The sequence below is a fragment of the Salvelinus fontinalis genome, chromosome 26 (genome assembly GCF_029448725.1).
Source record: "Salvelinus fontinalis isolate EN_2023a chromosome 26, ASM2944872v1, whole genome shotgun sequence".
Taxonomy (NCBI): domain Eukaryota; kingdom Metazoa; phylum Chordata; class Actinopteri; order Salmoniformes; family Salmonidae; genus Salvelinus; species Salvelinus fontinalis.
This window is the reverse complement of record NC_074690.1, coordinates 32,559,105-32,703,283: the sequence shown is the minus strand read 5'-3', so window position 1 is coordinate 32,703,283 and position 144,179 is coordinate 32,559,105. Positions and strand designations below refer to the sequence as shown.

The 144,179-nt window shown below is 42.6% G+C and overlaps 1 protein-coding gene across 10 annotated transcripts; it reads left to right on the top strand.

Moving 5' to 3' along the window:
- The first annotated feature begins 23,456 nt into the window (after positions 1 to 23,456).
- Positions 23,457 to 133,521, top strand: LOC129824131 (adhesion G protein-coupled receptor L2-like). 10 transcript variants are annotated; one of them, XM_055883505.1, is made up of 23 exons: positions 23,457 to 24,119; positions 51,736 to 51,952; positions 73,586 to 73,799; positions 77,352 to 77,461; positions 79,631 to 80,434; positions 94,094 to 94,396; positions 96,870 to 96,973; positions 97,780 to 97,959; positions 99,155 to 99,193; positions 106,779 to 106,962; positions 109,859 to 109,981; positions 110,145 to 110,341; positions 111,704 to 111,877; positions 113,646 to 113,855; positions 114,034 to 114,254; positions 116,114 to 116,180; positions 119,980 to 120,071; positions 121,575 to 121,743; positions 122,261 to 122,389; positions 123,129 to 123,225; positions 125,437 to 125,565; positions 129,874 to 129,924; positions 131,382 to 131,452. In XM_055883505.1, exons 2-22 carry the CDS (start codon positions 51,877 to 51,879, stop codon positions 129,906 to 129,908), a joined length of 3,657 nt encoding a protein of 1,218 aa, XP_055739480.1. In that variant the 5' UTR covers positions 23,457 to 24,119; positions 51,736 to 51,876; the 3' UTR covers positions 129,909 to 129,924; positions 131,382 to 131,452. The 10 variants fall into 10 exon arrangements, with proteins under 10 accessions (XP_055739480.1, XP_055739479.1, XP_055739475.1 ...); XM_055883504.1 differs by having other exon boundaries at positions 23,458 to 24,119; positions 129,874 to 129,909; positions 131,382 to 131,472; XM_055883500.1 differs by having other exon boundaries at positions 23,458 to 24,119; positions 129,871 to 129,909; positions 131,382 to 131,472.
- The last annotated feature ends 10,658 nt before the right edge of the window (positions 133,522 to 144,179 follow it).

Genomic DNA, 144,179 nt, shown 5'->3' with positions numbered 1-144,179 from the left:
ATTTATATGTACATATCTACCTCAATTACCTCGTACACCTGCACATCAACTCGGTACTGGTACCCTGTTTATATAGCAAGTTATCATCACTCATTGTGTATTTATTATTACTTTTATTATTATGTGTTTTACTTTTCTATTACTTCTCAATTTTTTCTCTCTCTGCGTTGACGGGAAGGGTCCGTCAGCATTTCACTGTTAGTCTACACCTGTTGTTTATGAAGCATGTGACAAATACAATTCTATTTGAGGGAGATACTGTCTTAGCTAGGAAATACCTCAAAGGACCAAAGCGGGTTCTTGCTACGGTCATTGCTCAGACTGGTCCTGTGTCCTACACTGTCCAGACTGCAGAGGAGGTCATCTGGAAAAGACATACAGATCAGTTACTGTTGAGTAAAGAAACACATACAGAAACACCAGTCATGAGTGGTCCAGAACTGTTACACCCTGACCCAGTAGTCTTCACCTAGGGCCTCAGTCACCTTCTCAGGATTATTTATGTAGAAGAGGAGGAGATGTGGTGTATTGGGGTTGTGCCAGAGCATCAGGGGGGATCTATGTGTTAAGATGAGCACGTTCCAGATACATAGTTGAACTAATTCATGTCTCCCATCTCATCATTATTGAATTGTTACAAAGATGTGGTTATTAAACCCATGGCACATAAAACGACACATTCTATTTCTGGTTCTTACTTTTGGTATTGAATTAACTCCAAATGAAATATTTTTTCCAGGTATCTGTTCCTAAAACAAACAGCATGCGTATTATTTTTTCTATTAATCTGCAGTTACTCCAAATAAAGAACAACCCTATCCCTTCACAGAAAAGCTCAGAATACATCCAGCTTTGAATCCCACTTTAGAATGCCGCCGGCTGCTGCTGGTGGGTTCAAGGAATCCTACATGCTATGCTGCAGCCTTAGACCATTGGTAGGGGAGTCTCTGAGAGAGAAGAAACAACCATCCTCACTCATTGCTGGTGGCTGTTGCCTTGAACTGCAAAAACATGTTAGTGAACCGAAGCAAGCGCCTCTGAAAAAAAATAATTTATTCAAATGAAATGAGGTCCGGCAGATGGTGTGAGGGGCCATGGGCTTGCGGCAGAAAACTCCTGCTCTCTACCTCTATGACTCCGCCTACAAAGAAATAAAAAAGTTCAAAGGGAATCAACGATCGTGACGGATCTCATTATCATATTCCAAATGAGGGACTTTTAGAGGCAGAGAGAGGGAAAGAAATATTCCTCACAGGAACAAATCAATGTAGGCCTATGCTGTGTACACACAATGCAGCTGGCTGTTTCACCAACTCAATGCTTCATTTCCACTACATAGGAAGTAAAGGAAGAAAGCTCAGTTAGGAAAATGCTAGTGTCTCATGAATATATTTGTAATTCAAAATATACAGACATACAGAGAGCTATTCCTTCCATTACATTTTTCATTTGGTCTCCAATAAAGTTGAGTTGCAGAGTATACCGTTGACTTGGAATTAAAGGCCCCAGAGAACAAAAATACATGTCATATTACACAACATACATGAAATGGGTTTCATGTGACAAATTAACTCCATTCATCCATTGTATGAACACAAGTGCATAATGAAGCTGAGAGTTTGAGACACATCTCACATACCACGTGCCAGAGCACTGTAAAATAGAGACATGTGCTTGGTGAATCCAGCAGAAAATCCAGGCTTGCCTTGTAAAAGTGCTGAGAGCTCTAAAGCTTCCCTCCAGACGCATAAGACCTCTGCACCTGTCCAGGGGTCATTCATGTGTTGGGCTGAAGCCATTGGCACCCAAAAACATGTGCTGTATTCTATGGATCTGATGCTGTCTGTCTCTCTACCTCTGTTTGGTTTCCTTTGAATTCTCTAATGTTTTTAAAATTCTTCCTACAAGGAGATCTCTTCCTAATCCTCTTGGTCTTCTCCCATGGAGCCTAGCTACAGCACCACCCCTTCTCTGATTTGAAATATTGTACTGAGAAATGGTCTGTTCCCCCCAGGCAGGGAATGTATTTCAAAAACTGAAATCTGAGTAAATTTTTCTGAAGTTCCCTGTGGTGCTGTTCTTTCGGACCACAACAGGCCACAAATCTGGCAATGGTTGCTGCCTCTCTGAGTACAACTATAGAGGATCATTCTACCCATTAAAATACAAGAGCAATCTGGTTAGGGATGGAATGCAATAAAGTATAAAAAAAGCCAAATTTGACTTTACACAAATGACCTCAAAACATCTAAGAACCTAAAAAGAGATGTGTGGGAACAACTGGATCAGAGGAAGAATTTATTTATGGAATATGACAGAATAATGAGTTCCATATCCGTTGGAAGGTTTTACATATAATCATAGAAAACATTTCTTTATAATGGAAAAAAAAAGGACTTGCATTTCTTGTGATTATCATACACATAATTGAATGGTAAGTGGACAAACCTCCTCGCCAACCATTGGATTATTCCAGAAAAATAAAAAAGATTTGGGAAATAACACCATTCTAGTTCATTAGTTAATTGTGCATTGAGTACCAACTCTCTTAAATAAATTAATTGCCATTTATTTACAAATAATTACAAATAATTATTATGCTTATTACTAACTAACAGAATGGAATGGAATGTTTCCCTTTTACCCTCTCCATACTCACTTGTCCCATTAACAAAAAGTCAAGACTTGAATAGACAATCATGTATTTAAGTCTGTTAAACAGGAACACTTGAATCTGACTTGGCAACAGATTATATCTTTGTTCTGCTAGTATGAAAAATAGCCCTCTGTACATTGAAGAAAAGACCACTACAGAAGAAAAATACCATGGTTGCAAAAAATAGCAACTCCTACTTTCTTGGCAGCAATCTCCCTTTTTCCTATTATTCAAATTTTTTTCAGGATTAATGACAACTGTGTTCTAAAAGAAAGAGAGAGAAGGAAAGAGAAAGGAAGCGAGAGACACTATTATTTTTCCGTTGATCAGAAAAGGGAAATGAACGAGGGGTAATGGACCTGGAGAGACCCGTTTGAAAACCAAGATGTAAAAAGTCCAGAAAATGATAATACTGGAAGTATTCACTGTTTCAGTATTTTATCCACTATATTTGCTGGAGAGCAGATAAGCTGCTTAAGAAGTCAAAACTGGTCCTAGTTTGAGTTTTATCCAACTGCATCATGATGATCCAGGGGGAATCACTGTGATACTGTGCCACCGACACACTGAGCTAGCACAGACCTAGACAACAGTTTCATATTCCTGTCAGTTTGTGACTCGTATAGTAATTCTCAACGGAAGTTTGAAGGATTACATTTAAGAGGTGCTTCGCAGGCTTGCCTTGTAAATTCTTCCTTCCCACTTTACAGAAGGTACTCCACAGTGTTCTAGTGGTGTGAAAGGGGAAAGGAAGCTGGGACCACTAATATGTGAGAACAATATTAATTGTGAACAAATGTTTCATTGTGTTGTTATAATAAGGTTGGTAGCAGGACGTGAAATCGTTGTGGAATCACAATGCAATGCTCTCTCAATGTGCTGTCTCGCTAGCTAGCTACACTACACGGCCAAAAGTATGTGGACACGTGCTCGTCGAACGTCTCATTACAAAACCATGGGCATTAATATGGAGTTTCCCCCCCCCCAACCCCTTGCTGCTATAACAGCCTCCTTCCTCTGGGAAGGCTTTCCACTAGATGTTGGAACATTGCTGCAAGAACATTAGTGAGGTCAGGCACTGATGCTGGGCAATTAGGCCTGGCTCATAGTCGGCGTTCCAATTCATCCCGAAGGTGTTCGATAGGGTTGAGGTCAGGGCCCTAGCCCGAACCATGAAAAACAGCCCCAGACCATTATTCCTTCTCCACCAAACTTTACACTTGGCACTATGCATTCGGGCAGGTAGTGTTCTCCTGGTATCCGCCAAATCCAGATTCGTCAGTCGGACTACCAGATGCTGAAGCGTGATTCATCACTCCAGAGAACACGTTTTCACTGCTCCAGAGTTCAATTGTGGTGAGCTTTACACCACTCCAGCCGATGCTTGGCATTGTGCATGGTGATCTTAGGCTTGTGTGCGGCTGCTCGGCCATTGAAACCCATTTCATGAATCTCCCGACGAAGAGTTATTGTGCTGACGTTGCTTCCAGAGGCAGTTTGGAATTTGGTAGTGTGTATTGCAAATGAGGACAAACCATTTTTACGTGCTACACGCTTCAGCACTCTGCGGTCCCGTTCTGTGAGCTTGTGTGGCCTACCACTTTGCGTCTGAACCATTGTTGCTCCTAGATGTTTCCACTTCACTATAAAAGCACTTACAGTTGTCCGGGGCAGCTCTAGCAGGGCAGACATTTGACGAACTGACTTGTTAGAAAGGTGGCATCCTATGACGGTGCTACATTGAAAGTCACTGAGCTCTTCAGTAAGGCCATTCTACTGCCAATGTTTGTCTATGGAGATTGCATGGCTGTGTGCTCGGTTTTATGCACCTGTCAGCAATGGTTGTGGCTGAAATAGCCGAATCCCCTAATTTGAATGGGTGTCCAAATACTTTTGGCCAAGTCGTGTAGGTAGCTAGCAAATGTAGCTGCACACAATAATACCAAAGGCCATATCAGCATGTGAAGTAAATAGTTAGCTGTAAAATCGCATAAACAAACTGTGCTAGCAATTTAGGAGTCTACAATCTCACCATGTTCAGCCTGCAGATCGATGTGCCTCGCAGAGTGGAGTCTGACATTCGCAACGGACATACAACGGCACTACCTCAGATACACATGAAAACATGAAATGACCCTGGGAATCGATAGAACAGCGTTCAGAGATGCACAAAAACAATATAACATAATTACAACAGGCTCTTCCCCCCCACCAACTTGCCAAATGCCTTCTTCATTTGAACTTGTGAACTAGAACAGAATAGAAGTGTCAAAGTGACATTGACAAGGCCACTGGGGCTGCTATGGGTAGGTTGAGAGAGAGGGTCCCAGGCCCAGTCAGGCACACCCTAGCTGGGATGGGTGAGGAGGATGACCACCCTGGGTGACTGGCCCAATTTACAGTTACAGCAGCAGCCTCACCCCCACCAGCTGATTGCAGGGCAGCAGGAGGTGTCGGCGAGTGAGGGTGTCAGACACAGGGAGGGTATGATCCAATGTCACACTGCTCACCTGCTTTCTGCAGGTTTCTGGAAATGCAATGTACTAAGCTTTGTGCTGTACTGCAGGGGCATGTTCAACAATACCTCCCCTGCTGTTATCAAGGGGATCACAGCATGAGGGCAAATGATACAATGTTAACCACAACAACAACAACACAAACAACAACGACAACCTTGACAATACTGATAATTAGGGCTGGTCGATTTTGACCTGTCCAGGAAAAACTCAGGATGCAAGATAAATAATAACAATAATAATTAATAATAACAACATTCTCTGGGCAATATTTCTGAATTATATTACATTTTGTTGGGCCTTCAAAAATGGAGACTAACAAGAAGCAACAATAAAGTCTGAATAAAAGCAATGAAAATGAGAACGAATGAAGCCAAAGATGTGGCATAATCCACAGCAGATTCTCCATAAGGCATTGTGGAGCGGCTCTCCAGTCTCTCTCCAGTTCCTCTGCCTGTACTGTTAACAAGCTTCTTCTGTGACCGGGGGAGAAATCTGCTGTGGATTAAGCTCAAACAAGGTGGGGGTAACCTCCCTCCCTCCCTTGTGCCCTCCCTTATTCCCTTCCTCCCTCCCACTTCGGGGGAGGCACTGGCATGCTGATCTTCACTGGAGGGCCAGGGTAAAAAAAACCCACTGGGGAGCAAATGGGCCCCCCACCCTTGGCTCACTTTTTAACCAGTCAGGCCTCTGCAGCACAACCCAGTGTGCACGCAAGGCAAGCCAAAATAGATCATGAGGAATGTTAGCCTAGAAAATGAAAATCACCACTACCAAGACCAAGCTGTTCCGGAGCACTGCTCCAGCATTTACATTCCACAGCAACCTGGAGTGATTTATTGCAACAAAAAAAGACAGGTCTTCCAGAAAAGACATTTAGCAACCACAGCTGGTTAACGCCAACTGGTTGTGACTGCTGATGAGTAATGACATCCCTTTGAATTAGAGACTTTGTTCTTGCGTGTCTAAATGATGGATCACTCCTTTGAATTATTTTTCAAGATGTGCTAGATAATCCATTTCATAATTTCTTCCTGCAAGATAAAAAATAAAAAATAAAACAATGTGATGTATTTCCTTTCTCCAGTGGGGTCGGTCGGGTGGTGTTATCACATTTCCTGGGCAGTCGGCAGAACTGGAGCAAGTCTCAGTCCACTCCTCCTCAGCACAGCCCAGTGTGCTGCTCCCCAACAGTAGACCCAGGGTCCATACAAACCCAATTAAGAATCAATTTCAGCCAGTGTCAGACAGTCTGGCGCCCGGAGAGGGGTAAATGCTTTTGATATGAACATTTTATCGTTGTCTCACAGTCTTCCATTGTCTGAAAGTCTGGCATGTGTAAAGTATCTGTCATGAGGTCTAACGCCTGAGCACTACCGCACTACCACCAAGTCAAACAGCTCAGCTTGGTTCCCTGTCTCCAGTCCACACATGGTATGCATACGAAAGGGAACACTGAAATCCAACAGTGGAGAAATATTAATATGCTAAGCGATATATCTGATTGAAAGGCATAAAAGGCATACAATAGTCAAGCACAATGAGGTTTTGACAGATTGTTTATTGGTCAATAGCGACCATGTTGTTTTAGGTACAAGTCTGGGAAAAAATTGCGTTGAGAGACCTTTTTCCATAGATGCCGCATATGTCACGTCCTGACCATAGAGAGTCCTTATTTTCTATGCTGGAGTAAGTCAGGGCGTGACTGGGGGGTTAGTCTAGTTTATTATTTCTATGTGGGTGTTCTAGTTTTCATGTTTCTATGTTGGTGATTTGTATGATTCCCAATTAGAGGCAGCTTGTAATCGTTGTCTCTAATTGGGGATCATATTTAAGTAGTGTTTGTTCCCACCTGTGTTTGTGGGATATTGTATTTTGAGTAAGTGTATGTAGCACCTCTGTAGTCACGGTTCGATATTTGTTTATTGTTTTTGCCAAGTTTCACTATTAATAAATGATGTGGAACTCAATATTCGCTGCGCCTTGGTCCGTTTCTACAAACGAACGTGACAACACATCAAGTTTTATGCAGATTGGTCATTCCGTGCCAGCATAGTAGCGTTATTTTTTTTTTATCCACAAAATTCAAAATGGCGGAAAATACATAATGGCGGCCCTCAAGGGTACCAGAAGTAAATTTACATTGGAGAGGGACCTATGTACTGAATTTCATGACTTTAGGTCGAATGGAGTGAGGGGTTTGCATTTTCAATCGCTTGTTATAGCGCCACCATCTGGTCAGTCAGTGTAATTTTGTAAATGCCGGTACTCTGCGGAAAGACACATCATTGACCCAAGTTTCATCAAACTCAGGCCAGTGCTGTCTGAGATATTGCGTGTGACGAACGTACGAACATATTAACGGACGGAGACAGATCCACAGCCCCTCCCCGATTTAATTGTGTGGGACAATGAAGAAAACAGCCAGCACTAAACACATGGGGAAATAACTGGGCTGACCAATAAAACCCCACGGACACCTTGGTAAATACTATTGCAGCTTTCATAAATGACAATAAAAATGCACATTCACATTTGCCATCTGGGCAATTTTGAAGGCCATATGCGAATAGAATAATAACGGATTGGATTTATACAGGCTTTCTAAGGAGCTAAAAGTGCTTCATATTGTCAAGGGAGAATCACCTCATCCACTACCAGTATACAATATGCAATCACATACATGCAATACATGCCTACAGTGCAGTGTTTAAATCTACTCATGTTATTAATTTGTCTGTCACTATGAGCCTCCACGCACAGGAAAATAAAGGATATTATAATAACATTAGGCCTACACCCAATCACAGTTCTGTGGGTTCCAACAAAGACAACTACAAATAATTACTAAATAACCATGTAGCAACATGTTCATACAATATTGTAACTATAGTAATAACTGTGTTATTACGCAGGTAGGCTATAAGGGCAACTGCACATAAAGTGTTACCTAAACATAGGCATTTGCTGAAGAATAGAGCATTACATAACTGGCTTTCTACACATATTTCCAATATGTATCAATGTAGCACTTGTTAAGATAAATTCAAAGACAGAATCTATAGCACACATACCTTTAACTGTATATATAAAAAAGATAAACTTAGATCTGGGTCTCTGCACACTTCTGACAGGTAGGGGGGAAATGACATATTGATTCCTAGCAGTTGAGATGAGAGCTTGCACTTACAGTACATGACTCCCTACAGAGTTTTGTCATCTGCACTCCTCTGACATCCTCCATTGTACAGTTCTATTTGTGTTTCTATACTGTAGAGGTTGAGAAATATAACGGCTGTCCTTTACAGAAGCAGAGCTCCGGCACAAAAGGAAACATTTACTCAGCCTTCCATAGGAGCTGTAACAGACAAGGCTCAAGGCTGTGCACACAGGAGAATGAGCAGGAGATGAGAGCCATAATCATATAAAACATAAAAGGTGCTAAAGTCAGTGGAGGGCATTGAAGTTGTTGGCGTTGTTATTGATTAAACTATTGACATCACTTTTAGAAGGCTTAGACATAGAGGAAGTCAAGTAAAAAGACATAGCAACAAGGAGGGAAAGAAAATCGAATGCCCATAAATTGTCAAATAATTACTAACATAATTATATTTGGGGATCTGTGGAAAGTCTCTGCAGAATGATTGAACCAATATTTTTTTAAGAATACAATTATGTATTCATTCCCTCATAAACATTTGCACATGAGGGGTCTCATGTGCAAATGGAAGTGCAGGATGAATTTATGGTCTATTTAAGTTATTTCAGTTCGTATTAAATGTTTTAGGTTTCATTACATTCTATAAGGAAAGTATAAAATGACAGAGATACATACATCTATGTTTTACAAGCCTTGTATACTTCAGTTGACATTTTTTCCCCGATTTTTTCCCCCGAGTCAATTCTCTCACTCTATTTTCATTAAAGGCGCTCATTACCATTTCAAATGACTGAATCGTTTAAGTCATGAGAACATAGTGTGTGCCTCTATGTTTGGTGTTTGGTTTTAGGATTTATAGTTTCTGTGTGTCATGGCTAAAATATATGGTATGCTTCTGAACTCCAGGTGCTAAAATTAGAGACAGTCCCCGAGCCTAGAGCTCCGCCTTGAGTAACAACAGATTCCCTTTTCAGTGGCACGCGAAGATGATCCATTTCCTGGTTCCAAAAAAGTGAAACCTTAATCATGCTACACTGTTCTGATGGCTGGTAACAATGCTCTGAGAATTAGCTATGGAAAGTAAAACAAAGGAAAGGGTGCCTTCTTTGACTGTGTGTGTGTGTGTGTGTGTGCGTGTGAGATAATTTCGATGTATCCATATATTTTGTGGAAGCCCATAGCAGCACAGGCTAATGCACTGTTGAATGGAACTGTTAGACACTGTAAATCTATTTTTTCTTTTTTTCTTCCTTTCTTTCTCTTTCTTTCACTGGCGAAAGGGGCATCTGTTTCCATTTAGCTGCATATGCTTGGGGAGAAAAAAATAAAAAGAGATCAGACTCACAACAACCCGAACCTTGACACCATCGCACTCCCCTGAACCAAGTCACATAACAAAACCTCACACAAGTAAATAAAAACCCTAGCAAGGAAAGTAACATTGCAATGTCTGCAAGTCAATAGTTTACACAGAAAAAACTATTTTCAACTTATTAAAATGTGATCTAAGGTGATTTTGTGTTGTTGTTGATACACATGGCATAGATTATTATATCAACAAAGATCAGGGACATATTCAATGATCAGAATGTTGATATTTGAAGTACAGCCCAAATGTTTGAAAGATATCAAATGTTTTCCCAGTTTATTTGCATTCTCTATAACATTTCACTTACGTCCGAAACATTTTTGGATGACAGAGGGAAGGAAAAGTTCTGTGAGCCAAGGAAGATCTTGAGAGTGGACAAATCTGGGTCCATGTTGCCTGTCAGATGTAATCCGATGTAGAGGCCTGGATTCTTTTTCTATGCTTGATCTAACTTGTGTCATCTGGGCTGCCTGGCTGGCTGCAGTCAGAGGAAGTCCTATGAGAATAGAGGAGGAAGTCTAGACATGGGTTTCAGAAAAGGAGAGTTAGCAGTATAGCTGTGCGCTTTTGAAATACAAAAGAAAATAGAGTGTTGTAGAGTGTTGCAAGTTCCACAATTCACTTGATGATTTAAATTCAGTCAGATCTAAGATTGAACATTTGATTTTGAATGTGGAACTTGTTGCCCTGTATTGTGAATTAGAATGACTTCATCATGAACAAGATGATGAACATAATCACCACACAATTTACTGATACAATAACATTTTCCCTAACATTGCCAATCTTGAAAAACTGACAGGCGGTTTCTCTTCTTGCGGTCCAAAATTAGCTTGCCTTTCAGGTGGTTTTATCCTCGAGCTTTATGGGAACATGTTTGGTACTATGTGACAACAATGAGACTAAAAGAGATGCACACAAATATGTTGTGAAATGGAACTGGCGTCGTCTGAACACAGACTGAGAACAGCAGTGAGTGGTTATTGTCTGAATGGAACAAGCATTTATCGAATGCCAGAGCAAATCCCTCAAACCTTCTTTTAGAATATGTGTATTCTTTCAATGTATGTCCTTTTCCCTCTCTCACTTCAGATTGCCTTTGAATGTTGGGGCTTTTGATCATAATAAGTAAAACCACTGAATAATGACTCAAGACATATTTACCACAACACTCTCTTGTACCCTCTTATTAACAGCGTTAAGGTTTGTTGAAACGGTCCACAATCCTGCATGAGGTTTTGAAAATAATCTGAACAACACATTTGGGAGAAAAACACATCCATGGGAAGCAAAATCAAAGAAAATATGTAGGGGTGGAGGAATGGGAGACGTCACATGGGACTTTTTGGGGGGTCTTTTTCCGACAGCCCCCAGAAAAGGCAACATAAAAGGTAGTTGTCAAAGACTTAAGCATAGTATCTGAAGACAACCAGTACTGGTGCAGAGGCAGCAAAGATTGAACTAATCCTCAGATCATTTTTCAAAAATATAAAAACTGTATGGTATATTTACTTCTTACAGGCTACAAGAGTGTTAAAAGGTTATCTCAATGTGCTTTGTTTGTTGTACACTTTAGAAGAAGAAAATGCGTACTGTGAAATTGTGAAATGTGTCGTGCAGATGTTTCACTGAAATGCAGTCAAATGATAAATAACCTTGCCTGAGACAACTCAAAATCAAATCAAATCCAATGTTATTTGTTACATGCTTCATAAACAACAGGTGTAGACTAAGAGCGAAATGCTTATTTACGTGTCCTTCCCAACAATGCAGAGAGAAAGAAAATAGAGAAAAAATAGAAATGTAAAACACGTAATAATACAAGTAATAATAAATACACAATGAGTAATGATAACTATATACACACTGGGTACCAGTACCAAGTCAATGTGCAGGGGTACGAGGTAATTGAGGTAGATATGTACATATAACTAGGAATAAAGTGACAACAGGATAGATAATAAACAGTAGCGATAGCATACAGTATGTGATGAGTCAAAAAAGTTGGTGCAAAAAGAGTCAATGCAGATAGGTAAATAGTTAACTAAATAGCTACATGGACTAACTATTTAGCAGTCTTATGGCTGTCATGGAAATTCTAACCAGAAAGGAGAGAGACTGTTGATTATTCAACAACCTTTATTTAATTAAGATTTGCAAAAATGAGACCGGTCAAACATCACCTCAATGGTGTATGGTTGAGAGCCCAACAAAGAGGAGTTGGGTCTCAGTTTATATACATTGCTGGTCAAAAGTTTTTGAACATCTACTCATTCCAGGGATTTTCTTAATTTGTACTATTTTCTACATTGTAGAATAATAATGAAGATGTCAAAACTATCAAATAACACAAATGAATTATGTAGCAAACAAAACCCTTTGCCTCGATTACAGCTTTGCCTACTCTTGGCATCCTCTCAACCAGCTTCATGAGGTAGTCACCTGGAATGCATTTCAATTGACAGGTGTGCCTACTTAAAAGTTCATGTGTGGAATTTATTTCCTTCTTAATGCGTTTGAGCCAATCAGTTGTGTTGTGACAAGGTAGGGCTGGTATACAGAAGATAGCACTATTTGGTACAACACCAAGTACATATTATGGCAGGAACAGCTCAAATAAGCACGTAGAAATGACAGTCTATCATTACTTTAAGACATGAAGGTCAGTCAATATGAAACATTTCAACAACTTTCAGTTTCCTCATGTGCAGTTGCAAAAACCATCAAGCGCTATGATGAAACTGGCTCTCATGAGGACAACCACAAGAATGAAAAACCCAGAGATACATCTGCTGCAGAGGATAAGTTCATTAGAGTTACCAGCCTCAGAAATTGCAGCTCAAATAAATGCTTCACAGAGTTCAAGTAACAGACACATCTCAACATCAACTGTTCAGAGGAGATTGTGTGAATCAGGTCTTCATGGTCGAATTGCTACAAAGAAACCACTACTAAAGGACATGAATAAGAAGAAGAGAATTGCTAGGGCCAAGAAACATGAGCAATGGAAATTTGTCCTTTGGTCTGGAGTCCAAATTGTAGATTTTTGTTTCCAACCGCCGTGTCATTGTGAGATTTTTTATTTTTTTTGCAATGTGGGTGAATGGATGATCTCCGCATGTGTATTTCCCACCGTAAAGCACGGAGGAGGAGGTGTGATGGTGCTTTGCTGGTGACGCTGTCTGTGTTTAATTTAGAATTCAAGGCACACTTAACCAGCATGGCTACCACAACATTCAGCAGCGATATGCCATTGCATCTGGTTTGCGCTTAGTGGGACTATCATTTGTTTTCAACAGGACAATCACCCAACACACCTCCAGGCTGTGTAAGGGCTATTTGACCAAGAAGGAGAGTGATGGAGTGCTGCATTAGATGACCTGGCCTCCACAATCACCCAACCTCAACCCAATTGACCGCAGAGTATAGGAAAAGCAGCCAACAAGTGCTCAGCATATGTGGGAACTCCTTCAAGACTGTTGGAAAAGCATTCCAGGTGAAGCTGGTTGAGAGAATGCCAAGCGTGTGCAAAGCTGTCATCAAGGCAAACGGTGGCTACTTTGAAGAATCTAAAATCTAAAATATATTTGGATTTGTTTAACACTTTTTTTGGTTACTATATGATTCCATATGTGTTGTTTCATAGTTTTGATGTCTTCACTATTATTCTACAATGTATAAAATAGTAAAAATAAAGAAAAACCCTTGAATGAGTAGGTGTGTCCAAACTTTCGACTAGTAATGACTAATGACACAAATACCAAACGTTTTTGGGTGGATTTTTTCTTTAATAATGTGTTGGAGTTGTGCAGTTGTGGGTGAACAGTTAGTACAGGAGGGGACTAAGCACACACCCCTGAGGGGCCCCCGTGTTGAGGGTCAGTGTGGCGAATGTGTTGTTGCCCTCACCACCTGGAGAGTGGCCCGTCAGGAAGTCCAGGATCCAGTTGCAGAGGGAGGTGTTCAGTCTCAGAATCCATAGCTTACTGATGAGCTTAGAAGGCACTATGGTATTGAACGCTGAGCTGTAATCAATTAACAGCATTCTCACATAGTTGTTACTCTTGCCCAGGTGGGAGAGGGCTTTGTGGAGTGCAATAGAGATTGTGTCATCTGTGGATCTGTTGGGGTGGTATGCTAATTGCAGTGGATCTAGGGTGGCTGGGATGATGGTGTTGATGTGAGCCATGACCAGCCTTTCAGAGCATTTCATGTGGGTGCCATGGGGCGATAGTCATTTAGAGAGGTTACCTTGGCATTCTTTGGCACAGGGACTATGGTGGTCTGCTTGAAACATGTACAGTGCCTTCAGAATGTATTCACACCCCTTTACTTTTTCCACATTTTGTTGTGTTACAGCCTGAATTTTAAACGGATTAAAATTGGATTTTGTGTCACTGATCTACACACAGTACCCCATATTGTCAATGTGAAATTATATTTGTAAGAATGTTTCGAAATTAATAAAAAACAAAAGCGGAAATGGCTTGAGCCAATTAGTATTCAACTCCTTTGTTATGGAACGCCTAAATAAGTTCAGGAGTCAAAATGTGCTAAACAAATCGTATAATAAGTTGCACGGACTCATTCTGTGTTCAATAATAGTGGTTAACATTATTTTTGAATGACTTCCCCATCTCTGTACCCCACACATATAATTAATTGTAAGTTGCCTCAATCGAGTAGTGACTTTCAAGCACAGATTCATCCTCAAAAGACCAGGGAGGTTTTTAAATGCCTTGCAAAGAAGGGCACCGATTAGTTGATATGTAAAAAAAGAAAAAGCAGACACTGAATAACCCTTTGAGCATGGTGAAATTTTAATTTGGCTTTGGATGGTGTATCAATAAACCCAGTCACGACAAAGATACAGGCGTCCTTCCTAACTCATTTGCTGGAAAGGAAGGAAACTGTTCAGGGATTTCACCATGAGGCCAATGATGATTTTAAAACAGTTACAGAGTTTAATAGTTGTGATAAAAGAAAACGGAGGATCGATCAACAACATTGTAGTTACTCCACAATACTAACCTAAATGACAGAGTGAAGAGAAAGAAGTCTGTACAGAATACAAATATTCCAAAACATGCATCCTGTTTGCAACAAAGCACTACACAATACCCCATCATTAACATATGTGAAATGGCGCGTCTCTATGTTTTGTAGTCAAAAAGAGAGGAAGATAAGTGTTTCCAATTACATTATCAACCAATTAGTAGACAATTAATAACTGGTTAAAAATCACATAATGCACACCGATGATGTCTTTGGAAATAAATCTTCCTCTATATTTGTTAATACAAAACATAGAGACGTACTATTTTCACATGTTGATGTTGGGGTGGTGCTGGAGATGATGAATACGAGGTAGAATGTTTTTTACATTTCCCTTTAAGTAATACTGCAAAAAATGTGGGAAAGAAACAAACTTTTTTGTCCTGAATATAAAATCATTATGTTTGTGGAAAATCGAACACAACACATCACTGAGTACCACTCTTCATATTTTCAAGCATGGTGGTGGCTGCATCATGTTATGGATATGCTTGCCATCAGCAAGGACAAGGGAGTTTTTTGAGGGGATAATAAGAAATGGAATACAGCTATAAGTACAGGCTAAATCCAAGAGGAAAACCTGGTTCAGTCTGCTTTCCAACAAACACTGGGTGACGAATTCACCTTTCAGCAGCATAATAACTTAAAACACAAGGCCAAATATACACTGGAGTTGCTTACCAAGACAACATTGAATGTTCCTGAGTGGCCTAGTTGCAGTTTTGACTTAAATCGTCTTAAAAATCTATGGCTCTCTAGCAATGATCAGCAATCAATTTGACGGAGCTTGAAAAATATTTTCAAGAATAATGGCAAATATTGTACAATCCAGGTGTGCAAAGCTCATAGAGACTTACCCAAGAAGACTCACAGCTGTAATCATCACCGAAGGTGCTTCTATAAAGTATTGACTCAGGGGTGTGAATACTTATGTAAATTAGACATTCTCAATACATTTGCCAAAATGTCTAAAAACATGTTTTCACTTTGTTACTATGGGCTATTGTGTGTAGATGGGTAATTTTTATTTTATCCATTTTGAAATCAGGCTGTAACACAACAAAATGTGGAATAAGTCTAGAGGTATGAATACTTCTGAATACTACAGTCAGACATCCGGTTTGGAGCGAGCGGTCGCATTTGCATTCGCTCTGCAGGTAGTATAACTTTTCATTACATTTTATTACATTTCATTATAGTACAACGGTTTAATTTGTCCAACCTTAGCAATTTCTTCTTAGCTAGCTACATAGCCGTCTGTGTATCAAAGATAATTGCGTAATTATCGTATTTCGTCGTCTATCGTAGTCCACACTGCTATCTGCCCAGCAGCTAGCCAGCTAGCAAACGTCCACCGTCTACCCAATAGTAGTATAACTTTTCATTACATTTCATTATAGTACAACGGTCTGATTTTCTTTTTCATTACAGTACAACGGTTTGATTTGTTTGATCTTAGCTAGCTACATAGCCGTCTTTGTATCAAACATAATTGTGTAGTTATTGAGGTAGTTATTGAGGTTCGCTAGCCAGCTATTTTCGTCCTAACGTAACGCAACGTAGCCAACACTGCTAGCTAGCCAGCTTGCCACCGAATAGCAGCATTGTAGAAACGAGTGCATTACAACGGAACGACTTGATTAGTGTAGTGTTGGCTGGCTACACAGTTGTCTTTGCTATCTTTGATTTGTTTGATCTTAGCTAGCTACTTAGCTGGCTACATAGCCGTCTTTGTATCAAAGATAATTGTGTAGTTATCGAGGTTCGCTGAGGTTCGCTAGCCAGGTATTCTCGTCCTAACGTAACGTAACGTAACGTAGTCAACCCTGCTAGCTAGCCAGCTAGCCACCGATTAGCAGCACTGTAGAAACGATTACATTACAACGGAACGACTTGATTTGTGTAGTGTTAGCTAGCTACATAGTTTTCTTTGCTATCTTTGTATCTAAGATAATTGTGTAGCTTTGAGTAATTATCGGTTAGCTAGCCAGCTATTTTCGCCTGCCGCGCTGCCGTCCTCCTACCTAGCCAACACTGCTAGCTAACACTGCTGGCTAGCCAACTTCTACCGAATAGCAGCACTGTAGAAACTTACATTACAACGGAACGACTTGATTAGCGTAGTGTTAGCTAGTTGTCTTTGCTGTCCTTGTATCCATGATAATTGTGTAGTTTAGAGAAATTTAGAGAAATTGTCGAGGTCACCTAGCCAGCTTCACTTTCAACAACGCAGCCACTGCTAGCCAGGCTACTTCACCAGCCAGCAGTACTATATCATTTTAGTCAATCAGATCTTTTATTTTACTTTTATTTTTTGCAACGTAAGCTTAACTTTCTGAACATTCGAGACGTGTAGCCCACTTGTCATTCTAATCTCCTTTGCTTTAGCGTAGCCTCTTCTGTAGCCTGTCAACTATGTGTCTGTCTATCCCTGTTCTCTCCTCTCTGCACAGACCATACAAACGCTTCACACCGCGTGGCCGCGCCCACCCTAACCTGGTGGTCCCAGCCCGCACGACCCACGTGGAGTTCCAGGTCTCCGGTAGCCTCTGGAACTGCCGATCCGCGGCCAACAAGGCAGAGCTCATCTCAGCCTATGCGTCCCTCCAGTCCCTCGACTTCTTGGCACTGACGGAAACATGGCTCACCACAGATAACACTGCTACTCCTACTGCTCTCTCTTCGTCTGCCCACGTGTTCTCGCACACCCCGAGAGCTTCTGGTCAGCGGGGTGGTGGCACCGGGATCCTCATCTCTCCCAAGTGGTCATTCTCTCTTTCTCCCCTTACCCATCTGTCTATCGCCTCCTTTGAATTCCATGCTGTCACAGTTACCAGCCCTTTCAAGCTTAACATCCTTATCATTTATCGCCCTCCAGGTTCCCTTGGAGAGTTCATCAATGAGCTTGATGCCTTGATAAGCTCCTTTCCTGAGGACGGCTCACCTCTCACAGTTCTGGGTGACTTTAACCTCCCCACGTCTACCTTTGACTCATTCCTCTCTGCCTCCTTCTTTCCACTCCTCTCCTCTTTTGACCTCACCCTCTCACCTTCCCCCCCTACTCACAAGGCAGGCAATACGCTTGACCTCATCTTTACTAGATGCTGTTCTTCCACCAACCTCATTGCAACTCCCCTCCAAGTCTCCGACCACTACCTTGTATCCTTTTCCCTCTCGCTCTCATCCAACACTTCCCACACTGCCCCTACTCGGATGGTATCGCGCCGTCCCAACCTTCGCTCTCTCTCCCCCGCTACTCTCTCCTCTTCCATCCTATCATCTCTTCCCTCTGCCCAAACCTTCTCCAACCTATCTCCTGATTCTGCCTCCTCAACCCTCCTCTCCTCCCTTTCTGCATCCTTTGACTCTCTATGTCCCCTATCCTCCAGGCCGGCTCGGTCCTCCCCTCCCGCTCCGTGGCTCGACGACTCATTGCGAGCTCACAGAACAGGGCTCCGGGCAGCCGAGCGGAAATGGAGGAAAACTCGCCTCCCTGCGGACCTGGCATCCTTTCACTCCCTCCTCTCTACATTTTCCTCTTCTGTCTCTGCTGCTAAAGCCACTTTCTACCACTCTAAATTCCAAGCATCTGCCTCTAACCCTAGGAAGCTCTTTGCCACCTTCTCCTCCCTCCTGAATCCTCCTCCCCCCCCCTCCTCCCTCTCTGCAGACGACTTCGTCAACCATTTTGAAAAGAAGGTCGACGACATCCGATCCTCGTTTGCTAAGTCAAACGACACCGCTGGTTCTGCTCACACTGCCCTACCCTGTGCTTTGACCTCTTTCTCCCCTCTCTCTCCAGATGAAATCTCGCGTCTTGTGACGGCCGGCCGCCCAACAACCTGCCCGCTTGACCCTATCCCCTCCTCTCTTCTCCAGACCATTTCCGGAGACCTTCTCCCTTACCTCACCTCGCTCATCAACTCATCCTTGACCGCTGGCAACGTCCCTTCCGTCTTCAAGAGAGCGAGAGTTGCACCCCTTCTGAAAAAACCTACACTCGATCCCTCCGATGTCAACAACTACAGACCAGTATCCCTTCTTTCTTTTCTCTCCAAAACTCTTGAACGTGCCGTCCTTGGCCAGCTCTCCTGCTATCTCTCTCAGAATGACCTTCTTGATCCAAATCAGTCAGGTTTCAAGACTAGTCACTCAACTGAGACTGCTCTTCTCTGTATCACGGAGGCGCTCCGCACTGCTAAAGCTAACTCTCTCTCCTCTGCTCTCATCCTTCTAGACCTATCGGCTGCCTTCGATACTGTGAACCATCAGATCCTCCTCTCCACCCTCTCCGAGTTGGGCATCTCCGGCGCGGCCCACGCTTGGATTGCGTCCTACCTGACAGGTCGCTCCTACCAGGTGGCGTGGCGAGAATCTGTCTCCTCACCACGCGCTCTCACCACTGGTGTCCCCCAGGGCTCTGTTCTAGGCCCTCTCCTATTCTCGCTATACACCAAGTCACTTGGCTCTGTCATAACCTCACATGGTCTCTCCTATCACTGCTATGCAGACGACACACAATTCATCTTCTCCTTTCCCCCTTCTGATGACCAGGTGGCGAATCGCATCTCTGCATGTCTGGCAGACATATCAGTGTGGATGACGGATCACCACCTCAAGCTGAACCTCGGCAAGACGGAGCTGCTCTTCCTCCCGGGGAAGGACTGCCCGTTCCATGATCTCGCCATCACGGTTGACAACTCCATTGTGTCCTCCTCCCAGAGCGCTAAGAACCTTGGCGTGATCCTGGACAACACCCTGTCGTTCTCAACTAACATCAAGGCGGTGGCCCGTTCCTGTAGGTTCATGCTCTACAACATCCGCAGAGTACGACCCTGCCTCACACAGGAAGCGGCGCAGGTCCTAATCCAGGCACTTGTCATCTCCCGTCTGGATTACTGCAACTCGCTGTTGGCTGGGCTCCCTGCCTGTGCCATCAAACCCCTACAACTCATCCAGAACGCCGCAGCCCGTCTGGTGTTCAACCTTCCCAAGTTCTCTCACGTCACCCCGCTCCTCCGCTCTCTCCACTGGCTTCCAGTTGAAGCTCGCATCCGCTACAAGACCATGGTGCTTGCCTACGGAGCTGTGAGGGGAACGGCACCTCAGTACCTTCAGGCTCTGATCAGGCCCTACACCCAAACAAGGGCACTGCGTTCATCCACCTCTGGCCTGCTCGCCTCCCTACCACTGAGGAAGTACAGTTCCCGCTCAGCCCAGTCAAAACTGTTCGCTGCTCTGGCACCCCAATGGTGGAACAAACTCCCTCACGACGCCAGGACAGCGGAGTCAATCACCACCTTCCGGAGACACCTGAAACCCCACCTCTTCAAGGAATACCTAGGATAAAGCAATCCTTCTGCCCCCCCCCCCCCCCCCCTTAAAAGATTTAGATGCACTATTGTAAAGTGGCTGTTCCACTGGATGTCATTAGGTGAATGCACCAATTTGTAAGTCGCTCTGGATAAGAGCGTCTGCTAAATGACTTAAATGTTAAATGTATGTTAATGTTACTTTCTGAAGGCGCTGTAAGTATTACAGAGGGAGAGGTTGAAAATGTCAGTGAAGACACCTGTCAGCTGGTCAGCACATGCTCTGAGTATGGTAATCCATTTGGCCCTGCGGCCTTGTGAATGTTAACCTGTTTAAAGGTCTTACTCACATCGGCTACTGATCACACAGTCGCCTGGCAACAATCACTGCTCTCATGCATGGTTCAGTGTTGCTTGCCTCGAAGCGAGCATAGAAGGCATTTAGCTCATCTGGTAGACCCTTTTCACTGGGAAGCTCGTGGCCTAGTTTGCAAGCCCTGCCACATCCGATGAGTATCATCTGCGTAGTAGGACTCGAGCATAGTCCTGTATTGACACTTGGCCTGTTTAGTGGCTCATTGGAGGTCGAAACAGGATTTCTTATAAGCGTCTGCATTAGTTTCCCACTCCTTGAAAGCGGCAGTTCTAGCCTTTAGCTCAGTGCGGATATTGCCTGTAATCCATGGCTTCTGGTTGGGAAAAGTGCGTACGTCACTGTGGGGATGACGTCGATGCACTTATTAATGAAGCAGGTGACTGATGTGGTAAATTCCTCAATACCATCGGATGAATCCCAGAACATATTCCAGTCTGTGCTACCGAAGTGCCAGCATCGGTTTGTAGTAAGAAAGGAAGGACTGTCTTAGTACTTCAATATGAGATCCTGTTATTGTTCTTTCTTTCACCCATTCTAAGGCTTCATTACTCAGAAAAACGGGGAAACATGACAATCTTGAGAAAGAATCCAGGGTGAGGTGATGCATATGTATGGGTGGGAGCTTTTCTTCACAGGCACGCACAAAAAAAATGTAAACAAAATGGACTGAAACGTCAGCCCCACATTGAGTAAGGGAAACAATGTGAGGCTACAGTGAAATGGCAAGAATAAGCATTTTCTGAGAGCACCATAAGTGTTCTGAAAACACAGGGAAGGGGCTACTTGTGTGTTTTTTTGACATATATGGGATTGACCACAAGCCCCGAAAGAGTAAAACACACAAATATTTCAGGAACTTCGCAGTTCAGTTCAAATAAAGAAGAGTGTTTATACTTTCAGTAGTACTCTATACATAAACATTATTTCTCTAAATAGGAATATGTGCCAGCGGATTACCATCATTACATCTGCTTTCTCTTACTGCACTATTCTTTATTTTGTAAAATTATGCCTCGAAAAACATGAGCTCCTCACTAATCCTCTCACTTTCCACCTGGTGAATTTGACCCAAATTCACATTTCCCCTGTGCGGCCAGGAGACCGGCTTTTTATTGAAGCCTACGTGTAACAGAGCCCACTGACCTTGCAATGTACTTTGACTTGGGAGAGAAAAAGACGGTCAATTAATCTTCATTCAGGACAATAACTTTTCTTCAAACTTTGCTGTTGTGTTTTCTGACTTTTCTTTTTGCTAGAGTAGGGTACTCATTGTTTAGGGTAACAATGTATTTTTTTTCCCTGTAACTAGGCAAGTCAGTTAAGAACAAATTCTTATGTACAATGAAACCCGGACGACGCTGGGCCAATTGTGCGCCGCCCTATGGGACTCCCAATCACAGCCGGTTGTGACACAGCCTGGATTCAAACCAGGGTGTCTGTAGTGATGCCTCAAGCACTGAGATGCAGTACCTTAGACCGCTGCACCAGAGTGGTGTATGCTGTGTCAAAATCCACTAGTAAGGGAGTCTGTAGTTTTGTTGTTTAATTTCATGTTTTAACAAACATTATTTATATAAATAGTGGAAAGTAGTGGTGCATAAACTGTACAGTATATTACTAATAGGCAGTGTGATACTATAGTCAAAGGGAAACATACCTGGGAATTCTGGGAAACTGAAGAAAATTACTATAAAGCTGCCGAGCTCAATCCAGCTGGCGGATATAATTTCCCCTCCAGTGCACCCATTGTTGTCCATAATGACAACAAGACATATACAGTTCACATTTGATGTTCCCACATAACAAGGTCATAAAACAACAGGGAATTACAATTTCTTGCCTGTAATCCAAAACGACATGTTGTCATCAGGGGACTTGCTCTGGGGGTTATGCATTGCAGTGACTCTGTGGTCATGTTGATAGTGTATACAGTACATACACCGCTGGTAAATGTATATAAACAGATAGACAAACAGTTCCTATTGGCCTGTGGATTACTAGAGGGATGCTTTTTGGTTTGTGTTTAAGTTGGATGTGTTTAGATGTGATGGCTTCTTGTGCTTGGCTGGCTTGCTTATGTAAGGCATTAAGAACCTGCTGTAAGATCACTCCACAGCTAGCTTGAAATGTCTCTGATGGAACTATCCAATCGGTACCTTTTGTATAGCTCATTTGGTTTGCACGTTGTCAAGAAGGGCAGTCACGTGTGTTGCAAGGTAGAGGATCACTGGTTTGAGCCCTGTATGGAGACAGGGACAGTGGAGGAAGCTAAACTGTTAGCAGCACACTGGTGTCGTTTACACTTACGTTTTTCCATGAGCAGTGGCCCCATACAATCTTATTAAAGGTAGACTCCGCGATATGACGAACATGCAGAAAGTAAACAGCATAGTGGGTCCATTTCTGCAACAACTAAGAGCTTTGAAGTGCGAGGCTCAACTTCGCTATTTTGGTCCCCTGGTTCCACACTGAAACAGTGTGAAGCAAACCCATACAAAATGCATAGATACTGTGTGTGACGGTGTGAGAACTAAGTTTTGCAACTCGATCATGTCAATATCGGCGGTTCTGCTCGTAACGCTATTTTGCTGAGTCTACCTTTAACTTCCTGGTGTGGCTTTTTCGCCTTTATCCAGATTATTCATCAGGTCCAGCTGAAATGATAATATAATGACAGAGCTGCATTTTCCCTTTTCCTGTTTTTCTTTAGTAGTGGCAACTCCTGTTGTGAGAATGAGTATGAGTCTATTGAATGCCATAATAATAGCCCACATTGAAATGAATGACATATTTCACAGACCCATATATTATACACTGTGTTTAGATGAATCTTGCAATCTGTAGGCTATTTGACAGTCCCTGTTATCACTATCAATATCCAGCTACCAGCTCCTGCCTTTAGGGGCCCTATTCTTCATAGACAAATCCTATAGAAAACGGCTGAAAGCACCAGACACCAGTCCCTTCCTGCCTTTTGCATGATCCGCGCCAGGCTTTAGGGTGGCCCATTGAAAGCCAGCTGTTGCAGAGCGGGGAGCCGGCCCAACGTTTCTCCTCGTATTTTTTGGTTTAGGAGTCCGACTGGCGCTGGCAGATCGGTGTGTGATTGGAGCAGCGCAGAGATTGCCTGGAGCACAAGCCCGACGCACAGACACAGGCCCCCGAACTATAGTCGCATTGTAGACTGTTTCGGCATTGAATTGGCGACTTTCCGAAAGGCTTGACATCATCGGAATACGACTGCATGTTTTATTTTTAGGATATGTGATAATATGCTTCTCATTCGCCTCTTTTAGGCTACAATAACATTGGAGCCGTGCAGTTTTTGAATTCATTGTGTCCAATCGAAGGGAAAATGTGGATGCGTGCGAGGGGGATATGGGAAAAAAACTATTGATTAATAGTTCCGAACAGCATCTCGCTAAGGAACAGTTTGTCCGGTCCTTGGGGACGCATGGACTTGGAGAGAGAGATACCTGCCACAAGAAACAACACGATCTGTCCCTCGTAATTGGAGCATGCATCGGAACCACGGACGTCTTTGTGTTGCCCGCTGCGTATTCCGAGTTTGAGGGGGGCCTCTAGCCTGCTAAAGGGTTGACCACTCTCTCCGTGTTCCTTCAATGCCAAACCGAAATATTCGTCAAACACCATTTGGGACTGTTCACCTCAAATGTAAGTATTCAAACATTGGCAGAGCATTCCATCATCGCGCCTGTACGCTTGTGAGCCTGTTTGTGAGAAAGGTGGGAGTTTTTAGAGGCTGAGTTGAGAAAATAGACACTTCATTCCTTACGATATCGGTGTGGTACAAGTCACTAACTGACATTTTACCGAATTTCACTCCATTTTTAAAACACTTACAGATTGCTTGTTATTGACATCGCTTGAAAATAAACCAGTCTCTGTGAAAATGAGGTCTGTCTGCTACTGCATTCTATAACATACCAGCCTAAAGATTGTACATTCTGAATAAATGAAATAATTGCATTTTACCAGACATCAGTGGTTCTCACATTAAGCGACTCCGGGCCATGGGTTATATATATATAAAAAAGTTGCATGAGGCTTATCCAGATGTGGTTTCTTCAACGGCCATCGTTGCTCTGAATTTGATTCAATTCAAACTATGAATGAGAAAAAAATATATAGGCTAGTTATACAATGACATGCAATTAATTAATGGATGGATAAGAGGGCTACTAACTGAAATATAGTATTATGTGTTTTATTATGTCTGTCTCGAAATGAGGCGTTCTTGTTCTCTCGGTTGTGATCATTAGAATATATCTCACCTGTGATGCTGAGGTGTTGGGTGAGTCACTGTAAAAGAGACAGTAGCATAGTCACCTTGGATTTGAAAGAAAATGACAAATTATGTGCATTATGGTGGCTTGGCTATAATTATTTTTCTAGGTAACACGCTTTCAATTACAGAAGTGCAGTGACACTGTCAAATAAATGTAACATCGCCCATTACATGTAATCCTGTGGACACAAGGACCTAAGTCAGGTGCTGCCTTCATCGACCTCTCCACTCCACGGCTGTAACATGAGATAATTTCACAGAACATGTATAATTCACAGATATCTAAGCCAACCATGTGTGATGACATGCACACACACGCCAGTGCCTTATCTTATTGCCCCTGAGAGCTCAGCATCTCAGGGCTTGTAAGTAAGTGTTTCACTGTAAGGTCTACACCCGTTGTATTCGGCACATGTGACAAAAAACAATATTTGATGTGCTGCCGTGAATAGAGAGAGGCCTAGGCTACTAAAGGCATCAAATACAGCATTCGTTTAAGGGACAGGTCGAAATTTAGAGGGGAGGGGGGGCTGGCCCAACTCAAGGTGTCATAAAAAAAATTCACCCCCCCAACATTACAAATATTTTCACATGATCCTCCCCTTGTACGGTAAAATAAATTGCACACCCTCCCCTCATAGAATTAACTCAAAATATTGTTTACTACTGCAAATAACAATAACTGTGGCGACCCTGTTTATAACCCTGAATATTGACTTTGCCACATCAGTATGCACGGAGGAGTTCACCCTCCCTGCCTGTTTCATCACACTACGATCAGAGCTGGCTGCAGTCAATTATCAGCTGGGGGGAAATCAGATTTTCAACATTTTGATGCCATATTTATAATTGTATAGAATATATGCAACACGTTTTCCACCAACAGGTTTATGTGCCAATGCACTACACAACCAATGTACAAAGCATACCGATGTTGGGCACTTCAATATAATGTTTTACTTGTTCAACACCACAATACGTAGACAATTCCAATCACGACAAACATAACATTTATCTCTCCCTGCCTTGTAGGCTTATCCAGTATCGAAGGCTTAGTTTGACAATCTCCGAGTGTCATTAAACTTTTTGGTGTTCCGTAACAGATGTCTCTTTCCATTCACCAAATGGCCACTGCACATTTTGGATTTTTTATTCAATTATTTAACCTTGATTTAACTAAGAAAGTCAGTTAAGAACAAATTCTTATTTACAATGACAGCCTGCACCGGCCTAACCCCAACGACACTGGGCAAATTGTGCGCCGCCCTATGGGACTCCCAATCACGGCCGGGTGAGTTACAACCTGGAATCGATCCAGGGTCTGTAGTGACGCCTCTAGCACTGAGATGCAGTGCCTTAGACCACTGCGCCACTCGGCTTGATTTTATTTGTCAGTAGTTAAACTTTTTTTTTTTTTAAGTCATCTGTATTGAACAATAAAGTCGGGAACTTAATTCCATTGTGGTCCATTTTTATACATATATACATATACAATTACAGAGATGCAGACGACAAAATGCTCAACCTCCAGATGAGTATGAGGGGGGATTTTAGGTACGATTCTTACAAGCTTGTTTTGGCTGGCCTGTAGCTTATTCTTTGGATGTTTGAGGCTGCTGGTGAACCATGATGTGCAGGCATAATCAAAGTGACATTGGACTAGCGCACTTGCTAGAGTCTTTAGGGTGTCTATAGCTGGGTTTCCATCCAATTTTGACAGATTTTAATATTCTAAAATCTGCATAGAAACAATATATATGCGCAAGAAAATAGCCGCACGGTAGGATAATTGTATTGTCCCTAAATAAAGATCAATAGCAGAGCTTTTTTAGCCATGTCTTCGCTGTTCTTTCATGCGCAATGATGTGACTTTTATGTGTGGTATGATTGCTAGTTAGCCTATTGCACATCTGGACAAATTATCTACCAACCACTATTGTCACTATGAATGATGGATAGACAGGTAGACTATACTGACCTGTGGTATAGTAAAAGTTAGCGCTTGGAAAAGCGTAGTTTATAAATTATTGGTATAATAAACTATATATAACAGAGGTGATGCAGTAGCTTACCTGTAGACACAACACTCAACTCACTACAGGGAGTAAATGTTGTTTGTGTTGGCCTATTCCATTTTCTACACTGGTGATGTGGCCTATTTAACTTAGTCAAATCATAATGGGGAATGCACTTGAAAATATAAGCATTTTTAACAAGGTTATTTGATAAAATACTGGAATGGCCTATACGTGATGTTAAAATCGAAATCCTGTCTAATTTGTTTTCAGTACCGGTCTAGAAACCGCAGGAGCATCATTTACTCATGTCAGAGTTGGGATGGGGAATTCACTGGGACAAATGTCCCATTGCCCCCCTTCTCCCTACTCCTCCGCTCCCCCGCCCCAGACGCTATCTCTGTATGTTGGTCCATTTGTCCAGGCCCGGGGTCTCCAGGGGAAGTGCCATCTCATCTCACATCAGCTCGAGTGCAAATGGCTTCAAAGTATGCTAGTGTGATTTCTCGTGGTTTTTCATGACTATCAATTTACATATCAAAGTGGCTGCATTTCAATGGCAAGAACTTGAGCTACCTTCCCCCAACCAGGTTTGTCCGGAGAGGGGATGGGTGGTGGTGTGCTATAGAATAAAAATGGTGTTGTTTATTGCAGACAACTGTACAACATCAATATTTTGTGTGTGTGTGTTCTTGTGTTGGATTGCAAATGCATATTTAGTTAGGATTGACAGAGTTGGTAGGCCGCCATAATTCAATCCAAAATCCCCAAAGTAAGTAGCAAAAATAGAAAACTACTCGTTGCCGTGTTCACTTGGGGATTTTGGTAGGAGCTTATTTAAATATGTTGACTTGTGATTAATTTTTACAAAAATGTTAAAACTAGAACATGATTTAAATTAAATTAATTTAAACCTTTACAGCTCACTTTTAGTTTGCTATTGATCCACATAATAAAAGTATAAAGTAGGGTTATACTTGGGATGAACACCAGAACCCCTCCCCTCAGCTCTTTTATAAAGATACCTCAAGGTGTAACTGCACAATAGGCCTACATGCTTTAAGTGGCATGTTGTGTCATTAGTTTTGTAAAAAAATATATAATTATAATAATTCAAGCTAAAAGGGCAATAGATTTATATTTCAGGGCTGCTGTGTAACGAAACACAGTTTTTGTTAATTACACATTTTACTGTAAATCAATACAGATTTCTGGATGCCTCTTCAAGAGCTTTGTGTAAAGCACTGTTTTGAGCAACCAATGGCCTCTAATGTTTCTCTGTTAAAGAGATAATGTTTATTTTCAATGCAATGCAGCTGTTGCTCTTCTGTGAAAGAATGCCTTGCTGAGTGTTTTCTTGCTGTGTTTATTTAAAAAAAATGTTTCTTTAATATCTTATCAAACATTACCTAATAGGGATGTCGAACACAATTCAATTGGTAAGAATCAGCATGCACACACATACACACATACACCTCCTCACAAATGGATAACAATATATGACAGTCAAGAAAGAGGAAAGCCTCTTCCCCTCCCTCATTCTTTCCATTTTCTTTCTATTTCTTCTGGAATTTACATAGCTTAAACCCATTATTTGCAGCTCAGGTTGCTATAAATAAGGGTGGCCTATAGAGGAAGGAAGGTCCTAAAAATGGACCCAACTCGTGTATCAAATCGAATATAGGATTCTCTCAGCTACCGCACGGCGAGCGGTGCCGATGCACCAGGTCTGGAACCAACAGGACCCTGAACAGCTTCTACCTCCAAGCTATAAGACTTGTAAATATATAGTAAGTCTCAGTAGCTATTTTGTTAACAATTTAACTATCTGCATTGACCATTTTCTTGCACTAACTTTTATGTCTCATCACATATGCTGCTGCTACTCTTTATTATCTGTCACTTTATTCGTAGTTATACTGAACAAAAAACAAACAACATGCAACAATTTCAAAGATGGGTGGGCCTATGCCTGGCAGCCAGGCCCACCCACTGAGGAGCCAAGCCTCGCCAATCAGAATGGCTTTTTCCTCACAATAGGGCTTTATTACAGACAGAAATACCCCGACACACACACACACACACAACGCTCAGACAAACGCGCAGGTGAAGTAGCCGGATGTGGAGGTCCTGGGCTGGCGTGGTTACGCGTGGTTTGTGGTTGTGAGGCCAGTTGGACATACTGCCAAATTCTCTGAAACCAAGTTGGAGGCAGCTTGTCATAGAGAAATTAACCTTCAATTCTCTGGCAACAGCTCTGGTGGACATTCCTGCAGTCAGCATGCCAATTTCATGCTCCCTCAAAACTTGAGACATCTGTAGCATTGTGTTGTGTGACAAACCTGCACATTTTAAAGTGGCCTTTTATTGTCCCCAGCACAAGGTGCACCTGTGTAATGATCATGCTGTTTAATCAGCTTCTTGATATGCCACACCTGTCAGGTCGATGGATTATCTTGGCAAAGGAGAAATGCTCAACAACAGGATTTAAACTAATTTGTGCACAGCATTTGAGAGTAATAAGCTTTTTGTGCGTAAGTAGGATTTTTGTGATTTTTTTATTTCAGTTCATGAAACATGGTACTTTACATGTTGCGCTTATATTTTTGTTCAGTGTTTATGTACATACCTACCTCAGTTACCTCGTACCCCTGCATATCGACTCGGTACTGGTAACCCGTGTATACAGCCAAGTTGCTCATTGTGTTTTTATTACTTTTATTATTACATGTTTTACTTTTTCTATTATTTCTCCATTTTCTTTCTCTCTATTGTTGGGGAGGGCCTGTAAGTAAGCATTTCACTGTTAGTCTACACCTGTTGTTTACGAAGCATGTGACAAGTACAGTTTGATTTGATTGATAGGTCCTCAATCTGCAGTTGCTACAACCATTTTTTTCACGTATAAATGAATGATATGTACCCATTGATTCATGAAGAATATAATGTATAAATGCATCATTAGCTTAGTTCAATTGTCGTACCCCATCAGTACCCAAAATATAAGCTTGTTTTACTCCAATGTTTGTAAACCAAGGTAAATGTGAAGAAACACTATATACAGTGCCTTCAGAAGTATTCACACCACTTGACTTTTTACACATTTTGTTGTGTTAGACTGAAATTAAAATTGATTAAATTGAGACTGTGTTACTAGCCTACACACAACACCCCATAATATCAAAGTGGAATTATATATATATATATTTTTTTGAAAACAAATTAATTAAAATGAAAAGCTGAAAAGTCTTGGGTCAATAAGTATTCAACCTGTTTGTTATGGCAAGCCTAAATCAGTTCAGGAATAAAAATGTGCTTATCAGGTCACATATGGACTCACTCTGTGTGCAATAATAGTGTTCAACATGATTTTTGAATGACTACTTCATCTCTGTACCCCACACAATTATCTGTAAGGTCCCTCAGTCGAGCAGTGAATTTCAAACACAGATTCAACCACAAACACCAGAGAGGTTTTCCAATGTCTCGCAAAGAAGGGCACCGATTGGTAGATGGATTAAAAAAGAAAATGCAGACTTTAAATATCCCTTTGAGCATGGTGAAGTTATTAATTACACTTTTGATGGTGTATCAATACATCCAGTCACTACAAAGATGCAGGCTTCCTAACTCAGTTGCCGGAGATGAAAGAAACCGCTCAGGGATTTCCCAATGGTGACTTTTTAAAACAGTTAAAGTTTAATGGCTGTGATAGAAGAAAACTGAGGATGGATCAACAACATTGTAGTTAATCCACAATACTCACCTAAATGACAGCCGGAAAAGATGGAAGCCTGTCAGAATCAAAATATGCATCATTTTTGCATTAAGGCACTAAAGTAAAACTGCAAAAAATGTGGCAAAGAAAATACTTTGTCCTGAATGTAAAGTGTTATGTTTGGGGCAAATCCAACACAATACATGGAATAGAGCTAAGCACAGGCAAAATCCTAGAGGAAAAACAGGTTCGGTCTGCTTTCCAACAGACACTGGGAGACAAATTCACCTTTCAGCAGGACAATAACCTAAAACACATGGCCAAATATACACTGGAGTTGCTTACCAAGATGACATTAAATGTATGGCTGTCTAGCAATGATGAACTACCAACTTGACAGAGTTTGAAGCATATAAAAAAAGTCTCTTAGAGACTTACCGAGGGATTCAAAACTGTAATTGCTGCCAAAGGGGATTTCTAACAGGTATGAATGCATTCTGAAGACACTGTAGCCTCAACATGGTTAAAACTATACTTTTTATATCATGTGTGGTCAGTCCTTGCTTCCATCCTTGCAGCCATAGATCTGTCTATGAATTTGAGAGTGGTTAGCTTTTTACAGAAACAGGGGCGGGGATTTCAATTTATTGTTTCAACTGCTGATTGCCAGTTTAATAGCGAAGAAACCTTGCTGTCCCAAATGGCACCATATTCTCTATATTATACTCTATATTATACTACTTTTGACCAGGGCCTATAGACCTCTGGTCAAAAGTAAATTAAACTCAGCAAAAAAAGAAACAGCCCTTTTTCAGGACCCTGTCTTTCAAAGATAATTTGTAGAAATCCAAATAACTTCACAGATTTTAATTATAAAGGGTTTAAAACTGTTTCCCATGCCTGATCAATGAACCATAAACAATTAATGAACATGCACCTGTGGAACGGTCGTTAAGACACTGACAGCTTACAGACGGTAGGCAATTAAGGTCACAGTTATGGAAATATAGGACACTAAAGAGGCCTTTCTACGAACAGCTGATTGCCCTCACAGTGGTAGATCACGTGTAACAACACCTGCACAGGATCGGTACATCCGAACATCACACCTGCGGGACAGGTACAGGATGGTAACAACAACTGCCCGAGTTACACCAGGAACGCACAATCCTTCCATCAGTGTTCAGACTGTCCACAATAGGCTGAGAGAGGCTGGACTGAGGGGTTGTAGGCTTGTTGTAAGTGAAGTCCTCACCAGACATCAACGGCAACAACGTCACCTATGGGCACAAACCCACCGTCGCTGGGCCAGACAGGACTGGCAAAAAGTGCTCTTCATTGACGAGTCGCGGTTTTGTCTCACCAGGCGTGATGGTTGGATTCAGGTTTTTCGTCAAAGGAATGAGCATTACACCGAGGCCTGTGGAGCGGGATCGATTTGGAGGTGGAGGGTCCGTCATGGTCTGGAGCGGTGTGTCACAGCATCATCGGACTGAGCTTGTTGTCATTGCAGGCAATCTCAACGCTGTGCGTTATAGGGAAGACATCCTCCTCCCTCATGTGGTACCCTTCCTGCATGCTCATCCATACATGACCCTCCAGCATGACAATGCCACCAGCTATACTGCTGGTTCTGTGCGTGATTTCCTGCAAGACAGGAATGTCAGTGTTCTGCCATAGCCAGCAAAGAGAACGGATCTCAATCCCATTGAGCACCTGTTGGATCTGAGGGTGAGGGCTAGGGCCATTCCCCCCAGAAATGTCCGGGAACTTTCAGGTGCCTTGGTGGGAGAGTGGGGTAACATCTCAAAGCAAGAACTGGCAAATCTGGTACAGTCCATGAGGAGGAGATGCACTACAGTACTTAATGCAGCTGGTGGCCACACCAGATACTGACTGTTGCTTTTGATTTTGACCCCCCTTTGTTCAGGGACACATTATTCCATTTCTGTTAGTCACATGTCTTTGGAACTTGTTCAGTTTGTGTCTCAGTTGTTGAATCTTGTTATGTTCATACAAATATTTACACATGTTAAGTTTGCTGAAAATAAATGTAGTTGACAGTGATAGGACGTTTCTTTTTTTGCTGAGTTTATATTAGAGGTTGACCGATTAATTGGCATGGCCGAATAATTAGGGCCGATTTCAAGTTTTCATAACAATCGGTAGTCGGACATTTTGGACGCTGATTATAGATTATGATTACATTGCTATCCATGAGGAAACGGCGTGGCAGGCTGACCACCTGTTACGCGAGTGCAGCATCAGAAGGACCTTGTGGCTGCAATGAGCCAAGTTAAGTTGCTAGCTAGCATTAAACTTATCTTAAAAAACAATCAATCTTCCCGTAATGACTAGTTAACTACACATGGTTGATGATATAACTAGGTTAACTAGCTTGTCCTGCGTTGCATATAATCAAAGCGGTGCCTGTTAATTTATCATGGAATCACAGCTTTATTCAACTTCGCGAAAAAAACACTTTCGTTGCACAAATGTACCTAACCATAAACATCAATGTCTTTCTTGAAATCAATACACAGAAGTATATTTTTTTTAACCTGCATATTTAGTTAAAATAAATGTATATTAGCAGGCAATATTAACTAGGGAAATTGTGTCACTGTTCTTGCGTTCAGTGCAAGCAGAGTCAGGGTATATGCAACAGTTTAGGCTGCCTGGCTTGTTGCGAACTGTGTTTCTTCTTAACCAAGACCGTAATACATTTTCCAGAATTTTACTTAATTATGACATAACATTGAAGGTTGTGCAATGTTACAGCAATATTTAGACTTAGGGTTGCCACCCTTTCGACAAAATACAGAATGGCTCCGTATTTTACTGAAAGAATAAACGTTTTGTTTTCGAAATGATAGTTTCCGGATTTGACCATATTAATGTATTTCTGTGTGTTTATTATATGTAAGTCTATGATTTGAAATTTGATAGAGCAGTCTGACTGAGCGGTGGTAGGCAGCAGACGGCTCGTAAGCATTCATTCAAACAGCACTTTACTGCGTATGCCAGCAGCTGTTAGCAATGCTTGAAGCACAGCGCTGTTTGACTTCAAGCCTATCAACTCCCGAGATTAGGCTGGCAATACTATAGTGCCTATAAGAACATCCAATAGTCAAAGGTATTTGAAATAGAAATGGTATAGAGAGAAATAGTTGATGCGTCATAATTCCTATATTAACTACAACCTAAAACTTCTTAACTGGGAATATTGAAGAACTGGGAATATTGAACCACCAGCTTTCATATGTTCTCATGTTCTGAGCAAGGAACCTAAACGTTGGCTTTTTTACATGGCACATATTGCACTTTTACTTTCTTCTCCAACACTGTGTTTTTGCATTATTTAAACCAAATTGAACATGTTTCATAATTTATTTGAGACTAAATCGATTTTTTTTTTGATATTATATTAAGTTAACATAAAAGGGTTCATTGTTCATTCAGTATTGTTGTAATTGTCATTATTACAAATATATATAAAAATCAGACGATTAATTGGTATCGGATTCTTTTGGTCCTCCAATAATCAGTATCGGCGTTGAAAATCCTAATCGGTCGACCTCTAGTTTATATAGGGAATAGCAAGCCATTTGGTACGCAACTCCAGAGGCAGTGGATGTAAATGCCAGGGGTGGCGTATAAAGCGGTGCGTCTGTTTAGGGGTCAGTGGCCCTGATCATCCTGCCTCCCGGTCGTAAAGTGAACGCAGTACTCCACACACACACACACACAGAGAGAGAGAGAGAGACTCACCTGCCATCTTCAATCACAAGGGGCCGGTTTGACAGCTGTCTTGTTATGTTTCTCTGACACAGTCACTGTCAAAAGCTAGGAACAAACAGATGGAGACTGAGCTAACGGGAGGAAATGAAGGCGACAGGGGTGTGAGGAAGAGGAGGAAGATGGGTTTGTTTGATCAGTATTTAGTCTTAATCGCGAATGCCCATCATAGCTTTTTCATCATCCGTCTTCCTCCTTTTTATATCCACTTAGATAAATGGACTGAGACTGGAACAAATTGCATTGTGTTAGGTTAGCTGACCAATTCGATTTAATGTATTCCTTTGGTATTTCTATTGAGAACAGGGCATCGGAAAGGGTCAAAATCTCCCTCACCACCCTCTGTGCTTTAAATGACAGTTAACTTTCCCCCACTGCTTCTTAAATGGATGTTTAATGATATGTTGAGGCCCTGGAGCTGAGCTATAGAGCAAATCAGTCCTGGATATGTTCACACCAAACAGCTCCCTCCTTACTTCCCCTCCCTAGTCCTTTCAATACGGAACGCTTTCCCCACTGTTAAGAAAGCAAACCCCCTTGGTGTTGTTGAAGTCCTCGTCTTCCAGAGGGGAGCGGAGGGGCTGGTCGTTTTTTGAGTGATGGATGATTTTTGGGTCCGTGTTTAACCCTTTGGAGTGTGTAAAGCTGTCCCAGTGGGATACGTGTCGCTGGGGTGTGATGGATGGGCAGGTGTCCAGAGGCTCCACCTATCAAGAGATTAACAATGACCTGTGAGTTGCCTGGACCACCTTCAGAGATGCTCTGTGATGCTCTACCACCACTGGACTGGAGGGCATTAGAATAAGAAGACACTGCTCTGAGTCTTGTCTCAGGGGAATGGACACGTGATGTGCTTTATTTGGTGGTCTGACATACCTTCAGGTCACAGGAAGTGTGGCGCTTATAGAGGTCAGGTGGTATGCTTTTGTCTTGGTAGGGTGTATTAGGCTGAGGCCCATCTAAGGCCTGCTACGAATTATGTTTTTTGTTATCAATGATTTCTAGAAATGGCAAGTTTAGAATATGCAGGTCCCACACAATTGGAGTCATGTTTCCCTTTCCTTTTTGAGGGATTGTTCATTTGATTGAACAGACAGACTTTCATAAAACTGGACTTAAAATGTCTTCTCCCAGGACTCTGCATGATTATCTTTGTTAATTTTGGCCATCGCCATCCACACAGGTTTTAACATGCATCATAACTGGAAATGAGTCTAAACATAAAAAAAAAAATGCTTTGATATGAACATGTATGCGTACATCATTAGCATAAATTCTCTCATCGCATGAAGGTTTGTATTTTAATATTTGCATACAAGTAAGACAAAGAATTTGATTATCTGAGAGCCAGTCACATTCCATCAAACCAATGTTATTCCTTTGAATTCATCTCTCGGGCCTGTTCTCATGATAGACACATTGAATTTCTATGTAAAATTGTTTCAGAGGATTTGAGCAAATAGTCGGACTATAATTTTTTTAACAGACGCCATGGGCTTTCTGGTCACTGATGACACACCACCATAATCCAAATTCAGATATAATTATTTTTGGGGTCTGTTTGAGAATTATATATTTTTTGTTATTTTAATTGTTGCGCTTCATTCACACATTGCATAATAAACTCAGCAAGAAAATAAACGTCCTCTCACTGTCAACTGCGTTTATTTTTAGCAAACTTAACATGTGTAAATATTTGTATGAACATAACAAGATTCAACAACTGAGACATAAAGTGAACAAGTTCCACAGACATGTGATGAACATAAATGGAATAATGTGTACCTGAACAAAGGGGGGGGGGGGGGTCAAAATCAAAAGCAACAGTCAGTATCTGGTGTGGCCACCAGCTGCATTAAGTACTGCAGTGCATCTCCTCATGGACTGCACCAGATTTGCCAGTTCTTGCTTTGAGATGTTACCCCACTCTTCCACCAAGGCACCTGCAAGTTCCCGGACATTTCTGGGGGGAATGGCCCTAGCCCACACCCTCAGATCCAACAGGTCCCAGACGTGCTGAATGGGATTGAGATCCGGTCTCTTCGCTGGCCATGGCAGAACACTGACATTCCTGTCTTGCAGGAAATCACGCACAGAACGAGCAGTATGGCTGGAGGCATTGTCATGCTGGAGGGTCATGTCAGGATGAGCCTGCAGGAAGGGTACCACATGAGGGAGGAGGATGTCTTCCCTGTAACGCACAGCGTTGAGATTGCCTGCAATGACAACAGGCTCAGTCCGATGATGCTGTGACACACCGCCCCAGATCATGACGGACCCTCCACCTCCAAATCGATCCCGCTCCACAGTACAGGCCTCGGTGTAATGCTCATTCCTTTGACGAAAAACCTGAATCCAACTATCACCCCTGGTGAGACAAAACCGCGACTCGTCAGTGAAGAGCACTTTTTGCCAGTCCTGTCTGGTCCAGCGACATTGGGTTTGTGCCCATAGGCAACATTGTTGCCGGTGATGTCTGGTGAGGACCTGGCCTTCAATCCCTCAGTCCAGCCTCTCTCAGCCTATTGCGGACAGTCTGAGCACTGATGGAGGGATTGTGCGTTTCTGGTGTAACTCTGGCAGTTGTTGTTGCCATCCTGTACCTGTCCCGCAGGTGTGATGTTCGGATGTACCGGTCCTGTGCAGGTGTTGTTACACATGGTCTGCCACTGTGAGGACGATCAGCTGTCTGTCCTGTCTCTCTGTAGCGCTGTCTTAGGTGTCTCACAGTACGCACATTGCAATTTATTGCCCTGGCCACATCTGCAGTCCTCATGCCTCCTTGCAGCATGCCTAAGGCACGTTCATGCAGATGAGCAGGGACCCTGGGCATCTTTATTTTGATGTTTTTCAGAGTCTGTAGAAATGCCTCTTTAGTGTCCTAAGTTTTCATAACTGTGACCTTAATTGCCTACCGCCTGTAACCTGTTAGTGTCTTAAACACCATTCCACAGGTGCATGTTCGTTAGTTGTTTATGGTTCATTGAGCAAGCATGGGAATCAGTGTTTAAAGCTTTTATAATGAAGATCTGTGAAGTTATTTGCATTTTTACGAATTATCTTTGAAAGACAGGGTCCTGAAAAAGGGACGTTAATTTTTTGCTGAGTTTATAAGCAGAGAGAACTATTTTTCTATTCCTTGTAGGTTGAGCGGAAGCTTATTTACTTTGTGTGTGCATTGTCCAAGTCCCGAACATAAATGTCAAGATATTGCTGGCATTTGACGTGAGGAATTTTTTCCATCAGAAGACTGTTATTGCCAATTTCAAATATATTTTTTGGGGGTGGAAAACAATGCTTCCATATACACAGCATCACTATCACCTGTGGTCTTCAGAAACCCCCTTTTCCTCTCCCCACCATGTCTAATGTCCATTTTGCTGTCTGTTTGTGCCACACATGGGGCTCGAGATGGAACCATTATGTTTCCAATGTGAGAAAGCCATTGTCAAAGTCCTTGAACGTTTGATTGGCAGCCCCCTGTCTGTCACCCAATCTGAGATACTATGAGCACCAGGAAATGATGGGAAGGCAACAAATGGAACCGATTATCCAGCTGGCGAGTTCACACTTTCAGTCTTTCATACGGCTCTGTCCATTTTTCTGTCTTTTACACGGCTCTGTCTATCTTGGTCCATGATAGTGGTTGTTAGCCTGCACTGCACTGAACTAGAATGGCCTGATAGACAGCTCTCTCACTGGATATTTATTGAATGAATGTTGTTCACTGCCCAGGTTTTCTGTGTTTGTGTTTATCCAATGACACTGTTTTTCAGAGAGATTTTTGCAACCATTACCGCCAACAATCAGATGATATCATCTATCTTATTTTGCGCTGATTATTTCCTGTGGGTTGTTGTGGCCTGACTGGCCTCATAACACAGAATTCCCTCTTAATTCTATGTACTTGTCTCTGCGTCTGCATCTGCATGATGTTTGGAAAGAATAACATCCCAACCCAAATGGCATACTGAACAAACCGAACAAACCAAAGCAATTGTCCCATTCAGAGTCAGAGCCAGACTCCTTCATTCCCCCCTTTTTCCCTTCCTCGAGTTGTGATGATTTGTTCCGTTTCAAAAGCGTCCTGAAGACCGAGAGGCTGCAGGCAGAGAGAGATGAGAGGGAAAATGAAAGAGAGAGGTGGTAGAGAGAGAGAAAGAAAGGGAGGGAGAGAAAGAAAGAAAGAGCTAGCGAGAGCAGGGCTCTGTTGTTGATCAGCCAAGCAAATCAGATCTTGATGATATTTGGAGAGCGGAGTTGTGATTGCTGATTGCTCTGGCAGTTTTAATTAGAGAGTCGTAAGCAGCCTGTCTTCTCTCTGCTGAACACAGTTAACTATCAAACATACTTAAATGGAACAAATAATTACTTTGTTGATGGTTAGAGTAACAGAAAAAAGTGGAAATGTTTTTTGGCTATAGGCCCTAATTAAATATTTAATTTTATGTGATTGCAAACAGGATTTTGTAAAAGGTTTTGAGTAGATGATGTACTTGATGTACAGTATATGCGATTTACCTCATGGTAAATGTGCTGTATCTAACCCTACCCTACCCATCTTAATGAGGGAAATAATGTCATATCAAGCAGAATAAAACGATGTGAAGAAACATGAAAAGATTTCTTTGAAGTTTAGCATACCATACACCATGCCTATAGGAAACCCGAGCTGAATCTTAAACCCAAACCCTTTCTAACCAATCCTTGCTCGCTATAGATTGAACAAGGCTTATTTTCAGCATGCAGGTTTGTGTCATGCGCTCCTGGACCTTTTGTTAGGACATTTTAATTACAGCCGAGCCTGGGTGTAATTGATCTGGGCTTAAAGGGATTTCTCTTTTCACTGAGAAAGGCCTAGTTGTTAATACAGGCCAGTGAAAGCTTCCACCTCCACTTACAGCCTATACTTCAACTGTTGTGGTGCACACAAAGAGATGCAGCGCAATAGGCTGGTCTTTCATTCACTTCCAGTGACGTTATTTAGTTTAATTTAGTTACTCCTCCAGTGGGTAGCTAGCTTAGCAGTTAAACCAGACTGAAGGCTGCGCAGTGTATAGCTGGCTAGCACAGAGTACATTCACTTTACAGTTGTTTAGTAAGGCAGATTCTGTACTTTATGTGTAATGAGTAAATTGGCCTCAGAGGAGTAGGTAAATCATCAGAGTACCGTTGGAAGTGAGACTTCATCTTCGCCCAGTTCATCTTTAACTGCAGCAGTGTCACATCTGTTAGGAATGAACTTCCTCCTCCTTTGCCACCTGCAGTGTCCTCCTCTTACGTTCCTTCTCTTACGGCGCACTTCTTCGCGGTTTCCGTGTTGTCACCCACCATTTTAAATGTTTTATCAGCCTGTTAGATAATGCTTCCCGATGACGGTGAATTATTGATGGCCTTGTTCCTATGAGTGAGACAGGGCAGGCTTTTAACTCTCTGGGCTGCCTGCCTGCCGCTGCCGACCTGCTGGGTGTCTTCAGAGGTAACTAAGGGACACTATACAAACACCCAAAGGAATGATGTAGGCCTAATAGAAGAGGAGGCGAAAAAAGAAAAACCTGAAGGGGGGGGGGGGTGGGGGGGTGGGGGGGCTGAAAATACAATAAAAAGAGGGCAGGGCGTCTTCTGTTCCAGACCCAGTCTTCTTTTACAGTAATGGGCTTAGCTACAGAATAAGACCAACTTTGCAGCGAATGAAAAGCTTTGAATCCACTGCAGGTCTCTTGCTTTGTTTGAAGCATTGGGCTGTAGCTGTTTCTTATTTCTCGATTTTGTCTGTTGTCTGAATGGACAACATACCATTTTTGGGGAGATTCAAAAGATTTACATGTAAAATTGTGTGTGTGTGTGTGTGTGTGTGTGTGTGTGTGTGTGTGTGTGTGTGTGTGTGTGTGTGTGTGTGTGTGTGTGTGTGTGTGTGTGTGTGTGTGTGTGTGTGTGTGTGTGTGTGTGTGTGTGTGTGTGTGTGTGTGTGTGTGTGTGAGAAACTCAGCTTACAGTAAAAAATATCCATAAGAAAATGGGCTGGTTTAAGTATGACCCAGCGGTCTCTTGTAGGAATCTCTTTGAAAGCGAGAATTAAATTATTAGTCAACAGAGTAAACAGGTCAAACCAGTTTCTTATTTCCTCCAGGAAATGCATAGGTTTTATACAGGAGGGTTCAGGATTGGCAATGAAATACAGTAGCTCTAACTTTTCCCTCCCCCAGCTAACTAGCTAGCTCCAGTGTTACTAAATTACATTCAATAGATATACAGTAAAAAACCCTTGAATGAGTAGGTGTATCCAAACTTTTGACTGGTACTTGGGCTTACATACTCCTTTTATCACACACTACATTCTACCTCACTGAGAGTGTAGATCAGGGATAATCAACTAGATTCAGTCGCTTGCTAATTTTTTTTTCTTGAGTGGAACATAATTACAAATAATTTCTAGACTGTAAATTGACCGCATAAAGCCGAAACAGATATGTTTGACTATAATATAATAATTTCAAACCTTGCTTACATTTGTATAGGATCACATGTCTCTTTAGTATGAGTGGGAACAGTTTTCTTAAATTAAAATCACTTGGAGCGAATTTCCATGCGTTTTTAATCTTTTATGTCCAACAAAAATAAACAAAAAACTATTTTTGGGGGGCTCAGAAAACTAGAGGGGGGGGGGGGGGCAAATAAAACCCCACCTGCGGGTCACCAGTTGGGGAACCCTTGTGTAGATAGATAGGTAGAGGCACAGTAATACAGTGCCTTCAGAAAGTATTCACACCCCCCAACTTATTCCACATTTTGTTGTGTTACAGCCTAAATTGAACATTTATTCTTTATTCTAACATTTATTCTCATCTACACACAATACCTCATAATGACAAAGTGAAAGCATGTGTTTTGGAATATTTTTATTCTGTACAGGCTTCTTTCTTTTCACTCTGTCATTTAGGTTAGTATTGTGGAGTAACTACTATGTTGTTGATCCATCCTCAGTTTTCTCCTATCACAGCCATTAAACTCTGTAACTGTTTTAAAGTCTCCATTGGCCTCATGGTGAAATCCCTGAGTGGTTTCCTTCCTCTCTGGCGACTGAGTTAGGAAGGACGTCTGTATCTTTGTAGTGACTGGTTGCATTGATACACCATCCAAAGTGGAATTAATAACTTCACCATGCTCAAAGGGATATTCAATAAATGCCAGTTCTTTGCGAGTCGTTTGAAACCCTAGCTGGTCTTTGTGGTTGAATCTGTGGTTGAAATTCACTGCTTGACTGAGGGACATTTCAGATAATTGTATGTGTGAGGTACAGAGATGAGGTAGTTATTCAAAAATATTTTTAAACATTATTATTGCAACTTATTATGTGACTTGTTAAGCAAATGTTTACTCCTGAACTTATTTAGGCTTGTCATAACATAGGGGTTGAATACTTATTGACTCAAGATGTTTCAGTTTTTGATTTTGAATTCATTTGTAAAAGATTCAAAAACATAATTCCACTTTGACATTATGGGGTGTGTAAGGCCAGTGACACAAATGTAATCCATATTAAATTCAGGCTGTAACGCAACAAAAGGTGGAAAAAGTCAAGGGGTGTGAATACTTTCTGAAGGCACTGTATATTTAACCTTAGTAGGTGTGAAGTTCCTACCACATTACCTGCAGGGGAATATATCTGTTCATGTCCTGCAGCCAATGTTCCCGCCATGTTTTCACATTTAGCAAACGATTGTATGTGTGTGTACATGCGCGTTAATGCCCGCATCCGTGTGTATGTGGAGGAGTGCGTGAGCGAGAGAACGAGAACAAGGCGTGGAGGAGGGTGTATTTTAGTGTGAGTATATGAAGAACTGACTGATTGAAAAGAAGAGCTCTGTGTGACATTTCAGGGGTTGAGATGCTGCTCCTCTAACTGACCTTCACTGTTTAACTCACTGTGGGAAGGTCAGCCTGTTAATTTCACTACCAAGCTGGAGAGGGAGGGAGGGAGGGAGGGAGGGAGGGAGGGAGGGAGGGAGGGAGGGAGGGAGGGAGGGAGGGAGGGAGAGAGGGAGGGAGGGAGAGAGGGAGAGAGAGATCTAGTATTGGATAATGAAACTGACATTTAAAGGCTTTTTCCACTTTTTGATTCTGATTATTTTGATTCTGATTCTTCATGGAACAGAGAGAGGGGTGTAGTATCGGTTAAGGAAACCATAGAATTAGAATACTGAAATGGACATTAACTTTCTTATGATGGTCCAAAGGACAACCATGGTTTGCCAGTGCTCTGATAAGATACTGTGTAAAACAATGAATGTGAAGAATGTGTCTGCACTGTATGTGTGTTAGCTAGCTAGCCAAACAGTTTTAGATGAATGATTCCAAATTAACTCCCAATATGCCAACAATCCATTCAAACAATGCAGTCAATCCACAGCCACTACACTGGTTCAAATCAGTTGATGATAGGACATAGACAAGTTGTAAATGCAACAAGTACTGATATTGTGTCATATAATAGCACGCACTGCTTTCCAAGAAAACTAAATCTGAGACATGTGTGGTCTGTTGAAATATATTTTAGAGGCAATTTATACAGAAAATTGGTATATAACCTGTATTAACTGTATTTATAATTATATTATATTTTCGGTTGACTATAATTTCATTACACAATTTCTGATACATCACATGCCTCACTTTTATTTTCCTGCATAAGTAATCAGGAAATGGATCACCTATGCCTCTACTGCCATTCATTCCAATTAGACTAGTTTAGAATTTCTCCCTGGCCAAGATGGCTGCCATTTTCGCCCCATTATGGAACTTTGAGGGTTAATGACATATGCACCTCTAGTAATTTAATAGAATCTCTATGAATGAAACTGACATTTAAAGGCTTTTTCCTCTTCTGATTATTCTGATTATTCTTTTTCTTCTTCAAATTCATAGATTACATTGGGCTCATTAAGCCCCTGTAACCTTTTAGAAATGGGTCTGGATGAGAAGGTAAAGGCTAAAGATGAGGAGGAATATTTTTAACAGGACATTTTTAAATGTAACATAAGTCGATGTAATGTCAAGACAGGTTCCGAACTTAGTAATTAGGCAATGATAATTCTGCTGGGTAAATATTGTAGTAGTGATGGTGGAAATTATGATGATGAGGATAGTGTTGACTGACTTTTTACAGTTCCCACACTTGTTTCTGCTCATTCAGTACAATATAATTCATACTCCTCTCTGCCTTTCGTACATCAATTTCCCACTCCTATTTCTGCCAATTAATTTTAATTTGTCCACTTTCTGCTAACCACAATATTTGACTTTGCTATTTTCTCTATTCTAGTCATTTTCTAAAGGCTACCTCTCTCCTCCCTCTCAATTTTGCAATCCTTCCCTCAATTTCACCATCCTTCTCACCATCCTTCTCACCATCCAACTCACCAATCTTTCTCTCTCACTCTCTCTTTCTCTCTCTGTGCCCGTTGGCACTCGTTATCTATCATTTCAATCTGTTGGCAGAGAGCCTTGAAATTCACCAAACAACTGTCGCCGACCCTATGAATACCATGCAGCTACCTGTTCATGTTTTTCCCCGCTCCCCCCTTCTTGCCCCGTCCCAAAAATATCTTATCAGCTCCACAGTGCTGAACCCTCCTCCCACTTGACTGTCATGCCTGACGAGCGCCTATCTCCATCACTGGCAGCCATGACAAGTGCTCTGTCTGCACCACTGACAGAGCTAAGGAAGTGACATAATTTCCCTTAGGAGAGGGGGAGGGGTGGGGGTAGCGGGGGGAGGGAGGAGCGCAGCCCTAACCCTGACAGACAGGGACAGTTAAGACAAAGTGTTCCTGGGTAGCGTTGGGATGCATAGAGGACAAATAATTATCTGGGGGTCTTTATTTTATCAGTCAGTTCCTGTAGATCCCAACTAGAACACACCCTAACCTAGTGTTGTCACGATACCAGAATTTTGACTTCTATACCGTTACCAGGGTTAGTATCATGATACACAATACCAAAATGACACCACTGCATAAAAGAAGGCATATTAGCCAAAGTCACAAAATGGCAGTTGATCCAGATTGATGTTTTGAGTTCAATATCATTACATTTTAAATGTTTGATATTTGAATGTGCCCATTAATTAAGCAATTATAAAATCATGCAATCACTTTCACTTGTCTAGCAATCTAACTACATAGCATAATGGTAATCATTTATTTGAATGGTAAATCTCTTGATAAATTGGGTAAATCAAGAAGTAGCCTATAGGCCTATTCACAATACAGGTGAATGCATATTCAGTAGGCGTATAGGTGTGTGTGTGCATGTGTTGAGTTATTGAGATTGTTTTGGCTGATTCCATGGGGCTACAGATGAAAAACAATCTGTTTTCCTTCCATTTGGGACCGATTCTGCATTTGGTTAATGATGTTTGTCCCCCATGAGACACTGTAGACGCGGAGGCCTATTTCACTTCCTCAAAATCCCCAGAATGAATCTAAGATAACTCAAGAAATCTGTAGTTTGTTTTGGCCGAGGATGTTTTAGTTGCACAATTTTATATCTCACTAAGGTTTTTGGTGCAGTATTTCTCAAGTAAAAAAATGTGCCACATGTTTTCTTATGTAAACAGTCGGAGCTGCAGGGCAGGCCTGTCTCACTGTCAATGCTATTGGACAGAGAGCAATCACCATAGCTCTTCACCCCATGTTAGTGGGCAAATGGACATCGTCTAATCAAAACCTAACCCTAATTTTCCATGGTGTGACCCACGGGTGTTCCAAACTCTGCTTTAGAAAAAAATGACTTTAAGACCCAAATGATCCTATTTACACTTTGCAGTGTAACATTTTGACACTAGAATAACTGTTTCGGACTCATATCGATGCCCCATAGGCCGTTTTCAAAGGGATTTGTTGCTTTTTGAAGTCAGTCACTCTTTAAGACTCAGCAGCATACCACCCTGCATCCCACTGCTGGCTTGCCTCTGAAGCTAAGCAGGGTTGGTCCTAATCGGTCCCTGGATGAGACTAGATGCTGCTGGAAGTAGTGTTGGAGGGCCAGTAGGAGGCACTCTTTCCTCTGGTCTAAAAACAAAAATAACCCAATGCCCCAGGGCAGCGATTGGGAACATTGCCCTGTATAGGGTGCCGTCTTTCGGATGGAATGTTAAACGGGTGTCCTGACTTTGGTCACTAAAGATCCCATGGCACTAGGGCCTCCTGAGTGGCGCAGCGGTCTAGGGCACTGCATCACAGTGCTAGAGACGTCACTACAGAACCTGGGTTTAATCCCGGGCTGTATCACAACCGGCCGTAATTGGGAGGCCCATAGGGCGGAGCACAATTGGCCCGGCATTGTCTGGGTTAGGGGGGCGTTTGGCCAGTGGGGGGCTTTACTTGGGTCATCACGCTCTAGCGACTCCTTGTGGCAGGCCGGGCGCCTGCAGGCTGACCTCGGTTGTCAGGTGAACAGTGTTTCCTCTGACACATCACTTAAGCAGCGCGTTTTGGCGGGTCATGTTTCGGTGGACGCATGACTCAACCTTCGCCACCTGAGCCCGTTGGGGAGTTACAGCGACCAGACAAGATCAAAATTGTGGAGAAAAAGGGGATAGGGGTGTTAACTCTGGTGTCCTGGCTATATTCCCAATCTGGCCTTCATACCATCATGGCCACCTAATCATCCCCAGCTTCCAATTGGCTCATTCATCCCCCTCCGCTCCCCTGTAACTATTCCCTAGGTCGTTGCTGTAAATGAGAATGTGTTCTCAGCCAACTTACCTGGTAAAATAAGTGTACAAAAAAGAAGATAAAAAGACCCATGACTTCACTCAATCAGTTCGAGTTTCAACCAAAGATGATCTTGACTTGGAGAGATGTGAGGCGGGGGAGACTAAGTTAATTAATTACGTTTTCGGTGACAATCAGCTTTGAAATCAGCAATATTTTGCATTATGGTTTGCATATTATCAAACAGAAAAGTACTGGGTAGTGAATTGTTAACTTCAGCTGTAAGCTAGCAAGCAAAGTTAGCCTACAAAGCTGGAATATTCCGGTGTCTTCTAGCAATGTAAAGTGTTCTAGCCTATAATGGACATTATTTTGCAAACAGTAATTAACAGTTTCAACATTTCTATATGCCACGTTGCATTAGTTAAGTGTGTTAACTTCTGTGCAGTATAAGTGGTGATATAGCCCAGACTCCCAGTGAGACTTGATCCTCTCTCAATCAATAGACGACGTGAGACACATTTGAAGTACCGAAAGTAACAACAATTCTAGTTCCACACCATTTGTCATGTTCTTGTTTATAAAAAGTATCAGAAATCAGAAGTTTCAGTATACATGTTGTTATTTCTTTCTTGAGTGTAGGCTGTTGTTGTGGGGTGGACAGTTCCCCAAATTAGTTAGTCAGAGAGGGCGAAAGGACTGAAGCATTGTGCCTGTGAGGTCCAGAGTGGAACACATACAGAACACACATGCCCACATCTTTATTTCAACTGAAAGCTTCAAGCTTACACCAGTCCAGGACTACTTACTTGCTCTAGTTGTGTCCCAGTCTCACTTGATATGTATATATGCACTCTTTATTTCTCTCCCCGTCCCTGGCACTAACAATTGAAAATAAATTAACATTCCTGCGGCTTTATTTTGTCCTTCTCTAAGCCTGTTGAGAATACTGGGGGGCGAACCCAGCAGGTCAAGCCATACTCACAAGCTGTCAATCATTCCCAGTGACCCTCCCGCCCATTTCTTTTTCCTCCCTTCCCATTCTTCTCTCCCTCTCCTCTCTCTCTCTCTCTCATCTATTCAGTTACTACCTTCTTAGAAAACCCTGGACCCCCACTCTCGCTCTCTCTAGACTCTCTCTCTTTCGCGCTCTCTCTCTCTGGGCTACTCTTTTGCCGGTCTCCTCCAGCTTGAGGCAGCCACAAGCTTTGTCAAAGAAGCTTCACATTCATTCAGCCTGCTGCTGCCCCAAACAGCCTCGTATTTCATGCTAGGACATGTGGCCTGTCTCTTTCCATCCATTTATTCTAATTACAATTTAATTGCTTGCCTTCCCCTTTGAAATGCTTGCTTGTTTTTTCTCTCCCTATCATTCCTCTGATAACATGAAACATTTGTTTGCACTGTGGTGTTTTTTCTCGATCCTCCAGACTGATGATACATTTGTCTCCTCGCTCTTCTCGCTGTCTATGGGTGGGAGAAAAAGAAAAACAGATGTTCTTGATGTTTGCACGTCATTTTTCATCCCCTGTGATGGATTCTGGGTGTCTGGGATGATATACTGTTAATAGAAAGAGCAAATACAAGAAGAGATTCATTCCTATGGTTCCTTTATGGGGGAACATTGAGCCAAAAAGTACAGATGATGAGTTAATAACTTCTAACGTTTCTAGAAGATTTCAGGGTTATTATTAAAGTTGGTTAATGTAGCTGGTGACAGTAAGTCATAACTGGGTTTGGTATGCAATTATTACTATAGCTGCTGCCATGGCGATGATGGTATTAGAACGAGATGTGGTTATTCCTTCCTGGTCGAGTAACAAGTAACCTCAATAATTCCCTTGCTGCTTGGAGGAGCTGTGCTGTAGATCATTTGTCCACATAAACACACCATCTCCCAGGGGTTAACTACGCCTCACTTACCTCTTTAAGTCATTTTCTGCTCGAGGAAGCCACCCAGCACCTACCGCAATCTTCCCTTCCTTCCCCGACGTAAAACTATGATACGTCTGTCAGCACTCGCAGAAACCGTCTTCATGTTAATCTGCTAATCCTTTTATCTCAAGTCTGACCAAATCCAGTCCAGAAACCCCGCCAAACAAAACGGCTGGTTGGGGGGGGGGGGGGGGGGGGGGGGGGTGAGCTCCTCAGCTAGCTTAAGGGAGAAAGGGAACATGTTACTCAGCGGGGCGACGTTGCGGGTGGGTCTGAGTAGTACTGAGCACTGAGCAGGAGGAGAAAGGGGCCCCGGGGCAGGCTGTGCGGGAGGCAGGGAGGGAACCCCAGGCTCTGCAGGCCCCTCGCCCCCTGGTGTCTAGTTGGAATCAGCGGTTGAGCCAGCCCAGCAGGGCAGAGGGGTTAGTGGGTAGGGGGTATTGGGGAGGGGTTTACCCTCTACCCCATAAACCCCCTGTCTCTCCAGTCTCCACCGGTCAACCACCATGCCTCCTTCCATAAACCCCCTGCCTCCAGGACTCATATTTGCGGATGATAAATGTGTAAAGCGCTAGGGGAGGGCGGTACAGTCACGTGTGGCCTCGTTTGGGGGGGGGGGGGGGACTGAATGGAAACCATTTTTCTGGTCTCCTGCCTTAAATGCATCTGCAGGGTGACAGGACAGCCCTCACACGTCACTCAGACACCAGAGTACCAGCGATTATTAGCAAGGCTCATGTTGTTTCGGGCTGCTCTGAGACGGAGTAGCGTTTTCACTGCCGCTCCACTGTGTTATCTGATCTGGTGGCCTACTGCGGCTAGATAAGTCATTTCCGAACAAATAATCACATCTCACTCTCTCTATCTCTGTCTCTGTGTCTGAAAGCACCACCTATCTTCTAACTGATATATCATCATAGCCTCGTGTGTGTTAGCTTGGCGCCGCACAGTACAACAGTTTGTGGCAGATTTGACCTCAAAGCAAGATAAATGACCTTTGGGTCTGTAGGCTATGTGCACTATGTTTAGTTAGCCTGTTCAAAACAGGACTCTCCAGCCACCCATAGAGCCATTTTAAAGAATGAATCCATAATGGAGATTTAAATGATGACTCTGTATGCTAATGCATATAGAAGTTCCCAACACAATGTTTTCTATGTGTGTGCTGCAATAAATATATCTTAGCAGTGCATTAGTGGAGCCCAGAGAGTGAACAGAACCGAGTGCTGCGCTGCTCAAATTTAGCTTCATTATAAAATAATCAGGGTAGTTGATGAGTGTCTCTGGAGAGGAGAACACAGAAACGCAAATGATCCTCTCGTGGCGTCCTCCACACTTGAAAGTGTAAAATGCTGCGTACTGTGTTCATGATGACACGTCTGTATGGACAAGGTCACATTCTGGAAGTTAAATATAGATAGTACATCATGAACTAGGTTAAGTCATGTGTACCGGATAGTGGTCTCCTTGGTGTGTTTGTTTTGTTTTTGTGCAGGTCAAGGTGTGTGTATGTGTATTTGCTTGCATGCGTGTGTGTGTGTGTGTGTGTGTGTTCTTGTTTGCTAACATGTACACTACTGTTCAAGAGTTTGGGGTCACTTAGAAATGTCCTTGTTTTTGAGGGAAAATAATATTTTTTTGTCCATTTAAAATAACATCAACTTGATCAGAAATAGATTGTTAATGTTGTAAATGACTATTGTAGCTGGAAACGGCTGATTTTTAATGGAATATCTACATAGGGGTACAGAGGCCCATTATCAGCAACCATCAACGTGTTCCAATGGCACGTTGTGTTAGCTAATCCAAGTTTATCATTTTAAAAGGCTAATTCAATTACAGGCTCAAATTTGCAAGAAACAAATAAGTTTCTTCGGAAACTATTCAGTCTATTCTTGTTCTGAGAAAACTGAATATCTCATACAATGCGGTGTACTACTCCCTTCACAGAACAGCACAAACTGGCACTAACCAGAATAGAACGAGGAGTGGGAGGCCCCAGTGCACAACTGAGCAAGAGGACAAGTACATTAGTGTCTAGTTTGAGAAACAACGCCTCACAAGTCCTCAACTGGCAGCTTCATTAAATAGCACCTGCAAAACACCAGTCTCAACGTCAACAGGCAACTCCGGGATGCTGGTCTACTAGGCAGAGTTGCAAAGAAAAAGCCATATCTCAGACTGGCCAATAAAAATAAAAGATTAATATGGGCAAAAGAACACAGACACTGGACAGAGGAACTCTGCCTAGAAGGCCAGCGTCCCAGAGTCACCTCTGGTGTTTTGGGGGTACTATTTAATGAAGCTGCCAGTTGAGGACTTGTGAGGCATCTGTTTCTCAAACTAGACACTCTAATGTACTTGTCCTCTTGCTCAGTTGTGCACCGGGGCCTCCCACACCTCTTTCTATTCTGGTTAGAGCCAGTTTGCGCTATACTGTGAAGGGAGTAGTACACCACATTGTACGAGATCTTCAGTTTCTTGGTCATTTCTCGCATGGAATTGCATTCATTTCTCAGAACAAGAATAGCTGACGAGTTTCAGAAAAGTCTTTGTTTCTGGCCATTTTGAGCCTGTAATCGAACCCACAAATGCTGATGCTCCAGATACTCAACTAGTCTTAAGAAGGCCAGTTTTATTGCTTCTTTAATCAGGACAACAGTTTTCACCTGTGCTAACATAATTGCAAAATGGTTTTCTAATGATGAATTAGCCTTTTACAATGATTAACTTGGATTAGCTAACACAACGTGCCATTGGAACACAGGAGTGATGGTTGCTGATAATGGGCCATATGTACGCCTATGTAGATATTCCACAAAAAATCTGCCGTTTCCAGCTACAATAGTCATTTACAACATTAACAATGTCTACACTGTATTTCTGATTAATTTGATGTTATTTTAATGGACAGAAAATGTGCTTTTCCTTCAAAATCAAGAACATTTCTAAATGACCCCAAACTTTTGAACGGTGGTGTACATGTGACATGGCCTCCATCCGGCGTATTTGACTTGTATTCTAACAAGTCTCTCTGGTGTGTGGAGGGCGTCTTCCGGGAGTTGAGCCTAACCTTAGCCGAGGCAGACAAAGCTGGCTGGGCTGTTTGTGGTTCCCTTCAAGATAAGGAAGAAGCAGACAAAAGTACCTCACAAAGAAGCTGTGTCTCTAATGGTGTCCTGTCTGAGTCTGTGTGAGCGTGTTGCCTGAGCAACAGGGTCCTCTCTTGTGGGTATAAGGCAGTAGAGCTCTGGGGAGGAGATCGAGAGAGGCAGGGAGTGGAGGGATAAACGGGGTGAAGGTAGTCAGTGTAAACACTAATTCGCTACATGGAAAAGATGAGCCTATAGCCCAGGGATGAGTGCTCTGTCATCCTCTCTTCTACCCAAGAGTATTTCCTGTCAGAAGCGAATAATAAACACTAACGGTAGTCTTGATAGACTGAATAGCTCCAGTATTTTGTCAAACCTCTCCATTTGCCTGTCTGCATGGACTGAATATCTCACTATCTGACTGGTTTGACTGATGAATGTTTGTGGTCATTTTGGCAGATGCATATATCCGAAGTGACTTACTGTTATCACACATTTTCAGTATACATTTGTCTCGCCATGAATATTCACCATTTGTACTGTGTGTTGAATATTTATGGTAATGCATCGCTCAAACCCATCTTGAAAGATGGCAGCAGTGATGACATAGGCTTTGTGATGATGATGTTGTCTCGATTTGCAGCAGTACCCCCCCCCCCCCCCCCCCCCCCTCCTTTTCACCCCAATCTTCCTCTCTGTATTTTCAGATGAGAAGATGACTGGTGAGGCTTCTCCTAAAACCACAGATCGCTGACTACTCCAAGACTCCTCTGCTTTTTCGATTCTATATCCTACAACCACAGTTGTTAACTAGAGGGCATCTGGAGACCTCTCCACACCCAGCAACAATGGCTCCTGCAGCGTGGAGGTGTTTAGTTCTCCATTGTCTACTGCTCACCCTAATTCATTTCCATTGTTCAGAAGGTAAGTCCTTACATGTCTGGATTTGAGTCCGATACATGATGTGTGTGTGTGTGTGTGTGTGTGTTGGCATCTTTGTGTGTGTGTGTGTGTGTGTGTGTGTGTGTGTGTGTGTGTGTGTGTGTGTGTGTGTGTGTGTGTGTGTGTGTGTGTGTGTGTGTGTGTGTGTGTGTGTGTGTGTGTGTGTGTGTGTGTGTGTGTGTGTGTGTGTGTGTGTCTGTGTGTGTGTGTTTACTGAATGTGATTGTGTTCCATGAAAGTATGTTTGCAGTCTTCTAATGGGGGTGAAGAGTTGTGTTATATGGTGAATTCACTCCCAAGACATTTTATCATTGAAGGTTCACAATAGCACAGGGACTGAGTTGTAGATCTGAGTGCAGTGCACCGAGGCTTTTGTAATTCAGAAAACTCCATTCGTTTTTATATGCAACTTGATAGGATGATTCTGTTCAGTCCTTGCACCTGGAGGCTTCAATCAAAGGAGATGGCATTTTGCCTAACAGAAGAGTTTTTGGAAAGAACTACTAGTGTTTGTCTGTGTGTTTTTTATGCTACCCAAAGGCATCTTGTGATGATCTTTTCTTTTCCATGCCTTACTTTAGATTAGTGCGTTTGGCTGTCATTACAAGTTTGTCAAACTATTCTCTCTGATGTGTTCCCATCGGAGGCATTAATATCGGTTGGTTGGTATTTCTGCTTAATGACAATCATTACATATCTGTTCGGTTTTACTCTCATTGTACTCAAATCACATGCTAGCGTGCCAAACATTGATTACAGCCAAACGTCAAAGCGTATCAACTCCTGAGATTTCTTTTGAATTAAATATCTCTTTGTCATGTTTTTATTTCACACTTTCATAGATTTCAATAGTTTTTTTGGTTTTATATTTAAATCTGACTGTGAAAGCTGATTTGTTAACTAAAAAGAGATGGGAATGGAACAGTCAAGGCAGGCACAAACATTCAGAAGGAGATAGTCTCACTTTGTAGATGTATAGCATTTGTAGACGATGCTAAATAACTCAAATCTTTTTCCCAAGAAAAAAAACGACCTCAGAAAAGTTTGAAGAATGGGGCTCTGATTTGAGCTGCGAGATGGTCTGGGCTGAACGGTCCCGGTGATTTTCTTTTCAGGGGAGTTCCTGCTTTGGTATGCAGAAAGTCAAGGTTTTGGGTTTCACGTGACGAAGGCGAGGGATCTCAGGACTATGAATGCAAATTTGCCCATTTTTATCAAAGAAGGAATGTGTGTGGGTTTTCACATTGAAAACTATGTCGGATCCATCCGTACGCCACTGACCTTCAGCCTGTGTGTGCGTGTGTGTGTTTGTGTGTGCCATTTTTTTAAGCATTAACCACATTTCCATGGATGTCCGACCTACAAAAGGCCCCCTCTTAAAAATGACTTCCTCTTTTCAGTGAGGAGGAGATAGTATTATGACGTAACCATGTACACCCAAAACAAAAACATTTATTGTGCTTTGAAAATCTTTAATGACAGAATTTTTTTGGAAAAAAATCTTGTTTTTGGGTTATTGAATGCTTATTCTAGGTTTTTGTAACTAGAGGAATGAAGTCAGCACAAATACTTGTGACTGTCCCCTCATTCCATCGAGTTAATTAACGTTTATGAAAAATGCCATTTGGTGGGTTTTCTTATTAGCATAATAGGGACATCATTGGAAGCCATGGTTCAGTGCATGTGATTTTTATATTCAAATATAGCTTTCTGTTTCTCTCTACTTATGCACAATGCTTTTAAAAAGTTCTAGTAATCACTTCCGTTCTATATTTGCACTCTTTTTTTTACTGCTGCTTTTTCAAATCATTATCTAACTTGTATGGCTATATATTGACTAAGTATATCATTCCTGGAGCAGCAAACTGGGTCAGGGATGGTATCATGTTACTCAAGGGTGGTTTTAGACCGCCCAGCCTGTAGATATGAAGATAGAAGTTGACAACCAGATTCAGACCTAGCTAAGCAGCCAACCCTACAAAGGTAGGGCCGAGTTCCTCTCACAATGGCAGTTATTATGAACTTCAAAGAAAAGAAGCCAAGATTTGGGGGGGGATTATGTTCTGTGGTTTATTTTGTGTAGATATTGTGTAGACGTTGTTCTGTTGTTAATACCAGGAGTGGAATAGGCCCCTCAACCGAAACATCCAAACATGTATGAAACAGAAAGAAGAAGATAAAGTGTTTTCTCTTCTTTGTCTGTGTCATCTCTTTGTGTAGATGGGGATTAAGTATAATTCAGGAAACACTGTTTGTTTTGTTCCCAACAAGTGTTTGGATTGCAGGCGATATACAGTTTCTACACCAGGTTCTGTGTATTTGACAAGCATATTAAACTGAGGTGTCAATGTTTGGTCTATTCAAATACCAGCCTTTGTGAAAAGTGCCTAAGGGCTAAAGCAGACAGTGGTGTAATTATTTTTGACCTTGTTTATTCACATGACCCTTGTACATATTGAGAATTAGAGACTAACTTTTTCAGTCTTATTCACTCCTAGTAGACATGGAGGGCTTCCAATTTTACTTAAACTGTTTGCACATAATTTGAAATTTCACATGCATTAGACTGCGTTGCTTTCAATAGCAGATCTTGCCTAAAAGTTATTATATTATTCTATCAACTCCCATACTTGAGTGATTTTATCCTATCAAGATGGTTATAAGGGTCAACTATAGGTCCCAACTCATCAAAATGATTGGACTCAAGCCATAAGTAAGCCATGGCTGTGTATTGATGGAATGGTCTCCAATGTGCCACACTGGTATTTCCAGTTGTCAGAGTGGAATGAATGGAAAGAAAGCATCGAGCCTCGATTCTCCACACTGGCCTCCAGCCATAAACGTCCAGTCTGTCATCTGACTGATATGCTTGGTTTTGTGTTTTTATAATTCCTATCTGAACGGTACGGGTCTATGGCAGGGCTATCATGAATTATCAGTCGAGCCCTGGGAGATTCACAGATGACTGGCGAGACTGCGTGCTGTGAACATGCACACAGAACGCCCTCTGATTTATCCCTTTCCCATGGCACGTTCTGGCCCAAATGGAAGTCTTCCGTGAAACAAGACGGGTTTTATCGTTTGGACTTTCATCTAGCCGTGACCGCATGGGGGGTGTCGCTGAGAGATGGATCTTAACCATCACATTCACATTCTCAAAATGTTTATTATACTGCAGTCATCATTAGAATTCAGTCAATATTGGCTACAGCATATGCTTTCCCACACAATCCTTTCCCTCACAATGCTTTCTCACTATGTCCATCTTTAAGATGAAATGTGTATTTTTGAATGTAACCTTGCAGAATTTCCCATGATTAGGAGAAGCTGGTAAACCTAGATACGATTTGTCCAAAAAAATGTAATTAAAATGAGAAAAGATATATTGAACAGCACAGGATTTAGCATTTCATTCTGCGAAAACAAAACACAATATCACCCTTGATGGGGTAATTTAGATTAGCAGTGATTTCCTGAGTGGGTCTTGGGAAACCAAAAGCAGCAACAAGAATGTTCCCGTCTGTCCGTACGCACAACTATGATTTAAGAGTGCAGGCCTTTGGGAGAGGAGAGGCCTAGCTTGCTTTTATTGTGTATTTAGATGTGATTGTAAAACTCCCTGTTATATGGCCCTATGATGAACAGACACTCAATCTATTAGGTTGGAAGTTAAGCCTCCTGACAGGTTGATTTCATTTGCTTAGCATGCCCCTAAATCTTGTTTGCTGGCAGCGACACAACCCAGCTCAATTCACACCCTCAACGTCTCAAGTGGATATAAACACACTGGACCAGATCCCTGCCTCACTTTTTCCACTCAAATGTGAGATCTACAGTTAAAGTAAATGGAAGTTCCTCAGACTCAAACAACCCAACTCAAATAATGGTGGTGGCAAACTAATATTGTTCCCAGTGGTGTATACAGTAGAGAGGAGTTTCAGTTTAATTGAACACCCCTGCTTGAATGTAAATTCTTGGAGTTGGTTTTCACAAGTCACTTCCTTCCCAGGGCTTACAAATGTCATGACAAAGTAATGCATTTAATCAAACGTTCATGTCTGCAAAAACACGTAGGCTGTCTTTTTTTATATTCAGCATTAATCATGTATGAGACTTTAGAATAAGGAAGATGATTGAAGGTAATAGCAATATGTCCAATTTTATTACAGTATAATTTCCAGTTCATATGGTAATATTTACATAGAGATGAATTGAAGCCAAGAGTATGTCACATTGTATCAACAATATACACAACATATAGCAAATACTAGACAACAAATAAGAACAAAGAAGATTTATTACAGGTGAGACCAAAGACAAGAATAGCGATGATCAGTGTAAACAATGCAATCTGTCCTATTGCGGCATGACTATTTCTACTTGTGCTATTGAATATTTTAACTTGGCATTGTCAGCAATTTTCTCCTTCATCATGACATAGATTTGAATGTGTCTGGGAGAGTTTACTTTAGAAAACATAATGTTTTTAAAAGACAATTCTCTTAAGGCGCTTGTTGGATGCTTGTTTGATGGGGATGGCGCCGGAGGGGAAGGCAGCCGTCTTATCGGCTCTTAACTAACCATGCTCTTTTGTTAGTTTTTTTGCGTTGTTCGTAACTTGTTTTGTGCATAATATTGCTGCTACCGTCTCTTATGACTGAAAAGAGCTTCTGGACATCAGAACTGAGATTGCTCACCTCAAACTGGACGAAGAGTTCTTCTTCAATGAGTCAGACGGGAGGGATATAATACAGACACCCGACCAGGCCCAGATCCCCGTTATTCGCTGGAGAAGGAAACTGAGATTTCGTGGAAAGAGATCTGGGTGCCTTGTGAGGATCAGGCGACGAGTGGCTAATCTGCCCTTGCCTTCCGTCCTGCTAGCTAATGTTCAATCGCTGGAAAATGAAAGGGGCGAACTGAAAGCACGTTTATCCTACCAACGGGACATTAAAAACTGTAATATCTTATGTTTCACCGAGTCGTGGCTGAACAACAACATTAAGAACATACAGCTGGCACTCATACACTCTATCTGCAGGACAGAACAGCCGCTTCTGGTAAGACACGGGCCGGGGGCCTATGCATTTATGTAAACAACAGCTGGTGCATGATATCTAAGGAAGTCTCGAGATTTTGCTCACCTGAGGTAGAAGTATCTCATGATAAGCTCTAGACCACACTATCTACCAAGAGAGTTTTCATCTGTATTGATCATAGCTGTCAACATACCACCACAGACCGATGCTGGCACTAAAACCGCACTCAATGAGCTGTATACCGCCATAAGAAAACAGGAAAACGCTCATCCAGAGGTGGCGCTCCTAGTGGCCGGGGACTTTAATTCAGGGAAACTTAAATCAGTTCTACCTAATTTCTATCTGCATGTTAAATGTGCAACCAGAGGGAAACAAATTCTAGACCACCTTTACTCCACACACAGAGATGCGTACAAAGCTCTCCCTCACCCTCCATTTGGCAAATCAGACCATAATTCTACCCTCCTGATTCCTGCTTACAAGCTAAAATTTAAGCAGTGACTCGGTCTATAAAAAAGTTGTCAGATGAAGCAGATGCTAAACTACAGGACTGTTTTGCTAGCACAGACTGGAATATTTTCCGGGATTCTTCAATAAGTGCTTTAAGGACGTCGTCCCCTCAGTGACTGTACGTACATACCAGAAGCCATGGATTACAGGCAACATTCACACTGAGCTAAAGGGAAGAGCTACCGCTTTCAAGGAGCGGGACTCTAACCCAGAAGCTTATAAGAAATCACGCTATGCCCTCTGACGAACCAAATTATCAATACAGGACTAAGATCGAATCATACTACACCGGCTCCGACGCTTGTTGGATGTGGCAGGGCCTGCAAACTATTTACAGACACAATCCTACCAGACTAGCTAAATAACTTCTATGGTCGCTTCAAGGCAAGTAACACTGAAACATGCACGAGAGCATCAGCTGTTCTGGACGACTGTGTGATCAAGCTCTCCGCAGCCGATGTAAAACCTTTAAACAGTTCAACATTCACAAGACCGCAGGGCCAGACGGATTACCAGGACCGTCTGGCCCTGCGGTACTCCAAGCATCCCTGTGTACTCCAAGCATGCACTGACCAACTGGCAAGTGTCTTCACTGATATTTTCAACCTCTCCCTGTCTGATTCTGTAATACCAACATGTTTCAAGCAGACCACCATAGTCCCTGTGCCCAAGAACACTAAGGTAACCTGCCTAAATGACTACCGACCCATAGCACTCACGTCTGTAGCCATGAAATGCTTTAAATGGCTGGTCATGGCTCACATAAACACCATCATCCCAGAAACCCTAGACCCACTCCAATTTGCATACTGCACCAACAGATCCACAGATGATGTAATCTCTACTGCACTCCACACTGCCCTTTCACACCTGGACAAAAGGAACACCTATGTGAGAATGCTATTCATTGACTACAGCTCAGCGTTCAACACCAGAGTGCCCTCAAAGCTCATCACTAAGCTAAGGACCCTGGGACTAAACACCTCCCTCTGTAACTGGATCCTGGACTCCCTGACAGGCCGCCCTCAGGTGGTGAGGGTAGGCAACAACACATCCGCCACACTGATCCTCAACACGGGGGCCCCTCAGGCGTGCGTGCTCAGTCCCCTCCTGTACTCCCTGTTCATTCATGACTGCACGGCCAGGCACAACTCCAACACCATCATTAAGTTTGCTGATGACACAACAGTGGTAGGCCTGATCACCGACAACGATGAGACCGCCTATAGGGAGAAGGTCAGAGACCTGACCGTGTGATGCAAGGACAACAACAACTCCCTCAACGTGATCAAGACAAAATAGATGATTGTGGACAATAGGAAAGGAGGACAGTGCATGCCCCCATTCTCATCGACGGGGCTGTAGTGGAGCAGGTTGAGAGCTTCAAGTTGCTGATCTATGCATAGTCACTTTAATAAGTCTACCTACATGTACATATTACCTCCATTACCTCGACACCAGTGCCCCTGCACATTGACTCTGTACCGGTACCCCCTGTATATAGCCCCGCTATTGTTATTTCACCCCCCTCTTCAAAGGGGGTGACGCTCTAGACCCAAACAGTTATAGACCTATATCCATCCTGCCCTGCCTTTCTAAAGTCTTCGAAAGCCAAGTTAATAAACAGATCACTGACCATTTTGAATCACACCGTACCTTCTGCGCTGTGCAATCCGGTTTCCGAGCTGGTCACGGGTGCACCTCGGCCATGCTCAAGGTACTAAACGATTTCAATACCGCCATCGATAAAAGACAGTACTGTGCAGCCGTCTTCATCGACCTGGCCAAGGCTTTCGACTCTGTCAATCACCGTATTCTTATCGGCAGACTCAACAGCCTTGGTTTCTCAAATCACTGCCTCGCCTGGTTCACCAACTACTTCTCAGACAGAGTTCAGTGTGTCAAATCGGAGGGCATGTTGTCCGGACCTCTGGCAGTCTCTTTGGGGGGTACCACAGGGTTCAATTCTCGTGCCGACTCTTTTCTCTGTATATATCAACGATGTCGCTCTTGCTGCGGGTGATTCCCTGATCCACCTCTACGCAGACGACACCATTCTGTATACATCTGGCCCTTCCTTGGACACTGTGTTAACTAACCTCCAATCGAGCTTCAATGCCATACAACACTCCTTCCGTGGCCTCCAACTTAAACGCTAGTAAAATAAATGCATGCTTTTCAACCGTTCGCTGCCCGCACCCGCCCGCCCGACTAGCATCACTACTCTGGACGGTTCTAACTTAGAATATGTGGACAACTACAAATGCCTAGGTGTCTGGCTAGACTGTAAACTCTCCTTCCAGACTCATATTAAACATCTCCAATCCAAAACTAAATCTAGAATCTGCTTCCTATTTCACAACAAAGCCTCCTTCACTCACGCCGCTAAACACACCCTCGTAAAACTGACTATCCTACCGATCCTCGACTTTGGCGATGTCATTTACAAAATAGCTTCCAGCACTCTACTCAGCAAACTGGATGCAGTCTATCACAGTGCCATCCGTTTTGTTACCAAAGCCCCTTATACCACCCACCACTGCGACCTTTATGCTCTAGTCGGCTGGCCCTCGCTACATATTCGTCGCCAGACCCACTGGCTCCAGGTCATCTATAAGTCGATGCTAGGTAAAGCTCCGCCTTATCTGCTAGGTAAAGCTATCACATCATCAGCTCACTGGTCACGATAACAACACCCACCCGTAGCACGCGCACTAGCAGGTATTTACATTTTACATTTACATTTTTAGTCATTTAGCAGACGCTCTTATCTAGATCGACTTACAGTAGAGTGCATACATTTTATTACATTTTTTAAATTTCATTACATTTTACATACTGAGACAAGGATATCCCTACCGGCCAAACCCTCCCTAACCCGGACGACGCTATGCCAATTGTGCGTCGCCCCACGGACCTCCCGGTTGCGGCCGGCTGCGACAGAGCCTGGGCGCGAACCCAGCCCAGCCTGGGCGCAAACCCAGAGACTCTGGTGGCACAGCTAGCACTGCGATGCAGTGCCCTAAACCACTGCTCCACCCGGGAGGCCGGTATCTCTCACTGGTCATCCCCAAAGCCAACACGTACTTTGGCTGCCTTTCCTTCCAGTTCTCTGCTGCCAATGACTGGAACGAATTTCAAAAATCGCTGAAGCTGGACACTTATATTTCCCCTACTAACTTTAAACATCAGCTATCTGAGCAGCTAGCTGATCGCTGCAGCTGTACATAGCCCATCTATAAATAGCCCACCCAATCTACCTACCTCATCCCCATATTGTTTTTATTTACTTTTCGGCTCTTTTGCACACCAGTATTTCTACTTGCACATCATCTGCTCATCTATCACTCCAATGTTAATTTGCTAAATTGTAATTACTTCGCTTCTATGGCCTATTTATTGCCTTACCTCCTCACGCCATTTGCACACACCTTTTTTTCCCGATTGTGTTATTGACTGTACGCTTGCTTATTCCATGTGTAACTCTGTGTTGTTGTTTGTGTCGCACTGCTTTGCTTTATCTTGGCCAGGTTGCAGTTGTAAATGAGAACTTGTTCTCAACTAGCTTACCTGGTTAAATAAAGGTTAAATAAAATACAAATAAAAAATGTACTGCTGCTCTTTAATCATTCATTCTTATCTCTTACTTTTTTAAAGGTATTTTCTTAAGTCTGCATTGTTGGTTAAGGGCTTGTAAGTAAGCATTTCACTGTAAGGTTGTATTCAGCACATGTGACAAATAAAATGTGATTTGATTTTATAGGAAGAAAGGGGATCTTGGCTTTATCGAAGGGAAAGTAGGCTATATTGCATCCGTAGTGTCTGTGAAGAAAATTATTGCTATTTAGAGAAGAATTTGGTTCTGACGTTCACTTTACACTGCAGTTGATTTTGTAGGAGTTTATAATTCATTTTTTGGCAGCAGTGAATATGATATACACCCCAGATGTTAATTATTTAAAAAATAAAAATGATATAACAATAAAAAGGAGTGAAGTAATTGAAATTAATTATGATAGGGTGAGTGTGTGTGTGTGTGTGTGTGTGTGTGTGTGTGCGTGCGTGCGTGTTTGCTTGCATATTTCTGTCAGTGGTGTATTTGTGTTATAACCTGTGCAGGATAGGTTAGTCTACATACTGATTACTATTCTCTGTGTGTGTGTATTTGTGTCTCATTGGGCTTGATTTATTTCCATTATGTTTTATTAGCAGCAGCACTCTTGTTTGTGTACCTCTGTCTGCTAGGTCTGTACACTCTAGATGGTGAACGAACACCACTCTGTAGCATGTAATAGTAAATCCCCCAAGGCTAGGGAGGCTGTGCCATGGAGCATGACCACATTTTCTGTCCAGGAATTAAATGTCACCTCGGGGTGGGTCACCTGCAAACAAAAGGGCTGCTGGGCGATTTGCAGGTATAAACAGCCCAAGATAAGGAACCCTTCTACTGCCGTGCAGGAAATTGAATAAGTGTGGTTAGAGATGGAATAGTCCCCCGAAACAGGGGACTGAGAAACAGAGAGACTGAGAGAGAGGCACAAAGAGCGTTTTTGTTTGCCTGGTACGTTATCAGCATATTCCTCCGTTGAGTGCGCAGGGCTGCCAGCCCGCAATGGCTCCTCATCGAAGTGAAGGAGGGGGGCAGGGAAGCAGGAAGCTGTCTGTCATCAAGGTCTCCCCATCTGGCCAATCTCTTATCAGTGGCCAGGCTGCTTGTTGCTCGTATTGACCGGTGGAGGAGTGGAGGGGGCAAGGTCATCACAGTCATCACACTCTAGTCAATCAGTGGTCAGTCAGACAGTGTTCCAGAGATTGTCCGCCTGTTGGGTTGGGCTACTGCATTGGAATGTGTCTGGATTCTGTTTGTCTCTCACTTCCTTGACCAAGCTCTAAAAGGGTCACCTACAACGACCGTATATGGGATGTTGGAATGTGATTTCTATAAAATGATTATACAACGGATGGGTCTAATCCAGAATTCTGATTGGTTAAAAATGCATTCCAGCCGGTGTCTATTGCACAAGTTTCCACTGGCTAAATCTATAACGTTAAAATAACTATTTACTCTGTTCCATCTGACTGTGCATCTCATCAGCCCAGGCAGGGAAGTTATCCAAGAACGTTTCCCAGGACATAGACATATTTTAAATACACTCAATTAGTATTTGGTAGCATTGCCTTTCAATTGTTTCACTTGGGTCAAATGTTTCGGGTAGCCTTCCACAAGCTTCCCACAATAAGTTGTGTGAATCTTGGCCCATTCCTCCTGACAGAGCTGTTGTGACTAAATCAGGTTTGTAGGCCTCCTTGCTCGCACACGCTTTTTCAGTTCTGCCCACACATTTTCTATAGGATTAAGATCAGGGCTTTGTGATGGCCACTCCAATATATTTACTTTGTTGTCCTTAAGCCATTTTGCAACAACTTTGGAAGTATGCTTGGGGTCATTGTCCATTTGGAAGACCCATTTGCGACCAAGCTTTAACTTCCTGACTGATGTCTTGAGATGTTGCTTCAATATATCCACATAATTTTCCGTCTTCATGATGCCATCTATTTTGTGAAGTGCACTAGTCCCTCCTGCAGCAAAGCACCTCTACAACATGATGCTACCACCCCCGTGTTTCACGGTTGGGATGGTGTTCTTCGGCTTGCAAGCCTCCCCCTCTTTTTCCTCCAAACATAACAATAGTAATTATGGCCAAACAGTTCTATTTTTGTTTCATCAGACCAAAAGGTACGATCTTTGTCCCCATTTGCAGTTGCAAACCATAGTCTTTTTTTTATGGCGTTTTTTTAGTGGTGACTTCTTCCTTGCTGAGCGCCCTTTCAGGTTAAATCGATATTGGACTTGTTTTACTGTGGATATAGATACTTTTGAATCTGTTTCCTCCAGCAGCTTCACAAGGTCCTTTGCTGTTGTTCTGGGATTGATTTGCACTTTTTGCACCAAAGTGCGCTCATCTCTAGGAGACAGAACGCGTCTCCTTCCTGAGTGGTATGACCGCTGCATGGTCCCATGGTGTTTATACTTGCGTACTACTATGTTTGTACAGATGAACGTTGTACCTTCAGGCGTTTGGAAATTGCTCCCAAGGATGAACCAAACTTGTGGACGTCTACAATTTATTTTCTGAGGTCTTGGCTGATTTCTTTTGATTTTCTCAAGATGTCAAGCAAAGAGGCACTGAGTTTGTAGGTAGGCCTTGAACTACATCCACAGGTACACCTCCAATTGACTCAAATTATGTCAATTAGCCTATCAGAAGCTTCTAAAGCCTTGACATCATTTTCTGGAATTTTCCAGGCTGTTTAAAGGCACAGTCATCTTAGTGTATGTAAACATCTGACCCACTGGAATTATGATACAGTGAATTATAAGTGAAATAATCTGTCTGTAAACAATTGTTGGAAAAATGACTTGTGTCATTCACAAAGTAGATGTCCTAACCGACTTGCCAAAACTATAGTTTGTTAACAAGACATTTGTGGAGTGGTTGAAAAACGAGTTTTAATGACTCCAACCTAAGTGTATGTAAACTTCTGACTTCAACTGTAAATTATTATTATTTGAATATGTTGGTAACCCGTTGTATAGAAGTGATAATGCCCCCGAAGCCGGTGTTTGGAGGATATGCCTAAAAACACCCGTGCCAATATATCCTCCAAACACTGGCTTCTAGGGCATTATCACTTAATTGTACTTGTCAGGAGTTGATTGTAACATGATTGTATTGTATGTCAGGACTCGAATTGGACCTTCACTGTAATGATATGGTAACACATTAGTATTTGTTTTCATTAATATATAGTGTACGGCTTTCACGTCTGTGTGTTTGCATGTATGTGCATGTGGCGTATTTGTGTGAGCGTTTGCTTGCGGCATGCAAGAGAGTGTTCCCCTATCATCTGTGTCTTTTCCTTATCCAGCGAGTGATGCACAGAAGTGGGTTGAGTGCCTTGCTCAAGGGCGCATCGGCAGATGTTTCACCTAGTTGGCTCTGGGATTCGTACCAGAGACCTTTCGGTTACTGGCCCAACGCTCTTAACCGCTTGGCTACTTGTAGTCCCCCGGTGCTGGTTAGTCCCCAGTCAGCCCTACTGTTCCAGCCTCGTTATTAAGAACCAATTTAATCCCTGTTCCAGTCACAGTTCCTCCTGACATACTCTGTCAATGTGCCGTACTGAGGGAGCCTCCTGGGCCGGGCTCAGAACACACAAACACACACACTTACGCACACACGCATGCAGGGCCATGTGATGAGGACGGGACCCCCCTTAGGGAAGCACCTGACTGGTTCCGGGACTTGAAGCAGAAAGCCCAGCTGGGGTTTAAATGTGAGGGGTTATGAACGGGGCTTTGGCTTTGAGGACGTTTAAGGATGCAGCACAATCATTCAGGGGAGATAAAGAAACTACGCCCTTGCTACACACAGGGGAGATTTTCCTTCTATATTCTCCTCTTTCTGTGTGTTTCATCAACTCTGTGGAAAACACATGCAATAATATGCTAGGCTAGCTTGCAGCAGTGAACTAATTATTGATTCTCTCCCTTGTGTATACTGAATAGGTTTTTCATAAACTCAACCAAAGCCTTTTGCGATTTTAATGTTTAACGCCTGTGACACATATTTGTGTCTTTGGACGCTGAGACTCTTTGGACGCTGAGACTTCACTTTGAAATGTATACCAAACAAAACACATAGATTTCACAGTTTGACAAACCATAACTCTGTGCACAAGGATTACTTTTAACAATTTCCACTGAACATTTTACAAAAACAACGTTTACAGGTAGAACTGTGCAGATAGAAAGTTTGGTAACAGAATAAAACGGAGGGAGATTTTATCATAATTATGTTACTAAAATGTGCATCATTGCATCTCCATGTTTTGTTTTATTTACTGTGTTTCAACGGTGTCATTGAACATAGAGTTGTATGGTTTGTTAAACTTTGAAATCAATGGTTTATGTTTGGCATACTGTTTTAAAATGAAAAAATGGGAGTCTCAGCGTAATTCTGTCACTGTGGAATTGCCCATTTCTATTTCCTTTACAAAAAAAACGTTTGATTTGCAAAGCTCTAATAATCCAACAGGCGTTTGGTTTGGATAAAGATTGACAAAAGGAGACATTTTTCTAAGACATGTTTTTAACATGGTGTCATCCCTGTCATGAAGAGCTTAATTAATGGGTGACCCTGCGTTGGCCTCAGAGGATTAAATGCGTTAGCTATGTAATGATGTTGATCATCGTTCTAAAATGGCTTCCTTTTGATGTGTCTTAAAGGTCAGAGGTCAGGGCAGTCCCATTGACAGAGAAGATGACCTCAGTTTAAACAGGGCATGTTAGATAGTTAGTTATAAACATAGAAATATAATTTCACCCATCACAGACCCATTGGCTTGATTGGGAATTCCCATTCTTGTAATTCTAGTTCTATGGTTATACTCTTTCGCTTTCCCTCAGATCTTGGAAAATCAGATGTCATCGAGGGATATCTTTAGCTTGAGTTGAGCCTGCTGCTGTCTTTGAAGAACCAAAACAGTCTTTCGCCTAGACGCTACATTGAATTTGTAAATTGTCTGGAACTGTCATGTTTTGCCATTGCTGACTTTGAAGACAACAACAAAATCAGGTTAAGCACTAAAGGGCGCTTGGTGTAAAAATAAGGACAATAGGAGCATCACTCACTCGTGCGTCACTTTTGAAGTGGATTTGAGGTTTAGGTTGGGATTTAAAGGAGGCTTGCAAGTTAGCATGCCTGGAGCACCTGGGCTTGTAAACAGGAGAGAGAAAATAGGGATGAGGGGAAATGGGGATGAGAAATGCCACCTGAGCGTCTGCCGTGACAGGGTCTATCTCAGCCACACACATGTACACACGCCCACACAATATCGCCAATATCTCCAATATTTCCAAGCGCTTAAGAGATGCCGGGGGGGCCTGACTCTATCATGCTTTAGTCCCAGTGATATGACAAATCCTTCCCCTTTAGTTCTCCAGAATGAGACACGCATCAACATGCCGTGCATGTAATGCTCTCCTGCTCTCCTGCAATGCCCACCCACTGTTTTCAGAGGGAAAAAATATAGAAAACACAGTCTTGGAGATGAATGGCCACGGTCATGAATACCAAGAGTGATTTTTGGAACCTGAAGCACCACCATTGTATTTCAACCATATTAAAGAGAGAAATTCCTGAGAGCATGGCTTTCACCACAAATGGACTAAGTGACTTATCCGGTTCTATTTTAGAATGCTTACGGTATATCGGAACCTGGAGGTGTTTGATAGCAGTTATTTGTCTGGGAAAGTAGCGTTTAGCCTTTGGGGTCTGCTTTGCGGTCTTGTCTGACATTGTCTTTAGAAACGATTCCCAGCAAGCTAGAACAGAGACGGAAAGAGAGAGAGGGGGGGGGGGGGGGTGAGTGTCATGGGAGATGGTGCCATATGTCCTTGTCGATTGTATTATTGCAGTTTTGGTGGTTGTAATGAAATATGGGCCTGTTGTAGCGGGGTCATGCCTGTACAGAGTATCTCCTGTGCAGATGTTATTTTGCAACTCCCCAAATCTCCTTCCTCATCTCTCAACTCACTCCCATGTGTTTTAATGTGTGTCTTCCTTTTGGATATCATTTGTGAGATTGTATCACAGATAGCAAATGGCAGACACCAGCAGCTATGCTATTTATTGTATGCTACTGAGGGATATGAAAAGAGACTTGTATGACATATTTATACAAAATATAATACTTTTCTGTCAGCTTAAGAATGTTGTGTTTACAATTTGAGACTAGTATTATTTAATAAAGAAGGGGTTAATTGCAAGTGCCCTTTAGAAGCCACCGTGATTTTCTTCATAAAAGTACTTTATTTCGAAATGAATTCAGCCTATTGTTTTTTAAATCCTTCCTTGGCCTGCAATCAACAACTTCCATTGAACAGATTAGAAATACTGCAGAGGAGTACAAAGAGAGCAGAATTTGTTTTTTAAAAACATGTTGCCGCTTTGTTCTCACTTGTTAAGTATTCAAATATGCTTTGGATTTTTTCCCTCCTTTTTCTTAATTCCCTTTGGAAAATCGTGACTTCATCTTTGGAAAACATACTGTATGCTCGCTTGCCCTATACTCTCGCTCCGGATATTAGATTATGGAGGCATCCAGCGCAGTTGGGAGGAATGCTTGACTTTGGAAGATTCCCTCTTTCTTCCCGAGACATAGGCTACCAGTAATATTGAAGGATAAAACAACCAAAAAAGGCAAACAATTTTGAAGGACTCACGCTGTGTCAGCGGTGGGGCCACTCGTATTCTTCTAAAGGGTTACACCCTGCTTTATCCTGTGGAGAAAGCGTCCCTGTCAAGCCTAGGCCCAGAACAATGGGGGCCAGCCTGGGGGAACAGGTCCATTTGCATGCAGCTGTTTGACGTTTCCACAACCACAAAGACCAATCAAAGAGGCCTTAATGGAGGATGACAAGCGTCAACCAACGCCTAGCTGTGCTCTGTCTGTCTGTCTGTGAAGGCTCTTGCGGCCCTCGCCACTCTGTCTGTATCCCCCCCACCCCTCCAAAACTGGCCCACTTTTTGCCAGACTGATCAAACATTCCGGTACTCTTGCGGAGTCTGAAGTCCTCGTGGAGAGCAGAGGAGGGGAGTTTTGGGGGTTAAAGGTTGTATAGGATAGGCCTCTTAAAGGACAAAACAATCCTGGGAAAATGAGGGGTTAGGATGAGGGGCTAAACATAACTGTGACTGTGTGTCATGGTCTGGTGCTCTGGCCAAAGCCAATAGCTTTATATCAAACCTCAATTGTCTTTTTATTTTTTTCTCTCTTTTTTTCTCAGGGGTTTAAAAGCATCAGACGATGGCAGCGCGCCACTGGCTGGGCCTGTATTTTTCAGATGCACCCATCTGCGCTGTGGTGCCACTTTCAATTTCAAGGGTGTTGATAGAAAACAAAATATGTATTATGGAAAGGATTGTTGCCAGTGAATTATAGGCTGCGTACCGAAAAAAGGAGAAGAGACTCCACACTTCCATAATACAACACATTGTGAGTCCGTATTGGCCCCCCGTCTGCCTACTCTGTGCTCACTTGAGCTCAAATAGCAGGCTTACCGTTGGCTGGTCAGGGGGAGGAATCTGAAAAGCCTATTTTCTTTCCCCTAGTCAGTCAGTCAGTCAGTCACTGACCAGAATGCCTGATAAGGCGTCGCCGTGTCAACAGGGCCAGGAATAGGGGATCACAGCCAATTATGACACAGAGAAAATGTGTACAGCGGTTTCCATGGCAATTCAATTGCGCATTCTATTTAGTATATTATATACTGGCCTGCTGGATGCAGCCGTAGGATTAAGACTGTGGCGTTTATGGAATTTCGGGTAACGATTAATTGTCATGCAAATGACAACAATTATAGTGATAATTGTATTTTTGTTTGTTTTGAGCTTGTAATGTATCATAATGCATCTTTGAAAAATAGCTACGACTTACCTAATTAATACAACACAGCGTTGGTGACACCCCCATCTAAAAAATGTATACGCTTGGCTGCTTGTAACTTTTGGAAATGAAGCTTCTTCTGACTATGCTCGTAAAATGATTGCAATTTTACCCTTTTCATGTAAACATGAATAATTGCTATTGGGTAAACTATCTGCTTGAAAATAAAGTTGAATCCCTCCCCCCTCTGGAAATAAACTTGTTAAGGCGATTATGATGATACATTTTTTTTGTTCACGTTATTGTTAATAATTCTTGACCTTGGGACTAGAAGGTTATATCGGACATTTTGGTCAAAATTGTGTCATTAACGTAGTTGCTCTTTAGGTGGTCCTTTACATGTGAGATATGTCAGATAAAAATAAATAATATAGTTTATTATATAATTTTTTTGTAAATTATCTGAACGTTCTATCTGCACAAACACCTTTTAACTTGCTGCTATACGGTTCTATCTGCAGCCCAATCACACAATGATGGATTGTCAATCAAAAATAATTGGATGGAGGGTGATATACTTATTGAGCCATGAAAGAGGAAGACATCACAAAAACAGTTCTGAGATCTGGGACTTAAAAAAATAATAATTAAAGAACGATTATCTCAAAACCATATATTTTGCAGATAGAACCTTGGGACTCCCAAGTCCTTGATTATTCATATCATAGGTTCTGGTCCTCTTTTTCAATTACTTCGATTTTTTTCCACAACTTTTCTGAAGAATGGCCATAACGTAAGCTCTTTATGGTCAAAAATAAATAAATACAGGTGTCTTAGAGCATGTTTAAGGTTCTTAGAGAGGCATTGCTGTTTTTGACTAGTTCTATAGCAATATGAAAACCTCCATGGAAGGGTTATTTTACTAAAATTACAAACATTTTATTGATGACTAGCAAGTAGTTTACATACTTTGGGTGTCAGACACCAGAAACATATATCAGTTTAGTCATCCAGAGCTAAGCTTTAGCAATGCTGCTAGTTCTCCATAGGATATAGTGTATTTGTCATTTTTACTTTAACAAATGTGTGATGGACATGAATTTCAAATGTCTTTGGATTTCGATGCTCTACACTTCAGGTACATTTAGAGTGAGTACCAGAATGGGTGATCAAAAGAAGAATTCACTACAAAACAGTTCAGAGATCTGGAATGTGGAAACTTTATTGCTCAATATCTCAGAACTATGCTTTGGGCAATTCATTATCGGTTACGCGATTATACGGTTATTGTGCCAGCCTTATGTAGGATGATTTAATGTTAGTCTGAAGGAGCGATAAAGCCTTGCTCCTTTCTTTTCTTTTTTTACACACACACACACACGCACGCACGCACGCACGCACGCACGCACGCACGCACGCACGCACACACACACACACACACACACACACACACACACACACACACACACACGATGTGCTATAGATTTTCCCTCCTGTTTTCTGAACTGTTCTGAACTGCAGCTGGCTGCCCGACATGCTTGTGTCCTGTGGCAGTTATTTTCCTACCGCTGCAAAGTTGGAACAGAGAAGTCAAACAAAGTTACACAGAGCCATGAGATGAAAAGCTTTTCACACTTCCTCAAGACATTGACACTCATGCACACACACAAATGTTTCTCCCCCCGCGTAAACCATTTAACTTTTAATGAAAGTCTCCAACATTCACAGTGATGTTCCAAAAAAATCTAAGTGGATACATTGTAAATGTGTCATGCCCGTGTGGCACATTGGTCTAAGGCACTGCATCTCAGTGCTAAAGGCATCACTACAGACACCCTGGTTCAAATCCATGCTGTATCACAACCGGCCGTGATTGGGAGTCCCATTGGGCAGAGCACAATTGGCCCAGCATCGTCCGGGTTTGGTCAGTGTAGGCCGTCGTTGTAAATAAAAATTTGGTCTTAACTGACTTTCCTAGTTAAATTAAGGTTAAATAAAAAATGATAAATAGAGTACCTGTGTTTTCCATTCTGTTCACTTCATTTACACAGGCAGACCAATTCTTTTCACTAATTGGTCTTTTGACAAATCAGATCAGCTCTGAAAAATATCTGATGTGAAAAGAATTAAGCTACCTGTGTAAACGCAGCCAAAGAGTTAAGAACGCTTTGAACTAATGGTTATTGAAAGAACATGATGTGCAGTCTTCAAACAGAAAGAAATTACTTTTTACTTCATTCTATTATTTTCCCCCAAAGGAAACAAAACTAGATTTTCTCAAAACATTACAACTTTTTAAAAAGTGATTTTTCATGATACGTATCCAATTACCGAGAGGTAAGTGAGTCATTAATGAGATCCATGCTATCTGAAGGGAGTGGAGAGACCAGGCAATTTGTCCTTGTGTGCGCCCATTAAAGTCAAGATACTCCCCCTTAATTGATATACTGTTGCCCTATGGCCAGATGGATCTATACTGTACTGAGGAAGAGGAGGCAGGCGAGCCCCAGGCTTAATCAATTGCTAGGCCTCAATTGACAGCAGCTGTGTGTGATCAGACCATACAGTAAACTATAGTTCCCTGATAGATGGCCCATAGCTAACTGTTGGACAGAAGGGAAAGGAGGGAGGGGAAGTTACAGTGAGCTACAGTCCACTCTAAAGGAGAGTTTTTCCAGTGAGAAACCTTAAAACCCCATGAAATGTATTCTTTCTGTCTACTTTCTGTAGTCTCTGCCTGTGTGATAAAGCTGTCACTCCCTCCGTGAGGAATGGCCATGAAACCCGTTCATTCGTTTTTGTGGTGAAGTTGAAGCCGCACGGGGTAGTTACAGTAGTTATAGCAGTTAGTTGGACTACGGCACATACATCTCAACTAAGCAGAATCCACAGACCAATTAGCAGACATGTTTATCATCAGTATATTCATGAATGCACATATATTGTAATCTGAAGTGGTCTCATAGCATTCTGTTGTAAAATGGTTCATGCATAAAAAAGCATTTCCTATTGAGAGCTTGTTTGGTGCCTCATGCTTCTAGTCGAGTCTCAGAAAAACTCTCATCTCTTGGCTTACAGGTGCTTTATATCCACGTTGGTATGCAAACCTTTCTCGACACTCGTCAGTGTGTGTCTGCGACATTTGTGGAACCTACACAGAATACCATTATAATAGAGCAGGGCATAGTACCACTACAGGCTAGAATGACAAGCAAATAGACAGACATGTGAGCCGAGGTCGAGGTCTCAGGGTAGTAGGAGTTTCAAGCCGAAATCACTTCAACTTTGAGCCACTCTTTCAAACAATTGCTAATTGCGTCATGCCCTGGCTGTCAAATTGTGTACGGTTGCAATTAGCAGACGGGTGCAAAGCAAACCTGGGGTGGTTAGTGTTATTACTTGACAATGCAGAGGAGCCAATGGGAGCGCTGAGAAGGTAACAGGCTGAAAAGAGAGACTAATTAGCAGAGTAGTGCAGTGGCAGAAAACACAAATGGCAGCTGAGCTGGCCCCTCAGAGAGGCAGACTGTTGCCGCGGACAACAGTGATTATTGACAGCTCATGCAGTGCTACTGCCTTGCACTTAGTCCTTTAACGGAACACCATTTGCATTTCTGGAACTTGAGGTGTTTTCTTAGGGATTGGTCTCGAAATTAACTGCATACCTGTTCGTTTTCTTTTCTCTTTCCTTCCTATTTTCTTTCTTTAATGGATCTATTTCTTTCTTTCTTTCTCTCTCCTCTGCTTTCTTTTAATATCTCTTTATATGTATTTCCATGGTATTTATGGCTTGATGTTTTATTGCTTTTAGGAGAAAAAGAGAGTAAAAAAACAACCGTTTCAATATACTTTGTTGATGGGAGGAACAAAAACTGATCAAAATAGTTAATTTTCCCCAAAGCACAGATATTTGGCTGGTGTTCACATCTGCTGAGCTCCGCATATAGATTTTTCCTCTTCAGAGTCTTCTATCATCGACACTGTAAAATGGATTAAATTACATTGCATGCTGCTGCTGGGAGATTCAGGCTCTTTTCTGCCTCTTGCTCTACTGATAGAAAAGCTAAACAAGTGAAACAAAAAACAAATGAGGGAGCTTGTACCCCTTTGTCGAAACTAACCATTCAAACTTAATCGAACCATGGTCCTGAAGGAGGAATTGAGAGAGAGATTTTGTGTTCTATAGTATTGTGTTTAGGTGTATTTGAATTGGTTTCTTGGGTTGTTACATGGACTTTTATACAATGACTATACAACTTCGATGTCTTTGCCAGAAACAAAGAGACCGTAGAGAAATTGGTCATTCAATTTAACTGTCTTTTTCCTCATCCTTGTTGTACTGTATGTTATGATTCTTCTGTTTTAAACCGTTGTAAACATTGGACGAGTGGTCTGCAGTTACTAATTAAATGGATTGTCTTTTGATGCTCTGCAGTCTGTACTACCTCCTAAGATATCAAATGACTCCATGTTATTGGGTACTTTTGGCTCCTCTTGGCTCCCATTCCTATGAATGCAGTATATTATAGCAGTTTTGTACAGCACTTTACCTAATATCTCTTTTACGTTCTCCCTCTCTCTCTCATCTCCCTATCCCTCCCTCCCTTTCGCCCAGGGTTCGGTCGTGCGGCCCTGCCGTTTGGCCTGGTCAGAAGAGAGCTCTCCTGCGAAGGATATGCCATCGATCTCCGCTGCCCCGGTGCTGATGTCATCATGATCGAGACGGCCAACTACGGCCGCACCGACGACAAGATCTGCGACGCCGACCCGTTCCAGATGGAGAACGTCAACTGTTACCTCCCCGACGCCTACAAGATCATATCACAAAGGTAAGAGTCAACTGCTACCTCACCCAAGGCCTACAAGATTGTATCTCAAAGGTAATAGAGCAGAAAGGTCTCGTTACACAATATAACCTGGAGTTAGTTAGGGATGTGTGGTATGTGATTCTAGAGTCTAGTCTAGTGATTCTGGATCCACAATTTTTCTATCAAAACAAGTGGTTTGGTTTGGGTGGTAACCCTAATATTACTAGACTAGCAATTGTGTTAACTTTTCAACTGACCAAAAACAGACAATTTACCCACACTTCCTTGACTTTTTAATAATCAGATGTTTTTTGGGGTATTGTTGTGGAACTCTAGACCGTAAAAACTGGACAGGGGGTCATTCGTAGCAACCCTAGACCATATGCTCTATGCATCCCTTCACCAGTACCACTGCAGCTGCTCAATCAGCCAGCCAGCCAGCCAGCCAGCCAGCCAGCCAGCCTGTCCGTCTCAAAAGAGTCACATGAACCTCCTTCTTAATCCCTCTGTTTCCAACATTTGTTTTTTGTTCCAACACTCGTACTGCATTGACACAGCCCAGCACCCAGCCCTGTGCAATGCCTCTACCCCCCTCATAATACCATTCATATTGGTAACACTCTCCCAGGACATTTAGCTGCAATACTGCCACTAGGCTGCACGCACCACTTTAAATTGACTGCTATGCCGGCCCCAGCCCGGAAGTGTGTATTTAAAGGACCCCAGATTAACGTTTCATAAGTCAGCAAGAACCCCGGCTCACCTACCGAAACATGCCAGTACCCTGCTCTGACCTGTGTGCTACTGAGTGTATGTAGTCATCCACCTTAGGAAATAGGTCCTGCCTTATCCATCCGCATCCACAAAAATTCCCATGAGCTCTTGAATAGATAATAAAGACGTCCCATATTTAGCTTGTCACGCTACATTTACTGCAGTGTTTGTCTCAGCAGTTGCACACAGACCAGACAGAGACAAAGACAGAGAATGCTCACCGTGTCCCTTGATTTGTCTGTTAGTGCTCACGTGCTGGTTTAGCCGACCTGGGTTCAAATACTATGTGATATCTTTCAAATGCTTTGAGCATTTTCTCTGGCCTGCTTTGAGGTCCAGATGGGTGGTTTTGCAACGATTCTATTGGTTCTATTGCATCAGACAAATTCAATCGAGCCCAGATAAAGTGTTTGGAATTATATCAAATAGTATTTTATCCCATGTCTGCATTGTTGCCTAGGCTAGAACCCACTGAACTCCACTTCAAACTAATCTGTTAACAAAGGCTTTTAGGAGAGTCAGTGGAGGTGGTAAAGAGCCCAGAGCCCGATCATGCTCTACACCACTAAACCTACTGTAGCTTGTGTGCGTTATTCTAATGTAGTAGATCAGAGGAAATGAGACATGACAATAATGAGTATTGATACAATAACCTGGGGTGGTTCAGGCAGCAGCAGGCAGCAGGTCTAAGCCACAGAACAGCCAGCCTGATGATGCGCTAGTCTGAATCCTGGTTATAATGGATGCTGGCTTAAACAATGGAGATAAATACACTGCATAAAATGAGAAATAGGCTGTTGGAGGATTTGTCTGTTACCATGGATGTCACTATGGGTTTATATGTTAAATATTTGTTTGTCGTTTAGCAGACAATCTTATCCTGAGCGACCCCGTGAGAATCAAACCCACAACCATGGAGTTGCAAGCGCCATGCTCTACTGAGCCAAATGGGATAACTGAGCCACACGGGATTACTAAGTATTTAAATCATTTAAAAGACGCCATCAACCCATTGGTCATAAGCAGCAAAACATACAAATATGATTAACACAAAATGATGATAGGTGAAATTATCACTGTTTCAGTGGACAGAAATCAGTGTTAACACATTGTGGCGGTAATGAGTCATTTTTCTAGAAATTAACTTCTTTGGTTTCATAATTTCTGGTGTCATTGGAGTAAAAATCACAAGACTGTAGCTAGCTAACAGATTAATTGCAGGGATTTGGAATGAAGGGGAAGTTCTGGAGAGTTTTTCACACCCTTTCCCATGCAGCACTAATCTCTTCCCTCAGAGTAGGACAGGGTAATAGCCCTGGGCAGGGGATAATGACATTTTTCTTCATTATTATTTTCTGACGAAGGGAAGTGGATAAGTGTAGCTCACATAACAGACATCACTGTCTGTCTGCCTCCCAGACAACCTCCTGTAATGTCATTGTAATAGTAGTGATGATGGTGATGATGACAATGATCTGCCGGCTGCAGTTGTACATTTGATGATGGGGACAAACAATTAGACAAACAATTGGAAGAAATAGGAGAAAGAATATGATTAGTCTACCGACTGTACATTAGTTGGAAGTAATTGTCCAATATCTCAATGCAAATCGCATACTTATATGCAGGTTGTAATAGGCAGCAAGTGACTGGTTAATGAACACCGCATTTTACGCATGTGTGTCTTATCTGTACGTAATTGTATTACACATGGATTTCCTACAAGGTCACTGGGTCACGGCAAAGTTTTGTAGCAGGTCTGATAACAACCTAATTTGTTCTTGGCTGTCACACTAAAAGCTGTCCTTTTCGGCTTTTGAGGGACAGCTAGGCTCTTTGCTTCGGCGGTGATTCTGAGAGATCTGTCCGACTTGCACGACTTTGCATTTGACCTTCTCAAATATTTATCACTAAACCGGCCTGCAAATTGTTAAGTCGCTATTTTTTGGGGGCTTTAAAAAAACAACAACTTGTCATGGATAACCGTTTGCTTCTGCTGTTGTCGCTGCCTTCTCAATCCTTCAGCCTCAAGAGAGCTTGATTGAAGTGGAGACAATTTTATCCTATATTTATACAAAATCAGTTATTCTATTTTCCTCTCTTTCCCCCTCCATCTCTCACTCTGTTGCACTCGCGAAACACACACACACACACACAATTGAAACCGTTTTAATTTAAGGGTCGCACATTCTACTTCATAGCCAAGGTGAACTCAAGTTATAAGGCAAATAACTAGCTCCTATAGCAAAGGCTCGGGAGCCTCCCATAGCAAATAATGGTGAGCATTCTGTGTTTCGGTTGACCCGCTTGAAACAGGCAATTACCCTGCCTGTTGTGTACAATTTAAATTGTTCTCTGTGTGGGTGAGTGGTCTCAGTGGGTATATGGGTCTGATAAGGTGACATTCTCATCAACATCGCGTAATATACTCCAGACCGGTCTTCAGCTCTTTACACAGTTCTTCCACTCTTTATTTTTATGTCTGTGTGTGTCTCTCTTTATATCTATTTACTGTTTCTCTCTTTTATTTATTCCCCCCAAATGATTCTTCTCTTCCTCCCTCAACTTGTTAAGTTGACGTCGACAATACAGCATATTGAATCAAGGCCCTACTCTGATGAATAGGATTTTTATATCCTTCACCACAGCAATGCTGCGAACTTGATTTGAATAAGTGTGTGGAGGGAAGAGGGAAGTGGCTATGTATTATTCATGTGTTTCTCTCACCCTAATACCACTCCTGGGATGTTATAGTAGTTTGTGTCATTGCTGAATTGTTTGTGATCCATCTTTTCCCAGGTGCAATAACCGTACCCAATGTGTGGTTGTGACTGGCTCGGATGTGTTCCCTGACCCCTGCCCTGGTACCTACAAGTATCTAGAGGTTCAGTATGAGTGTGTCCCATACAGTAAGTATTCGCCCTTTAATTATGCAGTGCTACTATGTGATGTTTCTTCAACGTATTGTTAGGTTTATTACAACCATTACTTATTTAGTGGGATCCTGTTGGGGGGATATGTATTATCTTGTGTGTAATGTTTGTTTGTAGTCTATTATTAAACAATATACAGTTGATACCAAAACATATGTAATATTTACTTATTTTTCTTTAAAAATCTGACTCTTGTAAAATGCAACCTTTTTTCTGTTATGTAATTCAGTGGAGATTTACTTTCTGAAATAATATTTTTGCTTTACCTCTTCATTTCTCATCAAATGTTCCTTCCTCTCGTGTATATTTTCCAAATTAACCTCTATGCTTTCTCTCCTTCTAAGTTTCAGTCATTCTTGTTCCTCGGTTGTCTCACTAGGATCTTTCCCTCTTCCGTTTGTTGCTGCACTGCTTTAATGAAGGAACTCAATATTGTTCACTTGCAATTGTATTTTTTGGCTCATTAGGGAAATTTCGCCTGTAACATTAGCAACAAGTTATGTTCTGTGGTTGGCCGAAGCAGTCTTTGGAATTTAGTTTAGATTTGTGTCTTTAAAGTTTTTATGTAAATACTGCTCCATTCAATACTGCCAAAAATAACTATTTTGCTGTTTCTCTAAGAATTGTATCTGATTTTAAACTGAAAAGTGATTTCAGAAACGCTACAATGTTTCTTTATGTCAAACAATTCATTTGAAAGTACTGTGGCCTGATTATTACCGATGCGGTCAGTGACCAGGCTAGACATATTATTTTGATGGCAAGAAAAGCACGGAATCGTGATCGGTTAAACAGTGTTTGACTCCAGCCCTAACCTGACTGCTTTCATATTATAAGGCCTGATAATGTCCTATTTTTTCCCTCAGTATTTTTCTTGTTCCCCCAAAACAGGCATCTCTTGGTCCTCTATCGATCATATCCTCTAACCTTCTCGTGTACCTGGTAGTTGACTCACGATAACCTTTCTCTCCCTCTTGCACTCTTTCTTTTTTGCTTTCTTTCTTTTCCAATGCCTAAAATAGAAGTGGAACAAAAAGGTAAATGAGTGGTCCAGTCTTACCCCCCGTCCCCCCCAGCCCCCTGTTATGTGGTGTGCAATACAACCCTCCCTCTTGTCTCCTCTCTTCTGATTGCCTCTCTAGTCTTAACACCCACCCCAAACCCCGATAGGGTGTTGATTGCTACTCTGGGAGACAATTAGAATTTCAAAGGCAATTTTTTTAAAGCAGTCTAGAAGATTGAAATATATTTCTGGTCCACATGAACACATGACATCTTATCAGAACGATCATCACTGACTCATGAGGTGGATTACATTAGGAATGATACCCCCGCTTACCTACTTAGTATGAGAGTAATTATTATTATTTATTTTTTAAATAAAGTTCAGAATTTTCTTCTGGCTTAGTCTTGTTCTGCTTGGCAATACCCTTTGATCGCACCCATAGCACGTGATGGTCACCTGCCTTTCTCATCTAAAACCAATCCATAGGATTCCAATGGGACACTTGCCATGGCCTCCCTCACCCATCAAAGGTTTCTTTTTTTGTCTGTTATGATGTAGAGTTCCAGCCTCTACTGTTGTTGTCCTGTCTTCTCCCAAAGCTCCACCCTCATCATTTTATCCCAGCTTTGCTGCCACCTCCATCCAGACTATGTCATTTGGTCTCTCCACAAGACGTGAAGTCTTATCCCTTATCATTTTGTCTTCTGTGTGCTTTTTCAGTAAGCATGTGCAGTTCGACCATTTTCACAGTCAGTGTCACAAGTTGGAATTATAACATGTTCCAGTATACACTTCAGCCCTAGCTACCTCTCCCATCCCTTACATGTCTTGCATTTACAGGTTTTTTCCTCCTTTTGTTTAACTTTTTTTTTGTCCCACACAGTCAACGTGTATGGCAGACAGACTCTATAAAGAAGCAAGTCCTTTATTCACTTCTGCACTTTTATTTTTCCCTCTATTCACAAGCAATGGCACTCAGCGCTAGTTCAATGACAGTGCCACATGTCTTTGTCCCACACTCTACTCAGACAGCAGCGAAAAATATACTCACTACAATACCTTGATGAAATATTTTGTGTTGATACTCTGCTTATTTTCTTTACTTAAACCCATCTTTCTGTCTCCCTCTCCCTCACAAGTTTTCATTTGTCCCGGGACCCTGATGGAGGTGGGGGAGCCCACGTTTGTGTTTGAGGCAGAGCAACAGGCAGGGTCGTGGTGTAAAGACCCCCTGCAGGCCAGAGACAAGGTCTTCTTCATGCCCTGGACGCCGTACCGCACCGACACTCTGATTGAGTACAACTCCCTGGAGGACTTAAAAAATGGCCGCCAGACTACCACCTATAAACTCCCACATCGAGTCGACGGCACCGGCTTCGTGGCCTACGACGGAGCCATCTTCTTCAACAAGGAGCGCACGCGCAACATCGTAAAATTTGATCTCCGCACGCGCATCAAGAGCGGTGAAGCCATCGTGGCCAACGCCAACTATCACGACACTTCGCCGTACCGCTGGGGCGGCAAGACGGACATAGACCTCGCTGTCGATGAGCGGGGATTGTGGGTAATCTACGCCACGGAGCAGAACAACGGGCGCATCGTGGTCTCACAGCTCAACCCATACACGCTCCGCTTCGAGGCCACCTGGGAGACGGCGTACGACAAGAGATCCGCCTCCAATGCCTTCATGGTGTGCGGCGTGCTGCACGTGGTGCGGTCCACCTACGAGGAGAACGAGAGCGAGGCGCCCAAGAGCCACATCGACTACATCTACAACACCAAGCTGAGCCAGGGAGAGTACACAGACATCCTGTTCCCCAACCAGTACCAGTACATCGCTGCTGTGGATTACAACCCCAGAGATAACCAGCTGTACGTGTGGAATAACTTTTACATCCTGCGCTACGACCTGGAGTTTGACGCGGAGAAAGACCCTGCTGACGGTACGTCTCAGTCACAGTGTGGCCTGTTTCAGATGAGTCCTGACTTGAGATCTGCATGTGTACATTGAATTTCACAAACCTAATTTCAATAGATGATTGCTGTAAAGTTACAAACACATATTTCAGTTTAGTATACAGCCGTTTGTGTTGTGTTTGTGTCAGGTGCTGAACATATTCCTGTGTGTGTGGGGGGGTGTATATAAGTCTCATGATGACAGATTTGTTTATTTTGAAAACAATACAGGTGTGATTCAGAGAATAGTGGGGTTTGGTAAGTCCTGGGGAAAGGCCTCATGAGTAAACAGAAAATTACAGTTATACCTTGGAACGGGGTATAACTCCCTTAGGGGCTTCGCAGTCTGGCACAAGGCATCCGCTGGAAAGCCTTGCTTCCTTTATTACCATAAGGCAAGCTCAAGCACTCCCTCTCCACTTGGACCCTATCAAATTCTCTAATCTCAGGTCTTATCCCAATCCATTATGAGCAGTGGCCTTGTGAACTTCCCTTTAATGCCCCGGAATGGGATTCTGAAATATTGCACACGGTATGACAGAAGGTTATCCCATCCCCACTTTCCTTTCCTTGCTTTTGGATCCGATTCGGACATCTGTTGCTATGGCTACCCGATCAACCGTGTTGTTGACGGCCCCTCATTTACCCGTGATTGAGACAATCTCCATCATTTTGTGGGGGTTGGTGTTAAAACCCAGAGTTAAGGTACCGTGTGGCTAGGTGGCGGTAATGCCGGGGAATCATGGCCCGGATGACAAGGTTAGAATAGTGACTTGAGCGCTGTTGAAGAAAAAAATAATAGAAAGGACCATCCGCTGAAATTGATATCTATCAGACGGTGTAGGGTTTTAAATTAATCTGTGAAGTGTCTGAGGAGAGACAGACGTGCGTGTCATCAGACAGGGCTCTTACATCACGCTGTGTGATAATGGGCGTAATTACCTGCCTGTAGCCTCCTTATCCCTAAAAACTAGACTAAGTCCCCACTAACGCACTGCACTCGACAAGGAACGATCAACTCTATACCATGCTGGCATGACGTTGGGATGCAGCTTCCTCCTTACCACTGAGAGCTCGGCTAAGTCGCCGCTAACGAACTGTGTAAGTCACTGTGGGGGGAACATGCTACCACGCTGACGTCGGGGGGTTCAAGTTGGAGTAAAACGATATTGAAAACGAAGTGAGTGAGGGTCCCAGGCTAGATTAACGTTAAGGTTGTGAAATCTGATCCCCGACCTCTTGTGTCCAAGGGCAACGTATCCATGGACACGCTGACCACCTGTCAACACGTCTGTTTGTTTTCCCTTTGCTCCCTCCACATGTATATCTGCCCAGCAGACAGACAGACAGACAGACAGACAGACAGACAGACAGACAGACAGACAGACAGACAGACAGACGGTGGCCGTGAGCTCTTGACATGAAGGTCAGAGGTTGAGTCTCTGTGTGCCCAACCCAACCAAAGCACTCAATTAAGTAGACCGTGTAGAATAGAACAGAATAAATACTAGAATTCTAATGAGCTAGTTCTCCATGGCCGAACTGGCATGTATGTGCATGCAAACGGCCCGTTTTGGATGCTCAGGGTAAGATTAATGTAAATGTAATTACCAACTGAATTATCATAACTACCCTCAATGTCTTATAACAGCCACACGGAAAAAGAGAAGAGGAGTCCGCATGGCAGTGCATTTCCAATCAAGGGGCTTCACAGTGTTCTGTTATCACAGCTAACGCTACAGCTAACGCTACAGCTAACGCAAAGACCAGAGAGCCAGACACAAACAAACTCGCTGGCTCGCATGCGATAGACGTAATGATGAGAACAACCACACAGTACCTACACAGTTGTTGATTATTTGACCCTTTTTAGTTTAAGAATACTTGTTCGAGCTACAGTTCTGCTACTGGAATTGAAACGTATATATTTGCATTCATAACTGGCCTCTGCATATCATTAAGTGGGGTGGCAGGTAGCCTAGTGGTTAGAGCGTTGGACTAGTAACCGAAAGGTTGCAAGAACGAATCCCCGAGCTGAAAAGGTAAAAATCTGTTGTTCTGCCCCTGAACAGGGCCACTGTTCCTAGGCCGTCATTGAAAATAAGAGTTTGTTCTTAACTGACTTGCCTAGTTAAATAATGGTAAAATTAGTACATTTTTTAAAAAGTGTAATTTTATGAAACGATTGAACTGCACATAGAGGAAGGCAGATAGAGAAGCAAGGCTATGCCAGCTGCAAGATTCCACTAGGCTTTTGTGAATGGCATAGGTAGGCACATGAAAGTAAATGGTTCATGTTTAGTACAGAGAGGAATTAAACAACCTGTTCTGCAGGGTGATCCTGTGGTGCTAAAAGAACGACTCTCTCTCTCACTGATACCAACACGCACTTGAGGTGCAGAGAGAGAACTAATTGTGTTCATTAAAGGAAAAATCCACAAATTACTATAATTTACTGTGTTAAATAAAACTGTGAACAAGTGTTTCACTTTGTCGTTATAATAAGGTTGGTAGCAACATGTGATTGTTGTGGAAGTCGACTACAGCTCAAGTCGACTACAAAACCCACAACGCAATGCTCTTTCTATGGGCTCGTCGGCTAGCTAGGGGATACCTTGCACAACTGAATGCATTCAACCAAAATGTGTCTTCCGCTTTTAACCCAACCCCTCTGAATCAGAGAGGTGGGGAGGCATGCCTTAATCGATGTCATTGGCGCTTGAGGAGTAGTTGTTGGGGGTTAACTGCCTTGCTCAAGGGCAGAACGGTAGATTGTTCCATCTTGCGTGTTCAAACCAGCGACCTTTCGGTTAATGGCCTATTGCTGTTAACCACTAGGCTACCTGCCGCCCTAGCAAACATAGCTTCACACCATAATACGAAAGTCAACATCAGCATGTGAAGTAGCTAGTTCACTGTAAAATCGGCTTAACAAACTGCACTATCAATTTAGTAGTCTACAATCTCACCATGTTCAACCTGCAGATCGATGTGCCTTGCAGAGTGAAGTCTGACATTCGCAAAGGCAATGCACCCTGGACTGAAGAGGCAGACTAATAGGAGAAATGTGGTGGACCCTCTGTTAAATTACACATTTATCGAGGTAGGAATATCGCAAAAATATGATCAATAGCTCGTTTAAGTGAAGACAACCTCCCACATCGGCCAGTATTGAGAGATCTGACATGTATGATAGATGTGATAGGCGATTTAAAAGTCATATTCCTATTAACTTCTAGTGCGGTGAGAGAAGATTTATTGTAATGCTACGTCATACCAGCTGAATTTCTCCCTACTTGAACGGCAATAGCTCAGATGTACATAAAAACATGAAATTAACCTGGGAATTGATGTAACCCAGAGATGCAAAAAAACGATATAAAATTCAAAATGGATGTATTTGTCCATATATACAGTTGAAGTTGGAAGTTTACATACACCTTAGCCAAATACATTTAAACTCAGTTTTTCACAATTCCTGACATTTAATCCTAGTAAAAATTCCCTGCCTTAGGTCAGCTAGGATCACCACTTTATTTTGAAATGTCAGAATAATAGGAGAGAGAATGATTTCTTTCAGCTTTTATTTCTTTCATTACATTCCCAGTGGGTCAGAAGTTTACATACACTCAAATAGTTTTTGGTAGCATTGCCTTTAAATTGTTTAACTTGGGTCAAACGTTTTGGGTAGCCTTCCACAAGCTTCCCACAATGAGTTGGGTGAATTTTGGCCCAATCCTCCTGACAGAGCTTGTGTAACTGAGTCAGGTTTGTAGGCCTCCTTGCTCGCACACGCTTTTTCAGTTCTGCCATCAAATTTTCTATAGGATTGAGGTCGTGGCTTTGTGACGATCACTCCAATACCTTGACTTTGTTGTCCTGACTTTGTTGTGGCAAAAGCCATTTTGCCACAACTTTGGAAGTATGCTTGCTGTTTAAAGGCACAGTCAACTTAGTGTATGTAAACTTCTGACCCACTGGAATTGTGATACAGTGAATTATAAATGAAATAATCTGTCTGTAAACAATTGTTGGAAAAATTATCTGTGTCATGTAGATGTCCTAACCGACTTGCCAAAACTATAGTTTGTTAACAAGAAATTTGTGGAGTGGTTGAAAAATGAGTTTTAATGACTCTAACCTAAGTGTATATAAACTTCCGACTTCAACTGTAGACACACCCTATGTGTTTTAATAAAATCAACTATATGCATTGACCTTGTCTGATGCTTTCAGCGCTCTTTGATGAAATAAGACACAAAAGTAACTTCTATTTTCATTTCCAACTATGTAAAAGATAGCCTACATGAAACCAACAAATAAAAACATTGCAGCCTGCAGGTAGAAAATACATATCGTATGAATCACATTGGCTATGCATGGCCTGTATGCAATGAACTTAAAACATTATATCAACTGTTATCTTGGGTTTGGCCTGAAGCTTGCTCTAGCAAACTTGCCACATATAGAATATCAATACGGAACTGGTCAGATGACGTGGATACTAAGCTACAGGACTGTTTTACTAGCACAGACTGGAATATGTTCCAGGATTCATCCAATAGCATTGAGGAATACACCACCTCAGTCATTGGCTTCATCAATAAGTGCATCGATGACATCATCCCCACAGTGACTGTACATACATATCCCAACCAGAAGCCATGGTTTACAGGCAACATCCACATCAAGCTAAAGGCTAGATCTGCCGCTTTCAAGTAGCGGGAGACTAATCGCTTAGAAGAAATCCCGCTATGCCTCAGACGAACCGTCAAACAAGCAAAGCGTCAATACAGGATTAAGATTGAATCCTACTACACCAGCTCTGATGCTCGTCGGATGTGGCAGGGCTTGAAAACTATTACAGAATACAAAGGGAAACCCAGACGTGAGCTGCCCAGTGACGCGAGCCTACCAGACGAGGTAAATGCCTTTTATGCTCATTTCGAGGCAAGCAACACTGAAGCATGCACAAGAGCACCAGCTGTTCTGTATGACTGTATGATAACGCTCTCGGTAGCCGATGTGAACAAAACCTTTAAACAGGTCAACATTCATAAAGCCACTGGGTAAGACGGATTACCGGGACGTGTACTCAAACCATGCGTGGACCAACTGTCAAGTGTCTTCATTGACATTTTCAACCTCTCCCTGACTGAGTCTGTAATACCTACATGTTTCAAGCAGACCACCATAGTCCCTGTGCCCAAGGAAGTGAAGGTAACCTGCCTAAATGATTACCGCCCCGTGGCACTCATGTCGGAAGCCATGAAGTGCTTTGAAAGGCTGGTCATGGCTAACATCAACAGCATTCTCCTGGACACACTTGACCCACTCCAATTCGCATACCGCCCCAACAGATCCACAGATGACGCAATCTCAATCGCACTCCACACTGCCCTTTCTCACTTGGACAAAAGGAACACCTATGTGAGAATGATGTTCATCGACTACAACTCAGCGTTCAACACCATAGTGCCCACGAAGCTCATCACTAAGCTAAAGACTCTGAGACTAAACACCTCCCTCTGCAACTGGATCCTGGACTTCCTGACGGGCCGCCCCCAGGTGGTAAGAGTAGGCAACAATACGTCTGCCACGCTGATCCTTAACACTGGGGCCCCTCAGGGGTGTGTACTTAGTCCCCTCCTGTATTCCCTGTTCACCCACGACTGCGTGGCCAAACACGACTCCAACACCATCATTAAGTTTGCTGATGACACCACATGGTAGGCCTGATCACCAACAACGATGAGACGGCCTATAGGGAGGAGAATAGAGAACTGGCAGTGTGGTGTCAGGACAACAACCTCTCCCTCAATGTGAGCAAGACAAAGGAGCTGATCGTGGACTACAGGAAAAGGCGGGCCGAACAGGCCCCCATTAACATTGACGGGGCTGTAGTGGAGCAGTTTGAGAGTTTCAAGTTCCTTGGTGTCCACATCACCAATGAACCATCATGGTCCAAACATGCCAAGACAGTCGTAAAGAGGGCACGACAAAACCTTTTCCCCCTCAGGAGACTGAAAAGATTTTGCATGGGCCCCCAGATCCTCAAAATTGTCAGAGACTCCAGTCACCCAAGTTATAGACTGTTTTCTCTGCTCCCGCACGGCATGTGGTACCGGAGCGCCAAGTCTAGGACCAAAAGCCTCCTCAACAGCTTCTACCCCAAGCCATTAGACTGCTGAGCATTTCATAAAAATCGTACACTGCTGCTACTCGCTGTTTGTTTGCATAGTCACTCCGCCCCCACCTACATGTACCTCAACTAGTCTGTACCCCAGCACACTGACTTACTTATTGTGTTACTTTTTATTATTACATTTTATTTTTACCTACTTGGTGAATATTTTCTTGAACTGCACTGTTGGTTAAGGGCTTGTAAGTAAGCATTTCACGGTGAAGTCTACACTTGTATTCGACGCATGTGGCAAATAAAGTTTGATTTGATTTACAGCGCCAATGAACTTGGGTCAGACACAGCTGTAGGTTATTTGCACAAGGGATAAGAAGTAATCAGGTGGGCCTATTTTGTGATGTTTCCACTGGATCAGAGCACGCTGAGTGGTTATGGAAAGGGAGAGCGGTGGAAAGATTTTTCAGGTACATTGAGGAACTATTGTTATTATCAATGGATGGAAAAACAGACTTTGTTTGCTTGCTGTTTGAGGTGACGAAAACATTACTTTGAGAAGCTCCACAGGTCATTAGTGGTGGTGCATTAAGCCAATCAGAAATACTACCAAATCCCCAAATGTGCACATTTATATGCCTACATTTGCGCGCAGGACATGTAGCCTATAGGCCTACTTCTATGCGTAATCAGGTGCATGTCCTTACAAAATTCATAAATTGAATGCAATTAACTTAAACTTGTTTCTCACAGGTGTAGCATAGGTTGTCCGCTCTGCAAACAACGTATCCACTCTGACAATGAGAACGGTAAAGACCTGAATAAGAATATAAGCTATTGAATGCATTAACAGAAATTACCGTAAGCAAAAAAATAAGTTATAGGAATTAACGGTAAATTCACTACTGGTGATATACACCGTATATACAAAAGTATGTGGACACCCCTTCAAATGAGTGGATTTGGCTATTTCAGCCACACCCGTTGCTGAGATGTTTATCAAACATTGGCAGTAGAATGGCCTTACTGAAGAGCTCAGTGACTTTCAACGTGGCACTATCATAGGATGCCACCTTTCCAACAAGTCAGTTCGACAAATTTCTGCCCTGCTAGACCTGCCCAGGTCAACTGTAAGTGCTGTTATTGTGAAGTAGAAATGTCTAAGAGAAACAACGGCTCAGCCGCAAAGTGGTAGGCCACGCAAGCTCACAGAACGGTAGCGCGTAAAAATAATCTGTTCTCAGTTGCAACACTTACTACCAGGTTCCAAACTACACACTGGAAGCAATGTCAGCACAATAACTGTTAGTCGGGAGCTTCATGAAATGGGTTTCCATGGCCGAGCAGCCGCACACAAGCCTAAGATCACCATCCGCAATGCCACGCGTCGGCTGGAGTGGTGTAAAGCTTGCCGTCATGGGACTCTGGAGCAGTGGAAATGCAGGCTCTGGAGTGATGAATCACGCTTCACCATCAGGCAGTCCCACAGACAAATCTGGGTTTGGCGGATACCAGGAGCAGCAAAGGGGGGAACCAACTCTATATTAATGCCCATGGTTTTGTAATGAGATGTTCGACGAGCAGGTGTCCACATTCTTTTGGTCATGTAGTGTATGTAATGGGGAACTAACAATGAAAGGCAAACAATTCACACGATGAATTATGAAACAATGAATGTGCACAAATTGGCAGGAGGGAGCGCATTATGGAGTGAGATATGCATTGTGCATCTTAGCCACACTCCTTCTTCTTGGACTGTGCCATCCCCACGGCCTCCGCAATGGATTAGTCTCAGCCTCCGCAATGGATTAGTTCACTGAGATGGCCGCGAATAAGACAGGTGTCTTTTGCCATAAAAAATATAGATATATTTGCTACTGCTCGACTAAAAACAATCTTGGTCGACAGCCTATCGACCAAATGTTTGACCAGTCGACTAATTGGTGTCAGCCCTTTTTAAGATTCATGGGGCCCCACAGTAAAAGTTGTAATTTGAACCAAATCACTACGATTCTCTGCTTTTTACAGAGACCGGTAGTCAGTATATTACCACGACTGTGTCTTCTCCTACTATGCCAACAACCTTTGCATCCACCCTTTTTGCAAAGCTCATCCTACGAGAGCCAGGTAAAGCCGATTTATATGTCTATATTAGGTGTTTTAGCGGATAAGACAGAAACCAAAACAAATGGACCCAAATGTACTGTATATGTTGTGTGCATATATAACTGTATTTGATACCTGTATAATTCCTCAGATATATTCCAAACTCCAAGGACTCATTTGAATTTACTACAGGGGTGTGAGTTTCAGAACACGTACATGTGTTGAAGAGTGAAACTCCTCTAATGCTTTCCGAACACAAAGACACCAGTGATCATGACGTTGATAGTCCACCTCCTAAGAAGGCTCACTATTTAAGAGATCGTACTGCTCCGACGTGACAATAAAATGCCACCTGTTAGGTGCCCCTAAGTGCCACCTGTTACAAAATGTGTAGGGACACACTTGCAAGGGTATTGTCTGAGATTCCTCAAAGACATCGACTCGGGTCTTGGCCTAATTAATTCCAAAGACTAATCAGGGGAGCCAATAATTGCCAGGAGCATTTCAAAGTAACAAGGGGAGAAGGGAGAAAATGTATTTGCCTTCGAGGTAGCATTGATCTGAGGAGTAAAAAAGAGGAGTGTTAAATTAATGCCTTCACAGAGAGAAACAGGGCCAATGGAGAACTGTGGGGTTTAGCCACATGGAGAGATCCAACAACCCAAGGAGAAGAAAGGCACAGCTGAGTCGCCGACCATGCCACTGCATACATGGAAAAGGCTAGTTAGTGAGATTCTAATCGACTAGATCTCCTTCTGCCTCACAAAACGTGCTAATGTCATAAAGCGCCTCGTCTTGCCTCGCTCTATCGACGTTCTGCTCATTCAATTTGGCTGCTTATAAAACTCAGTTATGCATATTTATTTGAATGCTTTTTAAACTTTGCATCGACGTGTAGCACGATGAAGAAGCACTTGCTGGGCTCATTAATAAATTGTATCGTGACTGACACACAGTGAGGCTTTTGGGATTGGGCTTTACACTCTTTGAAGCAGAGAAACAAAGGGAATATTTACCAGATCACGTGGGTTGGTCCCTGCCGCTTAGTGGATCAGAAGGAATTAACACATCAGCAAGGAGAGTCATGCAGACCGGAGTCAAGGGTGTGTGTGTGTGTGTGCGTGCGTGCGTGCGTGTCAGAGGTCAAGGTGCCAGGCGGATAGTTGGAACGACTCCATTTGTTCCTCTTGTTGCCATGGCACAAGTCTTCATGAGTCTGACTTCCTGATTGGTGGATTGGAATGTGTGACTTCAAGTGGACATTTTAAAGAACTGGAAGAGAGAGTGTTCATAGCTGTACAGTATATTTTGTGCTAGCTACCTTTCTCTCTCAAAGTGGCTCCATGGCCTGGTGTCCCTACCGTAGTAATGAGGTGGCCCCAGTCTTCAGTTTCAGCTCTCGTAAATCAGATCACATAGATCCAAATCCTGTCTGGCTGGCAGTGGCAGGGCTTTTTCTGTCTCTTGATCTTTAAGAACAACTGTCAATAACGCCCACAGCAATGCCACAGCAATGCCACAGCAATGCTTGATGTGGTAATCTCCCTAGTCCAGTAAATACAGGTAATAAGCACACATTAGGAGGAAAACAACCTATGCCTTTTCAGTTATTTACCTCATCCACTGTGTGATGGCAGTGGTTTCTGCCTTTTTATGCCAGAAAGACCCATGAGTTATTCCAAATTGTACTAAAGGCAAAGCCAGGAAAAACCTGTCTTCCCAGGGCAGAAAGGGCTATGTGACCTGAGGGTTCACTTAGACCCATTACGGGAGCTACTAGCTACACAGAACTGATGTTCACATCAGCGCGTCACACAGGCTCAAGCAGAGCAGGATGAGACTGCATAAAAACAAGCGGATGTAATATTCATGTCTCCTGGGTTTTGTTGTTTCTCTCTATCATTAGCCACTGGTCTGGCGTAGGGATCTTCAAAAAAGCAACACCACAGTTGTGGCTCACCAGTATTGCTGTTTGCTCCCTTTTTAAGTTTGAGATATTCAGAGAGAGAGGGAGACTGTCTGGCTGACTGGAAATGGCTAAGCTTAAAACGCACGGATGGATGCACACACACACGTTGACACTCGCAGACACACATACATTCACACACACACACACACACGCCCACACACTCACTCACCCTCACACCATTCGTTATTCATGGCGTTGCAGTGTAGGCTGGTGGTGCGTTGGTTGTGTCGTGTCCAACAGTTTGGTTACAGGCTGTTTTGGCCTCTTATTGCAGTCCTCATAGATGGCCAGATTCACACTTTGAAAAACACTGTGTGAATTAAGAGAATGTAACACCGCCACAAAGTTTTGGAGGATTCTGACATTTGGAAGTTCATTGAGACTTTGCTTAATTATTGAATCTATTGTTAACGCCGATGTAGTGGCACTCAGTATTTGACATTTTCATTCAGTTGATCGACTATTTAATCAACCCTTTCATTTCAACGATCATTGATTTCAAAACAAACCTTGAATTGTCGTAAAGACTGAAATAGCTTCTTTCTGCAGAGAGAGAGCGAGAGAGTCACAAGACGTCTGCTTCTTCCATGCCACAGACACACTGATGGCCCGTTATTATGTTGTTTCCCTGTCAAACTTTCTGAAATAACCTTTTCATGTCGTTTTCTCAATTCTTCAGAGATAATGGCAAACGTGTCCTTTCCAGAGGCATGAGAAATCTGGCTTTTCGGGAGTTGGGACTTGGCCTTCAACCAATAGGGCTAACTAGTTATGCCTCTGATCATCTTATTAGTATTTAATTTTTGGAAAGTAAGAAAAGTGCCCTGCGGTGATGTTAAAATATAGAACTCTAACTTCATCTTTATTTATCATTAGTGGAGAGTATATACCCTTTCCTCACTCCCCTGAAGTGGCCCATTTCTTGCTGGCGATTGTGTATAGTTCATTCTATTTAGTTTTTGCAAGTTCCGACATACATTTTTTTAGTGCACAGTGTTGCCTAACTCTTTATTTGCTTTCTCAATGGCCCCAATTCCACTGCTGTCGATTCCATTATATCTAGTTCATTCTATTCCGTTTTCAAAAGTTCCCGAAATTCCCGACACCGTGCATTTTTCAGAGTGCTACTCAACCTCTGAGCACCTCATGTTATTTATAACAGACATCACTCAACATATGCCACCCAGAGGGTCCTAGCCGTCTGCCTCCCCACCCAGAGGGACTTTAACTAGCTCTTGAGTGAAATGACAGCTAATTGAGGTGGCCCCTCTCTGGCCTGAGTGCTAGCAGAGGACACACAGCTTTCAACCACCATCTGTGAAATGACTCGTCATAATCAAAAGAAAATGATAGAGTGCGGGAGGGCGGTGGATGGAGACATCAAGAGAAATGTAACGGGAAGATGGTCCTCTTTGACAAGTGGTTTAGATTTGGTATATTTATCTTATTTGTTTATTTATTTATCTGCCGCTGTAGAGAGGAAGCGGCCGAGGGGTCAAGTTCAGGCACTAGTAAACTACAACTAGACCAGAGTTCCAGTGCTCATCAGTAGCTATGATAGTCTCCTTAGAATAGTGACTCTGGTATGAGTGTTTTTCTCTCAGTATGGTGTTTTTCGTAGATTCCCTTTAAGTCTTTATTCTCTCACAGCCTCTTGCCTGTCCACAGGGAGAGAGGGAGAGGGAACACCACCACACAACCTGCTGCAGCATGAATGTCAAATATTCATAAGAGACCTCGTCTCAACATCTGTTCACACAACAATAAACTGGACATATGTCAGACGCTCATTTGCATCCCCGCTCAGTGCTCAGAAACGTGAGTGACTGAGTAGCTGACCGACAGATGGACGCACAATGAAGGAATGAGTACAGCCCAATTAAACACTGCTCCTGCCAGGGGAGAAAAGGTCATTGAATGAAATGTCATAACACAACAACATTGCAACAAGGCTGGTTTCTCCTGGCTGCCATTTTTTTTAAATCCGAAATGTGTCGCTGTCTGGGACACTTTTTTTCCCTCCCCATTTTTCTGAGAACCGCGGCGTCCGGCTAGATTTAACGCATTGTTGTTTATGCACTCTGAAGTCTTTTTTGAAAAGCCTGTCATAAACACAGACAGACACAGACAGGGCTTTGTAATGAACTTCCAGATTTCACTGAAATGGAAACACAAAACAAAGACGACCAGTCTCCTGATGGTCTGATTAGCTCCAGAGCTCAGACTCTAAATGTGGGCATTCTCACCATTCAGGTCGGGAGGAAATGGAGATATGTGTTTGATGATGGGGTGTCAGATAGCATGATATTGCCTTTTCCCTGAAGCACCATGGGCCTCTGAAGACGGCACTGCGGGACTTTCACAGTAGCAGACCTCATTCTGGGAAGCTGCCTCTTATCAGCGCCAGTGATCGTGTGGCCGTGGATATAATATAAGATCAGTAAGGCAAGAGGCAACCAGTGTAGTCATGCACACAGTCACTGTCTCATATACGTGGGCTGCAAGCACACCCAAGCATGCACGATAAACTGTTTTCTCTGTACTCAATTTATATCTATTTTCCTATTTGCCTCTTTCATTCAAATATACATCTACTGTACATTCACAGTTCTGTGATCACACAAATGGGTAGAGACTGTAAAAAAAGGCTACAGACTACACCTTCTTGGTTACTACACACACCTACACAGATTTTCTTTATAGCTGTGCATTGAATACAGCAGCAGAGCATTATCGCTGAGGTATGGTTTTTGCCCAGAGCATTGCAGTTTAGTTTCCTCACGCCGGCTTAATCAAAGAGAGAGATGAAACGGACAAGAAAAAAGTCAAATGCAGGCAGGCTTTGTCTTCCCTGTTGACATTTAATCAGCCACTCCCAGGAGAGCCAGGCAGATGCTGCTACACTACCTGACCTCTCGTTATTTTGGGGATTGGGTAAAGGTAAAAATAGCTGAGATAGTGTAGTGCAGGGTTTCCCAAACTCGATGCTGGGGTCGCCCCTGGGTGCACGTATTGGTTTTTGACCCAGCACTACACTACTGATTCAAATAACCAAAGCTTGATGAGTTTGTTATTTGAATCAATTGTGTAGTTCAGGTGGGGCCCCAGGACCGATTTTTGTGAAACCCTGGTGTAGCGTTTGCAGGTTTCCTCCTCCTGACTTTGTGCTTTCTGTGCTGAAGCAGAAACAGAACAGAGAGAGGTGGAGGAATACCTGAGTGCTGCAGTCGACTCTGTGTCTCCAGGAATGTATGGGCGTCTCCAGTTGATGTGTAGAGTAGAGCAGCCATCCCTTCTAGTGGTGTGAAACTAAAACAGTGAAACTACCTTGAACTTTCCCTGCTGTCTGATGTATGTCTGAAATGTATGAAGGGAGTTCAAGGTAAGGCTGGGTTTTATGAAAGCTATAACCACCACTCTCTCATCCTCTCCTAGTGCCAACTACAAAAGATGTCTCCCTCTCATCAACCCTGCCTGAGACCACCACTCTCATCACCACCACCACGTTCACAGTCAAAGGTCCAGTTAACACCACGATTCCGGCTGACCCCAGGGATGGGAGAGAGAGAGAGGCGGGTAACCCAGCGGAGGACCCCCATGGGACAGCTGACCCCACCGCCCCAGAGATCCCCCCCACCCCCAGGCGCTTCTGTGAGGGAACAACGAAGAGAGGTATTTCCTGGCCCCAGACACACACTGGAGTCACCGTGGAGAGACCCTGCCCCAAAGGAACCAGAGGTACTATCAGGAACCAGGAGGGCGGGGGGGAGGGAGGGAAGGTGTGTGTGAGGTATGTGTGTGTGTGTGTGTAGTCCTCTGTGTATGAATGTGTTAGTGTTTATTAGTGTGTTTAGACATTGTCTTTCACATAGCCTACCTTACATTGGACAAGGTCCCAAGATGTGATATTCATTACCTACAATATGCTAATAGGGCCAAACAGACAATATAGGAAGATAAAATAAACAGTAAGAGAATGTACAATGTGGTGGCATAAGGGGATGTATATTATCATTGTTTTTTCAATAATATGGAATGCAGACATGTAGGACATCAAGGCTCACAAAGAATACAGTAATATATACGGTACAGAGCAGTGGCGGTCAATGCAGTTTAAGATGAGGGAGGATGATTTTCTTTTCATGAGCATTGCCTTATTTCTATTACAGCATATTGGATGACTCATTCATATTCCATTCACCCAGTTCAATGTAACAGCGATAGGTTTAGGCTACTACATGATACTGAATGTCCCCTATACCTCTCACACTCTTGCATGCATCTAGCTGATATAGGGTGTAATCATTAGCCCAACATCTGCAAATTAGTGTTTCTGTTGGACATATTCAGGTATGTTTATCCCTGTTTTGTTCCATTTGCTTCCATTTTTAAGATTTTTTTTCCCAACAAAACTGGCTAAATGAATACATCCCTGATCACGTGTAAACATAGTTTACTTTCATAGCAGCCACATTTTATTCCCTCTCGGATCTATGCACTCTCCTCCTCTAATCTTTTCCCTTTGCTTGTGGACTTCAATGCACAACACATGACCAGCTGTATGTGACCAGGAGAGAAAATCTTTACAAGCCAAACCATATCAGAACCGCTACACACAGCCTACATCGTTGTCGCTAAAGTAACATCGTAGTCAACAATTAACCTACAATTGTGCAGTGATGTTAGTGTACAGTCAGTAAGCAGTTTAGCACTTACACCGGCAGGCCCTGGTTGTAATAAATGAGTAATACCAATGCTTACCTTAACTTGGAAGAGTTCCAGTGTTGTGTTGAATAGTCATAGCCAGCTAGCTAACATAGCATCCCTCTGTTTGAGCAGGGTGTTTGAGTAGGCTAAACTAGCAAGTTGCATTTGCTAGCTAAGTGAAACGGAAAGGGAAAAAAATGACTCTCTCTCTTGCTTCTCCTTCATTTTGTAAGAAATGAATTTGTTCAAAACTGTTAAAGTATTTTCTTTCTCTTTGAGTCAAGTACTCACCACATTTTATGCACTGCAGTGCTAGCTAGCTGTAGGCTATGCTTTCAGTACTAGATTAATTCTCTGATCCTTTGATTGGGTGGACAACATGTCAGTTCATGCTGCAAGAGCTCTGATAGGTTGGAGGACGTCTTCCAGAAGTCATAATTGCTGTGTAAGTCTATGGAAGGGGATGTGAACCATGAGTCTCCTAGGTTTTGTATTGAAGTCGATGTACCCAGAGGAGGATGGAAGCTAGCTGTCCTCTGGCTACACCATGGTGCTACCCTACAGTGCTGTTGAAGCTACTGTAGGTCTTCATTGCAAAATAGCGTGTTTTTATAAATCATTTGGTGACGTGATTATATTTAGTATCGTTTTATCTAAAAAGGATAACTTTGTAAATGTTACATTTTTTTATTTAATTTATAAAATTCAATGAGGAGGATGGTCCTCCTCTTCCTCTTCTGTGGAGCCTCCACTGGTACAGAGCATCTAATGGCAACTTTATTAATTGACAACCAGCAATTATCCCAGTGGTATATTCAAACCTTTTCAACAGGGAACCCATTTTTTACTGATAGAATTTCTGGGGACCCATTTTTTCCCCCAAGAATTTCTCGCGACCACACCCTACCCCAAATATAATTACACAACGTTTTAAAATCTGTAAAATGTATGTGTATTTTTACTTAAACAAATAACCTTAAATTAATTTAATTTTCAAAAGAAAGCAATAAATAAATGTACTTAATAATGTACACTGCAAGTCCCCTGTCATAACCCCAACTTTGAATACCACTGAATTAGACTATAAGAAGACAGACAATGATTTCTACAGTATAAAGATGAACTGTATGAGAATATCTCACTGTTCAGTGTCCACTTTTAGACAGTACAAAGCTGGCAACCTTTCTGGTTCCTACTGGTCAGCCACTTTTTGCATCATTGCTTTTTTGACCGCGGCTGACCTCAGTTGTTTGTTTTTCCTGAGAAACTTGTTGAGAGGAGGACAGGAATGGTAGGAGGGTGAAGAGTTGGCCTTACCTCTGTTAAATACATTTTTATTTAACCTTTATTTAAACAGGCTATACTCATTGTGATGCAATTTCTTTTGCAAGAGAGAACTGTTCAAGATGGCAGTGGTCAGCAACGTTACAAAAATGTACACAAATAAATGTACACATACATTCAAAACAGACAATATTGTTGTCTTCGTTGTGCATTTCTCCAGGCATCGCCTCCTACCTCTGCACGGTGGCAGGGGGGACCTGGAACCCAAAGGGACCTGACCTCAGCAACTGTACCTCCCACTGGGTCACTCAAGTGGCACAAAAGGTTGGTCAACAATGTCCCCCCGTGGCTCTGGTGACAGCGAGGGAAGGAACAAAACACATCAACTTTCCTCTTCTGCTTTATCTGAAAGGGCACAGTGTATCTGTCATTGTATGGCATCTTGTAGGTTTCAACACTAAATAAGGGGCGTGCCCATACATACACTGTATTCCACTGAATGCCTTATAAATGTAAACAAAATACACATTTAATGCACATTTGTTTATTTTTCTTGCACACTGTGGATTGCTTTCTGTGGGCTATAGCTAGCAGCATTAATATTGATTTGAGTTTAAATCAGTATGTGATACATTACCTGTACAATACCTGACTCTATGATGCCTATCATCCAAAGATGTTTCACCAATGACCATGAGCCTTTTCCTGCTGTGCTATTTTCTTCCTTTATCCACATTAAATCACTATTATAAACTGGGTGGTTCAACCTCTGAATGCTGATTGGCTGACATCCGTGGTATATCAGATCGTATACCACGGGTATGACAAAACATTTATTTTTACTGCTCTAATTACTTTGGTAACTAGTTTATAATAGCAATAATGCACGAGGGTTTGTGGTATATAGCCAATATACCACGGCTAAGGACTGTGTCCAGGCACTTGCTTAAGAACAGCCCGTAGCCGTGGTATATTGGCCATATACTACACCCCCTCTTGACTTATTGCTTAAGTATCCATTGTTAGCACATAGTTAACATAACACATACCAGGTACAGTATTTAGTAGGAAACAAGTAATTAAAAGCTTAAACAGGACCTTTAATATTGCAGTTTTCCCTCCAACTCCAGATCCGTAGTGGGGAGAATGCGGCTAACCTAGCCAATGAGCTGGCCCACCACACGCAGGGTCCAGTGTTCGCCGGTGACATCAGCTCATCAGTGCGTCTCATGGAGCAGCTGGTGGACATCCTGGACGCTCAGCTCCAGGAGCTATGCGAAAAGGACTCAGCTGGGCGTAGCTTCAACAAGGTAATATAAAACAATTTATGTCATTTAGCAGACGATTTGAGTGCATAAATCTGAGTATATGTGACCTCAGGTAGGCTAGTTAGTACGAGAGCCGTACATTGTATTAACATATACGTATACATACGCATATCTCTGGGTGGGTAGTATTTCCTCCTCTCCTGCCCTCGCTTTGCTCCACCTTTGACTCTACATAGGTTAAGCCACTCATTAGCCCTCCCCGCACTTTTCCTTCCAGGTGATGTTAGGGGGAGGAGGGGGAGGAGAGGCCGGCCCAGCCCATAGGGGGAGCTGTGGCTGTGGAGAGGGAGGAAGCTCATTCTTCCAGCCCCACCTCTTTTTAGTAATTACTGGGTTCTGAAACGCAGCCTTCTCACCTGGCAGCTCTGACTTAGAGCTGATGGATAGCAGCCCCCCGCTAGCCAACACAAATAATAACTCCTCTCCACCATCACACACTTCTAAAACCAAAGTTGCGCCCCTGGCGACAGTCATATGGAAAAATGTATTACGGTTTTACAGTGCTATTCAGAACCTAAAAGTGAAATGATTTGGACCAAAAGGCACCAGGGTAGTGTTGTCTTTGTTACTTTTGGGTTAGCTAGTCCTAGACTGAATCTTTCTGTCTATGTTCTGGCTGTACTCTCTTAAAACTGCACAGTACTATACTCCTGCAGCCACGATGTAGCTAGCTGTGGGAATAATGAAGCAGTTTCCTTTGACGGAGACGGAGACCATTCAACAAAAGGCTCGACAATAAAACCCAAAGCCATCATACTGTTATAACCTCAGTGCCATGGAATCCAAATGACCATCTCTTGCTTTGTTTATTTTCTCAATGCTTTATAAAACATCGTTAATGCAAAGCGTAGGAATTTTATCTCAGCGATTCCCCATCTACAACGCTATGTTGTACAGCTCTGTCTTGGCCGGCCAAGCCCTTGTAGTTATGTAAGCTAGATGCAGCTTCCCGAAACACATTTTAGAATGTGCTGCATAATATACAGTGAGCTTCTTATTTCATCTACCTAACATAAGGTTTATATATTATAATTTCCATCCTGATTCAAGTTGGGTAAGTGGTGTATTTTAGGATATCTGTTTTCTAAAGACATAGACTAACCTCCTTTTCCCTCCAAGCTCTTTTGCTTCCTAATAGTATGCCTCTTGTTCTTAATCCTCACTTTGTGTTAAAAAGCTTCAAAAGAGAGAGAGGACTTGCAGGGCATATATGAAGGTACTGTATACCTGCTGGTTCCACATAGACACCGTTGCCTCTTAAAGTATCCACAATATGCTCAGTAGCATGAAACATTGGTGTCTGTCTGTCTGTGATTATCTGCTGGCTTGTCTGTATGCACAACACATCTGCTTCTCCACCTGTCTCTCTGCTTGTGCATCTGCCAGCCTGTCTATCTGCCTGTGTGTCTGCTAGCCTGACGGTATGTCCATCTATCTCTCTACCCTCAACTCACCTGTCTGTCTGGTCTGTCGATCTGCCTGCCTGTCTGTCTGTCAATATCTCTGCCTGTCTGTCTGTAAGTCAATATTTCTCCTATCTCTTATCTCTCTCTATTCCCCTCCCTCTTTGTGCGTTGTATGAGTAATTGCCTTCCCACGGCCGTAATTGTAGCTCCCTGTCAGCCAGAAGTTTGATCAAAGTGGCAGTGTACTCAGTTTTTCACTTGCTTACGCTTTACCATTTCCAGGCTCTCCTTGTTCCTCCTCTCGCTGACAAAAGTGCCAATTTTTGTGTTTGTTTGATGGATTCATTTTCAGTCCCATTAATGTGTTTGTGTTCATATAGGATTTGTTGGGTCTTTTCATTCCTTTCTCTCTTCATGCCATTTTCCTTTCCTCAGAGTTTATAATCTGAGAGCAGTTCCTGTTGAAAGAAGCGGTTCTGACGTAAACACACAGTGGGCCTGCCTTGCACGAAACAAACCAGCCTTCTCAGACCTCTGTCTCTCTCTTTAGTCTCTATATTTGACTGGTGGGAGCATTCTTTACCATGCGTGAGGTCTCTTTTACTGTGAGAAATTGGGATACACTGCATGTCACCGTCAACTTGATTTAACGGTGTCTTCTTTATTCATCAATAGGCAATGTAAGTGAAGTCAGCACCACCACCACCACCCAAGCATTTCCTGCTCACTGTAGGGCATCTTGGGTAACACCCTTGTGATTGGTGTGTGGTGGGGCCGCCACCCAGGCGAGAATTATATTAATTAAAGAGGACTCAATCAGAACAGAGTTTTTTTTTTTTCTTCTAATGCTGCCACAAATTAAGGACATCGATTATTTGTATTTATTTTTTGTTCCTCATTCTTCATGCCTACAAAGAAGGGGGTACTCACCAGGAGGGTGGACCATTGAGTGTTGATTTGTTTGCCTGGGGTGTAACGGCATTAGCCCTGAAATCACTACTGCTACTCTGACTCCTTCACTCTCTTCCTATCCTATCCAACTCTGACTGGGCTGTAGGCATATCATAGCTCTAGGTAATAATGGTAGCCAGCCGTGTGGTTGGTTTACTTGTTGTGGTGATTGGTTAATCATCAGTCTGGTGTGATAGCAAGGGACTACAGTGTTTATTCGCCCCACTGGTTAATCCAGACAAAAGGGTAATTGTGCCTATGGTCAATTAGCGTGTGTGTGGATGATAATCACAGCTTTGCACTAATTGGTACATTGAGTGACTGTTGTTATTGGCTAATTACCACTATAGTGTAGCCTGGGCCTCTGCTGTGGTTAATGTCACCTGTGGTTAAATTGTCACTGGTTTATCGGGTCATGGGTTGATATGGATTTGTGGGGAAATTATGCTGCTGGATATGTTTATCTGTAGGGGTAGCGCTGCTGTGTGGGTATGGATATCAGCTATATGGGAGTCATCAATGGGCTAGCGTTAGTGCTGCTGTGTGGGTATGGATATCAGCTATATAGGAGTCATCAATGGGCTAGCGTTAGTGCTGCTGTGTGGGAATGGATATCAGCTATATGGGAGTCATCAATGGGCTAGCGTTAGTGCTGCTGTGTGGGTATGGATATCAGCTATATGGGAGTCATCAATGGGCTAGCGTTAGTGCTGCTGTGTGGGAATGGATATACAGTGCATTCGCAAAGTGTTCAGACCTCTTTTTTCCCACATTTTGTTACGTTACAGCCTTATTCTAAAATCGCAACAAAAAATGATCCCTCATAAATCTAACCACAATACCCCATAATGACAAGCAAAAACTCTTATTTTTTTATTTTAGCAAATGTATTAAAAAAATATACACTGCTCAAAAAAATAAAGGGAACACTTAAACAACACAATGTAATTCCAAGTCAATCACACTTCTGTGAAATCAAACTGTCCACTTAGGAAGCAACACTGATTGACAATAAATTTCACATGCTGTTGTGCAAATGGAATAGACAAAAGGTGGAAATTATAGGCAATTAGCAAGACACCCCCAAAAAAGGAGTGATTCTGCAGGTGGTGACCACAGACCACTTCTCATTTCCTATGCTTCCTGGCTGATGTTTTGGTCACTTTTGAATGCTGGCGGTGCTCTAACTCTAGTGGTAGCATGAGACGGAGTCTACAACCCACACAATTGGCTCAGGTAGTGCAGTTCATCCAGGATGGCACATCAATGCGAGCTGTGGCAAGAAGGTTTGCTGTGTCTGTCAGCGTAGTGTCCAGAGCATGGAGGCGCTACCAGGAGACAGGCCAGTACATCAGGAGACGTGGAGGAGGCCGTAGGAGGGCAACAACCCAGCAGCAGGACCGCTACCTCCGCCTTTGTGCAAGGAGCAGCACTGCCAGAGCCCTGCAAAATGACCTCCAGCAGGCCACAAATGTGCATGCGTCAGCATATGGTCTCACAAGGGGTCTGAGGATCTCATCTCGGTACCTATTGGCAGTCAGGCTACCTCTGGCGAGCACATGGAGGGCTGTGCGGCCCCACAAAGAAATGCCACCCCACACCATGACTGACCCATCTCCAAACCGGTCATGCTGGAGGATGTTGCAGGCAGCAGAACGTTCTCCACGACATCTCCAGACTCTGTCACGTCTGTCACATGTGCTCATGTGCTCCATGTGAACCTGCTTTCATCTGTGAAGAGCACAGGGCGCCTGTGGCGAATTTGCCAATCTTGGTGTTCTCTGGCAAATGCCAAACGTCCTGCACCCTCATGGAGTCTGTTTCTGACCGTTTGAGCAGACACATGCACATTTGTGGCCTGCTGGAGGTCATTTTGCAGGGCGCTGGCAGTGCATCTCCTTGCACAAAGGCGGAGGTAGCGGTCCTGCTGCTGGGTTGTTGCCCTCCTATGGCCTCCTCCACGTCTCCTGATGTACTGGCCTGTCTCCTGGTAGCGCCTCCATGCTCTGGACACTACGCTGACAGACACAGCAAACCTTTTTGCCACAGCTCGCATTGATGTGCCATCCTGGATGAGCTGCACTACCTGAGCCACTTGTGTGGGTTGTAGACTCCGTCTCATGCTACCACTAGAGTGAGAGCACCGCCAGCATTCAAAAGTGACCAAAACATCAGCCAGGAAGCATAGGAACTGAGAAGTGGTCTGTGGTCACCACCTGCAGAATCACTCCTTTTTTGGGGGTGTCTTGCTAATTGCCTATAATTTCCACCTTTTGTCTATTCCATTTGCACAACAGCATGTGAAATTTATTGTCAATCAGTGTTGCTTCCTAAGAGGACAGTTTGATTTCACAGAAGTGTGATTGACTTGGAGTTACATTGTGTTGTTTAAGTGTTCCCTTTATTTTTTTGATCACTTTTACATAAGTATTCAGCCCCTTTACTCAGTACTTTGTTGAAGAACCTTTGGCAGTAATTACAGCCTTGAGTCTTCTTGGGTATGACGCTACAAGCTTGGCACACCTGTATTTGGAGAGTTTCTTCCATTCTTCTCTGCAGATCCTCTCAAGCTCTGTTAGGTTGGATGGGGAGCGACGCTGCACAGCTATTTTCAGGTCTCTCCAGAGATGTTTGATCGGGTTCAAGTCCTGGCTCTGGCTGGGCCACTCAAGGACATTCAGAGACTTGTCCCGAAGCCACTCCTACGTTGTCTTGGCTCTGTGCTTAGGGTCGTTGTCCTGTTGGAAGGTGAACCTTCGCCCCAGTCTGAGGTCCTGAGCGCTCTGGAGCAGGTTTTTATTAAGGATCTCTCTGTACTTTGCTCTGTTCATATTTCCCTTGATCCCGACTAGTCTTCCAGTCCCTGCCGCGGAAAAACATCCCCACAGCATGATGCTGCCTCCACCATGCTTCACCATAGGGATGGTGCCAGGCTTCCTCCAGACGTCACGCTTGACATTCAGGCGAAAGAGTTCAGTCTTGGTTTCATCAGACTAGAGAATCTTGTTTCTCATGGTCTGAGAGTCCTTTGATGCATTTTGGCAAACTCCAAGTGGGCAGTCACGTGCCTTTTACTGAGGAGTGGCTTCCATGTGGACACTCTACCATCAAGGCCTGATTGGTGGAGTGCTGCAGAGATAGTTGTCCTTCTGGAAGGTTCTCCCGTCTCCACAAAGAAAGTCTAGAACTCAGAGTGACCATCGGGTTATTGTTCACATCCCTGACCAAGGCCCTTCTCCCCCGATTGTTCAGTTTGGCCGGGCGGCCAGCTCCAGGAAGAGTTTTAGTGGTTCCAAACTTCTTCAATTTAAGAATGATGGAGGCCACTTTGTTCTTGGGGACCTTCAATACTGCATAAATGTTTTGGTACCCTTCCCCAGATCTGTGCCTCGACATAATCCTGTCTTGGAGCTCTACAGACAATTCCTTCAACCTCATCGCTTGGTTTTTGCTCTGACATGCACTGTCAACTGTGGGACCTTATATAGACAGGTGTACACCTTTCCAAATGATGTCCAATTAATTGAATTTACCGCAGGTGGACTCCAATCAAGTTGTAGAAACATCTCAAGAATGATCCGTCAAAAGAGGATGCACCTGAGCAAAATTTCGATTGTAAATACAGTACCAGTCAAAAGATTAGAAAAACCTATTCATTCAAGGGATTTTCTTTGTTTTTACTATTTTCTACATTGTAGAATAATAGTGAAGACATCAAAACTATGAAATAACGCAAATGGAACCAAAAAAAGAGTTAAACAATTCCAAATATATTTTAGATTCTTCAAAGTAGCCACCCTTTGTTTTGATGACAGCTTTGCACAGTCTTAGCATTCTCTCAACCAGCTTCACCTGGAATGCTTTTCCAACAGTCTTGAAGGAGTTTGCACATATGCTGTGCACATGTTGGCTGCTTCTCCTTCACTCTGCGATCCAACTCATCCCAAACCATCTCAATTGGGTTGAGGTCGGATGATTGTAGAGGCCAGGTCATCTGATGCAGCATTCCATCACTCTCCTTCTTGGTCAAATAGCCATTACACAGCCTGGAGGTGTGCTGGGCCATTGTCCTGTTGACAAACAAATGATAGTCCCACTAAGCGCAAACCAGATGGGATGGGGGTATCACTGCAGAATGCTATGTTAGCCATGCTGGTTAAGTGTGCCTTGAATTCAAAATAAATCACCGACAATGTCACCAGCAAAGCACCATCACACCTCCCATTGCTTCATGGTGGGAATCACACATGCGGAGATCATCCGTTCACCTGCTCTGCGTCTCACAAAGACACGGCGGTTGGAACCAAAAATCTCAAATTTAGACTCATCAGACCAAAAGACAGATTTTCACTGGTCTAATGTCTATTGCTTGTGTTTCTTGGCCCAAGCAAGTCTCTTGTTCTTATTGTTGTCCTTTAGTAGTGGTTTCTTTGCAGCAATTCAACCACGAAGGCCTGATTCACACAGTCTCCTCTGAACATTTGATGTTTAGATGTGTCTGTCACTTGAACTCTGTGAAGCATTTATTTGGGCTGCAATCTGAGGTGCAGTTAACTCGAATGAACATCCTCTGCAACAGAGGTAACTCTGTGTCTTCCTTTCCTGTGGCGGTCCTCATGAGAGCCAGTTTCATCATAGCGCTTGATGGTTTTAGCGTCTGCACTTGAAGACACTTTCAAAGTTCTTGAAATGTTCCGTATTGACTAACCTTCATGTCTTAAAGTAATGATGGACTGTCGTTTCTCTTTGCTTATTTGAGCTGTTCTTGCCATAATATGGACTTGGTCTTTAACCAAATAGTGTTATCTTCTGTATACCACCCCTACCTTGTCACAACAATATTTGTTTTTATTTAACTAGGCAAGTCCGTTCAGAACAAATTCTTATTTACAATGACGGCCTACCCCGGCAAAACCCGGACGATGCTGGGTCAATTGTGCGGCGCCCTATGGGACTCCCAATCACGGCTGGATGTGATACAGCCTGAATTCAAACCAGGGACTGTAGTGACGCCTCTTGCACTGAAATGCAGTGCCTTAGACCGCTGCGCCACTCAGGAGCCCTATAACACAACTGATTGTCTCAAATGCATTAAGAAGGAAAGAAATTCCACAAATTAACTTTTAAGAAGGCACACCTGTTAATTGAAATGCATTCCAGGTGACTACCTCATGAAGTTGGTTGAGAGAATGCCAAGAATGTGCAAAGCTGTCATCAAGGCAAAGGGTGGCTACTTTGAAGATCTCAAATATAAAATATATTTGTTTAACACTTTTTTGCTTACTACATGATTCCGTATTGTATTATTATTTCTTAGTTTTTATGTCTTCACTATTATTCTACAATGTCGAAAATAGTAAAAATAAAGAAAATCCCTGGAATGAGTAGGTGTGTCCAAACTTTTGACTTGTACTGTATGTAAATAAGGTATTTCTGTTTTTATTTTTAAGAAATGTAGGAAATGTGTCTAAAAACCTGTTTTTGCTTTGTCATTATGGGGTATTGAGTGTAGATTGATAACAAAAAATATATGTAATCTATTTTAGAATAAAGCTGTAACGTAACAAAATATGGAAAAAGGGAAGGGGTCTGTATACTTTCCGAATGCACTGTAGATAAGCTACATGGGAGTCATCAATGGGGCTAGCGTTAGCGCTGCTGTGTGGATATGGATATAGATAGATATGCTAAGGTACATGGAAGTTGTGAACTCCCCTGCACAGGGTCACAGTGACCTCCATTTTGATCAACATTTGATACTTTTTCTCGTGAGGGTTTGGAATGTTTTGCTTACTTGCTGCTTATCAGCCAAGCAGGAAATGAAAGGATTGCCATTGAAAACAAGCAGAATTATGCCCTTCTTTACTTTGACTGCTACCCATGAAACAAATGGATTCATTTTCTTGATAACATTTTCCCCTCTAGGAAGGAAAAGCTGCACATTTCAAGGCCATAATGACCAGATCCTGTTATGGAATATATTTATTGTTAGCGAAGAGGAAGATAATTGCTCTTTGGGAAAAATAAGATATTAAAGAACAGGAACTGAGAGAGTACTATTGTGGAAGAACTGCTCCATTCATTTGAAAAACATTTGGTTTGTGTTTGAACTTCCCCTCTGGCACAGTTTTGTTATTCAAAAGAAAATAAATGGGTCTAAACCAGGGAAGTGGGGAGACAACATCCTGTAGTTTTATTCTGTGACCACCATGCCATCTTTAAGTGATGTTTTAATTTGAATGAATCTTCATATCATCTTTTATTTCCAGTGACGTTATTTGTTGAATTTTTTGGGTTGTCGCTTGTCCTTACTTGCCATCAGCATCATATGCTTTTCTTGCCCCCTTTCTGCCTGTATGCTGCAGGCATTAGTAGAAGTTATGAGGTATAAATTTTTTTTAAAGTGACAAAGGTCTGACATTTGACTTGTTTCCACGGATACAGGCCATTGTGGATACGGTTGACAACCTCCTGAGGCCGGAAGCCCTGAAGTCCTGGGAAGACATGAATTCCACGGAGCAAACGCACGCCGCCACCATGTTACTGGATACCCTGGAGGAAGGAGCCTTCATCCTTGCCGACAACCTGATTGAACCCGCTGTAGTCAAAGTGCCTGCAGACAACATAAGTATGTTTTTTTCTTCTACCCCCCCTGCCCATCACTCGTAAAAAGGAAAAACTAGACAGACACGTCTGCCAGTTACAATCCACAGTTTTAATTATTATTTTCCTTTGTATTATCTCCCCCTGTCTTGGAAGAAAATTACTTTGACCTCAGTACTAAAATTGCCTTTTTTTCTACAGTTTGTTATGTTCAAGGAAGTGGAAGTTAACATTCACAACCATTCTGTAGAAACATACTTCTGCTAGGCCCCAGGGCTTCTTTTCCATGGGCTTATTCATTCTAGACAAGAACCTGGACAGCTATTCCTCCAGGGGAGAGGCAAAGTGGTTTTTAGAAAGACCAAATTTAGTTGAAGTCACAGTAGGAGGTTTGATGTCTCGCTCAGCGCCAGGCAAGCTAATATGTTCTCACAGGCAGTTTATTAGCAATGTGATCTCATTCATTTAAGTCAGCTTTGTGCAGTGAACTGTCATTTTCCCTACACAAGCCTCTTTGTTGCCATGGTTATGAGTTCCCTGCTGCCTTTTTCTTGCATAGTTAAGTAGGGGCATTGAATTTGTTCTGCAAGATGAACTGTCTGGTCTTCTCATGGAAAATCAATTGAATCATTTGATACACTACACGACTAAAAGTATGTGGACACCTGCACGCACGAGCATCTCATTCCAAAATCATGAGCAGTCGGCGTTCCAATTCATCCCAAAGGTGTTCGATGGGGTTGAGGTCAGGGCTCTGTGCAAGCCAGTCAAGTTTTTCCACACTGATCTCGACAAACCATTTCTGTATGGACCTCGCTTTGTGCACAGGGGCATTGTTATGCTGAAACAGGAAAGGGCCTTCCCCAAACTGTTGCCACAAAGTTGGAAGCACAGAATCGTCTAGAATGTCATTGTGTGTTGTAGCGTTAAGATTTCCCTTAGCCTAGCCCGAACCATGAACCACAGCCCCAGACCATTATTCCTCACCCACTAAACTTTACAGTTGGCGCTATGCATTGGGGCAAGTAGTTTTCTCCTGGAATTCGCCAAACACAGATTTGTCCGTCGGACTGCCAGGTGGTGAAGCGTGATTAATCACTCCAGAGAACGCATTTCCACTGCTCCAGTCCAAAGGTGGCAAGCTTTACACCACCACCTGTGCGGCTGCTCGGCCACGGAAACCCATTTTATGAAGCTCCCGACTAACAGTTCTTGTGCTGACGTTGCTTCCAGAGGCCGTTTGGAACTTGGTAGTGAGTGTTGCATCCAAGGACAGACAGTTTTTACGTGCTACACGCTTCAGCAATCGGCGGTCCCATTTTGTGAGCTTGTGTGGCCTACCACTTCGCAGCTGAGCCGTTGTTGCACCTAGACGTTTCCACTTCACAATAACAGCACTTACAGTGGACCGGAGCAGCTCTAGCAAGGCAGATATTTGCCAAACTGACTGGTTGAAAAGGTGGCATCCTATGACGGTGCCATGTTGAAAGTCACTGAGCTCTTCAGTATGGGCCATTCTACTGCCAATGTTTGTCTATGGAGATAGCATGGCTGTGTGCTGGATTTTATAAACCTGTCAGCAACGGGTGTGGCTGAAATAGCCGACTCCACTAATTTGAAGGGGTGTCCACATACTTTTGTATATATAGTGCATTCTACACAGTAGCTATGTCCTCTAACCCTGCCTTAACCCTTTGTCAGTAAATGGTAATTACAAGCGGATAACAAAAAACAGATGTACTGCAGCCAGCTAATGCAAAATGTAATCGTTTGTCTATACACGCCATGTATAGTTAATCGTTGCGAACAGGCTCTGTTTATGTGCTTTTAGCACACAGGGCCTCAACAACAGATATAAAATAAAATAAAAAAGTATTTCTACTAGTAGTAATATAGCTAGTAGAACTATCCCAATCTCTGACAATGCTATATGAGGACTGAGGCCCCGGGACAGTCTTCTCTGGAGCTCGCCTGATGAGCAGCAGGAGAGAAGCCCAAAAGGATCCTTACTCCTAATTAACATAGTTTCCTGATTCAGGCTGAAACACAAATGGCACCTTGAGGCGAACGTCAAGGGCAGGAGGAGAGAAAAGGGAGGGGTAAGTGGGGGGGGGGGGGCGTTTAGGATATAGGGAAAGAGAGAATGAAGGAAGGAAGCGAAGGAAAGGAGAAAAAATGTCAGAGGGAGAACAATTCCTCATCTCTGAGTGTCAAAAGCGATCTGTGGTGAGGAAGTTGAGGCTGGTTCTGACAGGAGGGAGTGTGCTGATACGTGCGTCCTCCTGACCCCTCCGTAATTCCACACATCAAAGAGAGAGAGAGAGAGAGCCATCCGGCAGCTGGCACAGCGGAGAGGAGAGAGAGAGAGAAAGAGAGAGAGGGAGGGATAGAGAGAGTGAGTGAGAGGGCAGGGGGTTTGCTGCAGGAATCTAGCAGGCTTTTCAGAGATTTGCTCACTGGCGAGGCCAGAGTTATCTGAACCCACAGGGGGAAGAAAAAGCCCAATGATATTTTTTATCTTATGAATATTTGACATTCATGCTTCAGCAGGTTGGGTGGTGCTGTGCTCTCTCTCTCTCTTTCTCTCTCTCTCTCTCTCTCTCTCTCTCCATCTCTCCATAAGGAGCTCTGTAGGCCAGGGTTACGGGGAGCAGCTCAGATCTTTTTTATAGTAAATAGTGCTGGATGGGATATTGACAATGAGATTGGATTCTCTAGCTGGAACACTTGATCTGGTTCTTCCCTTCTTTCACACTTCCCAACCTTTATATCGGAGCTCTATTAAACACTGCGTGTTGCTATTGAAACGTGACCTATCAGTTATGTATACCACTACCGTTCCCTTCTTCCCCTCTCCTCCTCTTCCCCCTCTCTCCTCCTGCTCCTCTCCCGCTACCCCCCCCCTCCTCATCCTCTTTTAGTGATGGATGTGTATGTGCTCAGTACTGATGGCCAGATGCAGGACTTCAGGTTCCCCCAGACCAGCAAGGGTGGAGCCTCCATTCAGCTATCTGCAAACACAGTCAAAGTCAACAGTAAAAACGGTAAAACAAAGGGGGGAAAAATGTATGAATAAAATGAATTCATGTGATCATGCTGAAGGAGCATTGCCCTGCACTGTGACAGTGGCCGAAGTATAGAAATTAGAAGCAATTTTATACATTCACAATGCCACCATAAATCTTATTCTAATGTATTTTTTCCCAGGTGTGGCCAAGCTGGTGTTTGTCCTCTATAAGCACCTGGGCCGGTTCCTCAGTACAGAGAACGCCACTCTCCGAGGAGGAGGACGTAACCTTTCCGACCTGACTGTCAACTCGCACATCCTGGCTGCCTCCATCACCAAGGAGTCCAGCCGTGTGTTCGTGTCCGACCCCGTCATCTTCACCCTGGAGCACCTCGACGTGAGTCCCCCTTCCCCTTGGACAAACCTGGAGCTCTAGAGTCAGGCCGTGGTGTGGTTGAGTGCAGGGGGAAATAGTGGGAAAGAGAAATGGCAGTGTGGTCTTTAGTAGTTGTGGAGGATAAATGCCAATTCCATAGGATACAGCTAGCACGGCTGTGAAATATAAGTAGGTGTCAGATCTGGAAATCCCACGGTATATATGTAACGGATGTGAAATGGCTAGCTAGTTAGCGGGTACGCGCTAGTAGCATTTCAATCAGTTACGTCACTTGCTCTGAGACTTAAGTAGTGTTGCCCCTTGCTTTGCAAGGGCCGCGGCTTTTGTGGAGCGATGGGTAACGACTGTGCTTCGTGGGCGACCGTTGTTGATGTGTGCAGAGGGTCCCAGGTTCGCGCCCGTGTCGGGGCGAGGGGACGCCGTAAAGTTATACTGTGACATTGATGCTGTTGACCCGGATCACTGGTTGCTGCGGAAAAGGAGGAGGTTGAAAGGGGGGTGAGTGTAACGGATGTGAAATGGCTAGCTAGTTAGCGGGTACGCGCTAGTAGCATTTCAATCAGTTACGTCACTTGCTCTGAGACTTAAGTAGTGTTGCCCCTTGCTTTGCAAGGGCCGTGGCTTTTGTGGAGCGATGGGTAACGCTGCTTCGTGGGTGACTGTTGTCGATGTGTGCAGAGGGTCCCTGGTTCGCGCCCGTGTCGGGACGAGGGGACGGTTTAAAGTTATACTGTTACATATACGCTTCTGTTAGTTTACATAGAAAAGCTATCGTGTTTGTCATGCTATGATATGTCAATATACTGTAATTGTTTATAATTGCACTTGACACGACAGACAAGGTGGATCCGTCCATAGGCCGAAGCAGGCTAACTTGAGTGCTACCTTGTGTATTCCAGTACTTAGCGTTTTGCTACCGTAGTTATTTGACATGGCAGGCTCGTCTGCCTGCTGTTGTTGACCCTTGATGGAAAATGACATATGTATACAGTATATATATATATATATATATATATATATATATATATATACATATATATATATACATATATATATATATATATATATATATATATATATATATATATATATACTGTATGCATATCAAATCTAAATCACAATTAACAGATTACTTTAGGGTACATATGCTTCCTACATATATATATATGTAGGAAGCATATGTACCCTAAAGTAATCTGTTAATTGTTTTAAACAATGCGTATAATGTGGTTTGTGGTATTTAAGAGGTTTCCTTGTTTTGTTTTGTTTTTGCTAATTGAGAACTACTACAAGCCTAACTTTTAGCTAGTTGTTTTAAACAATGTTAATGTTTTTGTTATTTTGTTTCTTTTTTTTCTGTAGAAGGAGCACTACTACAACCCCAACTGCTCGTTCTGGAACTACTCTGAGAGGAGTATGATGGGCTACTGGTCCACTCAGGGCTGTAAGCTCCTGGACACCAACAAGAGCCACACCACCTGTTCCTGTAGTCACCTGACCAACTTCGCCATCCTCATGGCCCATCGAGGAAATGTGGTGAGTGGCCTTCTGTGGGTTTTTCTCATGTTGTGTGGTTGGACTCTACTGGATGTATGTAATATGTATGTATGCATGTATGTATGCATGTATGTATGTATGCATGTATGTTCCCGTCTAGGGAACATGGTGAGTGGGTGGTTCTTTAAACTGAATCCCAAATCAACCCCTAGGCCCTAATCCCCAAGACACTTGTGTAGATTGGAGATGTGTAAGCAATATGGTGAAATTTCCCAAATACTCTGTGGAATTGAAACCATATTGCGGACACCTATCCAATCCTCTCAGATCTCCATAAGGAGCTAGGGGTTGATTTGGGATTCAAGGACACTCGTAGTGGCTCTGCCCCAACCCCCCCTTCCCCCCCCATTGTATGTATTTTATGTACGTAAATATGGCTAGAGTAAGATAGTCAACTCGGAGGCTGATTAGATTTGAGGTGGGGGGTTGAGGGTTGAGGGAATGGGGGTTGAGGAGAGGAATGCTGTTAATGTATGTGGAGAAAAACAGAAGGAGGCTGTCACTTACTTTGCCGGGAGTAAAAAGCAAGAGATCGCAGACACAAGATAGTGAAAGTTAGCTCTGCCATTATTGGAAATAAATTACATTTTACCTATGTTCCGTGACTAATAGCACTCACGCACACGCATATCCTACACGGGGAAACGTACACGGCAGCCCGGTGTCGTGCTTCTTTATTTTCCATTTCCACTCGACGACGTGAAGTGGGTGAGATCCATTCGCAAGCAAAATGCAATTACAATCCAATTACATGATAAATATCATGTGCTGTGAGCATCTACCCAGTAATAAACGTGGAACATAAGTTTGTGGTGTATATAATAACATGTCCCGACTCATGAACTCTTCCCACGTCTTCCCCTCGCAAACCCCCAACCTTAAAACCCTTCACCACAAGGAAAAACCAGAGCCTGTGGTTTAAGCCATCCCTCAGTCACACCAACCCAACTACTCACCTCAACTACAACTCCTCCTGGCCTGCCCTTAATAAAATTAGTCATGTCACGGAACGGATTACCTCATGTTCAGACCACTATCCCTGAGTGATATTCTGTATGGTGAAGGCTTCTGTTTTTGCATATGGTCTTATAGCCTACATGTCCATATTGTAATGTGTTCATTTTCCTGGGTTGTGACACGCACTGTAATCAACCCTTCACCCAGCGACGATACAGAGCTTTGTGACAGCTTACTAATGACTTTTTACATTGGCCCGGCACATGTACAAGGAACTAAAGACATGTCATCTGTTTCCTACAGTAGATGTTGAGTGAAATCCCTCAGTGAGTCAGGACATCATGTTATGTCAAGGTTCATTGATGGGGACATGAAGTCTGTCATGTCTTAGGTTTCCCGGCAGGTTATTAAGTGTAAACCCTCCCTGCTGGGTTGCTGTGTGTTTCTCATTGGTTAACTAGATGTTGAGTTAAATCTCTGTATAAATCTCTGCTTATGTCATATTAGCTCCAAGTTATTGGGTTTACTTAAGATTATTTAACGCATACTGATACATGTTGGGAACGGCATTTGTACAAAGTGGCCTGAGCCAGGAAGTTGGCGGCTGTACTGTGCTAGATACTGTTGTCTCGGGCCTTCCTACTCTTTGTATTCCCTGACCATCTGAATAAAATAAAAAGGTGATCACAACAACAAAAAGCTTTTGGGGTGTGTTTATGTCATGTTAGGTCCTAGATTGGTCAGGTTCTTGGTTCTAACCCTCTCTGTGTCTCTCTGTCCTGTCCACCAGGTGGAGGGGAGCGTTCATGAGCTGCTGCTGACGGTGATAACGCGGATGGGCATTGCTGTGTCTCTGGTGTGTCTGGCCATCAGCCTGTTCACCTTCTGCTTCTTCAGGGGCCTGCAGAGCGACCGCAACACCATCCACAAGAACCTCTGCCTCAACCTCTTTATCGCCGAGCTCGTCTTCCTCGTGGGCATCAACATGACTGAACCCAAGGTAAGGTGTATGGGCCCCCCTCGAGTATCGGGGTGGGCTTAGATGCACAATTATTTTGTTCCCAGGGGAATATGCTCCAGTTATCTATTCCTACTCTTCCATTGACTCAATGCAGTTTCAATGCCACTGTCCTTTTACCTATGTGTGTGTGTAACCTCTAAATGTGTCCCCCTCCCAGCTGGTGTGCTCCATCATTGCGGGCGTTCTTCATTTCTTCTTTCTGGCGGCGTTTGCCTGGATGTGCCTGGAGGGCGTGCAGCTCTACCTCATGCTGGTTGAGGTGTTTGAAAGCGAGTTCTCCCGCAGAAAGTACTATTACGTCTCCGGATACCTCTTTCCCGCCGTGGTGGTGGGAATCTCGGCCGCCATCGACTACCGCAGCTACGGTACACAGAAGGCGTAAGTAACACTCAATGTCATCTTTAGGCAGGGTCTTTGTGATCTTGCTTGACTCCGAATGCAGTAGTTTATAATATGTTTACGCTAGGGCTGTCAAACGCTTGTCACGCCCTGGCCTTAGTATTCTTTGTTTTCTTTATGTTTTTTAGTTAGGTCAAGGTGTGACATGGGGAATGTATGTGTTTTTGTATTGTCTAGGGGTTTTGTATGGTAAAGGGGTCAGTGTCTTGTCTAGGTGTTTGTATGTCTATGGCTGCCTAGATTGGTTCTCAATTAGAGGCAGCTGTGGTTCATTGTCTCTGATTGAGAGCCATATTTAAGGCAGTCATAGGCATTGGGGTTTTGTGGGTAATTGTCTATGTTGAATGTTTGTTGCTTGTCTATGCACTTACGTCATTTAGCTTCACGGTCGTTTGTTGTTTTGTTTAGTTTGTATTCAGTGTTCGTTTCGTTTTTTCCCTTCTCTCAATAAAAGAGAATGTATTTTGCACACGCTGCGCCTTGGTCCTCTCTCTCACCCATAGACGATCGTGACAACGCTAAAAACATTTTATTGAGTTAATCGCAGGATTTGCTGTGATTAATCGTAATTTCAGAATTTGCTCGAATTGAGCTGTAATTTAAAAACATTTTATACAAATGCATTACAAGATATTGACGTCTTGATTTTGTCCAAAGTAATGGTAAGCAAAATCAAGTATATTGATGAAGCACACTTTCTTTAACCTCAATGTCAACTTATTTTGACATCACATTGTTGTTTTTAGCTGTATAGATGATGTATTTTGGATGTTTTCAGTGTATTTTTAATGCTTTCAGACAACACGATTTAATTAAAAAACATTTGCACAAAAAATTGCACTAAAATTACAAATAGTTAGCACAAGTTAACTGATTTACTCTGACAGCCCTATTTTACGCACATCCAGTAACCTTCAGGTGCAGGGTACGAAAAGTTGAGTCAGAAGAAGACCTTGAAGTGGAAACGTTACACAATAAAACTGTGGGAGCATTCAACAGTATCTATCTTCCTTTCTTTGTGCAGAGAGCATCAGGTCTCCCAGGCCAGCCAGCTCCATATCAAGACTCCTTTTCTTCCCCACAGTGCTAATGAGAGCTACATCACAGGCCCTAGTCTCCCTCTGCCTCCTGGCAAATTTATACCCTGTCAGAGAGGAAAGAGAAAAGCTGTGAGCAAAACCACTACATTAATGAATTCTCTGGCTGGTTGGTTGTGCTGGTCTGGTATTTTCTCTGAGCTTTTTTTCTCTCTCGCCTTTGCGTCTTCAAACTTTTATTCTTCAGTGGCCTTTATCCAAGAACAAGCCTTATGATTTGTCGTAAGCCTTCCTTAAATGTTTTTTTTAAACATTTTGTGGCTGTAGTGCAACGGTCCCTGAATTTGAATCAACATATTCTCTGATAATACATACAGTAGCTTCAGCACAACAAATCTTGTTGGAACTATTTGTGACCACGTTTTGACTGTTTAGAGTCTAACGTATAGCCAGACTGCTCTCTCAATTGTAGACATTGGTAGCCTCTGAAGTCGTGCAGGCAATACCAGTGCTGTTGTATGGCTCGCAGCCAGAATGTGTTCAAGGTCAGGTTCTCTCTCTTCTTTGGTCAAGAAGGTAAATAAATCACTATTCTATTGCTGTAGAAGCTATATAATCATGTCATCTATCTAGTCTAGAAGCCAGGCTAGTTAGTGATCAGTAGGATACGATGTAACAACTGCCGCTGTGTTCTTAGAATGTAATTGCAGAGATGTTACAGTCACAGTGGGAGAGCCAGAATAGCTCATTTGCTCTTGAGGGATGGCTATCACCTGATCACATGACCATGTTCCATTGCAGCTGCTGGCTGAGGGTGGATAACCACTTCATTTGGAGCTTCATAGGACCTGTCACCTTCATTATCATGGTAAGCCAAGTTATACTTTGTGTGTGTGTGTGTGTGTGTGTGTGTGTGTGTGTGTGTGTGTGTGTGTGTGTGTGTGTGCGTGCGTGCGTGCGTGCGTGCGTGCGTGCGTGCGTGCGTGCGTGCGTTGGAATGTAAATCCGGTATGTGTGTATGTTTCATACAGTATGCCTGCGTCTCTGTTTTAATATGTCTATCTATCCAAAAATAAATGTTTTCCTCAAAGAAATGTGATAAAATACATGGACTTTTTTTTTCTTTTTTCATCTGGTCACTTAGCTCTTGCTTTCGCTGATCAATTTGCGTGAAAGGAAAGTGGTCCATTATATCTGACATGAGGACATCAGCAGTCATTCAGCTGTAAAATCCTATGAAATCAGTCTAGTCAAGTGAGCAGCAGTCAACAGCTTAGCAGTTTTTTTGGTGGAAAGAGTTGCGCAATTCCTCCCTTTCACACACTCAGTCGAGGAGGAGGAGGATAAGAGACAATCTCAGGCATGAAGGTCATTTGCTCAGTTAGACAAAGAGGGGGTTGAGGGAGATGGGGAGAGACGGATGAACATGGAAGTAATGAGTGGGTGGGCCAGACAGCCATTACCCACAACCCCCTGGCCCTGCCGAGGATCATGACGCATCTGCAGCCAATCCCTGTTCCACGGAAATCTCCGTCTTCACCTCTTAATATTTCATGCAGGCTGCATGGAGTTCACACACACACGTACAGTGGGGAGAACAAGTATTTGATACACTGCCGATTTTGCAGGTTTTCCTACTTACAAAGCATGTAGAGGTCTGTAATTTTTATCATAGGTACACTTCAACTGTGAGAGACGGAATCTAAAACAAAAATCCAGAAAATCACATTGTATGATTTTTAAGTAATTAATTTGCATTTTATTGCATGACATAAGTATTTGATCACCTACCAACCAGTAAGAATTCCGGCTCTCACAGACCTGTTCTCCACTCATTACCTGTATTAACTGCACCTGTTTGAACTCGTTACCTGTATAAAAGACACCTGTCTACACACTCAATCAAACAGACTCCAACCTCTCCACAATGGCCAAGACCAGAGAGCTGTGTAAGGACATCAGGGATAAAATTGTAGACCTGCACAAGGCTGGGATGAGCTACAGGACAATAGGCAAGCAGCTTGGTGAGAAGGCAACAACTGTTGACGCAATTATTAGAAAATGGAAGAAGTTCAAGATGACGGTCAATCACCCTCGGTCTGGGGCTCCATGCAAGATCTCACCTCGTGGGGCATCAATGATCATGAGGAAGGTGAGGGATCAGCCCAGAACTACACGGCAGGACCTGGTCAATGACCTGAAGAGAGCTGGGACCACAGTCTCAAAGAAAACCATTCGTAACACACTACGCCGTCATGGATTAAAATCCTGTAGTGCACACAAGGTCCCCCTACTCAAGCTAGCGCATGTCCAGGCCCGTCTGAGGTTGGTCAATGACCATCTGGATGATCCAGAGGAGGAATGGGAGAAGGTCATGTAGTCTGATGAGACAAAAATAGAGCATTTTGGTCTAAACTCCACTCGCTGTGTTTGGAGGAAGAAGGATGAGTACAACCCCAAGAACACCATCCCAACCGTGAAGCATGGAGGTGGAAACATCATTCTTTGGGGATGCTTTTCTGCAAAGGGGACAGGACGACTGCACCGTATTGAGGGGTGGATGGATGGGGCCATGTATCGCGAGATCTTGGCCAACAACCTCCTTCCCTCAGTAAGAGCATTGAAGATGGGTCGTGGCTGGGTCTTCCAGCATGACAACGACCCGAAACACACAGCCAGGGCAACTAAGGAGTGGCTCCGTAAGAAACATCTCAAGGTCCTGGAGTGGCCTAGCCAGTCTCCAGACCTGAACCCAATAGAAAATCTTTGGAGGGAGCTGAAAGTCCGTATTGCCTAGTGACAGCCCCGAACCCTGAAGGATCTGGAGAAGGTCTGTATGGAGGAGTGGGCCAAAATCCCTGCTGCATTGTGTGCAAACCTGGTCAAGAACTACAGGAAACGTATGATCTCTGTAATTGCAAACAAAGGTTTCTGTACCAAATATTAAGTTCTGCTTTTCTGATGTATCAAATACTTATGTCATGCAATAAAATGCAAATTAATTACTTAAAAATCATACAATGTGATTTTCTGGATTTGTGTTTTAAGATTCCGTATCTCACAGTTGAAGTGTACCTATGATAAAAATTACAGACCTCTACATGCGTTGTAAGTAGGAAAACCTGCAAAATCGGCAGTGTATCAAATACTTGTTCTCCCCACTGTACATTTGTATTATTCACACAGAAGACACGTGTAAATGTGTACATACTGTGTTTATACAGCACATGTCGTTCATAGATACCCAAGAAAAAGTGCCGTACATAGATACCCAAGAAAAAGTGTGTTCTGGTTTCTGTAGATAGTGGGATGCGGGGGCAATTAAGGACATGTACAGTTCGGTGCCTCCCTGCCTGCCTCTATGCCTACCTACCTGCCTGCCTGTCTCATTAGATCTGTGTCGACACTGGTAGCTGTGTTAATGCATCTCCAACCTCTCGACTCATGCAGACCTAAATCGGCCCTAGTGGCTAGGAGACAAAACTCCACATCTCTCTGATCTAAACCCCCTTATTTGTATTTTCTCCTCTCCCTCTATCCCTCTCTCTGTCTCTGCCCTCTTTCTGTCTTTCTTCCCACGTTATTGGTTTATTTTTTAAAGGGAAGTACATAGCTACGGCTCCACTGGTCTGGTGTATTCATGTTTTAGAGTGAACAACTTTCATAAAATTCAGCCCACAAATATATTGTATTTAATAAACTTGGGACTGTATCTCTACTAGAACAGTATTGCTTTGTGTTCTCGCAAACCCAGGAAGTTTTTGTCATTTATTTTCTTTCATAAAGATTGGTCAGCATTCAGAATAAATAGGCTGGGGGCAGATTATGGTGAAGATTTTAATAACTTAAAATGCAAGTTATGTTTTTTTTTTATAGAAGTATAAAAAATAATATATAATATTCACTGAATAGTTTTTTTGGTGAGGTTTTAATGTGGTAGTGACTGAGCCAAATTTAAGTCCCCCCCCTGCTTATAGAAAAAACATCCTGAAGTCATGGAAACCTTTCTGAATGTATAGCTTAGAATATGGAGCTGTTTTTCCTGGCTCTAGACGTTTGTTTAAAAAATATGGCGCTCTGCTCTGTCTTTTCCACCCTCTCTGTTCTGTTCTGGCCGTATTAGATTTACATTCTCGCTCTCGCTCTTGCTCTCTCTTTCTCTCTCGATGAGGAATAACACTCTGCGTTTGGCACCCGCCTGCTTGGCTAAGTAAGGCCTGAGGTTGTGCGTTGCATCAGCCATAGGAGTGGGAAGGAGCTTCCAAGGCACTTTATCATAGCCAGTTTTAGTAGAGCTGGAGACTGAAGCTAAGCTACAACCTCTCTATTCTCACTTTTGGGAGGCTGTCTGTTTTACCATTTGCACTGAAGCTTGAAATTTTCATATTCCTCTTGGTAAGACGTACTAACGTTGACGCTTGCGATTGTGCCAAAATCACTACAGGTGAAGCATAATTACCATGCATGATCTCAGAAAGTCACTAAAACATGCAGGTGACATGCTGCTAGTTACATTTCGAAGAGTTTGTCCTGTGTCTGTGTGTAAATCACCCTTTGTGGTTTAAGTTGCCACGAAATGTAGGCGACATGCATTGCTGCTCGTACCATGGAATGAATACCACGCTCCACTGTGATGCATTAAGCTCGCTGTGCCTCTGTTCTGACAGCTCAATCTCATCATCCTGATGGTGACCATGTACAAGATGGTGAAGCACTCCACTTCCATGAAACCCGACTCGACCCGGCTGGGCGGTATCAGGTGAGAGGGGGGGGTCTCTGGAGGTGATGTGAAAGCTGGTATTACTGGTTGTGTCAGCTCAGTTTTAAGTGAGAAAACAAAGCTTTGTGTGCTGTCCTATTCCCAGCCATGGCCTTGCTTGTGCAATATTAAAGGGTGAATTTGGTGTATTTGACCTTAGAATTACATCTCAATAACCCATAACTGGAGTGGACAAATATATTTATTTCAGATTCTATTCTCACGTGTTGCCTTTTTAGTTGTTTATGAGGGCAGTGTTTGCGCTATGCAGGGTTTATATTGCCTCTTTTATTTATTCAGAACTGCATCCCTGACATCTTGTATTAGTTGCTCCTATCATTTTCAGGTTCCTCTGGAACCCTAGCTCAAGTATATATGATTTAAGGGTGGGGTGGAGGAACTGGACCTGTGCCCACATCTTTATTCAAACATCCACTCAATCCAGCGGATTGGATAAAAGACAAGTCCCTAGCCAGTTTCTGTCCTAAAATACTTGTCAAACAATAACTCTGAGACAGAATGACATGTGCCATTCCTGTGTTGTGTTTTGGACTTTTTGTAATAAAATATTTTTCTATTCATTTTGTTTTTCGGCTTTTAATACCAGCAAAATTGTTTAATTGACCTCTGAACCGTGCTATCCTGGTTAAGAATGTAATTTAAAGAGAGCCTACGTTCAAAGATAGTGGCTAATTCAAACAAATCATTTATTCAAAGGACCCAAAACTCATTAACTGTCATTAATTGGAGTCCACCTCTAATCGACCACTTATTTACTCCCGCAAAGTTAGATTTGGTAACTTTCCATAAGACTTTGAAATGATCAGTTAGTTGACTTTTAACAACCATAAAGAGCCAGCATTTTTCAAATAATGAAAAATGTGCACAATGACACAAAAGCATAACTAATCTGTAGCATCTCTCTCCTTAGGTTTGTATTCTCTAATGTCCTTGGATTTTCTTTGAAACTCAAAGACGTGGTACAGTGGTGTCTGGTTTTCACTGGTCTCCTCTTTTCTCTTTCTTGTCCAGGGTTGCTCACTCTTTTTCTCCTGTGCATCGATGGCTCCCTTTGCCAGCCATTGCCAGAGGGAACTTACCATTGGTTATCTGATTTCCTCTAGGCTTTTCCTGGACCTCCTGTGAGAAACCTGCTGTGTTTGCTGTTTCTGTTTAACCAGCCAACCCTGAGGAAGGCCAAGGAAACGTAGTTAGTTTGACTCTGTCAGAGACTCTGTGGAAGTTCTCATTCAAAATCTATGTATCAGCTTTTATGAGTTGTACTGTATATACTGTACAACATGTCCAGAAGGAGAAATAGAGATAATAGCACAGCCTCCTTCTTTCCCCACAGAACAAATCCCTAGGAACCAAACAGAGAGAAATTCAAATCAATGAAAGATGAAATTAGGGAAGTTACCTAGTTTATTATTAATGATTGTGAACAATATTGTGTGTGTGTTTGTGTGTGTGTGTGTGTGTGTGTTTTTTTTTTCTCTTCAGATCCTGGGTGCTTGGAGCATTTGCCCTGCTCTTTCTCCTGGGTTTGACCTGGTCGTTTGGCCTGTTCTTCCTCAACGAATCCTCCGTGGTCATGGCATACCTCTTCACCATCTTCAACACTCTGCAAGGGATGTTCATCTTTATCTTCCACTGCCTCCTCCAGAAAAAGGTAAGGATTTAATACATATGACATATACGAAGATAATGCTACAACATTTTGTACATCAATGTTTGAATATAAGTTTTCCTCACCAGAGGTGGGAAGTAACCTTTTTTTTATGTCTAGTTTCCCAAAGAAATAAGATAACAGAATGTATCTATGTGTACTGAAGTCCAATGCAAAATATATACTTTTCAGTCCGCTGTCTACTGCCTCTTGACATTTAAGACCATCTCTGATAGAAGTAACACCTCTGTGTCATATTTGTCCCCGTGCAAAATCCCCCTCCTTATGGTATTTGAATGTGTCATCGTGGTAGATGTGATAGGGCTATCTCCAAAGACACGCCATTTGAACTGCTGCTGTCGGCTAGGTGGCATTTGATAGATATATTTATTTTGTGGCTTTTTGTTGCAGGATAGAGGCAGCTTCCTCTCTTTTTCTCTCTGGAGGACCCTGCACTGTTGTGGTGTCTCTGAGTTCACTGTGTCTCTGTTGCTCTGCCCTGATCTTGTGCCCGCTGCAGGTCCGTAAAGAGTACAGCAAATGCTTCCGTCAGTCCCAGTGCTGCGGAGGTCTGCCTTCTGAAGGGTCCCACAGCTCGGCCAAGACAGCCACGTCTCGATCCACCGCACGCTACTCCTCCGCCACACAGGTACAGTACATACTAGGTACAGTACAGCAGCGGGAAGTTGAATTATATATACCTTTTTTTCTGTCCTTTCTTTCTTTTGAGAGGGAAAGGAGAGTTCTTTTCCTGTTTTTTCCCCCTTCTCCTATTGCATGCTAGCACGTTGAGGAGCAGCATGAACACTGGAATAAACATTCTGTCAAGCCTTTCTTTCTATTGAGAGCAGTACTGTAGTATACTTCAGTATAGCTTTATAGTCCCAGGGGGAAATTGGTTTGCGGCATAGAAGGGAAAGGCTTTTTTCTTCTGTTGCATGCTAACATAGAGGGGAGAGTGGTAGTGTTGAGTTAAAGGTGGACATTCCAATCCCCTTGTGTGAAATAGCCTGCCTTCCTTTCCCCTGAGAGTGAAAGGGAGCGCCTACGCCTTGTTGTCCTGTTGCATGCTAGCATGTAGAGGTAACACGGGAGGACATCAGTGTTGGAAGGTCATTCCAATACACTGTGTCTGCGTCCAAAATGGCTCTCTATTCCCTACGTAGTGCACTACATTTGTAAAAAATAATAGAAAAGTGAATAGCGTGCCAATCCGGATGCATCCATTTTGTTTCCTGCATCAGTCTTGGAAGTGGTTCTTGTAATCCGTTGTGTTTGCTTGATGCCTCCACAGAGTTGTGCTCTTTTACTGTTGCATGTAAAGGGAGCTGACGTCGGTGTTAAAAGTTATTCTAATACAATGTGCGTGTTGTTTACCTCCTCCACAGAGTCGTATCAGGAGGATGTGGAACGACACGGTGAGGAAGCAGTCCGAATCCTCCTTCATCTCCGGAGACATCAACAGCACCTCCACCCTGAACCAGGGTAAGACACCTGTCCCCTCTGTCCACACTGTCTCTATTTGCACATGCTGTATTCTCTCTGTTATGTGACCTTGAATAGACAACAAGTGCCAGAATAAATCTGGCAGATGCAGATTCAATTTGTATGCATTTAACTTTTATTTAACCAATCAATGATGGATGATGCTCTACATTCAGAGGCAGCTTTTTGATAAACTGATAATTGTTTACTCAATATGGTCTAGTGCTTGTATATAGTGCTGATTTAAATCAACCACGAATAACAAATTCAATAAATTATTTTGAACAAGTAAATAAATACACGCTCAAAATGTTTTTAAATGAGTCAAAGTTCACTTCAAACGTGTCTTTTGATGGTCGACCTGCACAACTGCTACTTGTTGGATGGGAGAAGTGTTATGTAGCTATTTAGTCTGGCTTCAAGTGGTAGTGATGAGAAGCTGGTGTCTGCTTGTGTGTTCAACTCTGGGAGACCCTGGCTGGCTACACTGACTCATCCTCACCCTGACCTGATCCTGCTGATATTCAGCCATGAGACGGGACGGGGGGGTAGAGAGACAGGATAAGGAGAGATACAGAGAGAGAGAGACGGGATAAGGAGATAGATACAGAGAAAAAGCTTGGGAGAGAGAGAGAGACGGGGGGGAGAGAGAGACGGGGGGGGAGAGAGAGACGGGGGGGGGAGAGAGAGACGGGGGGGGGGGGGGGTCACAGTGAGGTTTAACACTACACAGCTCCGTTTTCACTCCTCCTTATCAGTGTGTGCCATCAGCATTAAGATAACTCCTAATCGCTCCTGATAAGAGATGAGATATAAGAGATTAGTTTTCAATGACTGGACATTGCTATTAAATATTATACTTTTATACAACGCATGGGTCTAATCCTGAATGCTGATTGGTTAAAACCGCAATCCAGCCAGTGTCTATACTTATGTATTACGTATACTATATACATTTTGGAGCACAGTGATGTCAATAGATGTAGTCCCTACATCATCAGTGTGGTTGTATTGACTATATTATGTCTGCTGACTGCAGAGTGGATACTTGCAATTACTTGTATTATATGGCTACTGTAATCATGCTGAATATTTTGACCATGAATGGTTAATCATACTGAATGATTTGACTCACACTTTATAACCTACTGTTGTGTTTACTTATTAGTCAAATATTTGTTTAACAGAGAAAGTATTTGGCAATGTTGTGAGTATAGTACCGGAGTTTTTGGCACTATCTGGTGATAAAGCAAGTGGCTTTGTTTACAACAGACGACTGACGCACTTGTTGCGGATGATTTTTATTGCTTGCTGTTCTGTGAAATTAAGTCTGGAGAATGCGGTGTGTAGACTGTAACGGCTGTCTAATGCCTCCTCCTCGGATGAGGAGGAGGAGTAAGGGTCGGACCAAAATGCAGCGTTGTATGCAGACATAATGAAATTTATTTAAACAAGACGAAACACGAAGAACACTTGAAATGATTACAAAACAACAAAACGACGTAGACAGACCTGAACATGAGAACTTACATAAACACGAAGAACGCACAAACAGGAACAGACTACATACAATGAACGACAACGAAACAGTCCCGTGTGGTGCGACATACACAGACACGGAAGACAATCACCCACAAACAAACAATGTGAACAGCCTACCTTTATATGGTTCTCAATCAGAGGAAACGTCAAACACCTGTCCCTGATTGAGAACCATATAAGGCTAATACCAATGAACCTAAACATAGAAACACATAACATAGACTACCCACCCAGCTCACGTCCTGACCAACTAAACAAAGTAAAACAAAGGCAAATAAGGTCAGGAACGTGACAGTAGACAGTATTTAAACATCAGCTACTCAACTAACCAGCACTTGTATTTACTGGAACACACTGCTGGAACGCCTATACACACCTCCCTTTTTCCTCTGGTCTCTTTTGCTATCTTCTTCCTTTTCCCTTCTTTACTCTCCTGCTTCATCCTTTCTATAATAATATGATGATACTATATAATAATATAATAGACTTTCTCCTCCCTCGCTCACATCTTCTCTCCTCTCTCTCTCTCTCTCTCTCTCTCTCTCTCTCTCTCTCAGGATTGACTGACAACTACCTCTTAAGTAACCCTCTCTTTTTCTCCTCTCTTCCTCACTCTCCTGCCTCGTCTTTCTTTCTTTTCCTCCCTCACTCTTTCCTTCTCTCTCACAGGGATGACTGGCAACTACCTCCTAACTAACCCTCTGCTCCGAGCCCACGACCCTAACAACCCCTATAACAACCTGCTGGCTGAGACGGTGGTGTGCAACACCCCCTCCCCTCCAGCCTTTCACTCACCAGGTGCATGGGGACCTCTAACCTTTCAATGCAGATCTGTGTTTGAAATGGCACCATATTCCCTATGGTGCCACCTTGACAAATTTGACTTGATTAGTGCACTATATAGGGAATTGGGTGCCATTTGGGCAGACATTTGTTTCGTTTTTGTGTCTGTTTGAAACTAATTGAAATAGCGGTACTTTGAGGGGTTGTGGGCCCCTACACAGCATGAATTGTTGAGAAGTCTTACTCTATGTTTTAGAGTTGTCCTTTCTTCTCTCGCTCTCTCTCTCTCATTACCACTTCTCTTTATTTAATCTTTATTTAGCTAGTATGCAAGCTGCGCTTTGTAACACAGCATGAGATAAGGTTGAGAATGGTCAATGCTATCTTATCGAGACTACTCCAACATTCATTTATAGGAAATCGAGATGAATTTATTCAGAGTTTATATATTATATCCTATTATTTGCCATTCTCCTCCTTCGCCTTTCGATGATACCATTTTGAGCAGGTTCAATAGCATTCTTTATTTATTTCTTGACTACAAACCCGAATCCCCATTTATTTGAATGCTGTCATTGTCTGTGTAGCGTGACCCAGATACCCTCTCTGTCAGACTAAAGGAGGAAGCCAAGCAAAGGAACAGAAAAACACGGGAGCACATGACGCAATGCAGGCAGAATTATACCCCTCAGATATGCAGAGGCATTTGATGATGAAAGAGGAGCGGATGGAAGGAAAGGAGGCAGCACCCGGATGAATGTGTGGAGGGGGGGGGGGGGGGGGGGGAGAAGGATACAGGAGAATATACAGAAACTGCAGTCGCTCTGATTTGGCAGGTCGCCAAGTTCACTCGCTTCACAATGAGAACACCGAGGACACTTTCAAGTCACATTTTCTGCCTTTTTTCCCTGGATGAGGTTGGAAAGAGTTTGGGAACCTAACAAACCGATTGTCACAAAAATCACACATTTCACGATATCATTATGATTTAATTACCATCATGGTATCAATGAAATAGCAGTATGATCAAAACACCACAAATGTCAGTGGAATCTACAAATACCCCTGCTATGTAGCAAGCAGACAATGCTTTCGAGACGTCATCTTTTTCATGATAGGATAATTACAGTCTAAGCTAACTTATTCTAGTTGAGCAGTGGTGGTGAAGGAAGTGACGGTCTAATTAAGCGTTTACTGTATGCGTCAGTGTCATCATCCCTTAACCTGCCGAGACACATCATCAGTCAGTCCTCCCTACAGGCAGATTAGTCATGTGGAAATACACGTGAGACACACAGCCACGAGGGAGATACTCCACATACTTGCATCCTCAAACATCACAGAAACAATCGTTGGCGACTCACAGTTGAAGAACATGAAAGCACTCAAACATTATTAGTAACTAATTGAAGAACATGAAAAGTTGAAGAATTGGACCTAATAGATGTTGACTGGTTTGGGTGTAACTCTCTAACAGACAGATGTCAAGTAGTGTTATATGATGAAGAATCACCCAAGTGTAAAGTATTGAAGAGGCTCAAGTTGAAAATGCTCTAGTCGTTATAGATGAGCCTCCCCATCCTGAAGTGTATTAATTCAAAGATAATACAGTGCAGATGTTCATTTGATGCAGTAACGGTAAAGAGAACATCTTGGGCAAATCTCCGTTGGAATCTTTCACAGAATGCAGCTGTCTGGCTCCGGCTGTGTCCAGTTAAATTCTGTTCACATCACTTACCCCCCTCCCAGTAGACAATACACAGCAAATTGGCCGGTGTTGATTTTGCTGTGTACCATTTCTAGTGTTGATTCAGGAGTTAAAGAGCAACTGCCCCTAAAAACTGACTTGTCATTCAGAAAACAGGCTGTGGGCATCAATATGAGTCAGAAACATTTATTATATTGTCAAAATTGACTACAAAGTGCCAATAGGATACATTTTGGTCATAAAGGCAATCTAGTCCAAAACAGAGTTTTGTGAGACTTGTAGTCGTGACTGCAGCACAATGTAAATTAAGGTTGGGTTTGTTTCAATCTTGCCCACAGCTGACAGCACAAGTAATCATCAGTTCATAGTGAAGCAGCACATGACCCTATCTAACTGCCTGTGGTAAATTTGGGTTGACTTTGGATATCTCTATGGGGCTAGTTAGGGACCGTCAGTAAATTACACAATGTACATGGGACAATATGTTAAAATTCCAACAGCTCCAAAGTTCAATGATTTAAACCCCTCAAACTAACTATAAATTGTAGAAATAGGCTATCCAAAGCCAAACCAATTTTGCCCCAATCAATTGATTGATTAATCTTGTGCTACACAAAGACAAATAATATACATTTTCTTAACTAATCCAATCAGTTGGTAAGATTTATTGCACCCGTTACTGAAATGTTTGTTCCAGTTTAAATGGTAGTATTTTCTGTCAAGTTTCCTAACCCTGACAGTCATTCTGAATGCAGGTTGCAGTGAATAAAAATTCAAAGTGTTAAGAATTACACATCACAGCATAATGTGACTTGCAGTCCTGATGTTGCTGGTAAACCAGGAGTTTCCTAACACCACTGTGTTAGGGTAAAACTAGGCCATCAAAGTTAAGCCTTATTATATACAGTATGTAATGTATTGTCATAAAGTTGAATTGTAATAACATTCACCTAGGTGAAAGCCACATTCCTTTAAAAGGAAAGAATTCAACAACCATGTCATTAACAAATACAGTCATGGGGCATAACTCTACAATTCACTCAAAGAAAGGCACCATGGGAAATATGCAAACTAGGCTTTACACAAGGGATCATCAACTAGATTCACCCACGGGCCAATTTTTTCTTGAGCAGATGGTCAGGGTACCAAAACATAATTACAGATGACTTGTAGAATGCAAATTGACCGCAAGAAGCTCAAACGTATATCATATTTGACTAAAACATAGTCATTTCAAACCGTGCTTACATTAGTATACGATCACATAAATATCTCTATAATGCCAGGGAATACTTTGGAACAGATGTCCAAAATTAAAATCTCTTGGAGTTTATTTGCTTTAAAGTATTTTATGTCCAACAATAAAAAGAAGAATGCGGGGGGCCAAATAAGGCTGCCAGTTGAGGAACCCTGCTTTCCACCATATTCACCCCAAATGACTTACGGTAACAGTGTTTTTGTTTAACACTAATAGGAGTTAATTCTATTCACTGTGAGTGTTAATTCTCGTTTACATGTGAATAACACTGGCAACACTCAAAATGCAACACTATAATCAGAGTACATTTTACACTCTGTAGAGTGGAACCATATATACTCTAAGATAGTGCTAAAATTAACTCCTTTAGGTGTTGATTTAAAACTGCCAAATTTACTGTGTACCTGTTTGCATTCAAATGACTGCCCAAACATAAACAAATGCAAAACCTGCAGTGGGGCTTTTCACGCTATTTCTGAATTTTTCCATATTCTCCCTTTCTTTGCCCTCACACTTCTCCCCCATCTCTCCCTCTGTGTTCCCACCTTTCACTTTTTTTCAAAATTCTTTGATGTCTGTTTTCACACTCTTTTCTCTCTACCAAAGAGAGAAAGAGATGCTCCTCATCTCCACGGCAGTGTGTGTCACAGCCCAGCTCCAATTGTATTCCTCCGTCTCCCAGTCAGGTCTATTCAGACTCATTTAACTGAAATCTAAAACTTCAATCTCCCCCTTTTTGCGGAGCTTGAAGCAAAGCGGTAACTAATCTGCAAAATACATCTTTGCCTTTTTTTCATCCTCTTCCTTCGCTCATTTAGGCTCATCCTCCTACTCCCCCTCTTCTTCATCTTCTGCCGACTTTCTTCTAGCCAGTCTTTGGTCTTCACAAGAGGTTTTCAATGTGATCTATTGTGTTCAAAGTATTTCCTTCCCGTCTGGGAGAAGTAGATAGATAGAAACCTGTTAAATCAAATCATCCCCCAATCACATTCTAAGCAGAGAGAAAGAGTAATGATATGATAGTGTACCTGCCATTTTAGACTTTAAGAGGCTGTGATTGCTTGCTGCTGAAACCCCTCCACCTGCCAAGTCCTGGATTCAGTTGTTCACAGGATTTGTTCTCTATAGCTTTCTTAAACATTTTCAAATGATTTCAAATTAATCTGTAAATGAGAGTTGTACTCAAATAAATCAGTCACTTTTTGAGGGCACCCAAATCTGAGACAGACCGACTGAATCCAGGCCTGATTTTTGAAGAATCCTCCTCGTTTCTCTTTTGTGTTATTTCAAGTAATTTTTTATTTTTTTAAGCCGCAATAAAAAAGCATATGTTTTACTTTTTTTTGCATATCAGCAGTTCTTAGGCAAGATAGCCTGAGCAGACACACTTGATGTGAGTGGTGGTAAAGTGAGTCTTTGCACCGTGCCTGTGTGTCGTGGTGGTGTTGGGGGCTGTGCTTGTATGGCTCCAGTGGTGAACGAGATGGCCGTATGTCTTTGTTCGACATTACTCCTTCTTTCTTTTTTCTTTTTTTAAGGGTGGAATGAATGTTTTATTCATTGTCACTTTTTTTTTAATACCTCCACCTCCCCCACTGCTTTTTTCCCTCTCATAACTTCTGTGTTATGATGTTATGTTGATCTTGCTATGTCGTTGTTACCTGGCTAGCTACATTATCTGTGTTTTGTTGCTGTAATGTTCCTTCTTTAAGTTTTTTCCTTTCTCATTTGTGAAATATTGTTCAGGATATCTTCTGTATTGTTTATGATGTTCAGACATGATGATGCTAGATGGAGACACACATGATAGAAAACTACAGTTAAAGAGATTCATATTTGAAGTACAGTAAGCGTCAAAGTATTGGGTAAGTGACAATAACGCATGGTAAATAATGTGTTGTGTGATTTTGAAGTCACTTTTATTGTAAATAAGAATAGAACGTTGTTCTAAAGTTGTCTACATTAATGTGGATGCTACCATGATTACGGATAGCTCTGTTTGAATTGTGAATAATGGTGAGAAAGTTACACACACAAATATCATACCCCCAAGACATGCGGACCTCTCACCATTACAATAACAGGGGAGGTTAGCATGGGGGGGGGTATGATATTTATGCCTCTGTAACTTTCTCACTCATCATTATTCATGATTCATTCAGTACTATCTGTAACCACGGTAACATCCACATTAATGTAGAAGTGTTTAGAAACATACTATATTCTTATTTACAATAAAAGTGACTCAAATGACAATACATTATTTACCATTCATTTCTATTGGGCACAAAATAATCTGACACACAAGCAAAACAAACAGTAAATGCATCCAACAAGTTTGGAGAGTCACAAGCTTGGTGTAGTCATTGCGTGCTAGGAATATGGGACCAAATATTAAATGTTTGACTACTTTAATACACATCTAAGTGAATTTGTTCCAATACATTTGGTCCCCTAAAATGGGGGACGATGTACACAAAGTGGTGTAGTTTCTAAACGGTTCCCCTGAAATGAATGAAAATACCCTTCAATTACAGCTGACAGTCTGCACTTTAACATCATAGTCATTGTATTATTTTAAATTCAAGTGTTCTGGAGTACAGAGACAAAACAATAAATAATGTCACTGTCCCAATACTTTTGGAACTCACTGTACTTGAACCTCTTTAATTGTATAATTTATGAACACAGAAATTATTATTATTTAAATCAATGTAAAATATCCGGATAGCAAAGGTTGCAAACACTTAACAGTGAGGTGTCCTGAGCAGTATCAAACTGTATTGTATTGTATTATTGATTTGATATTGATTCTTAACTTTAAAACAGTGATATCTAATCCAGGTATCTTGCTTCTCGTTGCAGGGCAGCATTCTCTGACCCACAGCAGGGACATCAGTGCCATGGACACCCTACCCCTCAACGGAAATTTTAACAACAGCTACTCCCTGCGTGACCAGGAAGACAACCAGGAAGACGACTATGAGGACATTGTGGGCGTGGTTGGGGGCGTGGTCCATGGCCCGGGGGACCTGGGGGGCCTCAGCCTGGATGACGCCGCCTTCGAGAAGATGATCATCTCTGAGCTGGTGCACAACAACCTGAGGCCCCGCGGGGCCCCCAAGGGCCACAACCCCCATAGGGATAGCAGGGACAGGGACCAGGCCCCTCTCCAGACCAGGGTGACTGTGGACAGGGATAGGGGTTGTGGGGGTGGAAGCGGCAGCGAAGATGATGCCATAGTGGTGGACCACGCTGAGGCTTCATCCCCCCAGAGAGGTAGTATAGTCGGGGTAGTAGATGGAGGTCACCCCACCCTAGAGTTGCTGCTGCATCCCCACCATAAGGAGGCGTTAGAGGCCCCACTCCTGCCCCAGAGGACTCACTCCCTGCTCTACAGCGCCCACAAGGCCCCCAGGAGGGCTGTGGAGGGCCCTGGGTGCCACGGCTCAGAGACAGTGGGGGCAACAGGGGACGGGGATTCCCATTCACCCAACAACAACAGGGACTCCCTGTACACCAGCATGCCCAACTTGAGAGACTCTCCCTCAGCCTCACCCTACCCCCCCGATGAAGATGATAACCTGTCACCTTCCCCCAGGAGCGAGGGGGAGGACCTGTACCATAAAAGCATGCCTGAGCTGGGCGACGGGCCCCAGCCCCTGTCCTACTACCACATAAACCGGGGCACCAGCAATGGGTGCATCGTACCCCCCAGCGCTGAGGACTGTGTACCCGAGGGAGAGGGCCCCCGGGACGGACAGATGCAGCTCATTACCAGCCTCTGAGCAGATGGATGGAGGAAGGAGGAGAATCACTTCTATGGTGTTTTTGCACAGGTTTGAACATATGTATGTGTGTGGGCTTTGGTTGATGTCAAGACTATTGCCAGCCCTCATCGGTCCTCCCAGTCCTCCATCTCTGCACTCCTAATGACCCGTCAGAGCAGGAAGTGAAATGTTTGTGGGTGGTAGGGAGGAAGGAGATGGATTACTTTTTCACACATAAACTCGGTCACACACAAATATCCTCTGAAACCGTCTGTCTGTCTGTGGACTTGAACTGCTCTGCTCTGCTGTGGGACTACAGAGAGGTAAATGCACAGACCACTACAAGTGTCAGAAAGAAGTCTGTCTGGCGCCATTCCTGTCCAGCCTGCATTTGTATTATATTGAAGAAGAAAAAAACATGGTTTAGAACTCCGGGTTTAGACCTTTTGGAACGCTGGTGAAGTGTTCCTGGAGGGGATTCCAGAATGAATGAGGATGAGTATCTGTTGGGTCCTGGACTCTAGAACGTTCTAGAGTCATTCCACTAAATAGTGAGGACTGTCAAACAAAGAACCACTAATTCAGACTCAGGCCTTATATTTTCTCTATTGCACATTTAACTGTTGTCAGAGTAATAGCTAAAGAAAATATATTTTGCTGTACCACAAGTGTAAAAAAATAAATATGAAAAAATGTTATGGCAACCAATTATACAACATTTCAATGTTGAGAAGATTATTCTCAAAGCAGGTTGCTCAAATCAGTTTTTTCCTCTCACTTGACTCATTGTGGTATGTTTGAACATAAAAAATCAAATAAAAAAATACTTTTAAAAAAATCCCATAAGAAACCATACTCACATCTTCGCTTGTGAAGTGCTTTTTGCTTTCATGAATTAAGAATTTTGCCAGTAATATTTTGTGTTAACACCATGCCAAGCACAGATTTGGCGTGAATTTGGTCGTTGTGTAATTTATTTTACTTGAAAGAAATTGTCAGGTTTCAAAAAGATGTGTCAACGCGATATTTCAAGTTTTACAAGCATATTTCAGCCTTTGACACTAATTAATTTATTAACAGTTATTGAAAATTTGAAAAAGTAAAATGGTTGGGAAGTGTGACTTGTTTCAGCACTGTTTAGGTTCATATCATTTATTTTGTAAGATCCCATTGTCAGCTTATATAAAAATTCAACTCTTGTTTGATATCAAATAAATGTGAGACTTTTTCTTGTTTGCAAATGTCTGACTATTCTTTCTTTCAAGTCCAGACATGGCTCATGATGATGATAACTGTAAGCTTCTGTTTAGACCTGCAGCCATGGAGAGAAATGGCAAAGGGAGAGTCATCACATTTATCCTGCTCAATAACTTTCATTCAAATATTATTGCCTAGTAAGGTCTTTCAGCAAGCAGGTAGGTCCTGGTTCAAACTGGCCACCCAGTTGTTGTTAGTAGACGACGTACGTCTGCTCAGTTCAGCATTTAACTGTGACATACACTTCATTAGGCCATGTGAGATGCCAATTCTCTGTCAGACTTTGGAGGGAGAGAGGGAGAGCGAAGCGGGGCCCGAGGCCAAGGCAGAGCAGAGTTGAGCTGCTAAGTCCACCATGGCTCCCTGCCGCGGTGTTTGAATGTCAGCCTCTGCGTTTACATAGAGCCATCCAGATCCAACAGGCCCGGGGCCGGGAGACATTGAACAGGTCTGTTATATTATATGGAAACTTGGCTTCACGTTTGCTTATAAATCAGATGAAATCCAAAGCTGATGACCAGGATCCATGCATACAGTAGTACAGTCAGGCTCTCTCGGACACACAGTTCATTTGGACCATGTCTTGTCTGTAGAGGCAGCTTTATCGTAAACCGTTAAATCCGAGTGGCACACAATCAAATCCCCCTTTCTGACACCAACAACAACACAACCGGGTACAAGACGTGACGGTGTCATTTTTGTGTCTGAATCCCCCATCTATCTGTGTGTTCCTAGCTCAGGCAAAATAATGATGAATGGAAAATCTGTGCCTCCCTTCTCTCGCAAGGCTTTAGGGGTTGTTTTTTTGTTGCATATATATTGGTTCATTATCTCTAAGTAATCTGTCTGAGAAATTAGCTTTCTCACCTTATCACCTTCAAGACAAGTGCTTTGTAATATCAACCAATATACTGGTGATCATGTTTTTCCCCCATGTTGAGTGGGAGGAAGGCTTTTGAGGGGAGCATGGGTAATGCTGTAATATACACTTATGCACGAGGGGGAGGGGTAGGGAGCGGCTCCATTTTCTATTGGGACACAGTCAGATGCCATTGACGAAAGAACAAGGACCCTCAATGATGTCACCATTCACGCTCCTAGCCATCAATCGTCCCAGCTTTCCCACCGCGTATTACCTTGGATTAGACCATATATCAGTGATGACACACTATTCGTGAAGCAAATGAGAAGTTGTCGAAGTTTGGTAGAGATGAAAGAACTTTACTAATCAACCCATCTTTAATCTATAATCGGACAATCCTGGAGCTTAGTTTCCACAGGGCCCGGTCACAAATGAAGGCATAATAAGCCAGAGTCCGAAAAGACATGGTGTTTTCATTTGGGTCCGTTTGATGTTGTTCCCGCTGGTGATTTGGACATTATTTCATGTCCATCTTCAAAAGACATCAAACAAGATGCTTCATTCAAACTCAGATCACAGACCCTTTATGGTGTGTGTGTGTGTGTGCATCCTAAACGTGATATAAATGAAAATGAACATTCTGTCTATGCCAACATTTTTTTTAAATGATTTGACCATTTCACTACGGTCTTGCTGGAAGAAAAACACAAAGAAACGGTCATATTAGGATGAAAAAGGCGTTCTTGCGGACAAATGTTTGTTAGTGAGGGAGATCAAACTTTAGCCAAAGCGGGAACTATGCATAATTACATTAGTACAGACACAAGCAGAAGGAGTATTATATTTCCTCAGGGCCCCTGTAAATGCACAGCTTACATTCCTCTACATTTCACTCTGCAGCAAAAAGATAAAGAACATCTGAATGTGGCTCTCTGCGTCATTCCATCCCTGCCATCACGCTCCTGCTACACCACTGCATTCTGCATGTGGTGTATGCTATATTTATACAACCAAAAATGTAGGCATCTTTGAATGAAAATAATTGATAGTTAACACAAACAGTAAAACACATGGATATTTCAGTTGGTCACATTTCTGTTGTGGTGAATGTATATGTATTGTGGGTATTGCAATGTATTTGTAAGCCTTGTTTTTATCTGATTGAACAAAAGAAAAATGCATGGTCTGGACAAAACCCGCAGCTCCCACGCTCAGTCTCAATGATTAAGGTAAACGGTATTAAGTAACAATAACCTTATTGAATCAAACCCAGCCTGTTTCTCTGCCTTGTAACCTAAGAATAATGCTGAGTTATGTGAAGTTAATGTTGTGTCTTTGTGTTATTTAATGTTCCGCTAATGCATAGCTTTTATCAAGTATCTTTTATTCATTTAAATTGTATTTTGCTGCTTCAAGGATACTGTGACTAAAGCTTAACCCTCTAAAATAGAGACAGACAGGAGGTACAGAGACAGAGAAACGGAGACAGATAGAGAAAAACATGAGACGAGGAGAGAGAGAGAGCGAGCAAGTGTAGATAGAACAGGATCGTAGACTCTTCCACACGGAAGCCTATTATAGGAAATTATCATAATATTTGACTGAGTGTGTACCCAGCAAACCAAAATTTGTTCTGTGAAAGTTCCCAGAACATTCATTAGGTCGCGGTCCATATTCTCATAACACAAAAACTGTCCATCCGTGCTGATGAGTATAGAAAGTTTGTATAAAGCATTTGCCTAATGTTGCAAGAATGTTCTTAGAACACACTATTAGAAACATTGTAGAATCATCTGCAAAAAACAAAATTTTTGTGTTGATTGTACAATGTTTCTTTTAGGTTGCAAAAAAACATTCACCTGATGTTACAAGAACGTTCCCAGAACACATTTCTTCTGTTCTATAAAGGTTCCCAGAGTGTTTCTTTAGGTTGTGGGAACATTATGGGGATATAAACAGGAGATATGTTCGCAAAACACTAAGACTATCCAGTTGTGCTGACGTTCAGATAATGTTTGTATCAGGGTGCACAAAACATTCCTTTGATGTTGCAAGCATGTTCTTTAGTTCTTTAACGAATCCCAGAACATTTCATTAGGCTGTGGGATCAATGTGGGTACATTACAAGAGAGAGGTTCCCAAAACACAAAATATGCTTGGTTTTGATGACATTCATGCAGTGTTTACGTTTGGTTGCAGAGGACATTCCTATAATGTTCTAAGAATGTTGGCAGAACACCTGGTCTAAGTTCTTTAAAGGTTCCCAGGACATTTGATGAAGTAATGGGAGTAGTTTGGGATGCTGTAAGAATATTTGTGTGATATTCACATAGGTTGCATAGAACATTCCCACAACAATGCACAATGTTACACAATTTCCAAGTAAGTCAGTTTTATGACGTTCATATGTGTTTTAGGTTTAACATAATATTTTATTGATGTTCACGCAATATACAGTTTACCTTGTCCTGGAGGTCCTCAGAACATTTTAAAAAACATTTAGAAAATGTTATATTTAAGTTGTGCCTAATATTAGCACAACATTCTTAGCATGAAAAAGCATAAGAAAGCAGATTGGAATACATCCATCCCCATTACACGGAACCCAAACCGGCTGCGGCCGTGCGCCATCGTGCATAAATGTATTTTGTCCCCCCACACCAAACGCGATCACGACACGCAGATTAGAATGTAAAAACAAACTCTGAACCAATTATATTAATTTGGGGACAGTTTAAAAAGCATTAAACATTTATGGCAATTTAGCTAGCTAGCTTGCACTTGCTAGCTAGTTTGTCCTATTTAGCTAGCTTGCTGTTGCTAGCTAGTTTGTCCTCGGATACAAACATTGAGTTGTTATTTTACCTGAAATGCACAAGGTCCTCTACTCCGCCAATTAATCCAAACAAAACGGTCAACTGAATCGTTTCTAGTCATCTCTCCTCCTTCCAGGCTTTTTCTTCTCTGGACTTGCGATTGGCAACTTTCATAAATTAGGTGCATTACCGCCACTGACCTCGTTCGTCTTTCAGTCACCCACGTGGGTATAACCAATGAGGAGATGGCACGTGGGTACCTGCTTCTATAAACCAATGAGGGGATGGGAGAGGTAGGATTTGCAGTGCAATCTGCGTCACAAATAGAACTGACTTCTATTTTAGCCCTTGGCAACACAGACGCTCGTTGGCGCCCGCGAGCAGTGTGGGTGCAATAATTTTATAATATAGATTTCTACATTTATTTTGCAATGCTCACGCATGCGACACGAGCGGTGTAGTCAGCCTGTTACACATTTTTACACAATGTGTTATTTTTAACAGTTAGTCTGAATTCTTTATTTCAGACTGGATTTATAAATCTGGACAAAATAAAGACATCTTCTCTTTCAGTAGATTTGATCTGAGCCTCAATTTCACAGCTTTTTTTTCTCTCTAAAGAAACATGGGTTAAGAATATGCGGGATTGAACCTGCAATATTCAGCTCTGCAGTCAGATCATAAACCCTCTGTGCCACTGTGTAAGGAGGCCTTCACTGGGTGGGTGCCTGCCATCTCTTTCTAGATGGGAGGGCTAAGTATTAGAAAGTGAAACTATGGATGTGTTTGTGTTTATCCTTTGATATACTGGACAGTGTTATAATCCATATTTAATCAATTTACAGTTATATGCATACTATCATAATTGCACCCTGATCCGTTATTCTTAATTAGTTGTTTGAATGAAGGTATGTGATGTCATTTTGTTGTACTATCTATCATTTTGTTCTCTCTTTGTTCCCTCTCTCTCACTTCACTCTATCTCTGATCACAGGTGATAAGCTGCACCTGTAACAGCGGGGAAGTGTATTTATTTGGGTGCTATGGGGTGGAACTTCAAGTCTCCTGGGTTCTCGGCCTGTGAGAACATGTGAGAGGGTGTCTCCATGAGGAGCCCTTCTGTACTGCCACCCGAACCATGATTCGTTTGTTATTTGTTTTCGGTCTAATTATGGTCATTCAGGACACCGGACAGTATATTAGGTACACCCATCTAGTACCTGGTTGGACCCCGCTTTGCCTTCAGAACAGCCTGAATTCTTCAGGACATTCTGCAAGGGGTTGGAAACATTCCACAGGGATGTTGGTCTATGCTGACGGTACATTCATGGTGCTAGCAGCCCGTTCCATCTCATCCCAAAGATGCTCTATTGGTTTGAGGTCTGGGGACTTCGTAGGCCGCTCAAGTAAACTGAACTCTCTGTCATGTTCTAGAAAACGTTTTTCCATTCCTTAATTGTCCAGTGTTGGTGATCGCGTGCCCCCTGGAGCCGCTGTTTTTGGTTGATAGGAGTTGAACCCGGTGTGATTGTTTGCTTCAATAGCCCATCCGTGACAAGAATCGTCGCGTTTTGTTTCTTGCTGAGTCTTGCTTGCTGAGCGTTGGGATTGCTTTTTACAAACTGTCTGTTTTTTACAAAATGCCCCAAGCCAAGATCAGGATTCTGTCATGACACAGATGAGGTACTTCCCTGCCGAACTCTACCGTTTTCAGTCTGTCCAGTTTAAAGCCCGTTTTCCCTACGGATGCACAGCGACCTGGGGATTGTGCGTCGGGGTGCCTACTGCTATAGATGCTCACAAGAAAATACAGCGAACTGTACTACAACATTCACTGGTTCTAGGAGAGCACTTGCCTCCCCAACAAATACAGAAATTAACACCCTGGTGTAAATCTAAGATGCCTTAAAGCTTTTGGTAAAGTGGCTAGCTCTTTGCACCATACCTCCTCCTCTACTACCCAGAACAACCCCACCTCATTTCGTCTCAGAGCTCTCAGAGGTCCTGGACTGTTTCAACATCACACACCATGTACAGTGTCCCACACATGACAAAGTCCATGTTCTGGACCTCTGGTGCTCGACAGGCTTTGCCCCCAACAAACTGCGTAGCCTAGATCTTTCCATCTATGACCATCTTGCCATCCGTGTATTGTGGCCGTCCCCTTTAGTCTGTTAGCACATCAGTCCTAGAAAAAACAAGCTTCAAACACACAACCCTGATCCTCTTCTTTCCTCAGCCAAGGAGCTGGTGTCTCACTATGACACATTCTTCTCCTCCAGCCTTGACTCTGTTGCCCCTCTGAAAATTCAGACTGCCTCCTTCTCCTTATCTGCTCCCTGGTTTACCCCTAAGCTGCGTTCTTTGAAGTCTACTGGTCGACAACAATTAGAGTTGACAAAGGCTCTATTTCAAATCTGGTCTCACAGTCCACTCAGAGGCGTACAAGGAGCATGTCAAGGACTATAAGGACGCTCTCTCCCAGGCCAAATCAGTCTACTACTGCAATCCCAGAAAACTTTTCTTGACATTAACATACTATTCAGGCCCCTGGATTCCTACCCCCTCATTGGCTCTTTAGAGCTGTTGAGACACGGTAATCTCCTCTTATGCACTCTGGACCTGCGTTATTAGAACCAAACTCACTAACGATCATCAGGTCGCTGATGGCTTGGTACTCAGCACTCTATTGTCCCTCTAACTACTCTGACATCAATGCAAATACAATGGAAAATCACATCAAACACTTATCATCAAAACAGTATGTGCTTTTAAAACTCACCTCGATGTGGTTGATCAATTTGAAGAGAGAAGTTCAACAACAGGTTGAAACAGTGGAAAATATGGTCTTTGTGGATATTGCTTTGAAGCCGAACACAATGAAATGGATAGCGCTTTCTAAGGTGAGCATAAACATAGGCCTATATATGAGCCCAAGCCCTAAATAATTAAAATAAGGATTGTGCCAATACACAGCCTACACATATCATGCACTGCAGAAAAACATTTTAAAAGTATATATATATATATATAATATATTTGGTACATACACTACCTGTCAAAAGTGTAATAACACCTACTTATTCAAGGGTTTTTCTTTATTATTACTATTTTCTACATTGTAGAATAATAGTGAAGACATCAAAACTGTGAAATACCACATGCGGAATCATGTAGTAAACAAAAAATTGTTAAACAAATCAAAATATATTTTATATTTGAGATTCTTCAAATAGCCACCGTTTGCCTTGTTGACAGCTTTTCACACTCTTGGCATTCTCTCAACTAGGAAGTGCATAGGAGATGTTGTACCCCCTGTAACTATTAAAAACTACCCTAACCAGAAACCATGGATAGATGGCGGCATTCGCGCAAAACCGAAAGCACGAACCACCGCATTTAACCATGGAAATATGGCCGAATACAAACAGTGTAGTTATTCCATCCGCAAGGCAATTAAACAAGCGAAATGTCAGTATAGAGACAAAGTTGAGTCGCAATTCAACGGCTCAGACACGAGACGTATGTGGCAGGACACCTACAGCACCCGATGTCAATGGAAGGCCAAAAAGACAATCAAGGACAACAACCACCCGAGCTACTGCCTGTTCACCCCGTTATCATCCAGAAGGTGAGGTCAGTACAGGTGCATCAAAGCTGGGACCAAGAGACTGAAAAACAGCTTCTATCTCAAGGCCATCAGACTGTTAAACAGCCATCACTAACACAGAGAGGCTTCTGCCTACATGCAGACTTGAAATCATTGGCCACTTTAATAAATGGATCACTAGTCACTTTAATAATGCCACGTTTTACAAAATATGCCAGCCGATACTGGATAAATGGTCTAGTCCCGCTTCATAACTTGGATGATGATCTGCTGCTGCTCTGTGCTGTACTCCACTTCATTTTTATATTTGGTTTAACTACACTGCTTGTAATGACTATATGCTGTCTTCTTATACATGTACCACCTAATAGGATTTAGTTTTATTTTGTGTATGTGTGAGTTTTGTTTTGTCCTCTAAATTGGCCATCCCATTCAACAGTACAATGAATGTCAATGTTTGTATCGCTCTCTTTTTTAATTGATCTTTTATTGGAAAATAACAAACATATTATAAAAAAATAAATAATAATGCCACTTTAATAATGTTTACATATCTTGCATTACTCATTTCAAATGTATATACTGTATTTTATACCATCTATTACATCTTGCCTATGCCACTCGGTCATTGCTCATCCATATATTTATATGTGTGCATTCTTACTCCGTTAGATTTGTGTTTATTAGGTCGTTTTTGTGGAATTAAGAGATTACATGTTAGATATTGCTACACCGTCGGAACTAGAAGCACAAGCATTTCGCTACACTCGCATTAACATCTGCTAACCATGTGTATGTGACTAATAAAATTTGATTTGATTTTTTGAGGTAGTCACCTGGAACGCATTTCAATTAACAGGTATGCCTTCTTAAATGATACATTTGTGGAATTTCTTTCCTTAATGCATTTGAGCCAATCAGTTGTGTTGTGATCAGGTAGGGGGGTAAACAGAAGATAGCCCTATTTGGTAAAAGACCAAGTCCATATTATGGCAAGAACAGCTCAAATAAGCAAAGAGAAACGACAGTCCATTATTACTTTAAGACATGAAGGTCAGTCAATACGGAACATTTCAAGAACTTTGAAAGTTTCTTCAAGTACAGTCACAAAAACCATCAAGCTCTATGATGAAACAATGAAACTGGCTCTCATGAGGACCGCCACAGCAATGGATGACCCAGCGATACCTCTGCTGCAGAGGATAAGTTCATTATAGTTACCAGCCTCAGATATTGCAGCCCAAATAAATGTTTCACAGAGTTCAAGTAACAGACACAGCTCAAACTGTTCAGAGGAGATTGTGTGAATCAGGCCTTTGTGGTCGAATTGCTGCAAAGAAACCACTTCTAAAGGACACCAATAAGAAGAAAATACTTGCTTGGGCAAAGAAACATGAGCAATGGACATTAGACCGGTTGAAATTTGCCCTTTGGTCTGGAGTACAAATTGAAGATTTTGGGTTACAACCGCCGTGTCTTTGTGAGACGTGTATGGCTGAATGGATGACCTCCGCATGTGTATTTCCCACCGTGAAGCATGGAGGAGGAGGTGTTCTGTGTGGGGGTGCTTTTTTGGTGACACTGTCAGTGTGTTAACCAGCATGGCTACCACAGCATTCTGCAGCGATACGCCATCCCATCTGGTTTGCGCTTAGTGGGACTATCATTTGTTTTTCAACAGGACAATGACCCAACACACCTCCAGGCTGTGTAAGGGCTATTTGACCAAAAAGGAGAGTGATGAAGTGCTGCATTAGATGACCTGGCCTCCACAATCCCCCGACCTCAACCATATTGAGATGGTTTGGGATGAGTCAGACCGCAGAGTGAAGGAAAAGCAGCCAACAAGTGTTCAGCATATGTAGGAACTCCTTCAAAACTGTTAGAAAAGCATTCCAGGTGAAGCTGGTTGAGAGAATGCCAAGAATGTGCAAAGCTGTCATCAAGGCAAAGGCTGGCTACATTGACAATCTCAAATCTAAAATGGATTTGGATTTGTTTAACACTTTTTGGGTTACTAGATGATTCCATATGTGTTATTTCATAGTTTTGATGTCTTCACTATTTTTCTACATTGTAGAAAATAGTAAAAAATAAAGAAAACCCTGGAACGAGTATGTGTGTCCAAACTATTGACTGGTAATGTAAATCGGCAAGACTTGAAAATGGCTGTCTAGCAATGATCAACAACCAACTTGACAGAGGTTGAATCATTTAAAAAATAATAATTTGACTTATTCAAATGTTTGCAGATTTATAGAAAATTAAATCCAGAAATATCTGGATTGTACATTGTAATTTCTTTGTTCTTCTAAAAAAAAATCTAAAAACATGTTTTCACTTCATCAGTATTGGGTATTGTAACTGTTTAGTCCATTTTGAATTCAGGTTGTAACATATCAAAATGTGGAATAAGTCAAGGGGTATGAATACTTTCTGAAGGCACTGCATGTGTGAGCCTGCCTGTGCATTGTGTCATCTGTCACAAACCATCCTAGTTCGAGCACAATACAATTGTAAAACTGTCAGCCCTCATATGAAACACTTCCACTGACTTAGAAACAGGTCTACAGTTACCTGTCAAACTGATTACTCTGTAAACACTGCACACGGGTGCGTGTTTTCGTTAGGCTCTACGTTTGTGTGTGAGCGTGCGTGCGTGTGTGTGTCCATGTGTCTGTGTTTTGTTGGGCTTTACCCATGCTGTGTGATGGAGGAAATGCATTTCCCTGAGCCAAGGACGTGACAGCACATTACACCTCTTATACCAAAGCTAATACAGCCACACCAGCGGCCGTCATACAGGCAAGGCCAACTGTCGGGTATTTATTTTCTGAAATGTGATAACATTTGCCTCCAAACTATAGGTATTTGATGCAACTGTGAAAATGGAGAAGAAAACATTGACTCTATTTCTGTTTGAAACGGAGAAGAACATTTTAAATAAATTGTTGTATTACTCATAAAAGTTTAAATAGTGTATGGTAAAATAAATTGTGAAGCACAACATGATAAACACACTGGCAAAAACCTCCAGCTTCTGCTTTAATATGTGGAATATTGTAAGGAAAGAACATGTATTTGATAAGAAGAGCCTGGACGATGTGGAGTGACTTCAAACTTATATGAAAAACACATTTGAAGTTTAAATGTGACTAATTTCATTCTCACTTCTCGGAGGATATGTGGTTGTCAAACGTATCACTGAGAAGTAAATGGACCTTTGACATATGAGGGATGCATTTTTACATTTTAGCTGAGTTGTCCACCAAGTTGTCATATTGTTTAATATTTTAGTCAATTAAAATTGGTTAGTTCATATATATGATGCAGTTCTTTCTAATGGTT

Excerpts from the sequence above, each read along its gene's own strand:
- LOC129824131 (XM_055883495.1), top strand. The coding sequence starts at position 51,877 with ATGGCTCCTGCAGCGTGGAGGTGTTTAGTTCTCCATTGTCTACTGCTC. Across the intron at positions 94,397-96,869 it reads CTGCCCCAAAGGAACCAGAG|GCATCGCCTCCTACCTCTGC; the intron begins GTACTATCAGGA and ends GCATTTCTCCAG. Across the intron at positions 99,194-106,778 it reads CTTGCAGGGCATATATGAAG|GCCATTGTGGATACGGTTGA; the intron begins GTACTGTATACC and ends CCACGGATACAG.